At 42.1% G+C, this 144,179-nt stretch overlaps 2 protein-coding genes across 2 annotated transcripts in view; one reads left to right on the top strand and one right to left on the bottom strand.

Moving 5' to 3' along the window:
- The first annotated feature begins 68,766 nt into the window (after positions 1-68,766).
- On the top strand, positions 68,767-128,529 carry GATB (glutamyl-tRNA amidotransferase subunit B). The gene is made up of 13 exons (XM_024207559.2): positions 68,767-68,924; positions 71,659-71,809; positions 94,737-94,850; positions 98,828-99,026; positions 100,124-100,246; positions 103,005-103,118; positions 103,915-103,999; positions 105,753-105,797; positions 107,417-107,606; positions 118,271-118,404; positions 118,940-119,018; positions 125,271-125,405; positions 127,986-128,529. The coding sequence occupies exons 1-13, from the start codon at positions 68,767-68,769 to the stop codon at positions 128,112-128,114; spliced, it is 1,656 nt and encodes a 551-aa protein (XP_024063327.2). The 3' UTR covers positions 128,115-128,529.
- A 9,301-nt stretch (positions 128,530-137,830) lies between these two features.
- Positions 137,831-144,179, bottom strand: part of FAM160A1 (family with sequence similarity 160 member A1) — a 49,307-nt gene continuing 42,958 nt past the window's right edge. The window contains exons 9-11 of the mRNA XM_024207558.2: positions 143,076-143,254; positions 142,656-142,794; positions 137,831-138,476 (exon numbers count right to left, since the gene is read on the bottom strand). Of these exons, the coding sequence (XP_024063326.2) occupies positions 138,226-138,476; positions 142,656-142,794; positions 143,076-143,254 (569 nt within the window). The 3' untranslated portion in view covers positions 137,831-138,225. The remainder of the gene's footprint in view (positions 138,477-142,655; positions 142,795-143,075; positions 143,255-144,179) is intronic.

Genomic DNA, 144,179 nt, shown 5'->3' with positions numbered 1-144,179 from the left:
TTCAAGGCAGGGTTTGGTGTCTCGGCATGTTCAGAGGTATTCATGATGATCTGCAGGGTATTGGTGCTGTTTCCACCAAGTATGGCATACAGCTTATTCTAAAAGCGGCAGGTCTGTGGCTTGGCACCAAATCAATTGTTGGCCTCCCTGGCCTTGTGGTATGCCTGATGAGGTTCCTTTCCTTTCATGAAGCACTGCTGCTGATCCTGTTTTGCCCCTATTCAATCTTTTTGTAGATGTCTATGTTTCTATAACCTGTTCATAGCTTTGCTTCCACAGTCTCTTCTCCCCACAGGCCCAGGAGATCCAATAACGCCTGTCTACTCTAGGCAGAAGCGCATCTAGTGTGTGGAGTTGCTCTCAACAATAAATAGATGCTAGATGTGCTTGCCAAGGTAGGCATTCAGGAAAAGGCATTTCAAAAATGTGCAGGAGTTTTAAAGGGGAGATGGCTTCTGGTTGTGACCTCTGGGCGGTGTAGTTGACAACTGTGACCAGAACGGTCATTGTTGGGCATTGTGGGACAGCTGCTGGAGGTCTGTTAGGGTCGAAATAGGTCATGCAGAGTCTACACTCACATGCATCGACCTTAGTGGGTTGACCACAGCTTATTGCCATTTGGAGAGGTGGTGTTACTGCATCACCATAATAAAGTGCTTACATTACTTGGAGACAAATGTGAATACAGACACATGAACAACTTGGTCAACACAAGGTGACTGGCATCGACCTAACTTTGTAGCATAGACCAGGCCTAAATCTCATTTTCAAAAGGGATTTAGGCACTTAGATGCCAGAATCACATTGACAGTCAATGGTATTTAGGCTTAAGTGCCTAAATCACTTTAGAAAATGAAACAGCCTCCTCAATCAGTTAGTGTTACAATGTTGAGTGCCACAACACCTAAATATCTTTAAAAATCAGAGAGACAAGATAGGTGAGGTAATATCTTTTATTGGACCAACTCCTGTTGGTGAGAGACAGGAATTGGTCCAATAAAAGATATTACTCACCGATCTTGTCTCTCTAATATCCTGGGAATGACACAGCTACAACACCACCGCATATTTAAAAATCTGGTCCTAAATTATTTGCCCAAGGTCACATAGGAAGTCTGTGTCACAGCCAGGAATTGAATCAGCTCTCCTGAATCTCAGTCCAGTGCCTTTAGTGGAACACTGTGCTGCAATAGCTGAGATCAGAACTTAGGAATCCCTAGACCCCTGTCCTGTGTTCATACTATTTGACCATGCACCCGTCTCTCTGTCAACAGGAACAAATCTAAAATCCACTTATTGCCACTGAGTAGAAGTATTGCCTCCTGCCAATCATTAACAAGAAGGGCCTTTGCTACCTCCAGTAGTAGTGTAGATTCAGAAGAGTGAGAGACCAGCAGACTAGTAAGCAATTCTAGTTCAGTAAGTTGTGAAGGCCTTCTGCAAATCCCACTACCTGATAAAAGATGAAAAGTTTAAAAAAAAGAAAAGAAAAACTAGTATTGTATAACATCAAAGCATTTTGTACAACCTGAACTCTAACTGCATTTTTGTGGTTGTAGATAGCTAAACTAAAAATGCCTTTGTAAGCATTTTTCATTGCTGCTAGTGCCCTTTTCTGGCATTCCCTTCTAGTGCTATTCAAATTCTTTGAGTTTCCACAGTTTGGCTAATCCTGTTTCTTTTTAAATCTCATTAAATGCCTTAGTATGTATTACAGATATTGAAAGGAATGAATGCACACCTTGCAAAAATAGTAGAATAGGTCTCTCACATGGAGAGAAATTAGGTGGCCAGGATCCATAAGAGCAACATCTAACTTTTGAACAGAGCAGTGGACAGACATGACTAATGGTTTGGACAGTCTGTAAAATGCTTTTTAACTCCACTGTGATGGTTATTTGTTATGCTGGCTTCCATCACCTGTTTGGGCAACAGACATGGCACAAGACTCACAAACGCCATTTTTTTCCTCCAGTATTTTGACACAGGACAGTACAATAAGCCTTTTACCATCCAGAACAACAACTTTGGTAAATCCAAGAAACCTTTTATTTTATCTTTACTGGTCAATAATAATAGATATATCTGACACAAATCATTTGTTCTTAATGTGGTCTGTCCTGAGAGGATTCAACTAAAAACACAACTGGCTTTGCTTAACTTACCATTGCATCAACAACCCACAAGTTGCAGGCTGAATGACTTCAGTTTTTGATTTTCATGAGATATGGGGCATGGGTTATCACAGAATCATTTATCATTAAATAGTAGTCACAGTATCACTTTTAAAAAATATATTAAATGAATATCAGGCTCATATAAGGTGGCAAATTTACAGGCCTGGAAAATGAAATCCTCTGTTTACCTAGGGGGACATTATCAGCATTGGCAGTGACAATATAAACTTCTCCCCTAAGGACATGCCAAAGTTTCCCAACCCTATTCTGGATAGAGGGCTTCTAGGGGTTAGCGAGTGCATCAGCCTCCATGCTTAATCTGTCCTTGGCCTCTCTGCTGAGACTGCCAATAAGGATGGCAAATTAGTGCCAATTGGGATGATGGCTTTTTGTAATGTGCACACCTGTTCACCAGGAAATGGACTGAGACCACCAACTCATTTCACATAGGCCATTGAACAGAACAGCCATCACATAATAATGAGTCAACTTATGGCCCTCATCTACCAAGCTGAATTTAAGCTAGTAACCTGATGATAAAAGAATCCATATTCCATTTCCAATTCCCTGAGCTTGGTAGGCTAGGTGTAATATCTTTCCATAAGCTGTTGTTGTTAGGGCTCTGCTTTCAATCATTGTGGCTATGAAGAGTTGTACCATTTCTTACCAAATAAATTAGTGAGTTCTAAAAGCAGTTTTGTGCATTCTCCTCTCCTCTGAATTTTGCATCTTGTTGAGTTTTACTTGCTGATAAATGTTGGCTTTGTGTATAGATGACTTGTGTACGTAGCCCAACCTGCCATTAATTTTTCAAGTGCTGTGGAAAACTAATTTTCCTAGTGCTTATTTTTCCCTCCCAGACTGTAAAGGCTTTGGGTGTAAATGTGTCCTCAGCATTCTGCTGGCCAATTAATGGATATATTTCTCACAGCTCTATTCAGACCAATATAACTTTTGTACTATTCAAGATTATAAATGTCTCTCTTTTGTACCACAAATCATTACAGAAAGATTTGGCAGGATAGACTGGGACAGACCTATACCTTTATCTCTTAAATCACAGGCAGCATTACTTCCATTGTATAGCAGTTGGCCTGAAAAACTCAAATGAGGAGAGTTCAATATAATTATTAATGCCACTGATATGCCTTGCCTCACCCTCAGAAGCAACATTATTATCCTTTTCATTATCTAATGAGAAAACATCACCAGTGCTCTTATTAATAATTGCTGCTGTGATAGAATCACAGTATTTGCCTTTTGGGGTTGGGTTTGGGGGTTTTTTGTGTTTGTGGGGAATTTTTGTTTGTTGGGTTTAGTTTTTGAAGGATGATTAATTAGGAAAACAAGAAATGAAGTCTCAACAGTTATCTCTATTTAAGATCATTCAGAAATTATACAATAAGAGAACTGTAACTTGGAAAGTAAACAGAGCAAAGTGGTCTGTGTACCATTTGTTCTCTGGGTCTGATTCTTCTCTCACATTGGAGTAAATTCTGGAGTAATTGTATTGAACTCAATGAAAGTAAATAAGTATAAAGCCACTACAAGCAAAATTGGAATCAGGTCCTCTAAGACTAATCCTCATCACCCTCTTTTCCCTCTGAAGTCAATAGAGAGTTAGGACACTCAAAGGATGAATTTCTTACCTTGTAGGATCAGGCTTTATATTTCTAAATCAGAGCTAAATATTTCCTAGTTAGATGGTATTGTGTGAGTGTCTTCTACAAACAAGTTTAAAGAGAAGAGGGTCTGCTTTTATTAAAATGCAGTTTGAATTTGTATTACTACAATTTGAGACTTCTAGTATGAAGCCTACCCAAAGAGGAGTGACACTGATCAGATACAGGGTAGCACAGGGATTCAGATAGGTTACCCAAAGAATAGCACAGATCAAAGCAAGCAATTTATAATGATTTATAATCTTCATATATTATCCATAGAACAGACTGAAAGTCAATTTAGCATTGGGAGCTGCTGAGTACTTCAACTTCCACTGAATTCAAGGGGAGTGGAAGATGCTAGGACCGCATAGCTTCTAAGAGAAATACTTCAGGATTTACTGATATTGCCCACAGCACAGATTGACTCTGACCTGACAAAAACAGTTTATGATTGGTAGTAGATTTTTTTTCTAAGCAAGCAAACAAGTGACGTGAATAATTAATTAGGTTAATTAATGGTCCTGTGTGTTGTTAATTAATGGTCCTGGTGCCTTGTGCTGGGCTCTCAGCTAGCTGACTATTTCTCTATTCAAATCTTCCCAGGTTTAGAGATTTTACCGGGTCTGTTTTCTGCTTATTTTTCCAAACCCCAAAACTTCCTACGCAGAAAAAAAATCTAAACATAATATGGTGAATGACAGAGTTATCTGCATTATTCTTTATGAATATCATATATGGCTCAATTTACCTGCTTGATACGAGCCTGCCTGTCTGCCTGGCGTTAAATTGAAGGAGGCTGTTAGGCAGAGAAACAAACAAGAAACAAAACAATGGTGAAGATAAGATATGTGGGGGTAAACTATTTCAAGGGAGTTAAGATACACATGTGTCTGACGAAGTGGGTATTCACCCACGAAAGCTTATGCTCCAATATGTCTGTTAGTCTATAAGGTGCCACAGGACTCTTTGTTGCTTTCTACAGATCCAGACTAACACGGCTACCCCTCTGATACAAGATACCAATGCTGGACCATTAATTGGAAGATGCTATTTTCAAGGTGCCAGACAGAATTATACAGCTGGTTTGCCAAAGGTGAAAGCCTAGATATCAAAAATACCATAAACAGTTTAAAAAAACCTCCAGGAAAAAGGAAGAGGGTTGAGCAGCCAGAGGTTGTGGCTGGAAGGGCATCTCTGACAGAGAGACACTGAGTGCAGGCTGCAGGAGCTGACTGTCTCTCCCAGCCAGAGATGGAGGCAACTGGACTCTGTGGAACTCACCAAAGCTTGTAAGGAAAGATTAAAACTTAGGGAAACATTCATAGAGGCATTTATTATTATATCCCTTTGTTCCGCATGCTATGTATCTTTGAGTGAATGAACAATGCTTTGTTTTTAAATAAGCTGTTTTTGAGTCTTTTTAATCAATTGCTGTCATAGGGCCTCTGGATAGGCTTACAGGCACCAAACGCAGCTGGGCCTGTCATGTTAACACAACTGGTAGACAAGGGGCTGCAGCAGCCCAGAAACCCAGCCTCATAGGGGTAGGACCTCATGATTCCACCCACAGAAAGGTTAAGGTAGCAAAATCGCTCACCTTAAGGGTGAATTCCAGAGTGACTGTAACAGGGCCTATAGCACAATTCACCCTATAACCATGACTGTATAGTGGGAGTAGAGGGTATTGTTGCTGGGTAGTTGTCTGAAGTGGGGTGAATGCTGCAGTTCCACTCTGGGGAAAGTGCAGGTAGAGGCTTGTCACTTGAAAAGAATGCACACAGTGAGGCTGGGGGAGAGATCACAGTTGTGATTTGCCACTATACCAGGATATACAATATTTTAAAAGGCTAATTTTTAAGCTTCTTTCTGACTGCAGGCTTACTCCTTCAAAGCTTTCATGCTCTGTGAATGCTGTTTTGGTTTCCACACACTTCTAAGTGCCTCAGTTATAACTAGTAAGTCCTGCATTTCCGCCCACTACCTGGCTGCATGGATGGCTGTCCTGCCTGCATTGAGATGCATCTATTCTACACTACACTGATGATGCACTGAAAGCTTTGATGAATCCCTGATGCCCTAGTAGCTTCTGCTATGCTTGTTGAAAAGCAAACTGTAAAGTCTACATGTACTCATTACGTCTTACAACTATTTGTTTCACTAATTATATAAGAGATTATATGTATAATTGTCATATAATTGTCACTTAATCCCTTTTTACAGATTCCTGATGACTCAAAATTGTTTTGGTTAATAAAAAACTAAGGAGGATTGCAAGAAACTACTGATGGATTTAAACACTATGGGGATCAGACATCATGATGCAATTTAACATGGATAAATTAAGGAAATTCACATTAGCAAAAATTATCTAAACTGCTCATATTCACTGATTAGCTCTGAATTTGTAGGATTCTCTAAAGGAAAAAAAATCAAGTAGCAACTAATATCACAAATTGTGAGAATACCAGACAGAGAATGCCTTAGAGAAACTGCTTGATGAGAAGAAAATGAACTAAATTTAGAGAGATTATTTAAAGGTGACCTGCAAGATATTTTTTTAAGAAAACAGAAATTTTAAAATTAGGTCCTGGATATCCCAACTAGCCATGGTGAGATGGCACAAGGCAACTATATTTGCTGCGGTAAATATATAAAGCTAGAAGATGTGTGGAAATAAGTTACATCAGACTTAGAAAGGAATCTACTTTAAGGAGAGGAAAACATAAAACTGTTATGAGGCGACTGCTTCAGATTCATAATATTGGCATGCACTTAAGCAGGGAATTTAGACGCTAGATAACATTCTTGAAGGGGAGTTCACAGCACTGATTTTTCTTAAAAGCTGAATGTTGCAGAGTGTTGTCCAATACAGGCTATGCTACAGCACAGCACCTCAGTAACCCCAGCTTCCCTCTCAGACAAACACATACCTGTACTCACATGTTCAAAAAATTCCACCTTTTGGGTAATTTGGTTTATTAACACCAAACAAACAACATACAGTTCTTTTGGTCCTCTGAAGCCTATTTTCCCCCTGCTCAGCCCCCACCCCCAAATACAACACTTCCAGCGTTCTTTACAGACCTTCTTCTAGAGGATACACCTAATGCTTTTTATCCCTTGGTACAGGGTTTCCTCGCTCCTCCTAGGGGCTTGCCTAGAGCCCTAGATTCTAGCTGGCAAGCTTTTCCAGCCTTGCTCCACTTGCAAAAGAGCCTTCCTCCAGGTTTCTCCTCTTCTGATAGAGATATAGGCTTGCATTTTATGCAGTCATGTCACAGGCTGTGACTACACCACAATTGGGAGGTGTGATTGCAGCATCTCTGCCTAGCTGAGCTAGCTTTCATTGAGCTTAAAGGGGCAGAATCTTGGAACAGGACTAGATGACCTTGGGTCACAAGTATCCTTATTGTATTTCTGTCTTTATAAAAATATAAAAGTATCACCTGCAATCATCGCAATTTTTAAATGTATGTTGCCTCATATATCCTTTTTACCTAGTGATGCTACAAAAGATTTAAGATGTACCTGCTCACAGTCTAGTCCAAATATATTAGCTTACAGCCAACCAAAAAAAATAAAAATAAAAATGATGCAGAGGTAGGGATATGAGAGAGAGAGAGAGAGTATCTGAGTAAATTTGAATCCACCTGATGTTTCTAAATTCAAAACATACTCATGGAATGGAACATTTTGAAAAAAGTTTTATGTTCTGCAAATGCAGCTCCTTTATATTCTGGACACAACACAACCCCTAAAGAACACAGTCAGTATGTTTTGTGACAAATACCTTCATGCTTGTGCTTTGAACATGCTCAGATATTTCTCTGCCTAAGGCAAGAAGCATTCCCTTGGGAACATAACATAACATGGTGATGCATCAGGAAGAAGAGCAAAGAAGACAATGAGAGACAGAAAAGACTTGGAGGCAAGAGGAAAAAAAATATGGAAGAGGTTGGTTCTAATTTTTTCAATTTAGACATAATTTATTTTAAAGAATTAGGGTGCTGATCCTGGCCATGCTCCAGAAATTGTGTGTCACTCCATTGGCGTAATGTAGCTCTAAATCTAGCAGTCCCATCCTACAGAGACGCTCCCTTGCAGAGGGATATCCTCAGGATCTTTGGAGGGCGGCTAGCCTCCATAGACACTCCTATGGCATCCTCGTCCCAACTGCTGGTGTAGAAGGCTTGGCCAAGGAAAATGGGGTTTGCCCATAAGATCCTCACCTTCTCAAACAGTTCATTTGAGCTTTTGGCAGGCTCGGCATTGGGAGAGTGCAAAAAGTACTCCTGGGGGACAGGAGAGGATATGGCCCTAGAACTTCACAAAATGATCTACAATTATTTAGAACTTATACTTTTTGAAAGTTCTACCATGACAAGCAGAAGGATGATGGGTTGGGTACCCGGCACTTTAACTTTCACTTCAGTCCATTTCCTCAGGTTGCCAGAAGATTATGATTGTACAACTCCTGCTGGAGTCAATGGACTGCAATGGGATATATTCAAAATATATCTTAGATCTGAAGAAAATGAAACAATAGTGAGTTCTCTTGTAATATTCAGAAATTGAACATGAGAGATACAGGTTTACTTCCATTGCTCCCATATGGTCTGATCCTACACCCAATGTAGTAAATGGAAACACTTGCAATGACTTCAAGGGGCTTTGAATCAAGCCTTTAAGCAATCAGAATGTAAGTTTGTACATCATGGTGGCCATGAGCATGCTGGCAGTAGACGATGGAAGTACAGTGATAATGATTGTACAATGGAACTCTACATGGGAATTAGGGTTGGCAACTTTCTAATTGCACAAAACCAAACACCCTAGCCCCGCTCCTGCTCCAAGTCCCCGCCCCTTCTCTGAAGCCCCACCTCCACTCACTCCAGCCCCCCTCCCTCCATTGCTCATTCTCCCCCACCCTCACTCACTTTAACTGGGCTGGGATAGGGGACTGGGGTGCAGGAGGGGATGAGGGCTCCAGCTGAGGGTGCGGGCTCTGGGGTGGGCCAGAAATGAGGGGTTCAGGGTGCAGGAGGGGGCATCGGGCTGGAGCAGGGATGCAGGAGGGGGTAAGGGCTCTGGCTGGGGGTGCAGGCGCTGAGGTGGGACTGGGGATGAGGAGTTTGGGATACAGGAGGGGGTTCCAGGATGGGGCCGAGGGGTTTAGAGTGCGGGAGGAGGCTCAGGGCTGGAATAGGTTATGGGAGGGGGTGCGAGGTGCGGGTAGTGGTGGTGCGTAGTCTGGGAGGAAGTTAGGGTGCAGAAGGGGGTTCTGATCTGGGGCAGGGGGTCCAGGCTCCAGCTGGGCAGCGCTTACCTCAGGTGGCTCCTGGTTGTAGCTCATCAGGGTTAAGGCAGGCTCCCTGCCTGCCCCAGCTTCACACTTCTCCCGAAAGTGGCTGGCATCTCCGGCCCCTAGATGGAGGTGCGCTGCCTGCACCCGCAAGCACTGCCCCCGGAGCTCCCATTGGCCACGGTTCCCGGTCAATGGGAGCCGCAGAGACGGCGCTGGGGGTGGGGGCAGCATGCAGAGCTTCCCTGATTGCCCCTGCACCTAGGGGCCGGACATGCCAGCCGTTTCTGGGGAGCTGCGCAGAGCCAGGGTAAACAGGGAGCCTGCCTTAGCCCCACTGTGCCGCCAACTGGACTTTTAATGGGCCGGTCAGCGGTCCTGACTGGAGCCGCCAGGGTCCCTTTTCGACCGGGCATTCTGGTCAAAAACCAGACGCCTGGCAACCCTAATGGGAATAGAGGCCTATATGGATCAGATTGCTGTCACAACTGATCAACGATTGGGGCCCTAAGGCACTACCTTATTACTACCACCATGTTATGGCATGTATAGAGCCCATGTGGGCCTGGCAACCAAGGAGTTAATGCAGGAACTGCCAGCCAGTGATGATTAGCAGCCTAACAGCAGCTGAGAGAATAAAAGAGCTGAGACTAGAGGAGCAGGGTGGCCACCCAAGGTGCAAGGAGACCAGAGAAAGACAGTCCTGCCAGCAGGCTGGTAAGAAACTGTCCCAGAGTGACAACAACCCAAAGAAGGGATGACCAGAGCCACAGGCTGCAGAAGTCTACAGAACCAAGGGAGATAGGAAGGAGCTCAAGTTACAGCAGAAGAATTGTTGGGCACTGATTCTGCCTGCCTGGGTTAAGGGTCCTGTGTAGGAACCAGTGGAGTGGGTGGGCCTGGGTTCCCCTACCTACTCCTTAGCAGAGACTTAAGAACCAAAGAGGTTCTAGGCCTCTTGAGGACAAGGACCAGATAACCCCCACCAAACATAAGGGGAAACCTGTACACCCCAATGGGACAGTTGGAAGTAACAGAGGAGGAGAAGGACCTCAGAGTATTGGTTGATCACAGGATGACTATGAGCCGCCAATGTGATATGGCCGTGAAAAAAGCTAATGCAGTCTTGGGATGCATCAGGTGAGGTATTTCCAGTAGAGATAAGGAGGTGTTAGTACCATTATACAAGGCTCAGGTGAGACTTCACCTGGAATACTGTGTGCAGTTCTGGTCTCCCATGTTTAAGAAGGATGGATTCAAACTGGAACAGATACAGAGAAGGGCTACTAGGATGATCCGAGGAATGGAAAACCTATCTTACGAAAGGAGACAAAGAGCTTGGCTTATTTAGCCTAACCAAAAAAAGGCTGAGGAGAGATATGGTTGCTCTCTATAAATATATCAGAGGGATAAATACCAGGGAGGGAGAAGAATTATTTAAGCTCAGTACCAATGTGGAAACAAGAACAAATGGATATAAACTGGCCATCAGGAAATTTAGACTTGAAATTAGACAAAGGTTTCTAATCATCAGAGGAATGAAGTTCTGGAACAGCCTTCCAAGGGGAGCAGTGGGGGCAAAAGACATATCTGGCTTCAAGACTGAGCTTGATAAGTTTATGGAGGGGATGGTCTGATGGGCTAGCCTAATTTTGGCAATTAATTAATCTTTGACTATTAGTGGTAAATATGCCCAATGGCCTGTGATGGGATGTTAGATGGGGTGGGATCTGAGTTACTAGAGAGAATTCTTTCCTGGGTATCTAGCTGGTGGGTCTTGCCAACATGCTCAGGGGTTAGCTGATCGCCATATTTGGGGTCGGGAAGGAATTTTCCTCCAGGGCAGATGGCAGAGGCCATGGGGGTTTTTCGCCTTCCTCTGCAGCAAGGGCAAGGGTCACTTGCTGGAGGATTCTCTGCACCTTGAAGTCTTTAAACCACGATTTGAGGACTTCAGTATCTCAGGAATAGGTTAGGGGTTTGATACAGAAGTGGGTGTGTGAGATTCTGTGGCCTGCGTTATGCAGGAGGTCAGACTAGATGATCATAATGGTCCCTTCTGACCTTAAAGTCTATGATTCTATGACAGAAATTAACATCCTTGCCTCCAGAATAGGACTATAGAGACTCAGACAAGAAGGGCAGACTGATGGTCACCCAAACATGAGCAGACTCTGTGCAATGCACTGTCTGACTAAAGGGAAGATCTGATGCATTGGAGCACCAATAATTATTATTATTAATAATAAATTAGGGCCTAAATGTTCAAAGTTTTGTTTGTACTATTGACAGCCAATAAACAGGCTTAAAACACAATTTAAAACACAGAATTTAGACGAAATACTCTGTACAAGAAAGCAAGGTCTATGGTACCAGAAATTGCTGTCCACTGATAGCTAAGAGAAATAAATACTTCTACAACCAAAGAACTGCTCTATCCCATAATTCCAAAAGTGAGACTATTTGTCATAAATTAGATTGTAAGCTCTTCATAGCCAGGGACTATGTTGTCTTATGTATTTGTACAGCATGCAGTACCATGCAGCTCCAATACGATTGGGGTCTTTACAAGTCACTATAATAAAAATAAAATATTAACAAACTAATTACTATTATCCCTGCAAAGAAAACATAACTGCATAACTAGAGAAAGCAGGATGATGAGACAAAGACAATATCTTTGGACACATGCAAGATAGCCAAACAGGTCTCCTAACATACCCATTAAGTTCAGCCAGCAAATCATTCCCAACATCAGTTTGGAGCAACTGAAATGTGGTTCTAATGGCTGGACAGATGACCATCTGCTACTTTTAATGGAAGTAACACTGTCTTCTGCCGGATGTGGCTGAAATCTATTCCTTTTTCTTGACTATTAAGGTGGCCCATCCTCCAAATTGCTTCCATGGAAAAATTGTGTTATGAGAGTTTGTATTTGGTTGGCGAGTCAGGATAGAAGGCTGCTGTAGCTGCATTCTTTCTTAAGGGACAAATGTACTTCAGAGCCACTATACAGTTTGTTATATTCCCCGCTCTGCCAATTCCATTGTACTCATCCCCATACCATACAGAAGTTCCCAATACAAACTTTGTTAATAATTGATTTGAAATGTGTGAGCAGTGAGAACCTTTCTTCCAATCTCGCCTTGTTGCTTTGTGTCCAAAACAGCAGAAGGTCAAAGTATGCTACAGAACTTTTAAAGTGTGGCAGCAGGGACCAAGTAAAAAGGACTGCATGGTAGGCAGTGTGCAATTGATTTATTTTCTAACTTGCCAAATCTTAACTCTCTGTTTAGACAAAGCCCATAATGCATTTTTAAAAAAAAAATCAGAACTTTCCTTAAAACAAATTAGAAAGAATTAGGATCTTATTCTACCTGCATCCTCACACTGTTAAAAGTATGTAGCTTCTTGCTTGATTTTCTTTTAAGTCTTTGACATATTTAAGATGCATTTAAAAAATTCAAATGATTTACTCTTCTTTATAATTAGGTATGCTTATTAGAATAGCTTTTATATTACACTGCAGTTTTCCTCTAATGGTACAGAGGCAGTAAAATCTTTGCAATAGATGGGAAATTGGTAGACTTGATTGGTGCGCATTCATCCGAAATAAGTTAAAATAGTCTATAGAAAAAATGTATTTGTAATAACTTTTAAACTTTCCTAAATTTCTCCTCCCCCGCCCTCCCCTCAGCATTTTGGTTTAGTACCTCAGAGGAAAAAATACTGTGGGCCTGATTCTGGTGTCATTTACACCAACGTAAGTCTGTAACAGTTAAGTTATTGAAGTTACACTGATGTAAAAATGGTATCAATGAGATCAGGAACAGAGTGTATTCCAGTTTCTAGAGGGGCTATTATCTCAGGGTATGTCTACACTACGGGATTAATCCAAATTTAGATAATTCGAATTTGGGAAACAGGTTGTATAAATTCGATTGTGCGCGGCCACACTAAGCACATTAATTCGGTTTTTAACCACATTAATTCGGTGGTGTGCGGCCACACTACCCCATTAATTTAACCACATTAATTCGGTGGTGTGCGGCCACACTAACCCTAATTCGAATTAACAAAATCGATTTTGGCCCTACTCCGCTCGTCGAGGTGGAGTACAGAAATCGATTTTAAGTGCCCTTTAATTCGAATTAACTGGCTCTGTAGTGTGGACGGGTGAAGGGTTAATTCGGATTAACGCAGCTAAATCCGAATTAAAGTCGTAGTGTAGACCAGGCCTCAGTTAAAAAGCTTTCTTTGTATTATCAAATCATCATGCTGTTCTATAATTTGTTGCCTTTAATAGAGAGTAGCAAATTAATCTTATCAGCATGTAGGTGAAAACAAAAAAAATATATGATTAAAAATTGCTATTGTTACATGGTATGCAAGAATGGAGTACATTCCAGCTCATCTTCCATATTAATAAGAAGTAAGGAATGATGTGTCTTGAGTATTACTTCTCTAGTGTCAAATTTTTGTTTAAGCAAGCAAATAAGAGGACATAGGAGAGGGAAAATGAGAAAAAGAATACCCTCTGAGGTGAGCTGTAAAAAGTAGCTTTCCGTTCCACTTTGCATGTGAAAAGATCTAACTCCTGGCATCTTCAGTCTTCAAATTTCCAGTTTTCAAACCATTCCTCATACTACCAGTGCCTGACTCAATCTTCAGCATCTTTCTGCATACTGACCTTACACATGCCCAGCCATTCATTATGGAATAAATGGAAAGTCAATTTTTTGGTCTGATTTATCTTGGTAAGTAATAAGGAAGGCACAGTCAAGAAAAGAAATAAAAACAAGATTTCTCACCTATATATGTACTTTTTTAATTTCAGTAAATGGAGACCTAAATTCCTTGTGGTTCAGATCACAAAAGCACTATTGTGTCATACACAGTTTAGCCAGTGACAAGTATAGCCAGAGATCTGAACGGTGGTTAATATAGTTGTAAAACCATTTGATTTTTCGCTGTTAAAATATTTTTAAGCTAGAACTGTCCTTACAACAAATTTAAAAGTCTCCTGTTTGCCTTTACATTCAAATGGCATCTGCATGCCATGAATTCTTCCCTACTTCACGGAGAGCCTTCTGCTAGGAAGCATCATTAAAATGTCTGTTTCACAGAGACCATACACAACTATGTGGGTAATGAAAGAGTTACAAATACTTCTAAAAACTGTTTTGATATTTATAGAGTTCTCATTTAGAAATAATCAGTATGTATTAACTAGGGGTGGGCCTGAGTAACCCCACTCCTGAAATTTGAGAGTATGGAGAAGTAGGGTTGCCAACTTTCTAATTCCAGAAAACTGAACACCCATGCCCTGCCCCTGCCCTGCCCCTTCCCTGAGGCCGGGCCGTGACCCTTCCCAAGGCCCTGTCCCCCGCTCACTCCATCCTCCCTCCCTCCGACACTTGGTCACCTTAGCTGCAGGAGACTTCCTGTGCCCATGTTGGGTCCCTCGCCCGGGGGCTGCAGCGCTGCCATGCCCAGCATGAAGGTTGGGCCCCAGAGCGAAGGGGCCGGAGGCCGGCCACCTGGCACTGAGGGGGCTCTGCTCTGCCTGCACCCTGGGCTGCTGGCTGAGTTTTATTGTCTGGTTTTATTGCCTTTTTATTTTCTCTCTCTTAAGTCCTCCTGGGCACCATCATAATCACTCTTCCAGAGGCTGCCTAAATCACCCAGCTGGGAAGGGAGAAGAGTGGGTTGGAGGGGAAAAGATGGGGGGGGACATGGAGGAGAGAGGATGGGGAGGGAAAGAGGCCAAGGATGAGAGCAGGGTGGGGGTGAGAGGGGACAGTGAAGGAGAGAGAAGGGGGTATGGGGGGTGGATGGGGATGCAGGGGGAGGCAGAAGGCTACAGGTGCATGAGGATGTGGGGGGCACAGGGCAGTGGCGGATTAATAATTTTGCCGCCCCTAGGCCGGGAAATAATTGCCGTCCTGGCCCCGCCCCGACTCCGCCCTTTCCCCGCCCCCATTCCAATCCTCCCCAAAGTCCCCACCCCAACTCCGCCCCTTCCCTTCCCCTATTGGATCCCTTCCCCAAATCCCCGCCCCCGCCTCTTCCCCCAGCGCGCGGCATTCCCCTTCCTCCCCCTTCCCTCCCTGCCCCGCGAAACAGCTGTTTCGCAGCGGAAGCGCTGGGAGGCGAGAGGAACAGGACGCGGCGGCACACTTGAAGAGGAGGCGGAGGTGAGCTGGAGCAGGGGGGCGGGGCGCGGAGGGGAGCTTCCTTGTCGGCCTAGGCAATAATACGGCGCTGGCACAGGGTTGTATAGGACAAAATGGGAGTGCAGCAGTATATGGAGGTGAATTGGGTGCAGGGCTGTGGGAGGTGATGGTTATAGGAGTGGCGGTTCTGGGAGGTGGAGTGGATGGGTGGGAGAGCACTGTAAGGGGTACAGGGCTGGGATGTGTAGGTGTGGAGGGCAGGGTGGAATGCGATGGGGGAGAGATGCAGTGAGGGGGATGGCAGTGCGGGGGGGGCTGGGATGGGGAGGGATGCAGTGATGGGGGTGCAGGGCTGTGGGGGAGGAGTTGCCCAGAGTCCAGGGCTGCTGGGGTCAGCAGCAGACTCAGGAGGACTGTCCCGGGCCTGGGAGGCGGTGCTGCCAGGGTGGAGGCGGGGCAGGGATGGTGCTGGCGGACTGGGCCCGCCCCTGACTCCCCAAGGAGGCTGGGCGCTGGATTCGTCTCATTCTCCTCTCCTACCCTCCCGCAGCTCCATTCCCAGCACTGGGAGATGGGGATACCTCGAACTCCTGGGTGCCGGTGATGGTTTGACAGATGGAGCCCAGCCACAGGAGGAGTGCGAGGAGGAGAAGAGGGCCGGCAGCAGAGGGAGAGGCATGCACACAATCCCTCAACAGCTGCGTGCTGAGCACTCGCAAGTTGCGCTAGTTCGTCCCCAGCCCTGACCCGTCCAATGGGAGCTACGCCTGCGGGCAGGGCAGCACGCGTACCCCCCTGGCCACACCTAAGCCTCGGAGCTGGACGTGCCGGCTGCTTCCCGTGAGCCGCGCAGCATGGAGGGTAGCAGGGAGCCTGCCAGCCCCGCTGCATGGTGCCACCAACCGGACAGTCAACGGCCCAGTCAGCAGTGCTGACCGGAGCCGCCAGAATCCCTTTTTGACCGGGTGTTCCGATTGAAAACCGGACACTTCGTCACCCTATGGGGAAGGGACAAATACAAATATATTTACTATTTATAGGTATCTCTAAAATTATTATCATTATAATGTCAGTCAAGATTTCTGTCATTTCAGGTTAAAAATCTCATCATGGTTGCCAAACTAGATCTTTACAGTATGTCTACAAGCAAAGAAAAACCTGTGGCTGACCCATGCCAGCTGACTCAGGCTCAGGCTGCGGGGCTGTTTCACCGCTGTGTAGATTTCCGGGCTTACACTCTAGGATGGGGTGGGAGGGTGCCAAAGCCCCAACTCAGCATGAGCCCGAACTCTGGGACCCTCCCACCCCATCCTAGAGTGTAAACCCGGAAGCAATGAAACAGTCACATAGCCTGAGTTCGAGTCGGCTGGCACAGACCAGCAGTGGGATTTTCTTTGCTGTGTAGCCATACTATTAGGCTAAAGCAAAGGCTGTTGAGGCTACTAAGCACCTCTCAGGTTCAGGCCATGAAGGCTTCAAATGATTCACTAGTCTGTTTGATAACTTTTCCTCCCCCTGCTTTCTCTTCGATTGCAGAATCCTGAAATACAGAGCTGCTTTTAGAAAACCATGGCACTTTCTTTAATACTGTCTTCTAAAAATGAAAAATGGCTTAATTGAACAACTTACAAAAAGTGCATAATTTACTGAAAGTTCATAAGCCATTCTCATCATATAAACATCCTCTGTTTTGCACTCAGGGTGCATAAAAGATACATAAGCCCCAGTGACTGTGTGCACTCATTAGACAACATAATACTCATCAGACATCTCGTGCAACTAGAAACCTCAGCTGGATTTCTAGTGCGAACACCCAATACCACTAAATGAGAAACCAATACAGCTTGATAGAATTTTGCAAGACAAGTCCTGTATTCACTCCTGCCCCCACACACCTAGTTTAGCGCCAAGTTAGATGTACCACCCTATTGCAGAATGTCTCACCCAGAGCTGCAGCTGAGAACACACTGTACAAGGGAGCTAAAATGTCAGCTTAGCCAGCTATTTGATTGCATGCAATTTCCTGTGCAGCACATAAGGCATTCTTGAGAGACCACACTGTGTTATATTTTGAATAGATATTTTCATTTACTAGGATTTATAATAATTCTACAATTTAATATCAGAAGATTCATAATTTGTAATGCCAGTATCATACTGTCCATCTCAAGAAGTTAAATCCTTCTGGAAAACAAGAAAGCCAAAAACAGTATATTTAAAATATAGCCAGGTAAGTAAAATCAGTGCTCTACCAGAGGCTGTTACTCTAGAACAGTGTTTCTCAACCTGGGGGTTGCGGGACAGGATTAGGTTGGGTCGCAAGCAGGGCTGGCATTAGGGGGTAGCAAGCAGGGCAATTGCCCAGGGCTGCACGCCACAGGGGGCCCCTCAAAGCTAAGCTGGGCAGTGGGGCCCAGGGCTGAAGCTGAAACTCAAGCCCTGCCACCTGGGGCTGAAGCATGTAATTTAGCTTTGCAGGGCCCGTTGTGGTGTGGGGCCCCGAGCAATTGCCCTGCTTGCTACCCCCTAACGCCGGTCCTGATATTTGCATAGGTTTGAAATATCAGTTTATTAATGCTGGTGGGCCAGTATTTTTAATAATTTACTTCATGATATTTAAGGTAGGGTGTTGCAATTTTTTCAAATCTCAGTATATGGGGGTCACCATTTTTAAGTCCAAGGGGGGTCACCAGCATAAAAAGATTGAGAAACACTGCTCTAGAATATAATTTGTCAGATGGAGTGTATCAGAGCTGTGTGAAAGCCTCTGGTTTCATCTCACATAAATTTTTTTATCCCAGACTGCAAGATTTTTTTTTCCAGGGTAAGCAAGGGGTGAACCCTTTAATGTACAATCCAAATTTAAGGTTCAAATCTATCGGAATTCCCATAAAACTTACCATTTCACCCCTCTCCTTCCTCTCAACAGCAACAAACTCCCTCAACAGGCTCAACTACCGACTCCAATTTCCTTCTACATTTTTCTTGGGACTTCCTATGACTTGCATTTCTGCTCTTTGAAGCTTCCTGAGAAACCTCTTGTTCCCCCCCCCCATCCAGTCCTTGAAAGGAATCTTCTAGAAGATGGTAGGCCTGCTTGCCCCCTTTCTGTAGCAGCATAGTAAAGCTTCCTCCTACTCCATAGTGAGCACACAACTTGGAACACCATGGACTGGGGAGCCTGGAGCAACTAGGAAAATCATAGAGTTTCCATAGCAACTGCTCAGGGCCCACTATCAGTATGGAACAAGTAACACCTGGAGCTGGAGGCTTTCCTGCCCTCCTGCTACCGGAGTGGGGGGAAGGGAGGCAGGTTTGTTATTGTAATCCCCAAAATTCAAAAATCATGAGTTAGACCCCCCAAACAATGAGGAGACTGCCCCCCCAAATCACAAGACTTTTAAAAGGAGATTATATAATATTTTGATAGGTTTTCTCATTTCTGAACTCCCCCTGCCCACCTCCAGTAGATGTGACAATTACAGTGCTGGCAAACCTCAGAGATGGATAGTGAGTAATGCTCCTGCTGCAGGAGATCGTGCTATTAGACCCATTTGAGAACAAATTACACAGATTTGTATAAAGTGATGCCTGATGGTGCAGAGCTTCCACCTTCTTCCCAAACCCCAAAATTCTGATTACCGTATATACTCATTCATAAGCCGAATTTTTTTAGTAAAAAAGGGAAGCACCAGAGAAGGGGGTCGGTTTATGAGCGGGTATAGAGAGGGAAAGGTGGGACACAGCCCCTCCCCCCAACAGAGGGAGAAAGGAGAGGCAGCACAGCCAGAAGGGAAGAGGCGGGGCCAGAGTCTCTCCGCTTCTGACCACACTGCTCTCCCCCCAGCCTCCGAAGCAGCTGCAGCTCCGGGGCTGGCAGGCTGCAGCCGTGCCGCTCGGCCCCGCCCCCCAGAGCAGGCTGTGGCCGCGCCGCCCAGCCCACTGGAGCACACTGCGGCCGTGCCGCCAGGCCCAGCCCGCTGGAACATGCTGCAGCCGCGCCACCCGGTCTGGCCCACCGGAGCAGGCTGTGGCTGCGCTGTCCAGCCTGCCGGAGCAGCTCCAGCCAGGCCAGAGACATCCTCCCCTGGCCCTCCCCAGATAAGGTGGGAAGGAATGGGATGGGGACTCCCAGCTTCTCCGCCTCCCCCAAATTTCCCCACCAGTTGCTGTCCCAGCCCGTCAGGGTAAGCAGCTGGTGCGCCGGGACACTTTATTTACTTAGGTTTACCTCCGTGCCTGCGGACGCTCGAGGTAAACAAACCATCTCGGCCCACCAGCGGCTTATCCTGATGGCCCAGGAGCCAAAGTTTGCTGACCCCTGAATTATAGGGTCGGCTTATGAACGGGTTATAAAAAAATTTCCATTTTTACGTATCCATCTTGGGGGGGTCGGCTTATAAACGAACCGGCTTATGATCGAGTATATACGGTAATTAATGCTGTTCCCCCAGCCTCTCATCTTTCTTTTCCCCGCACATCAATTAGTTGTGCACCCATCCCCTTTCTCCCCTACATCAATTAATTTTGTGTCCTCAGCCCTTACATCTGCTTCAGCCCTCACATCCACATCAGTATTGCCCACTCCCGCAGCCCCACACCTGCCCAGTGCCCCCAGCCTCCCCTATGCTCCTCGTGCAGCTGTGGAAACCCACTCTATTCTCTCTTGCCTGGGGTAAGGGGCAGTTCCAGCCCCAGAGCTCTTCTGCCCCTTCCTAGGCCTGCTATTGCAGGATTAGAGGAGAAGGCAGGGGGAGGAGGGAGGAACAAGAGAAACTGACCAATTTCCATAGGAGGAGAGAGAGAGAGGAGAGACCAAAGCTGCCCTGAGCAGCTAGACTCTTTCTGCTCCCTCCTCCCCTCTCTACCCAAAAACTTCTGTCAGAGCCTAAGGGCAGAGGGAAAGGGCTCTGCCTGCTTCCCACAGCAGCCCCAATTGGCTGCTGTTCCCCAGGAAGCAAGGAAGTGGGAAAGCAGCCAACCAGAGCTTCAAGGCATTGCAAAACCGTCTCTGGAAAGGACCAAAAATGGGATGAAACTGGAAGAGTTGGCAACACTGCGCCTGCAGAAGACCTTTCAAGGACTTGTTGGGGCAAAATACCTATCATCTAACCACCCTAAATTATAGGGCTAGTTCAATCAGTGCTTCCTGATAATCTCTGGATTAGGACTGTAGTGGCCTCACCAAAACTGTAGGTCCTTTTCTTGTGGCCTTACACATGGGTGGGAGAATATTGTTGCCCCTTTTGACATGAGCAGCTAGTCATAGTTTGGGGCCTTGGAGATGTTCCGGTTGGAAGCAAAAATTGATGGAATCTGGTATCTCCTGTGATGCTGCAGTTTTGTTTATTTACAAAGAATATACAAAATTCTGTGTCTCTGAATGCAGAAGGAAGGGGTTGAATAGCAGGACACAGCTTCTTTTGCTCACAGCACCAAGAACACTCTTTTCAGCCTGCACTCTGGTCCAAGAACCCCTCCCCAAGGTTTCTTCCAGGGTCAGCCACTGTGCTTTCACAGCTTCTCCATTAGGTTGGCTCCCTCTCTCTCTTAGGCTATGGCTACACTAGAGAGTTTAGAGTGGCGCAGTTGCATCAGTGCAACTGCAACGCTGTAAGCTCTCTAAGGGCTAGTCTACACTGGCAACACTAAAACGCTGCCATGGCAGTGCTTTAACGTGACTTGTGTGGTCGTGGCACAGTGCTGGGAGAGAGCTCTCCCAGCGCTCTAAAAAACCACCTCCACAAGAGGCATGGCTCCCAGCGCTGGTGCACTGTTTACACTGGCGCTTTACAGCACTGAAACTTTCAGTGCTCAGGGGGGGTATTTTTTCACACCCCTGAGCAAGAAAGTTGCAGCACCGTAAATTGCCAGTGTAGACAAGCCCTAATATAGCCACTCTAAACCAACGGGTATGTCTACACTACAGGATTAATCCGAATTTAGATAATTCGAATTTGGGAAACAGGTTGTATAAATTCGATTGTGCGCGGCCACACTAAGCACCTTAATTCGGTTTTAAACCACATTAATTCGGTGGTGTGCGGCCACACTACCCCATTAACTTAAACACAGTAATTCGGTGGTGTGCGTCCACACTAACCCTAATTCGAATTAACAAAATCGATTTAGGCTCTACTCCGTTCGTCGAGGTGGAGTACAGAAATCGATTTAAAGGGCCCTTTAATTCGAATTAACTGGCTCTGTAGTGTGGACGGGTGAAGGGTTAATTCGGATTAAGGCAGCTAAATCCGAATTAAAGTCCTAGGCTAGGTCTACACTACAGCGGTGTTCCGACCTAAGATACGCAACTTCAGCTACGTGAATACCGTAGCTGAAGTTGCGTATTTTAGGTCGGCTTACCTGGTGGTGAGGACGGGGGAAAGCCGACCGCTGCCGCGCTGCCGCCGACTCCGCTACCGCCTCTTGTCGAAGTGGATTTCCGGAGTCGACGGCAGAGCGATCAGGGATCGATTTTACTGCGTCCTCACGAGACGCGGTAAGTCGATCCCCGATAAACCGATTGCTACCCGCCGGATCGGCGGGTAGTGAAGACGTAGCCCTAGTGTAGACCAGGCCAACATGAGAGAGCTCTCCCATCAGCTTAATTACTCCAGCCCCCACAAGGGGCAGTAGGTATGTTGGTAGGAGAAGCTCTCCCACTGACATAGCGCTGTCCACCACTGTGGCTAATTCACACCCCTGAGCTACATAATTTATGTTTACTTAAGCTGTAGTGTAGCCATAGCCTTAGTCTTTTTTGTCTGTTCTCAGTTTCTTTGTGGTCTGCCTCCCACACCCATCTCTCTCTCACACACACAATACTCAGAAAAAGCTCCTGGGCAGGTTCACAACTTTCTTTTGTCTTAAGTGGGAGTTATGCTTACAGTTATGCTAACTGAAAGGTAAACTCAAACCTATCAACCTCATCCCATAACAAGGTTTCATGCAACTCAAAACACCTCCCTCCCCACCTCAGCTTTGCTTGTTATCTCGATGAGCCCTAAATGGGTAACACCAACAATTCATCTCAAACAGAAAGAAAATAAATAATTTAAGAAATTAAAAATGATACAAGGTTAACTATGATCCAAGACAGTGCCTTTCTGTCAAGATGTTTTCATATCACCTACCCAAAATAATTTTTTGCCCACCCACATCTCTTTGGGGCTTTTCTCTACTTGAGTTTCCTTTCAATCAGCCCTGAAGGAACGCCTATTGTTTCTGTGGAATTTGATGGCTGAGACAGACCCTGCCCATCTTGTCCTAACTCTTAATGGGGAATTCACCTTTAATAACTCTTTCAGCCTCAACTTTCAGCTACATTCTCAGAGTTAGGGGGCAGCCAAGCTGAAATTCTGTCTCCATGATATCTTCTCATATGTATGGACAACTTTGGTTTTAGTCCTGGGACCCAATTGTATCCTCTTTACCTTCCTTTATTTGAGTCAGTACTGTACAGGGCCCCTCCCAAGGATTATCCAGTTTAAGATTCCTACTCTTCTTTCTTCTAAGATTGTGCAACCAGACCAGGTCCTCTCTTAAGTTTCCCCATATGACCTTAGACAGCCTTTTTATTTCTTCAAAGGTTAACCTCAAATTTTCCCTAGAAAAGGTATGAACTGTTTCAATTTTGGATTGTAGGGTTTCCAGAGTCCAAATCATTCAAGTCCATTTGTTCCTCTTCAGGAACGCTATACAAGAGGTTTGCTGCGGTCCTCAGTTCATGCCCAAATATGAGGAATGCTGGGGTACACACACTCCCATTGATTATTATTCCATAAGTCATCAAAAGGAATGGGATATGCTGGTCCCAGTCCCTTTAGTACTATTCTACAAAAGTGGCCAGCTGAACCCCCAAAGTCCTATTGAACCTTTCCACTGTGCCATTAGATTGTGAATGTACTGGGGAATTATGAGTTTCGTGGATCCCTAGAATCTCACAAATCAACTGAAACACTTTTTATTCAAAGTTTCTCCCTTGCTTTGTATGTAATTTACTCATGACCCCAAATCTGGTGAAAAACTCATTCACTAGGATCTCAGCTACTGTCACAGCCTCTCAATTTCTTATTGGATAAGCCTCAGGCCATTTTATGAGTAGTTCATAGCTACCAACAAATATTGATTGCCAGCCTCTGTCTCAGGCAAGGGCCCAAGAACAGCAATGGCAGTGTGTTCCATTGGGGCCACCACAAGATACTGCTGCTAAAGGGCTCTCTCACTTTAAGGGGAGTGGGTCCTTGTTTGCAACACAAGTATCACATTTCCTGCACCAATTTTATACTTCCTTTCTGCATTTTTACGAAACAGAATTTCTCCCTTAGCTTAGCTAAGGTTTTTGTAACACCAAAATGTCCAGTGGTTTTAAGACCATGACCCCCTACTTTTTCAGTGTATCTGGTATAACCAGCTGGTACCTGCATCCACAACCCACTGGCCTCTCCCGTATCCTATATATTTCATCTTTAAACTCCAGGTTTTCCCACTGTGACCAGAAAGTTTTTACTGTGCTATTGTGAGGGGAACTCTGCTACTGCTAACAGTGCTGGTCGTAAGCCCAGATAAAAGAGGAGGGTTCTGCAGTTGGGTTTGCAACCCACTCAGGTAAAACCTTACTGCAACAGGTAGGCAGATCACCGGATCCCAGTGTTTCATAATCCCAAATTCAGAAGCCCAGTATTGGTCCTCCAGAGATCCTGCTTCAGTCTGGTGCTACGGTCGGGGTGGGGGTGGGGGAAATCTGGCCAACTTCCATCCCAGAAGACATCAGAGGGAGGGTTGCAGGTCACTGGGCCTCTGCTTTGAACACTTCAAAGTTAAGTGGATCCCAGAGAATGGATGGGGGCGAAAAGGAAGGTTATCTTGATTCTCAACTTGTTTACACCATAACATGTGGTCCACCTCACAACCATTTCTATGAACCTGGGCAGGACACTGAGTCCAAACAGAAACCCAAAGAAATTCCCTGTGGTCTCAGTTTTTAGCAAATATTTTCACTGCATTACCTGGTATAAGCAAATTTTTATGGTATACACTTTTAGCCTGGAAGAAAACCATAAAATCCCCCCAAAACTAAGGTTTTTTGTTCAAATACTAGGCTTATCACCCCCCAACATTAAAATCAGCATAATGGATATGTGTCAAATCCTGGCTACAATTAAAAAAAACATTTTGTGGGTCTCCGTTTGTGGAACGACATATTTACTTTCTATGTCCTTTTAAGGCTATTTCAATGTGACCCTGGTACAAATGATAATGAAAGCTGGCCTGGAAGAAAATGCTTTCACTGTCTTAGCATCACAGTCAAGAAATAGCTATGCTATGGCATCTTTGCCAACTAGGTTCATATATCAGCTGCTGCTTAGATTATTGAGAAGCAACAGTCCTAAGGAGCCTTCCTCCTAAGGGTTACAGATTAGTGGATTAGAGCTCTTCATTTCAAAAAGTACTTTGGAGTACAGTATGAAGGATCAAATGAAACTGAACTTGGGAAATAACAGGGCTGGAAGAACCTGAGGCATCCATTCAGAATAAACAGCTATCATTCCTCAAAGGATATAAAAGTCCCTGTAAATAAGAAGCCACTATTAAATTTTAGAGATATTAATTTATCTGGACAAATACCACACTCCTTACTCGGGTTTCAGCGAGAGTTTTGTATAAATAGAGAATAAGAACTTCAGGATTTGGCCCACAGTTTCAAATCCTCTTCCAAGTTTCAGTACCTCTGTTGGTGTTGGGGACTCTATTAATGGAGGAGGAGAAGGGGAAGGGAGAAAACAGGTGGGGCATACACAGTTACACCAGACTCACTCTGTGGTAACTAATCCTGCCAAGGTTCAGGGTAGGGTCTATGGTACAGAAAGGACTAAAGGATCTGTGCAGTTAGGGTGACCAGATGTCCCGATTTTATAGGGACAGTCCCGATTTTGGGGTCTTTTTCTTATAGAGGCTCCTATTACCCCCCAATTTTTGTCCTGATTTTTCACACTTGCTATCTGGTCATCCTGTGTGCAGTGGGAGATCCTCCAGCCTGCCCTGCCATTTCCCATCTTGCCCCACCCCAGTCCTTTTCAGCACCACACAGGGGCAGGGAGGCATTGCATCCCCTGTCTGACCTGGAATTTTAACTTACAGTTCCTGTTCTCTTCCACATCCCATTTCTGCATGGTGGAACAACACCAGCTCCATTGCAGGAGCATTTTCCATTCCCACAGTACAGGGGGGGTAGGATTTGTGTCTCATAATGATTAAGGTAGATATTGAATCTAGATGATTTCAAAATTGCTATTAATGTATACACAACATTAGTTTACTAAAAGACACTGTGGAGTAAAACAAATGAAAGTGAATGGTTTGGGACAAACCTCAGTAAGGAGAATCCATTATAAATTAATATCATAACAAGATTTGTTTTTAAACAGGTGCATTGTGAAACAAATATTCGTTACCACCGAGACATATACAAAATATTCATTTGGAATTTCCCTTAGTTGAAGAGCAAAGATAAAATTATTTCAGGCAGGATGTTTTTTTCTGAACAACATGCTTAAGATTTGAGAAAATGTCCATTTTAATTAAGATTTTGGCATTGGCTTTTGAACAACACAGGTTTGTTAATTTTATATAAAGGAAAATAAAATTATATTCTCCCTGGACTCCAGCAAATTAAAGGAAAATAATATTTCCTGCAGCTAACTTGAAAAGGGATATCATTAAAGTACTCTGTTGAATCTTATCTGTAGCTACCACTTAAACTTCTAGTCACGACACATTCATTCAAAACAAAGTAGCAGATTGTAATGTGGGCTGATATCTGAAGGCATTTCATGCTCATATTCATATTAAAGTCTAAATTTTACACGATCACTAGAAAGATTAGCTTTGAACTAGTTACAAAGCTGTTTTCTCTTCTTTGTTCTGTCTGAAATATTACAAGGTTGTGGAATGCTTAAATACTCCCCTCCCCCCTCTTTTTCTTCCATCTACTCTAATATACCTCAAAAACAATTTGCTAAAATAAGATACTCTACAAACTGGGAAAAAACAAGTACTGGTTCAGTAATTGTAACATGGAGGAAAAAAATCACAGATCTAACCAATCAAATTACACAGCTTTCAAATTTGCAGTCCAAAATTAGGATATTATAGTGACAATTATGTCCATCCTTATTTTGCTGCACTAGGGTTATGATTTTTCTATCTGTGTGTATCCAACAGGATTGACACTTCAGTATGTTTTTTGCTGACAAATTTGCTTTGACACTTGTCACTGCATCTTAAGCTAGAAAACAAGTGTTGTTCCTAATCAGAACAGACAAAAGTACTGTACCATTTGATGAAAAGTACAGTTTCTAAATGGCTCTGTGTAAGCCATTCTAACCTAATGCCAGATCCTTGTGGATGGTAAGTACTGCTAGGAAACATTACTAGGCAGCTCTATGCATGCAGACGGTTAATTATGACCTCAGTGGAGAACAGTTCATGAGATTATGTACAGTTACTCCATGATTAACTCTGTCATTTATCATTTCAAATGTAGCTGCAATGTTAATGCATTTGTAAAGTATCTATCCTCTGCACATCATTCAATTTTAACTTCTTGTATACTAAAGATCTCAAAGCTGAGGTTTTGTACCATGATTGCCTTTTAAAGAAGGGAGAGGGTAGCTCATTTTCAGGTTACAGACAAGCCTTTCTCTATCTCTAGTGCTAGCTTTTAGTATTGCCTATAAAAATTAGTCAGATCAGTGAATGCTATTGTCACCTGCTGAAATTTCAGCACCAAAATACAATCTACAATTGGTGATACAAAGGCAGGTCTGAAATTACAGCTCTACAGGCCCAATATTTGCAGCATGGGTGATAGAATTCTGCAGCAGTGTTCAGATGTGGCTGTCAGCAGTTGTACACCCACAGAATCTACTATTAGCAGTTTAAAAAAAAAAAAAAAAAAAACCTCCTGTAGCTCTGGCTTTTCACAATCCCCAGAGCCAACTAGCTCCCCCAACAGCCCCAATGAGGAGTCTGTACGACTCATGCTGCTCAGAGGGAATAAACAGGTCAATACCATCTTAATCATAGCATATTCTGGGAATTTACAGCAAGGAGAAAACTCACAAGAACCAGATGAAATGCTGTGTGCTATCCTGGAGCAAAGTCATAACTTTAAAGCTATGTCTAAACAACAGGGGTTATAGTGGCATAGCTTCGGTGCCGTAGCTATGTCAGCATAACCCCCGTTGTGTAGAAGGGGTTTTTCTGTCTCTGTAGGAAGGAACACCAGCTTCCCGAGCAATTGCAGCTAGGTCATCAGAAGCATTCTTCCATCAGCCTAGCTGTGTCTGCACCCTTACATCAGCATAGCTATGGTGCTCAGGAGTGTGGATTTTTCACATCCCTGAGTGCTGTAGCTATGTTGACCTAAGTTTAAGTGTAGACCAGGCCTTAGTTAATTTGTTTAATTAGAAATATTTTTTATTTAGTTTTTTTTTTAAATGAGAGTTGTAGGTACAGAGTTGTAGGTACAGAGTTCATGTACATTCATTACATATTGTAGGTTCATTTTTATAACAAAACAACTACAACCACAGTCCAAAAAACAGCAACACTCTCCCAAATCCCCAAAGTCACCCAACAAGGCTATTTCATACCACTACTGATTCCTCCCCCTAAAAAACCCTGAGAGAACAAATAAGCTTTGCCATATTACTGGAATTTCAGCAGATTCAGGCTCAGATGAACCAGTGAGTGAAGTAAATTTTACAACTGCTGTCACTCCAGAGAACACCTTGTCTCCAGACTCTTTGCAATTACACTGGCAGACTATTAGCTCAAGCAATCTCACCTGGTGAGAAAGCCAGTCTGTGAGGTGATCATTTCAGATTTTAAGGTTTAAAAATAATACCTTAAATTGCATCCTGAAATGAGCAGTGAGCCAATACAGATGTAGCATATTTCTTGTAAGAAACACACTTAAGCACATGGACCTCTGCTTTCTACATGAGTGGCCTCAATGTGTAGACCTAGGTAGGCCTTATCTACCTTGCCATTTCTTTCAAGGCCTCCCTAGGGTGACCAGATGTCCCGATTTTATAGGGACAGTCCCGATTTTTGGGTCTTTTTCTTATATAGGCTCCTATTACCCCCCACCCCATGCCAATTTTTCACACTTGCTGTCTGGTCACCCTCCCTCCCACTGGTGCCTGAATATCAGTGTAGCTCCACTGGCAGGAGCAATACTGAAAGTGCCAGTCTGGACAAGCCCTCCCATGGCTGCCAGGATTTTAACCAGAGTGCCATCTACACCTATTCACAGCAGAATTAGTGGACACAGTGGTTAAAGCACTGGCAGTGAGTTTACATTAGTGTTCCCGCAGTTGCTAAAGAGAGTTTTAATACTACTGGATCAAAATAAAGGGAAATACCCCCAGCACAGGGGGGAAGCCCTCGTGTCATAGAGCTGGCATTCCTACTGTATGTGACTCCCTTGCCACTCCTGGTGTAAGGGACATGACCAAAAAAAGGGGACATGGCTTGGGTTCAGCTGTGCTCTGGCTATTTTCAATTGCTGGCATAGCCCCATGTGGCCTTAAGAACCCAAATGTAAGTTAAAGGAATCTTGCAGCTGCTCTAAATTACACTTTGGCCCGGACCCAGTGTCTTAAAACCATCTTTGCCTTCTCCTGCTTCCCAGTTCCTGCACTGAGCAGAGAATTGAGCCTGCTGTGTTTACAGGATGTTTTATCAACTGAGGTACATGGATTCAGCTCACAACAGAAGCCCAAAGCTAACCCAGCCTCTCCAGAATCTCAATGGGAGAAGCTGACCAAAACTCCAGCAGAGAGGAAAAACCCCTCTGTGTCTTCCCTGCTTCCTGGGGAAACGCTACGGTGCTGCTACTAGAGACATCAGACACCCTCCCCTCAGGCACTGAAAGGAGTTTTTGGCTAGGGGAAAAGGAGCAGCCCCTACCATACACATAAACGGGGGTGATGACAGCAGGCCTGGAAGAGGGAGTGAAGAGCTCCTGGAGCTGCAGGAGGAGAGCAGAGGTGAGGCTGAGGGCCATAGGGTAGGTGTGTGGCTGGGTGGAGCACAGCTGACATGGAGGCTGGGGTGTGCATAATTAATTGATGGACTAAGGGATGGCCAAATGTGGGGCTGGGGGTCACAGAATTAATTAGAATATTTGGGTTTGGGGAGAAGCCGTGCCCATCAGGCAATAAATCCATATAATTTGACCTCAGTTGGGTCTTCCAATGAGAGCTCCTGCTGCAGAGTTCAAAATCACTTTACTCTATAAATATGAAAGAGTTGCCAATATTATGACTGACACACACGTATGTGAGTGGCAGGGGGAGTTCAAAATGAAAAGACAGATCATATACTACAATATAATCATTCTTAAAAGTTATAAAAAAATTTGGGGACAGTGTCATGGGTTTTGTGGGGGGTGATGTGATTCTTGAACTTTTGGGGTTGGCTGTATAATCAGTGCCTACTTGTGTGGTCTTTGGAGTGGTGTGCTATCAAACTTTGTCTTGAGCTGAACCCTGGTAGCACACGACGGCCCCGGCACGAACTGTAGGCACTTTGGCTGCTAAGGTTCTAACAGCTGGTGGGGCCCACACAACACTCCACCAACTTCCACCAGACACTGTGCTTCCCCAGGAGAACCCAAACATTCTTCCTCAATATGCTGGCCCTCCTACTGCCAGAAAACCTTCTTCACCTACATCCCTACCCAGGAGGGAAAGAGTCATAAAAGACTCTCGCCCAGCAGATTCATCAAAACGCCTCTTGCTGACCTCGCATGGTTCTGTGGATTCATCACAAATCTCTAATGAAGATAGTCTCTCATATTATGTATTTTCAGTAGTGCCTACTCTGTGCTAGGTGCTTTCCAGACCCCTAAGAAAGATGATCTCTGCTGCAAGGAACTTGCAGTCCTGCCAGAGGGACTAGTAGACAGAAGTTAGGGGAAGTGGAATAACAATGTGCAATTTCTATACAAGACAACTTGATACACTGTATTGCAGCATGGCAGAATTTAAATGTGGACAGGCTCTAGGCACTGTGGATGAGTTTAGGAAGGTTGTACCATGCATATGAGGCTCAGAGAAGAAGGCACAGAGGTGAGAAGTTGAAATATGGACAGACAAGACTGTGAGAATATTGGCAGAGTTGATGGCAGGGGAAATGCAAAGCTTGGCTAAGGTTGATAACTAGGGAAGTGGGGTGTACTATGATTTTGCTTCCCCCTGCTGGAGGTCTCATCACCTTGGCACATACTGCCTGAAGAAGGGGTACTTTCCAGGGGAAACTGAGTTCAGACCTCCAAGAACAGCTTAGAGAGGCCACCCAGAATCAGCTGCTGGCAGAACCAATAAGTTCTGGTTCTCCAGAGGCTGGGAGCAGTCATAAGCCAATCAGGCCCAGCAGGCAAGATTAAAAAGTTTTGTCTGCTTTCTCCAGGGACCAGTTCGGGGTGAAAGATCTCCTCTACCTTAATCTAAGAAGCCTAGGAAAGTCTGGGGCTGAGCTCTCACTGTACCTTTTCAGCTGAGCCAGCACTAGACAATTGTTTTATGTGTTGGGAATTTAAAGCCCAGGTGGCCAACTTAACTTCAATAGCTATTTACTGCTGAAAAATTCAGGCAAGCTCACATTGCCAGGTGACCCACTGACTCAGGTGAGCCCATGACAGAAGAGTAAATGTTTATTAGGCTTAGAATTAAATAGTTAACAAAATACAAAGAGTTTTAAACACTGACAAGTAGGATGCCTTTCTGCTCTTTGTTGCTCAACTTTCAATATCATGTGAAGTCACAACTTCACTAGTTTTCCAGGATCCATAGAGACTTGACTTGCTGATACTGAAAAGCAGAAAGTCAACTTTTGAAGGGGAAGCCTTTATATGTTATAAAGCAAAAGAAGGAAGAAGCCCAAAGTTACCACTTTGCATGTCACCTTTAAAGCTTGGTTTGTGATCTATTGGGATAGAGAAACAGAAACTACAAGTCTCACTAGTCTCTAAGGGTCTGTTAAATTACAAAAGAAACGTGCTTTTTAAATTGTTACATAACGTGATTTGAAACATGCCTTAAGACCTTTTATAGACAGTTTACACCTTAACTAACATGATTTGAAACAATTATTAACTCAATTTTTAAAGTGCCTCCCCCCCCCCATCATCTACATGGACTGTGAGGGTGAAATCAATGTCAGGGGAAATTGAGAGCACTCATCACCCTCACGTAGATTTACCAAGGAACTCATGCGGGGTCCTCAATGGCACAGAAGCTCTGGCAGGGACAGGAGGGGGTATGCCTAGGGAAGAGCAGCTGTGCAGATGGGCCTCCACACCCCATGCACGCAGTGGGAAGTGAGCTCCCTGACACTTGATGTAGAAGGGAACATTAGGAGTAGGACAGAAAGGGGGCTGCTGGATCCATATTTATCCAGTGGCTGGGAACTCATGCAGCTCAGGGAGTGGCTATAGAAAGACTGTATTGCAGCCCTGCGGGCAGAGGGTGGATGCCATTCCCGACCTCTGCTTAGAAAGGATTAGTATGGCTTTGTGTGGGAGAGGTGAACATCACCATCAAAGCATAGCTGTGATAGTTCTATATGAAATTCACTTCCTTGTGTACAGGGCCTGCATGAGTCCCATATAAGCTCATAGGAAAGCATCCCATGGCAATGGCATTTATTTACTCTTTGATGGAAAGAGAAATTAGTGTACAACAAAATCTGTATATTTTCCAGAATACTATTAGCCAGATAACAAAGTGGCAGAATTCTGTGTGGTAGAATGCTTGATGAAAGATGTAAAAACAAAAAAAGAGCCATGTTCTTTTTTTTCTTAACAGAAATATTGTAAAGCCTAGTGAAGAACAGTTCTCTTCTCCACTGGTCCTCTCTTATCAACTGCTTCATCTCTTTGTTTTGTTTGTTAGCTCCAATTGTGATGTTCACTTGCTGCTTGACTGGCTAGATGACATCAGTTACAATCACTGTGGGCAAAAAAAAGATAGCGGTTTGAAATGCATCATCCTTCCTCTGAAATGCCAGCTTCAATTTGCGTGGAGCCAGCGGTTCAAATATATATTACATATAATTACTCTAAAAATTAATGTATTAAGGTTGAGAGAGAAAAACCAAAAGAAAATAAATTAAAGGGCCTGATCCTGTGAGTGATGAGCACCCTCAGCTCCCACTGACACAACTGGGAAGCAGTGGTAAATACCCCTCCCAGTATTGACATTGCTGGGAGATGTGGATGTAAGGTACCTTGCAGCTTGAGCCTAGATAGTCTGTCTGCTATATAATATAGTGTCCTCAATTTACCTCACTGTGTTCAGATATCACGGCACCCTGAATCCCCCAGAGAGCCAGGCCCCTCTTATGCTACAGTCTCTAATTTCATGTAACTGTTTTATTTTATAACTGCATTAATGTTCCTATGAGTGAATGGTGGTTTGTACTCCAGCAGTTAAATGAAATTTAGGACTGTAACAAAATTTTGCTGTGAGACCTGGCATTCATGATTAACATTGTATAAGTGGCACGTTATTGCTTAGGGGAAAAAATGGTTCTGAAAATAAATAAATTCTTACACATGCTTAACATTTGTTTTATATCATAAAAGAAACAAATCAACCAGTAAAAGAGAACTTGATCTCCTGCAGTGACTAACTTTATGGAAAACTATATTTTTTAATATTAAGTTCAAAAGTTCTGCAATCTGTTGTATATCAATAAACAAAATATGGCAAAAATGTTCATTCAAAAGGAATCTGAAATTAAATTTAAATCTGATAAAGGCTATTTGTCTTCCCTGTGACTCATATCCTGGAATGAAAGAAATGTATTATAAATTCTTTGTCTCAACCTCTTTTTCTCTTTTTATTTTGTTAATTTGTGGGTGTGCAGCAGATAATTGAATTTTGGAACATGATGGAGAGACGGTTTGGGGAGTGCTTTGCCCCAATCTGTAAGCACACATTTTACATGTTTTTCTAATTATTATATTTGAATGTGTTTGAGTTTCAAATATAGTTGAAGTATTTTTAATTAAGCCATTTTAGTTCTAGAAAGTGATGGAAATGAACCCCAGTCCAAAATGTGGTTCTCTTCACTTTAGCCCATAAAACAACACAAATTTGCCCCCATGTTCTGCTGCCCATACAATCCTCACATACCAGTCCCTGCAGATTGCTCTTGACTAAAGCAAGAGTAATTTTAGCAGCAGATGGTGTGTTACAGGAGGATCTACATATTTCTATGAACCGGCCATGCATCTTGACCCCTAGTGCCCAACCACAAATGGTGCTCTACAGCTCAGTGCATAATGGAACTATGGAACCTGAACTCCTCAGTAGTTGAGTGAGCTAGGAGTGGAGTACAATAGTAGTACTGCAAGGTACCCTTTTTGGCTGTAAGCTTATACTGAAGCCAGGATTTAGCTAGTCTTTCACTTTCTTCCTCCCATCTTTTTTTTTTTTTAATACCCCCAGAGTTCAGAAAATATAAATCAATTTTCCACTTTTGAATAACAATAAAAGTACATTTTGGTGGATGATTTGGAAACCCAAACTGGCCAAGATGTTAAAACCCACAGAACCTGGGCATATAATACAAACATCAGCTCAACCTTAATGCACATCCCAATCTTTTGCTTGTTAATTGTAGAAATATTTGTACCAAAACCAATCTGTTACCAAAGAACAAGAATATTTACAGTCATTGTCCTCAGATGTTATCACAAGGGTTGACAATTTGTTTTATGTGATATTTTAAGCGGGTTTTATAGAGAGAGAGAATTAGTATAGAAATAAGTAAGACAATCACAAGCATTACAGTACACTGATCACATTTAATGAAAGGTAGTGTCAAAAGCCGGTCTAGACTAGAAACTACTGCTGATATATCAGTGGGGTAAAGGTATGATTTAAAAAAAAAAAAAAAACATTTTTATACTGGCAAACACTATAGTGTAGATGTGGTTATACTATCAAAACAATGCTTTTAACAGTACAGTTCATTTCTTTTGGAGAACTGGTATAAACTGCATTTATGCTAGGAGGGTTTGCTGATATAGCTATACCAGCAAAGCTTTTCAAGTGTAGATTTGGCCTAACGCTCTTTCTACAGTGTGTAGTATTGGACCAACTGGTGCAGCTGCATGGAACACCCCTGTAATCAATGGAGCTCCACATAGGTACAGCAGTATTCCCTCACACTACATTGCAGGACCAAGGCCTAATTGTGATTAAAATAATTTGAAGGTACACTATGGGCCCTGACCTTTAAAAAGGCCTCAGTTCAGCCTCTGATTTTGAGCAGGGTGCAGTTTTTGTGGGTGCAAATAACTTCAGGCACATTAGACACCTAATTACTTAATTTGTAGGCTGTCTTAATGCTATACAATGTGCCTACAATTATTTTCACTTGAAAAATGGTGCCTGCAATTATTTCTAGTGCAAAAGTGCAGGTGCAAAATTGGAGGTCACTTTTCAAATTAAGTCTATAATGAGCCATGAATAAAATTACAGGTTCATCTGCGTGCGGGTTAACCTACTTGATATTCCTGTTGGTTAGACAGTTGGCTGTTACATGCCTCTCCTAACCATACAGGTGGCATGGGTTGGAAATGAACTGTTAAGAGATTTAAATGGCTATATGATAGAAGGTGATGGTTTTGATGGGAGAATGTATCTTGTACTTCAGGGTTCTAGACCTGAGTTCTAGCCCTGGCTTTGATGTCTGTGGCCTTAGACAAGTCACTTAAGCTTTGTGAGGTAGTGTCAACAGGAATGGAAGGTGCTCAGCACCTTCAAGGATGTGATCTGTATCTCACAGGATCAGAATCAATGCTTGTAATGTCCTTTGAGGATCAAATGCCGTATTTGTCCCTCTGGTCTATCTCAGGGCAGAATTTGTCTTAAAAAGCCCTATGGACAGTAAGCATTTAATATTATTATTAGTCAGGTCCATGCCAATGATTTAGATGACAGCAATGAAAATATCAGGGGGTAGCTGTGTTAGTCTGTATCTACAAAAACAACAAGGAGTCTGGTGGCACCTTAAAGACTAACAGATTTATTTGGGCATAAGCTTTCGTGGGTAAAAACCTCACTTCTTCAGATGCAATGAAAATAAGATCTCGAGCTTTGCAAATGATATTAAAATTAGAGTTAGAGCAAATAATTTGGAATAAGCAACTGGATTCTAATTTATTTGGCTCATGTAGGTAACTAGGCCAGCAGATGGAAAATGCAGTTCACAGTAGAAAAATGTAATATAATTGGTCAGAGAATATGTCCTAAATGGAACAATCATATAGCCCAGTTAGGAAAAAAGGGTTATTGGAGGGAGGAGGGGGGCTTAAACCATGCAGAACTGCATGCAAAAAAGAATGCTATTCTGTTGAATTAGCGAAGAGAATATAAAAATAAGGTGATAATCAGGGCTGGCTCCAGCGTTTTTGCCGCCCCAAGCAGCGAAAAAAAGAAAAGAAAAGAAAAAAGCCGCGATGGGCGGCACTTCGGCGGCAACTCTACCGCCACTGCTTCATTCTTCGGTGGCAATTCGGCGGCAGGTCCTTCCCTCCGAGAGGGACTGAGGGACCCGCCACTGAATTGCCGCCGAAGACCCGCACGTGCCGCCCCTCTCCGTTGGCCGCCCCAAGCACCTGCTTGCTGCGCTGGTGCCTGGAGCCGGCCCTGGTGATAATAAGGCACATATTGGGTCCCACATGGAACTATATTTGTGGACTATTTTTGTTATACTACACCATAGCTATAAATAAGATTACAGGCCCCTGTCCCAAGGATCTTAGAGTCCAAATAAGCCTTAACACAGCAATAATAATAAAGGGTACGGGTAGATGGTATCACCAGGCAAGATATGCAACAGTGAGAAATCACTCAGATTGTTATATACTGTTCCTTTTTAAAATTAGTATAAACAATGGGGGACCAAAACAGGTAAGAAGTGATGGAAGGAATAAGTTTAAAGAATTTGAAGAACAATGATTGATCATCACTAAGACTGGGTACATTCTTGGACAACATAAGTTATAAGGAAAAGTGCAAGTAGATAGTCTCATTTTCAGTAGTAAAGAGGACAAAATAGAGGCTTTCAAAATTATTAAAGGGGTTTATGAAAGGGATCAAGACATACTTTTCACACAGGTAAAGGGCAAAATCCTTAACTTAGTCATGAAATTAGTCTCGTCCATGGCAATGGGCCTACTTGCATAAAGTGAGCAGGATTTGGCCCCAGAGTTTTAAAAGTTAGGGGACATGAACATTAAGAGTACAGAAGAAGCTAGTACAGACCTACTTCACACAAAGGTATTATAGATGTATATAGAATACATTACTGAATGCCATTGAAACATAATGAGTGATGTTTTGAAGACTGTCGTTATTTAAAGAGGAGACAACTGGGGGACTGGACAAAGCAGGAAGGTGGGGTTAAGATACTGATAAATATGAAAAGGCATAATGTTCGTGATCCTAAGATATTGTATGTCATAATACAACAGCAAAGTTCTGTTCCTAACCATTAATTCCCTTTTTCATTCTAATCTGCTAACTTTATTTTGCACAGAAGCTATCATCTGGAAGTGCTTGAGTGCTTTTTTCTGATTGCACTGGCACAGTTATATGAACCATTAGCTATCATTACCTTTATTTCAAACCTGTCACTTCTTCTTTGTAGCCAGCATGCTGTGGGGGTGAAAATACCCAGAAACAGTCTCTAAGAAAGAATAAAATCACCCATACAAAAATGAGCTGAAAGAAACGTGTGAACCAAGAAGGGGAAAAAAGGAGATGAGAATCTTGATAAATCAGCTCTCTGTTTGAGCAGAGGACATATTCTATTGCTATAAAAAAAACAAAAAACCTAAAACACAATGCAAAGCTGGAGCTGGCTTTTGTCCATGCTCCTTCTCCCACCCAACCCTCCATACCTAAGATATCTCAAACATTCCACAAATAAAGCAAATACAAGTCATATTTGTATGACTGTGTTACACATGAAAAAATATAAATAACTGGAAAAGAGTTTGAAAACTTGAGATAAAAGCAGTGATTTTTTAAATGTGGATCTATACATGGTGCTGTTCTATAAATCCTGCGTGAGCCACACAATGAGCTATGAGCAATTGACATTAATTAAATGGACCCTTCTAACTGTAGGGCTGCTGGTGACATATTAATAACTTCAGAATGCACTTGGATTTGGAATTTTTTTTTCAGGGTGTGTGCTAGGCTGCCTTACCTCTGTAGATCTATGGCATGCTCCAGCTGCCACTGTACATGTATGAAATACCATTCACACTTGCAGTAACAAGCACTACTAGCCAAACACTAGGGGAAATTAACCATTATACAGAGCAGTGCAGAAATAGCTTAGACTAGAACATACCAGTAAGCCTGATTTGCCTGCCTAAAACACCCAAGGAAGCTAACTGCAAATGGATAGGAGCACTGACAGACAGATGATCATGAAGGCAGCTTATGCAGCAGGAACCTGTGCTCCAGAAGCCTGCTTATCATACGCAATAGCCAGTGTTAGAAAGTCTATTGCTTACTTCTGAATAAGACAGGGCCAGAAACCATGGGCCAAATTAACCTCAATGTAATACAATGGAGTTATGCCAGGAATAAATTTGTCCAATTATCTCCCTGTCAGCTTTATGTTAAAGGCAAGGAATGCAAGAGGTGACTCAGTCCATGTATGCTGGCAGTAACAAGCAAGCCAGGGGGATATCCAGAAGGAAATAATGTCATAAGTTTGGCAAGGCGGCAGCTACGTATACCATCTTAAACAAGATTTGGTCATCAAAAATGTACAACTTTAAGACCAACTTACGAAGCATCAACTCAAATGTTATTTTCACCTTAACATATGGACGTGAAAGGTCCAGACAGACATCTAAATGCCTTCAAAAGCAAATGCCTCAGGAAAATACTAGATACTAAATGGAATAAATTTATAACAAATGCTGAGATTCATCAGAGAGTTTGACAACTTCTCATCTCCAAAGTTATCCCAAAAAGATGGAAATATCTGGGACATGTGATAAGACTGAAACCAGAGCATCTGCCATTGCAGGCCTAGGGTGACCAGATGTCCCAATTGTATAGGGACAGTCCCGATTTTTGGGTCTTTTTCTTATATAGACTCCTATTACCCTCCCCCACCCCCATCCCAATTTTTCACATTTGCTGTCTGGTCACCCTATGCAGGCCTGCCATTGGGCTGCTAGTGGAACACACAAAAGAGGCTGACCAAAAGAATCCCTCCATCAACCAGTACATAGAAAGGGAAAACGTTGGGGACTTAGCATACAGGACGTGCAAAGAGCGGCCCAGGATGGTGGAGCCTTGTCCGTGCACTAAGTGAGGTTTGATGGTGTGGTAAGGCTTCAGATTCAGAAGTATGGTTCTCACCTCACTATGAAGAGCATTGACACCCCCTCCCCATATCGTTGAAATGTACTCCCTTCCTGGGACTTGGCTTTATTGGTAACTCAAATAACATATCATCCTCAGTCTACCGTAAATTCCCTCCCCAGGCTTGCTTGTTCCTGGGGCTGCCCTGCAGAACCCCCTCTCTTTGTTACTACTTCCCTTATTTGAGAAATCCTAAATTCACTGGTGCAACCAAACCTTTTAAGGATCAGTTTTTGTTAATCTTCCCCCTTTATGGTGGCTGGGGACATGTGAAGGAGTCAGGGTGTTACATTGCTCTTCCCAGTATCTAGCTAATGGTAGAAGAAGTAGGGCTGGAATATAGGAGGCAGAGACAAGGATAAGTAGCAATAGCCTCTGAAGCTTTGGTAGGGCATAGCAGAATGAGAAGTGGTTACAAAAGCTGTGTGGAGAATTCAAGAAAGCGTTTGAAGGATCCAGAAGAAAAAATAAAACAAGGGAGGAGCAGAGAAAAGTTACAGTGGGAGCAAGATCTATCTCCAGAGGATGATGTGAGGTTGTAGCTGTGACACTGGCAGACCAGGGTGCTAGCTTGAAGATATTGTCAAATTCCCTTAGATGCTGATGCCCAGGAAAAATTAGCTTTTATAGTGGAATCTGGCTTATATCAGTTAAGATTATGCCTTTTGGATTAATTAATGCAGGGACTACCTTTCAGAGGTTTGCCAATGAAGTGCTGCAGGGATTACAGAACTTTACCAGGACTTATATAGATGTCCTAGCTATTTTTAGTGACTCTTGGCAAGACCACCTGGACCATGTGGGAATTGTACTACAGAGGCTTAAAGACACCAACTTCATTGTCAAGGTTTCCAAATGCAGAGGTATCTTATTTAGGACACAGGATGGACAGTGAGTTTGTTCACCCTGACCTTTAAAAATAGAATCTATTCAGAGCTGGGGTGCCCCACAAACCAAGAAGCAGATCCAATCCTTCATTGGTCTAGACAACTATTACCGGAGGTTTGTAAAGGGGTTTAGTGACATTGTGGCCCCCATAACAGACCTTACGAAAAAGGGGAAGCCAGACTGGGTGGTATGAATACAGGCCTGTGAGAGGCTTCAAAGACATAAAAGAAGCTTTGTCTAAAGAGCCAGCCCTGATTTCAGCAAATCCCTTTGTGCTTGCCTGGGTGGCAAGATGGGTGTCCAAGGGGACTGTTTGTGACTCTGTGTTAAGGCTGGTACTTGATTGCTGAAATCTAATTAGAGAACACTCAGCGAATTTGGGGTTTGTGCCCTGGTTTATGGCAGTCTGCCCTGAGATTGGCACCCACTTTCATGAGCCACTCCAGACAGCTGGACAATAGCATCCCCAGAAAATTTCAGCCTCGTATGTCTGAAAATGGTATTGTATTAATGGCATTGTGCATTCCACTTGAAATAGAATTTAATCTTTAGATTGTATTTTCATTTCAAGGCATAAGTCTGTCTAGTGATGGCTACATACCCAGCTCCCACTCGAAAAGACCTTGATAGTTTAATTATTTAAAAAATAATATATTACTAACGCTTGGATCCAAAAGTAAGAGAGAGAAACACACCTACACAGAAATAGAAAGGGAGAAAAGCCTTGGCAAAAAAGAGAATAGAGAGTGCCAGAAAGAGAAAGAGGGGCCTGAAGGAAGGGGAGATCTGAAAATTGTATTGCAGTAATGACATTGAACCTTGCCCAAATTAGAGCTTGTTGCTGGGTGTGAAATAGTTTTCATACCTGATTACAGAAAAAAAAAATCTTTAAAAAAATGAAATTGTTAATTTTCATAAGAAAATGTCAACATATAGCAAACATTGTGAGATGTTTTCTGCTGAATTACATGCACTCAGAACATACCAAGTATTATTATTATTCATTTGAATTACAATAGTACTTACAACTGCTAGGCACTTTCCAAATACATAAGATTCCATCAATGCCCCCAAAGGGCTCAGAATCCAAGAAGGAAAATAATATACATGAGCAGGGATAAAGCATATGTTTAAAAAAATATCAGTTTACCTCCCCATTACCAAGAAATAACTGTAAATTACCCATACTACCCCATCTATTACCCAGAAATGCTCCTCTCTGGCACACAGCATAGAGGAGTTCTACTGAAGACAGTCTTTCCATGGATTTTTGGTGAGAGATGCATGGAGGCCCATCTAGAGGAGCAAAGATCAAGAAAATGGGTACAAAGAGCCAGAAATCCACAGGAAAAAGGGGTAGCATGGCATTCTTCCTCCCTCCTTCCCTTCTGTAAGCCCCTTTGTGTAAACACCCTATTTGAATGGTGTATTGTGGTAGAGGGGGTGGAGCCAACGAACAGAAGAACCTCTATTCGGCATGCACCTCTGTTACACCAGTGAATTTAAATGTGGAAATCTATGTGGGAATTAACATAGATTGGTCCAGCATTATTTTCTCCTTTGTGTGTCAGAGGTGCCAGGGAACAGTATGAAGCCATAGGGAGGAAGCCAATAGTAGAATAATTTTATGAATTATTTATCTTTTGTATTACTATACTGCACAGGAGCCCTAGTCATGGACCAAAACCCCATTGTGGTAGGTGCTGTACAAACACAGAACAAAAAGATGGTCCCTGTGCCAATGAGTCTACAATCCAAGTTTTAGAAAAGAGACAATAGATAGTTACAGACATGTAGAGGGGAGAGTACAAGGAAGCAATGAAACAGTATTGGTCAGCATGATTAGCAGTGATATCTGTGCACCAGTGGCCTAACTTGTCAAATTTATTGCAGGCATCATGGCAAAGGAGAATTTAAAGAAGAGATTTGAAGGAGGATCCTGAGGTAGCTTTGCAGATGTTTACAGGCAGCTACTCCTAAACATAAGGGCAGCACTGGAAAAAGCACAAATGTGCTTTTTAAAAAATGTCACAAGGGGGCAATGGAGGCTGGTATCATGGGCCAGTCAGACATCTCAATAGTGAACAAGAGATGAGAAGTAAGGTGGGGGTAGGCCAGGAAGGACCTCGAAAGTGGTGAGAAGCAGCTTATGTTTGATGCAATAGAAAAAGGGGATCCAATAAAGGGATACAAAGAGAGGCATGATGGGTCAAAGTGATGGTCCAAGAGAATGGATGTGAGTGGGGCAGAGTTGTATGATGAGCATCTGGATGAGAGTTTTGGCTCTGTGGATGGATATCTTAGAGATGTTATCCAGAAAGAATCAGCAAGATTTAGACCTAGCCAGGATGTGAGGACCTAGAGAGAGGTCTGAGTCAGAGATGATGCCCAGGTTATGGGCATGCCTTGCAGGCAGGTTGGTGTTTCTCACAGTGATCAACAAAGGAAGTGAGGGGAGGAAGATTAAGAGCTCTGTTTTAGCCATGTTGACCTTGAACTGATGACTGGACATCCATAAGTAATTTTTAGTTTGGAGAGAAGGAGACAGGTCTGGAGTAGAGAGGTAGATCTGTGAATTGTCTGCATAGAAATGGTAATTGAATTTGTGTTTGTGGATGAGATTACCCAGAAATCAGGTGTAGAGGGAGAAGAGAAGGGGACCAGGAATGGAGTTCCGTGGAGCCCCCATGGAAAGTTGGAGGTGGGGAGGGATGAGGAGGATCCTCCAAAGGACATGTTGAAGAGCAATTAGAGGGGTAGGAGGAGAACCAGGGGAGGACAGAGGCTCAGAATCCTAGAGTGTACAATACTTCAAGTAGAAGAACATGGTTGACTGTGTCAAAGGTGTTTGACAGGTCTAGGAGGATGAGGATGGAGTACTGATTCTGAGATTTGGCTATAAAGAGGTCATTAGAGACTTTGTTGAGGGCAATTTCAGTGGAGAGCAAGGGCAGAAGCTGGATTGGAGAGAGGCTAAAGTGGAATTGGAGGAGAGGAACTAGAGACAGTAATTGTAGACCCATGTTCAATGAGTTTAGAGATGAAAAGGAGGAAGGAGATGGAGCAGTATTTGGGGAGCCAGGAGGGGTCAAAGGAGGAGGCACTTTTTCTAATATGGCAGAGACTAAAGCATGTTTGTATTGTGAGGGGAAAGAGCCAGAGGACAATGAGAGGTTAAGGAGAAGGAGGGAATGAGGGTGGGCACAAAGATCAGGAGATGTGATAGGGTCACTTGGACAGATGAAGGGGTTAGAAGATGAGAGCAGATGAGAAACGTCTGCATCTGTGACAAGGGAGAAGGAGGAGAGATTTATAGGAAGGGAGCGGGAGGAGAGGTAATCCAAGGGGATGGGGTAGGTTACATCTTATTTTGTCAATTTTCTCTTGGGAGAAATTGGCAAGATTCTGTGAAGAAAGAGGAGTGAAAGCAGAAGGACGGGAGAGTTTGATGAGTGAGTTAAAGGTGGCTGGATTTGCAGACTGGAGGTCCACTTAAGTTGGCGAAGTAGAGAGGGTTTTTTGGCTAGGAAGATAGCAGAACTGAAGGAAGAGAACATTAATTTGTAGTGGTGGAAGTCAGCCTGAGCACAGGATTTCTACCAGAAATGTGCTGCGGCATGAGAGAAATGGGTGTTTGGGGTAAGCCAAGGGTGAGGGTAGACCTTGCAATAGGAGAGAAGGGCAAAAGACTCATAGGTGGAGGAGAGCGAAGCACAGTGAGAATCGATAACCATATCAATGATTATTAATAACTACTGCTTACTTATGGATCTTAATAGTAATTGATTATTTTTGAAAAGTAACTTCACCTGCCTAAGCCTTTTGTACTGAGGTCAGGGAGCATGTATTTATCTGTTCTTGACTGCAACCATTATTGAACTTATTCATTTATTAAAATGAAAACAAATTTACAGGTGAAACTCATTACAAGTGGAATGTATCATGTTTTCTTACTATAATTTTTTTCAGATTGACTAAACTTCAACAATCCTAATTGTAGCTCCCAGCATCTATCCCCTGCTATCTTTGTTAATCCATAGACAAAAGAGCAGAACACATTGCTGTCTTTCTGCAGTCCAAGCTATAGCTCGTCCTTCCTCTTTTTTTTTTTTTTTTTTCTAGACCTTTCTAGTCACAAGAAAAGAAGAAATTATCACTATGATCCAGCCTAAAAACTCCTGGCTCCTGGCCAATTTTGAAGCTTATGGAAAATTTCACCTAGGAGGGCAGAAAATATACACCCACTCCATAACTACTGCTATAGATACCTGAGCACCAAAGTACCTCTTCCATCCCACTACCAACACAGATCACCATTGTTCTCGGACAATCTGTGACAGCAAAAATAAGCAGGAAAAAAACCTCAAGCATCTGCGGTGGAAAGCACGGTATGATACAGAAATATTTGGATACCAAGTATTTCCATAGACCAATGCCATTGCTGTGAATGAGGCAAAAAGAACCTACTTCTCCTCTGCCACAGAGGTAGTAAAGTTATAGCCCCCAGAATTTGTCCTACCCCTTCATCACTTCATGAAACCAACTGCCTCTACTCAGCCACAGAATACAGCACCTCTTAGTGTGAGGTGGGCAGGAATAGGAGGGACAGGAACAGGAGTGGCCTGTATATAGCCCAAGAGCTGAGAACAGGCAGGCTGGCGGTAGAAGGGAGGGGTGTTAAGACTATAGAGAATAATCCACAGCTCCTCCTTGGGAGGAGGGAGTTGGGAGGCTGACAAACCCAGGGAGTGGGGAAGCCAGGAAGGTAGGAGCAGGCTCAGGGGAAAAGCAACAAGGAATAGGAGTATAGACCTTGGCTGTTGACTAAAGGGTCCCTAAGCTGGAATGTGGAGTAGAAAGCCTGGGTTCCCCTACCTGTCACTGGGGATGTGGCACATACCCGGCAGAGGTCAATGGACTGCCTGGGATGATTTGTTCCTGGAAAGACTTTGTTACACTCCCTTGGAAGGAGGAACCACATAGTGACCTGGCCAGAGGGCTGAGTCATGAAGAGGAGGCTGTGATCCCTGGAGTGGGAGGGGTCTGCAGTGAAAGAGGATGATGGAAGAGAGACCACCGGAGCTAATCCCCAGAGTGACCAGGAGGAGGTGCCATATGCAGCAAGTGGACCCCATGACGGGAGGGGTGGGAACCAAACTGCAAAAAACAGTCTCTAGTGCCACCTTCTTGTATCCTGGATCTTTGTCAGGCTTCAGGTCAGGATACTTGTCACTCTGGCGGATTGGTTCCTCCTGTCCACAAACAAGAGGAAACATCTATGGTTATTCTGATGGACCTCCCTGTGACTTTCAGTGCCACTAATCATCAAATACTCTTGTCATGCCTCAGGTCCTTCCTGTCAGAGTGAATCCAGACGACCATTATGGGCAACTGTCCCTCCACCTCTAAGGTCCTCCTGCAGAGTGCCACAAGAGTCAGTCCTCTTCCCCCACCCTATTCAATCTATACATCTATATTAAACCATTGGGAGAGCTGATGAGATAACATAGGGTGAAGTTCTACCCTATGTGCAGACAACACAAGCTCTGTATCTCCTTTGCACGCAATTTCCCAGCTTTCTCTATGCCTAATCAGAGATCAACACCTGGTGGCTAAAGCTGAACTTGGGTGATAGTGGTGGGAAAAGGAAGCACATCCCAGACTATCATGGACATCTGCCCTCAACTTGTTTAATAAGTACACAGCCCTGGGGTCCCCTTGAACTTCTCACTCCTAAGAGATAGACTAAACAATGGCAGCAAAACACAATTCCATCTGCAATTGGCCAAAAGATTGCACCTTATCCTATCAGACACAGATTTGGCCATGGTGTCATGCATTCACAACATCTGGCCTTGAATATTGCCACTCACATAACTAGGAATTAAGCTACATATGCTAAAAAGAGCTCCATCTGGTACCTTGCATAATGCTCTATGCCATTCCCTCTCACAGCCAATGGCATGGAGGCATAGCCTGAAGGGAGAGCATCATGGCACTCAAGCTATTTTTGACTGGTGGAATGACCCCTTGGGGCTATTGGCAGCCTGGTGTAAGTTAGTGCCCTGGCGATCCCCTACTTTATACTGAGGTGAACAAGGTCCCTGGCCAGCCACAGCACTCAAGGAGGTACAAATGTGATGAGAAGACACTGTGGCCCCCTCATTTCCAGTGTTGAGATTTGCTGTGCTGGAACTGACAACCAGGTGGATGTTATGTAGGGCTAAAACTCAACCTGTTCAGAAGTTTGCTTTCTTTGCAAACAGATTAATAAAAATATAACCCAATTCCATCTGCAGAATGTCTGCAATAAACTTTGTTGATTTACCTAGCAGATTTTTTGGGGGTGGAGTGTGGAGGAATCTAGTGAGCACAGTTCTTTCCCAGAGATCTAGATCCCTGTGGAGATGCCACAGAAGGGATTTAACAGGGCTGAGGAGGCATGGGACAATGATACAGACCCAGCTGTCTCCAGTCCATGCTTCCCTGCTGCCCAGATTTGCATGTTTCAACTCCCTACCGCTTCCAGAAGAGAAAGGAAACATGGGGCCCTCTATTTTAGCTACTTTATATGGCTGCAGTAAAACTACCAATATCTAAACTCTAATGTAAATGGGTGTGTATTTTAGTTTTTCCTCCCATATTCATAATAAGTGTTATTAAGAATAGAGCAGGTCTCAGATTTTAACAAGGCACTGGTTATATCAATGGTAAATCTGAATAGACTTTTTCAGTATGCTGTAGTAAGGTACTAAAACATAATAGCCTTTTAACTGACGCATTATTATCAGCCTTATTATGGCTTTCTTCATGCCTGTCAGTGGATTATGGTAATTTTTTTAGTCACGGGTCTAATCAAAGTAGAAGACTCTGAGCTGCTGACAGCTCAGGAGAGACAACTGCTATAAGACTGGCTTCACACAGTCATGAAATTCTAAAAAAGGCAGAAACTTCAGCCTCCAGCACATCTCTCCTCCTGGTAAAAACAAAGCAATTTCTTTGAACAACAGACTCCTTTTCTACACTTCAAACAAAGGGTCAACGAGGCAGAGGGCACCTGTTTCTCCCCACTCTCACTACATTCAAAACAAGAAAAATTGATCCACTAGAAAGATGGTGCTATGAGAAAACACTGCAGCTTGGCTAATATTGCTCAGTGGAGTCTAGAATCAGAGCTATGATCACTACTGTGAATTAACCTTAAATTCTGTTTACACAATGTTTACACGCTGCTTATTCCTGAGAATTTGATGAAATTTGAACAATTGTGCTGTATAAGGAAAGGCCTTATACAGTGGAAACACCACTTCCTTGTGGCAATGGTATAAACTGCATTCACAGAGGGGACTCCTTACTCCCTGCACACAAGGGGACAGCTTGGCAGGTTGGCTCTACAACTATGTGCATTTGCTGGCCAAAGCCTAGGTGGGAGGAGGAGGAGGAGGAGAATTGTGGGGGTGATGTGCAGTGGCTGTGGCCATATTACAGTCCCTGGTTTACAGTGTATGTGGCGGTGGAGGGGGGATTTTCCATTTTTCGGAAGCCCTGCAGAGATCCTCTGCACCACCAATGTATACAGAGGGGTCCAGCATTCCCTCTTTAGAGAATAATGTTTTTAAACATTTTTATGTGTAACCCTTCTTCCAGGTGCAGCCTGCAGCAACCAGCAGCAACCAGGGCTGGGTTCAATAACTAAGGGTTCCTTTTCAACAATACAACACAGAACTCAGAGTCTGAGTGTAGAAAAGAAACTTTTAATGAAAGGAGGGAAGTCACCCGATATTAATTAGGGAAAATGCCACAAGCAGGATTCAGAATCATAAAACTATGAGCAGGACACCCACCTCAGAGTGCGTGAGGCAGTGCCTTCTTCCTCACGTTCTTCAGTTCTACAACCAACAGTTCCTTTTCTGTGCCCCTCCCTGCTCCCTCACCATACCATACTCACAGTGGTTGTCATTGGTCCATGAGGACCCAGGGTTCAGAGGTGCATCTGTGAGAGTTCACCTGCCATACGGGAGAGAAGGCACGTTGCTTGCTCCCCCAACTGAGCACTTCCTCTGGCTGGCCGCCCCGCCAGCCACTCATTTGCCAGCTGACTGTCAGTCACCTTCTGCTGTGACCTCTGCACATCAGTCTCAGTGATTTTCAGCTCTTTGCAGGCTGGGCAGAAACACTGCCCCACCACAAGTGATTTTAGCTCTCATTTGAGCACTTTAACATAACAAAAGGCTCCTAATGAAGCTTATTTAGCTCTGTCTTTGAACAGTGGGGAGGAACTGGTTAAACCAGGATAAAACACTGGAGACCCTTGGGAAGAGTCCACACCTCCTGGCTGGGACACCTGTTCCCATCCCTCTTACTTTCACAGGGGTCTAGCATTCGAGCCTCTGGCTTAGCGAGTTCCTTTCAGCTGAGGGTGACCCCTCAATCAGGACAAGCTCAGCACGGTTCTGCTCCCCTTTAGTCATACAATGAAGGTAACAACATTTCACTACCTCTGCATTCAAAAATGATTTGTAACCCAACACCAGCCAAAGCTGATCACTTGGAGCTACACAACTCCTGTCTGCTTGATACCTACGCAGAGAATGTGTTCATGTAAATACAGTTTGCTCCTGAAGTCTCTCCTCCTCCCGAACTAGCTGTCAGGGGATAGTTCATTCAGACCCTGCATATATATGTAACTTGAGAGGAGCCAGACTGACAGCCATAGAAGCTGAATTTTAATTAGAGAACAGGTACAGCATCATCTTCACACAGCTCAAGCTTCCCACAGTGGTCTGCCAATGGGCATCGAACCTCTAGAGGGCTGAGGGGATAGATGAGTCTCCATGTTCAGTGCAGTCTGTGGCCATCTTGCTAAGATGGCCATTAGTTCTAGTGTTGTTGGCTTTAAGATGTATCACTGTGATCTGCATTCAGACCACCAACGTATTTCATCTGGGCCACTGAACAGCAATGAGATGGTAATAACTTGCAGTGATGGCTGGGCTGAACTGGAACTGGTAACCTAAAGGTGACAGGCTTCACGGCACATTGCCAATACTTTGACCCATTGAGACCACATAATTCTTAGTCTTCAAAAGACCAACAATAGGAGGCCAATAGATGAATGTGGTCTTAAAAATTCAACCTATCAGAGTACCAAACAAAGATATGTATGGGTGGTCTGTACCTAAAAAAATTGCCAAGATAGTCTCTCCTTAGGCCAGATGTTGTCTTACCTGCATTCAGCATCACTGACAGTGCAAGTGGAAAATGGGGGAAACCTAGGAAAATGAGATAAGAAAACAACAAGAAAAATAACCCATGCTGCTTCCTAAGATGGAGAATAGTAAAAGAAGTCTGAGATGAATGAGTCCAGGATTTCAGTCCAAGTCAATGGGAATTTTGTTATTGACTTCAATGAGGCCAGGATTTCACCGATGATCTGCTTGCCCTTTGTGTATAAAAAATATGGTGGCAGTGCCCCATGCCTGCGTCAGATGGAAGGGTATATTCATGCCAAAAAATATTTTCTGTATTCTGCTGAACATAAGGCACATCATAATGGTCAGCTACATAAAAGCACAGGCTGTAAACGTTTAAGGCAGACGTGGGCAAACTACGGCCCGCGGGCCACATCCAGCCCGCAGGACCGTCCTGCCCGGCCTCTGAGCTCCCAGCTCCTGGGCAGCGTGGGGAGCGCAGCTGGCTCTGGCCGGGTGTCGCGGCTGCGAGCTCCTGTTGCCGGTAAGGGGGCGGGGAGCGGGGGGATTGGGTAAGGGAGTGTCCTGGGGGGCAGTCAGGGAGGAGGGGGAGGTTGGATGGGGCGAAGGTTCTGGGGGGGTGGTCATGGGATGGGGAACAGGGAGGGTTGGGAGTGGGAGTCCCGGGGGGCCTGTCAGGGGGCGGGGATGTGGATGGGGTCAGGAAGGCAGTCAGGGGACAGGGAGCAGGGTGGGTTGGATAAGGGGATGGGATCCCGGGGGGAAGTTAGGGGTGGGGGGTCCCGGGATGCGGTGGTCAGGGGACGAGGAGCAGAGGGCGGTTGGATAGGGGGTGGGAGTCCCGGGGGGGCTGTCAGGAGGCGGGGGTGTGGATAGGGGTCGCAGGGGACAGGGAGCTGGGGGGTTAGATGGGGTCAGGGGTCCCAGGAGGGGGCGGTTGGGGACAAGGAGTGGGGAGGTTGGATGGGTTGGGGGTTCTGAGGGGGGCAGTCAGGAGGCAGGAAGTGGGAGGGGCGGTTAGGGGGCAGGGGCCAGGCTGTTTGGGGAGGCACAGCCTTCCCGACCTGGCCCTCCATACAGTTGCGCAACCCCGATGTGGCCCTCGGGCCAAAAAGTTTGCCCACCCCTGGTTTAAGGCAAGATATGTGTCTAGCTAGTGTAACTATCCTTATCACACAATGCTTGGCATTACAATCTAAAAATGTTTTCTGGATTCTTACCTCAATTTTTTTCTTTTACTCCCTGCTCTCCTCCCTGATTTTATGTATATCTTCAACAAATTTTACATCAATAACATATTGCCACAAACATGATATCCACAAATAACCTTGGGCTCTTAGCAAAGAATTTAATCTTGACATACAATAATAGACAAAAAATGAAATTTAAATATTGTCCAACAGCATATTTGCATTAAGGCAACGATGAAGATAATAGACAAAAAAAGTGTGATGAAATTGAAGGGAAAAAATAGAATTTGGAAGCAAATAATCAAAAGCTATGTATACTCAATTTGAAGAACAATATCCAAAAAGCTTAATGAAATTCAAGAAGAATAGTTCTGAAAGTGAATCATCAAAAACATCTAAACTATGTCCATTCAATTCAACCTTTATTTGCAATTGTGTAGTTACAAAAAGACTTCACAGCATCAAAATTTAAAAAAAATGTATTCTTAGGTCTATATAACATGGAATTTTTGGATGGAAAAACAAATGATGCCATTATAGAAATGGAACTGAGAAATATTTGAAAGGAAACTTAAAACAGAATAAAAATATTTTCTAGGACTAAAAGAGCAGTATTAAATGACACAGGGCCTTCAACATTTACTGGTTAATAGTCTAACATTGCAGGATTTAATATTATGCAGTTTCTCTTTCTACAATGGAGTAGGGGTGTTATCTTTAATTCAGATTCCAGTAAAGATTTCACACACTTGCTCTGATCTTGCAAATCCTTAATCTTATCATCCAATGTTTGTTGTAGTCTTCCATGTCATCTATCGTCTTTAATAATATACCAATTTTAGAATCTACTGAATCAAGCTTTGACACAAATAAGTCAAAGTGTGACTTGAGGGCATGAATCACAGAAAATACTGCATCCAGTAGAGTCTGAAAGCTTGATCAAGAAAGAGTGATACGGAGATGGCTTCTGCAGCTGAATGAAAAGCATTGCAAGCAGCTACTACTAATGGCACTTGGGGTGGATGGATGGATAAACCATGAGTCCCTCCTACTTAAACTTCAGAAGTAACATTCTTCTCTATGATTGTTTTTCTGTTGACATATCTTGAGAGATATTTTTTTGGGGAGGGCTTAATAATGTATAGTCGAGTCTCCTTCCAGAAGTGCAGAACAATATTTAAAGAATACCTTTCTATGCACCGTTAGTATTTACACAGTTTTTATCACATAGATCTCACCTGATCTCTGGCCCAACTGATTGCTTAAAAAATATATATAGAGAGAGAGAAAACTGAAGTAAGTTCCATAAGTACCAAAAATATGGCTCTATGGCACTATCTCCTCTCTCTGACGTTTCTCTCCTTTGGAGGGGAGATAGTGGTAGACTGTGGGCAACTTCCATTTTCTGTCTTGGCCCATGGTGCCTCTTAGGAGTGGGAAAAGCCTGTCAAAATCTGTAAAGCTACCACCTTATTCTCTCCTTAAAACTCACCGCTTTCTTAATACCTACAGTAAACTGCAATCTGGTAAAAGACAAGCAGATGGTGAGTTGTTGATTAGTGATCCTAAGTGGCTAAGAATTGTGCACACTCTAAAATTTGTTACCCTGTTTCCCTTGCCTCACACCTTGACCCACTTGTTTGTACAGCACCTAGCACAAGGGATCCCCAGCCTGGCTAGCTTCTAGCCACTAACCCAGCATAAATGTTAAATAATAGGAACAATAACAAGGGCAGTGGGATTTTAAGTCTCCTCCTCCCCTGTGATAGTCTCCTTCTTATGGGGACCTGCCATCCAGCTGGTACAGCTGCTGCTTTGGGGTTCAAAAGGTTCAGCTGAAGTCACAGCAGGGCAGGTACCTTTCACTGTCCCATCAGGAAAAGGTTGCCAGGGATGGCTGACAGCTAGACTTGTAAACTGTTTCCTGTAAGGATAAAACTGATCTAAATATAACACACTTATGTTCTGTACAGTAGCAGCTCATCTACTTCCTCTTGGATGTTTTGCCTGTAAAACTGGCACACAACAGGCACTCTTTAGAGTGATTTCAGCCCAAGAAAGGAGTAAAACCTCATAGGAGCAAGTTGAGGCATGGAGAGTTTAAAATTCTAATGGTAGTTTGGCCATTGACTTCAACAGAGCTCGGATTCCACCCTGAATTTGTTGAAGCACTCTCTTTCCTGATGTTGCTTTTGAGCAGGGTCAAAGCAGCAGGCAGTCTGTTAGCACTCAGGAGGCTGGAAGAGTGCAAAGTAGCCATGTAAGATAGGCTAGCCAGGAAGGTTAGCTGGGTAGGCCACAGGTTAGAGAAGAAACACTGAAAGGGTGTCTCTTTCTATTGCATTCCTCCTGCAGTGCACCTAAAGTAAGGAGACTGGGACATGTTACATACTGGAAATTAATCAGCAATATCCTACTGTTATGCAGCACATGAATGCATGAAAGCCCATAAGGAGCATTTGGTTTATGCGTGGTCCCTTTCAGAAAGCCCACTCCTCTGAAAACAGCTCATAGAAACAAAACAACAACAACTGCCCCCTCGCCCCCCCCCCCCCCCAATGTTACATACTGTCTGAAGGGCTGTGGATCTAAAAACAATGAAATCAACAATTGTCTCTGGTTGTGGAGAAATCACCCACCAATGGTGGCTTTTGCTGGTTGGCAGTCAAATAAAAATGAATCAACTACGTGTCACACAACAGATTTCTGAGTGATACTGCAAAAGTACCAGCCCCCAGATGGCACTTTAAAAAGCTCATTATGGCATTTTATTGCATTCCACCTAAGACTATGGTTATCATTATGCTGAACCCACTCAGAACTTCAAGAAAGCATCAGATATAACTCAGATCCTCCTGCACCAAAATCATAGGCTTTTTATCCCTTGAACAAAGGAGAATGACTGTTAGCAACATAGGGCATAAGACTCACTATTGAGCCATTCTGATTACAACCAGGAGGGGGCAGCTGTGCATACATACAAAAACCAGTTTGTTACCATATATTTTTTGTTACAATTCAACTGCACCTGTATTCCCCCTCTGTGGTCCAGAAAAGGCATTCACTCTAGACTCCTGGCTCCTTAGCTGAGACCTCTCTTGGGCAGAGACCCACCTCTCTCTCCCTTCTGACCAGGGTTTTTCCAGGCTGCACAGTTCACTGCCTATACTGTGTTATTTCCTACAAGTCAGACTGCTTAGACAGGGCACTATCTGTGCTTTGCTTTCTCTTCAGAGGCTATAAACAGCATAATTGCCCCCTGTTATAAATTACCAGCTCTTTCTAAGCAGGCACATTTATTCTTAAGGTGAAAGCATTACAGAGAAAATATATTAAAAACAACAAAAGAACCTACTTGTATGCTAACAAGCTTACCATAAATTACCCCATCACCCCCCAACTCCAGCAAGGGCTCTGGTAAGAATCAGTCCTTCAAATATCCCACAAAGGGCTAAAAATTCATAACAGCTATAGCTCAGAACATACACACCCATGCATAGGTTAGTCTTTCCTTTATTCAGCTTGGGCCTTGGATCGTCAGATTCCAGAAACAGGTAATCAGTAGACAGTGGTTCTCTCCTCAAGGTGTAGTGTCAAAAAGCTGGGGTTTTGCATAACTGGGGGTGATGAATTTGCATTCACCTTCCCCTAATATTTCCCAAGAAATCCATTTTGCACACATTGTCACAGAAGACCATTCTTGTCTGCCACATTGTTCAATACAGTCCTTTGATCATGCAGGTCCACAATAGTACGTTACCTTTGCATTTAATACAACGGACTCCAAAGATATTTAAATTTAACTCAGTAAGGTTTTCCAATGATATTGCAGGAAATTGCCATACCTGTCATACACTGTATTCAGTTTTCAAATAAATAAATAAATAAATAAATAACTAGAATATGCCCTATACCACTGAAAACAAAAGCCACAGTGAAATCAGAAGGTAAGAAAATTATTAGCTGAAAAACCTAAAATTCTATAGGCACACCAGACTATTTCTAGCACCCAACCTGAAGGACAACCAGTTGCTCCACATACAGTAGAAATTAATTTTGTGATTATTACCTCTGTCTGAGATAATGCAACTGCAAATACAAACTTTTCAGACAGGCTTTCTCCTCCAAAACAAACACTTCCTTGAAGAATCATCTTATCAAGCCATTAAAAAGTGAAGTGGACTATACAACCATTAAACTCCCGGAAATACTCTAGAGAGGACTGATTTTTCAATTTTTATCTCAAAAAATTAGCTCTTGTATTGCAATCTTTTTATCATACAGGTAGGGAACAGGAAACTTCCTTTTCCCAAGTAAAGCATTAGCATGTTGAGAACTGTATTATTTCAAATAGTAACTGAAAACATTTGGTCCGAGTCATCTGAGTTACCAATCCCCCTCCAACTTCCTTTCAAATATATGAATATCTTTTGATTTCTATCCTCAAATCCCCTTACTTTTGATATATTTTGTGGCCTGCAAACCTTTCCTGTACTAGTCCATCTCTAATTCCTCATCTAGAGCAAGCCAGGTGATTGCTTCCTCCATGAAGCCCTTCATGGGTGAGATTTTCAGGTCTGACAAGGAATGTAAAACAATACCTAATATTAGCTGAACAACCTTAAACATCCCCTAGTAAATACTTGGAGTGACTGGAAGACACTAATCCAAATGAATAAAGAACTTCTCTCTAGGTCTGCTAAGGGCTTGATAAGCTTCTTGTCAAGGCAAAGCTATCTATTATTGAGCTTGGGAAGTTAAGCATGTAACACAGTTGCCAACTTATCCAGCTTACTGGGATTCACTTCTTTGTAAAATGGGGGTGGGGGGGAGGGAATTAAAAGACTATGTAAATTCTAGGAAGTCACATACATCTGGCATCTGATGCACATGGTTATGTCCATTCACGCACTAATTGTGTTTTGTCTCGCTGAAGAGAGAGTTTAAAAATGACTAAAGCAAGAGCACAGTTGTATTTGCCTGCCATATCCTTCCCTGTGTTCATTTGCCAAGTAATCATAACATTATACAAAACAAACCTAGATGTCTCTTCTCATACAAGGCTAAGAATTCTTTCATCATCAATTACATTCTGATTAACTTCTCCTCTTTTCTTAATTTATGGGAGGAGGAGGTAGTGGATACCAGGGAGGAAACAGAGAGTAGGTTATTAATTTGTATTATTTAGCACTCTCATAAAAGTGCACAGCATGAGTCAGATACCTTAATAATGGATAATAAATAGAACTGTACTAAAGTAAATCACTCCAGTGAGGTCATTGGGAAATTTATAAGTGTAGCTGTCACACAACTCATTGATTTAGCCCCTTGCCTGCACTAAGTTATTTGTTTTTCAGAAATGATTGCCACCCAACAAGTTGCCTACAGGCTCCATTATGCATGTATCTAATGAGATTTGATGTAGTTAAATTGGAGCTATATAAACTAGAGTAAGTTCATTAGTACAGAAGTTAGATTTTCACTTATGCTCTTTTTTATTGGCTATTTAAAATATCTTGTCACGCTATTTTCTTTTAAGGTTTGAAACTAATGTGGAATTGTGAGGAGGCCAATAGGCCTCACAGGGACAGTGACAGGGTTAAGGAGGCAGACAGTCACCACACTGGTGATGAGCAGGTTAAGGAAAGCCTGTGGCTCTAGCTGATCCTGCCTCACTACACCTGCAACCAATGTCAGGCATGGAAAAGGGAGATAAGAGGAGAAAGCCTAGGTGAGTTCAGGGCTGACCAGGAAGGAGAATAGAGTTCTGCTTCTTTTAGTGGGAGAGAAGTCTGGTTGCTACCCTGAGATGGCGCTTGCTTGCCAACTAGATGAGTCCTCCTGGAAAGATTGACCAGAGCCTGACAAGGGAATTGGTAGACGCACAGGAGGCAAGTCCTGAATAGAAGAGTAGGGCCCCACTGAAGGTTTGTGGGATGACCCTGTTTCTGAGTTGTTTGTTTTGTTTCTGATTGCCTTTGAATTATAAATGCCCTGAAAGGGGTAAGGACTGAAAGGTGAAAGGCATTGGTGAAAGCACCACTACACTGGACCTCTTAGGGACAGAAACCTAGCAGTGAAGAGGTACAGCTGGGTGAGTTATGCCTGGAGGAGCCACAAAGGGGGGCCCACCTCAAAAACAACAGAGAAAATACTGAGTACAATTATCCTGGAATACAGCAAGAAATGAATCCTAGAAGAGGAGCTCTTGACTAAAGAAAGAATTAAAACAATATCTACCAGACATAAACACACATCTAGGCCTCAGTCTGGACAGGAGCTCCACGTCGATGGAACTCTGTGCTCGGGTAGAGCCGCCTGAAGCTGACGGGGCTCTATGTGAGCTCAGGAATCTAGCCGTGCAGAGCTCCTTGCAGGTTGGGAGCCTTAGATGCTGAAATAAAACACTTTAAGCCTTTCAAATTTTCTGTCAGCTCTTGGAGGAATGTGCCCAATCCTGTGTGTAGTCCCACTAAAATGACATCCAATGGTACTCTTGACCTTCTGGCTAAGAGAGGTGAAAACATTATCTACTATTTGGTGCATACTGAAAAGCAGATTCATCCCATTCCTATCATTTTCTATAGACTACCCAAATGAATGTTTTTGTGGCTTTTGAGTAACATCAGTATCAGGCCATGTCTACACTACAAAATTAAGTTGACCTAACTTACATTGGCATACAGCCCCCACAGTAATTACATTACTTGTACGTGTCTACACTTTGCTCCTTGTGTCGACGGTGCGCATCCTCACCAAGACTGCTTGTATTGATTGTACTGTCAGTGTGGAACATTGTGGGATGACTCCTGAAAGCCAGTAACAGTCACTGTAAGCAATGCAATGTCTACACCAGTGGTCACCAACCAGTAGATCATGATAGATTGGTCGATCCTGGAACCTCTGACAATCGATCTCGGTGAGAGTCTAGGGTTGCCAAGCCTCCTACAGACGAAGTGGGAGATTGGCCACTAACAGTCTGGCGGTGCAGTGGAGCTAAGGTAGGCTCCCTGCCTGTCCTGGTCCTGCGCCGCACCCGGGAGAGGCGGGCATGTCTGGCAGCAGCTCCTGGGGGGGGGGGACAAGGGGGGTCTCTGCGCGCTGCCCTCGCTTGCAGGCACTGCCCTGCAGCTCCCATTGTCCGGAAATGGGAAACCACGGCCAATGGGAGCTGCGGGGGTGGTGCCTGCGGACGGGGTCAGCACGCGGAGCCACCTGCCCCTCCCGCCCCAGGAGCCACTGCTGGACATGCCATCCAGGAGGGCACGGGGCCATGGCAGGCAGGGAGCATGCCTTAGCTCTGCTGCACCGCCATCCGGGAGCCACCTGAGGTAAGCGGCGCCCAGCTGGAGACTGCATCCTGAACCCCTCCTGCACCCCAACCCTCTGCCCCAGCCCTGAATCCCCCCACCGCACCCAAACTCCCTCCCAGAGGCCACACCCCCTCCTGCACCCCAACCCCTGGCCCCAGCCCTGAGCCCCCTCCCACATCCCCTCCTGCACCCCTGCCCCCTCCCAGAGTCCGCAGCCTGCACCTCAACCCGCTGCCCAAGCCCTGAGCCCCCTCCCAGATCCAGTACCCCCTCCTTTACCCAAACCTTCTGCCCCAGCCCTGAGCCCCCTCCTGCACCCAAACTCCCTCCCAGAGCCTGCACCCTGAACCCCCTCCTGCACCCCAACCTCCTGCCCCAGTCTGGTGAAAGTGAGTGAGGGTGGGGGAGAACGAGCGAAGGAGGGAGGGGGGATGAAGTGAATGGGGCGGGGCCTCAGAGAAGGAGCGGGCAAGGGCATGGCCTCAGGGGAGGGCCGGGGCAAGGAAAGGGTGTTTGGGTTTGTGTGATTACTGTTATTTCTACATTTTCTTTGAGGTAGATCCTGGGTTGCACTTAAATTCAAAAAGTGATCTTGTGCTTAAAAAGGTTGGAGACCACTGGTCTACACAGACATTCATCGGTCTAATTATATTGACCTTGATTCTATGCTACTCGTGGAGGTGGAATTATTAAGTTGAATGCTTGGGGTTGTCAATACTGAAAACTACGATTCTGATGCATTCATAGTACATATGGGCAAAGCAGTGAAAAGTCAGACCCTGAACGTCTAAGCTAAAAACACAGACACCTTGTGAATAGATATGTTGTAAAATGAATAGCTTAATTGGACACATGCAATTAATTAACTTGTCAAAAATAATCTGTACATGATAAAAGTGCCTACATTGTAATTCAACTTGCTCAATTTATATCATATTATAATTGGTGTAGGTTCCACCTTCACCAATAAGTGGTACTGTATTTTAGCATTAAGTGTACATTAAATAATGTTTTTTGAGACATCTTTTGATTTTTGAAGTCCCCCTGCCCAGCTCCACTCTTTGTGAAAAACGGTGTTGCCAATTTATACCGAGACATATAGTTTTGGCCACTGCATCCCTACATCAGTTAATTTTGTGTTCCTTTCCCCACAATGACTCTGAATCCCCAGCCCCAAATGAGCTAATTTTGTGCTCCCAGCTCTCAAAGCTGCCCCAGCTACCAGCCCCACAATTCTGCACTAACCTTGCCTCCCAGCCCCATATCTGAAAGGCAGCTCCAAAAGGAATTCAGCATTAGAGAAGAGAAAGGAGGAGTAGACAGGAACTATCCCATTTTTCACAGTGGGAGAGGAGGGAGCAGAGCCACCCTGAGCTGCTGGGTTTATTTTGCTCCCTTCTCTCATACCCCTCTTGTGAAAATGGCATTGGCTGCTCCCTTTCCCCACTTCTGTATGGAAAATCTTCTCTGTCTGCCTCCTGTTACAGTTCTTCCCAGGACTTGGGGAAGCTAGCCAACAAGAAGACTTCCCCTGGGTAGTCTGAAAACCATGTGAAGGGTGGAGGTTATTTTCACTATTTAAAACCCCAGCCCCTGTTTTCTAATGAACAAATATGAAGGAAAACCCATAACTAATAAACATCATTGGGAGCCCACTGCTGCCCCCATTGCAAAGTTTCTATTGACTTAAATGGGAGCAGGATCTGGCTCTAAATATTTAGGGCATATTTAGCTTTTGACTTAATATTTTGGCCTTGGATTGGTATTTGTTAAATCTAGTATCAAAGTGCATCTGCTTTCCAATTTTATTACTTATAAAAGGTTGAAAATTTTGTGCTGCCTTGAGGGCAACAGTCATATGAAGAGTTATACATCAGCACACAAAATGTGTCTGTCATTGTGATGCTTCCCTTTTCTGCTATATTAAAGGGAGAAAGGTGTAGAGGTGGGGTGAGGAGGAAGGGGGAAAAGATTAAGCACTGTTATTATTTTACATGATCTGAGATTTGCCCTTAAATCTCCAATTATGGGAGCAAGATTCTCTGTGCAGAAACTTATTAACCTATCAATCAGTAACTGGTGTGACATTGAAGTGGTTCAGTTCCAGTAACTGATTGGTAAATTGCAGTCTGAAGCCAAACATTTAGGAGATGTTCCTGCTTTGCACATATTGGAGCATTTAATAAATTGGATAATCTTTGAAGTTTCTATTTCATCTTTGCTTAACACTATCCTGCAGCACATGCAAGGAATTCAGTATGAGCCAGCAGACATGGCAGTTTCTCTGTGTGACAAGGCTGATCCTGCAGACCTTGCTCTCTCAAAACTCCTATGGACTTTAACAAGAGTTTTGCATAAATAAAGTCTGTAAGATTGGTCCAATGATTGCTGCAGGAGCTAGAGCTAAAGAGTTTGTATCTTATAGCATGCTTCAGGACTTCCAAGATAATTTCTGAGCCAACAAATCCACCTCTGGTATCTTTTTCCATGTCCTTCTTCCCTTTGTCTCTCCTTTCCTCTCCCTTTAAATCATTAAAATTCATGAGTGGGTGTACCTTGTACTGTATCTATTACAGTAATATGTTCCCTTATCTCCTCCTCCTGATGTTAACCATAGTAGTTTGAGTGCTGGTAAAGGTGTACGATGGCATCTCTGGGTTTGTCCTATAGTAATGCCTAAGATTTATGCTCCTTTCTCCACGTTCTCTGCTATTGTGTAGACCAGAGAGCACCTTGGTGGGAACACTGGAGGGGCATGGGCATCACCAGTCTTCTTGACAACACAGCATATTTGGAGAAGAAGAAATACACTAGCAGTCACTAGAGCCTACATAGAGTTTTTCACCAAACTAATTATTGTGCAGCAAAACCTTAATGTTAGACACTGAATGCAGAGGGAACTGTAGAGTGGAAGGCTGCATGGTGTACCAGGCATTGAGGGCATACTTCAGTTTATTACTTACTGTGGTACGAAAATGGAAATTTAATAAGAGCCCATGATACTGGAGGAACAGCACAGTTAGGGGCATAACTACTCTTTTGAATGGAGGTACAGATATGTTTGATTCGTTAGTTTATCTGGTACATGGATGAAGGGGATTATGCTCTGGGTACCGATAACCTGGGTGGACTGAAAGGCTCAAGGGAGTGGTAACAAAATATAGAGGGTTAAATCCTGGCCCCATTTAAGTTAATGGAAAAACTTCCAATGGGGCCAAGTTTTCAAACAGAAACTTTTACCTTGGTTCAAAACCAGGCCAAAAGGTGCTGAAAGTTCTTACCATCTGATGGCTGCTCAATAGCCTATGTGAAAAGACTCTATTGTCAGTGGACAGCAGTTCATATTACAAAAACCACCACTCTTTGCACTAGTTGGCAGTTTCAGCATAAAGGCCAAGGGCTATGGAGATGATGTCGCCAGTTAAGGATTTAGGACAACATGGAGGAGGATGTTTTCCGTGCTGTACCTGTTTTGTAGCTAAACAAAGGAGCTTGTTGCTCAGGGCTGTCCATCTGGCACCATTCATACGCACTCAAATATTCATACAAATAAATTCTTTGGGTGATGAATTAGAGTAAACAGGCCTACACATCATGGCTATGAAGTAGCCACTATCAAGATGAGAAATTGATAAGCCTTTCTGTATCTGGGTGAAAATGCTGTCTGTCCAGCTAATCTATCTTTCTAGGCATTTATACCCCAGTCATCACTATGGTATCTGAGCACCTGATTTTGGGTGGTAGGGGAAAAGCCTGTAGGTGGAACTTGTAGAATAAAGGAGTAGCTTCAAGAAGTCTCGTCAAGAGCTTTATCATTCTCTCTTTGTTCTCAGGAGAGCCCTGTTTACACCTCTTGATTACAATGTCCACTATCTATGTCAGCAAAGTTATCAAACACGTGTCCAATATAAATAAATTATATAGTATGCATCAAAAGCAATGCACCTTACTGAAGGAGAAGGACAAGTGACTTTATACTCCTGCCTCCTACGGTCATAAGTAAGGGAATCTTTGAGTGCAATTAAAATCCTTGGGGCCAGGTTCAAAGCTGCTGACAATGGTTATGGTAGTTACTCAATGGGGAGTCAGTGTAAGCCAGTGTGGTCCAGATCCACAGCTGGTGTAAACTGGTAAAGCTCCACAGAATTCACTGTAGTCAAAGGAGCTACTTCAATTTACACCAGCTGAGGATCTGGCCTTAGGAGTCAAAGGTGGTGTAACTTAAACACCAAAAAGACAGACGCAAGGATTTGTAACAGAAAAAGCAACTAACAGGAAGGTGTAAGACCGCTCCCCTTTCTAGGTTTCAGAGCCCAAGCCACAACTTCTACATGCTGTCTATAAGGCTATTTTTAGAGCCCTAGCATGAGCCCTGCAAGCCCAAGTCTGTCCACCCAGCCTCCGTCTTGCTCACTCCAAAATGCTGTGTAGACATACCCAAGAGAATTACAGTGGTGCCTTAGAGGGGCGGAAGTGATATTAGTTTGAAGATTTGTTTGAACTTTCATTTGGACTTATTTGTGTTACCCAGAAGGGGTTTAGACTTCATGTGATTGGCTGAAGGGCTAAGCCACAGAATACCCAAAGGGGGAAGATGAAGGCTGGGAAGGCTGAGGGAGAACCCAGTGGGGTGAGATGCCAAAAAAAGGCCCTATGCAATGCTGCGACCAGAGACAAGAGGGTGCCCATGAGGTGATGATGCATTATTACAAACACCTATTAGGTTCATCTTCAGAATTTGCTCTTTTCCTTCATTTTACCTTATTCTACTAAAAAAACAACAACAAATAATCAGAACATTGCAACTGGTCAAGAGTTTTTAATTCTCATTTCTTATTGCTTCAGAAGATTAAAAGCAAACATCTGTGTTAAGTACAATAAAGGCAGACTCATCAGCACAGTGCTAAAGCTCTAGAGTATCATTTTCTTTTATAATGTAACGTCTTGAAGTGCTTGTAACCTATAAATAATCCTGCATTTTACAAAAATTCCTCTATGAAAAACAGCACTGGACTGGGATTTAGGTCTTGAGACTATTTTTAAAGTTTGTAATTAAAAAAATAATTTTAGATTAAAATAATACCATTATTATAATGGGCTTACCACAAGTATTGTGTTGCTTAACAACTCTTTCAACCAGTTCCTCCACCTATTTCATATGAGACAAAGTTGTTTTTAACACAGGGAAAATACTTTGATGTGTATTTCTGGGATCAGTGGAATTTTTAGTCTTAAACAAACTTAGTATTGGTCTTTGTGTCTATTTTTTCCTTGAGTGAGGTTGTCAGCTGGAATCTTAAAACTGAAGTGAGCACATGAAACTGAAGCTCTGAATAATATGAAAGGATGTTGTGATAAACAATTCATATTTCAAATGAAGTTTGGATGGTATAGTTTGTCTGAAAATAAATAGTTATGATAAGCCATAAGACTATGTCACAGTGGCTTTAGAAACAATGAAAGGTTAGGATTTAGACTTGTGCCTTGTGTAATAGCACTTAGTGTTTTCCCTTATATCCAGGAGGTCATAGGAGGAAGTTCTTGATCTAGGCCTGTGTTATATGAAACCATATACTGCTGAAATCTTATAGCTTTGACCTTATATATCAAGTCATAGTCTGAAACAAGAGTTGTTGCTCTTAATTTAGGAAATATATGAGGCCTCAGACATAGTTACCAATAACAGCTCTTTGCAACTACAGTTAAAAATAAGGAAGGGGGAGAAAAATAAACAAAAATACTAGTAAAATATAAGGAAAGAGGAGAAAAAGATAGTGTCTTCAAATTCTCCACACACCTTCTCCTTTCACTACACAAAATGAAAAATGGGGAGAGGGAAAAACAGACAGAAAATAAGGAATGTGAAGATAGTATTAAAGGATTATTTTATGCAGATACCACTACAACTGAGACTTAGAAGCACCTGATAGACTTACAAATATTTGTATCTGCTGAAACTCTAGATCGCTTCCTTTTATGTGTTCCTTCAGGAACTCACGAGGATCACAAAACAAATTAATTAATGTTTCTGTAATTTGTCCACTTTGGTCACTGTCCCTGCTATATCAAAATATGGCTTCCTGGAATACTGTGTAGTACCTAAATATAAATCTGATATGGTTCCTGAGTTACAGTATTTTAGCTCAAAGACTTTTAAACATGGGACCAATACCATAGGGTGTGGTCACCCTGAAAATACCTTGGGTTCCCCATTAAAAGGAATGGATGTCAGCTGGAAATCATGTCAAAAAGCAGTAAAAGCTCACGAGATGAAGAGGACTGCAAATATTGTGCATGTCAAGTAACTTAGTGAAAGAGAAGAAAGAGCTTCAGTGCTGCTAAAGATGCTGGAAAAACATCCCTATGCCCACAATATTTGAATACCTTTCTGGAGGAGGAGGGGTGTTTGGTTCTACTTGGTTAGTAGAGATACTAGGTTAGATATGGCTGAAGCTCTACTCATTGTTGAGTGAAAACAGTGGATCTGTGCCCACTTATGCCATCTGTGAATTTGACCATAGGGAATAGTCTGATGGCTTCCACAGGTGCAGTGAGGACAACAGTACCTCTGCCCTACCCAAGTAAACTGAAACATAAGGAGGGCATTGTGTCACAGGCGATTATCTTATACAGTTGCCAGATATTATTTTCCAAACTTAGGGTTGCATAGAATGCAAATTGCAGGGCCTCCAACCTATTAAAAACAGCACTCAGATAATTAAAGGATGGAGCCAATGATCTTATTTCCAACCAAGTTAAATTAACCTCAAATACAAAATATACACACACCCACCCTGACATGTTCATTTGGAATGTAAAAGTCCGCATGGAACTGCTGCAGGGTGAGGCCAGGGATCTTCGTACCAGAGGCACATCCTATGACACAGCCTGTGAGGACTACTTGACCCACCTTCTGACTTTTTTGTTAGTGTTGTGTTCATTGTATAATTTGATGGCCAATATATTTTTGTTAGCTTTTTGTCTTAGTTTAGCTTGGCACCTTTTTATGATCAGTAGTAGCACTTTTAATAAAACAAACTAGTGAGATGAGGCACTCACTGCCCCAGTAAAGAATACTATTTCATTTATTGCTATACTCTTCCATGCTTTGTTAGAAGATCCCCTCAAACCTGGAGGCCCATACCACCCACCTACCTCAGCGTGTGTGCATGCATGCAGAGACTTGATTAGTGGATCATACAAGGCAACTATTTTAGCTGCTTATTTGCTGTGGTCAGGAAAAAATGCCCTCCCTCCCTTCTCCTAATATAAGATATTGCCTAATTGGTTAACTATTTTTTTACTTTAGAAGAAGGTGGCAAAAAATATCGGTCACTGCAGGAAGCATGATGAGTTGGACCATGGACTGATCTGTTATGAAAAATCCTTGTACTTACTAGCTGAAAATTGCAGGATGTGAGGAGAGTCTTCCTTGTTATACCTGTAGAGAAAAACAAGATACAGGTGTGGTTTTAGGAGGTATAGAAGCCTGAAAACATCCCTTACCATAGTTGGTTTCCATACTCAATAATCATCTTAATTCCTTTTCCTTGTAGGACATTTGGTTTTCAATAGACATGGGATCCACTCTTCCAAAAGCCACACCCTCCACTTCAGAATATAACAGAAGCTCCTGCCTGTTTTTATTCCACATGCTGAAATAAGACACTGCAGACAGCCTGTGAGCCATCCAACAAATACTTGGGCCTGAATACCCCATTCCCTGATACGCTACAGGGAGATCTCCCAGTCCACAAAAGGGATAAGAACGCATGCTAAACATAGCTTACAAGAAAGCAAAATTTAGAGCGGTCAAACCCTCTAAACTGAAATTCAGGAAGATCCTCTTTCAAATAAGTGGGTGTGTATGGTTTAGATGATATACTAAGTAGGGCTTTTGTCCTACATGAAATTCCAGTTTCCTCTCAGGCATTAGCTACATTCCAATAGTAATAAGAAGTTCAGATTCACAGAAAACTGACCCTTGGGCTCTCACCAATAGGGAAGCCTACATGGTTAGTACAGATCTACTGTCATGCGAGTCTTTATGCAACACTGGAGATACCCTGCTATTCCAAGGCAGGACATGATCTATAAACACATTGTAAAGTGAATGTCACTGACTAGGGTCCAAAGGAACAAAAAACACGGAGCCCTTTACCTCAAAGCAATCTGCTGGGAAAGACAGTTATTCCCTGCTTGCCTGCAATTGATCAGCATCATGTGCGTGAAAGAGGGCCAATCAGAAAGATTTTTAAAAATGGGATTTTCTGGGAAAGGAAGCAAGAGGGTGTGTGGGGCAGCTTGAAACACAAACACTGGGTCTTTTCCAAAACTACTATTTAAGTGGAAAAAGCCACTGAGTTTTTTTGGGGGGATGAGAAGGTTGTTGAGGTGTGGAAGGTGGATGCCCTTTTCATCCTATTAAGTGGCCCCTTCCCTTTTTCAATTATATACTCAAAGAGGAGAAATCAGCTAGAGCATAGCAATGCGGGGCTTTACCTAGCATGGTTTTAATATTCATAAGGTTTTAACTTCTTACTTATTATTTGTGAAATCTTCTACTACACCACAATATTGGGCTTAAAAGAAAGTACAATAGCCAAAAACTTGCCATTTTCCCACTGGTACAAACATAACCACCACATTCAGAAGTGTCTACTTTTACCTACCACTCCCTATAAAGCAGCAAATAATTATAAAATCCAGACGAACTTCTGGAGACAATGGTGAAAGGAATGAACTTGTTATCAAAATATCACTTGATTGCACTAAAGCCTCATCCTCCAATGAGTTTGCCAGGGGCTGACCCCTGCACCTGCATGGAGCCCCATTCAGCTCCAAGGGGGCCCATAGGAGACCAGGAGTCTGTCCATACAGAGTTTATTGCAAGATAAATAAAATAAAACTTTAAAAATAAAACTACTGATTAAACAGCACTGATCTGCAATTCAAGTTAGGGAATCTGAACATCCCAGGGCACTACTGCAGGGGATGATGCACAGGGACAATGGACCTTCTTTCTTCCAAAAGTGACACTGAGCTGCTGTGTCCAGTACATCTTTGCTGCAAGGATTTTTTTATTTTGCCTCATTATTTTCCGCTCATCAGTTTTTGCGGGGATAATGGGAATAATCCCAGAAACCAGCACTCCCAAAATTCTGGATTGTACAAATAAATAGAAATAAATACCTACTACGCATACCTCTCAAATGGTACTTTTTACAAGGAACATAGAGTCACAGAATTTAAGGCCAGAAGGGATAATCTAATCTGACTTCCTGCACATCACAGACCACCTACACCATGCAGTACCAACATACTAAGCCCAACTGAAACGAGTCCAAAGTATTACAATCCCCAGGAGACTCGCCTGTTATGCATCACAGGCAGCAAATAGCTGGGATCAAGGTGCTTGAGTGCCCGAGGCTCCCAGAGTGGCAGGGAAATGATTAACTGAGATACCCAGATAATCTGGCAAGTGACCTGTACTCAGACTAGCGAGGAAAGCAAAAAACCTCTAAGGTCACTGTCAATCTGACCTGGGGGAAATTCTTTCCTGATCCCACTTATGGCAATCAGTTAGAAAAAAAAACAAACCTCCCAGAATGCATTGGTGGGGGGAGGGAAATCCCTTCCTGACCCTGACAGTGGCCGGCTGAAACCCTGAAGCATGAGCTCTAGGAACATAAGACATAAACTGGAAGTAAGCCTGTTGAGCCCTGCCCCTCACCATCACAATCAACCCTGTCATACCACAGCACTCATAAATTTGTTCAGCTCTCTCTTAAAATTAATTAATATCCTTCTCACCTCACTAATTCACTTTTTAATTATTTATATATAAAAACCAGAACTATGGAACCAAAATTATAGAACATGCTATCTTTGCTAAATAATTTACCCTCCACAGTTTTCTGAGTTTTTTGCAGTCACAACTTCCTTGCATTCTATTTTGAGGTTTGGCAAGATGAGAGGCATAAGGGTTGCAAAATACTAGCTGGTGTCTATGTGTACCACTGTCCTCTACTGGATGAAATCAGACCTGCTCAAATGTTTGTGACTGATTCTCTTTTCCTAGCAGTTGGCCTACAAAAAATGATATAAACAACAGCTAATGACTATTCCCATTTAAGCTCCACAGGCCTGTGATCTAGAACAGAGTTGTTAATTCTATTCTCCATGCCCTGTAGCTGTATAACTAGCAACTGTGATGTTTGCATAAGTATGTGACAATGGACGATTATTGTTATTATTTATTTGTATTACAGTAGCCCTCAAGGCCCTACCCTGATCATGGCCCTATTGTGCTATCTTACATGTAATAAAACAGTCCGTCCCAAAGAGTTTATAATCTAAACAAACAAGATGGACACAGGGTGGGAGGGGCAGAGAGAGATGACATGACTTCCCCAAAGACTGTCAATGTAAGGCCCATGCACAAGTTGCTCTATCTTTGCCTGTGTGGAGCCAGGGGTTAGCCACAGAGCAGCTTGCATTATGAGTGTTTAAGTGATTTAAATTAAAATAAGTACATAACTATAAATAAATCAAGGTATTGGGATTGCCTTCTGTTCTAGGATCTCCAGGATTGCTGTTATTTTACATAGGATGAGCCTGCATACTGCAAGCACTGTAGAATCAAGTATCAAGGCTTGTGAAACCTCTTAATGTTACAGCAAGATATTTTGATGCAATGCACTAATGTCTTTTGGCACCGTGTGAAACTGTCCTTTGAGAGGGGTTAACTGGCAATCTTATGGGCCAGGAGGCTTTTGATTATAAAACACAGTTTCGTTAGACTGGCCCTTCCCCAGAGATAACAATCCAGAGCAGTTGAGTATGGGCTCAGAGTAGGAGGAGGCCGATTTGCAGCTGATCTGAGATAGAAGGCCAGAGGGAGAGAGATGATGAGAATTTATGATGCACAATCTTTTCAAAGTGAAGTCCAGGTATCTGGATGGGAACTCTACAAGGAGCTGGAGCCCGACTGGCTCCATATCTGTACGGGTAAGTCCCAAATCCCTGGAGCCTGAGCTTTGGGGCTCTGGATCCAAATCTCAGTTCGGGGAGCAGGGCGGCGGTTGCTTGTGCATCAGGTGAGGCGCCTTCTCCAGCACAGACACAGCCCTGGGCCTTCCCTGGGTCACCATCCGTGGGAGCGACCAACTCCCTTGATCCTCCCCGCGGGACTCCAGGGCAGAGGGGCGGAGCGGGAACGGGAGCAGTTGGCTTCGCTTGGCCTGGCGGGAGTTGTAGTTTTCCCTGCCCCTCTCCGCCCCGCAATTTCCCCCCGAGAGACTACATTTCCCAGGAGGCGCCACAGCCGCGGCTGGGTCAGCTGACCCATCACCTGCCCAGAGCAAGATGGCGGCCTCCATACTGCGGCGCTCGCTTCTAACTCCGCGCTGCAGAGCTGGGGATGTCGCCGCCCTGCACAGTGGACCGAGCCGGAGAAGGGCGCAGGCCCCAGGGCCCATCGCTTCTGGCCGGAGAGCGGCGAATAGTCCTGCGGGAGAGCGCGGGTAAGGCACAGGTTACTGCGGGTAGCGATAGCCTAGCGCGGAGTGCGCGGCTACAAGGCTGATAGGTTTCAGTCCGGCCCATGCGCACCCCCATCGCTCCCCCTGCGGGATATTGCTGTCCTGTTTTCAAAGCCCGCGTTCCCTGCACACACACTGTGCCCAATATCCCAACTCTTCACTGTACCCATCTCACCACCCTGAAACTTCTGCCCCAGTTTCCCCGCCCCCTGCTATACTCCCCAATATCATGCCCTTATTTGGATTCCCCCATCGTTTCACATCTCCATTAATAGTCTTCAGTTACTCCCAATATCAGCTCTCAAGTTATGTACTCCTCCCCCTCCAGTTTCATAACCTCACCACCCAAGTTTCCCCCTCCCTTTTCCCAATTTCCCACCAGTTCTAGTAGATCAGACACTAGAACATCTTATTCCTGTTGCCAAAATAACTGGTTTTTAAGAACTTTCAGAATCAAAGGAGATTTTGGAAGCTCACTACCTGCCAGGATTTGAATTCGGGTTTGTGATTTTCCTGCACCAGTTGATAATTTAAACATTATTTAACATCGGCATCAGGTGCAGTTGTATGCTACAGTGATTGGCTTCTTAGATAAACCTATATAGATAAAGCACTGTACAGAATTGTGGAGTCTTCCTGTTCAGGGAAGTTGCAGCTCTGATACAATCTGATGTTCATGTAGAGACCTTTGCACCTGAGTGGAAACCAAGGCTCTGACTGTGCATCTGAATGCAGGATAAGGGCCTTAATGCAGAAAGCTTCTGGGGGAAAAAAACACCTATGTTAGAAGGGAGATTTTTAGGGGATATTTTCAGGTCAAAGTATGCCCAAAATTTAGGTAAAAATAAGCTTTTTCCAAACTTGAGTCATGGAAATATTTCCATGAAATACTTGAAAATCCTAGTGAAAATCATTTTAAGCAATTATTTTTCTGCAGTGTTTGCAAACCAAACATTGCAGTATAGTATGTGAAATTGATTAGAAACAGGCTATAAACGCAAATTAAACAGATCAGTTGTTTTTCAGAGTCTGAACTGAGATCAGAGGTTGAAATGGGAGGTGGTAAGTGAGGTAGTCTAAATTTCCACCTATTCACAACAAAGAAATGAGATGCCACTCTCAGTAGATTGTGCAGGTACTTGTAATTTTGTCATACCTCTACTTTTGTGTGTACTTTGATCAGCAATGAAGTAGTTTAATGTTGATATTAAAATTGACATAATTGATTCAAAATTAAGATTCTGTTCACATGAGTGCAAGCTGTCCACATTCATCAGAGCTATTGTTTCAGGTCTTCTGCAGATACAGGCAAATATCATTGGTTTCAAACTTAATAGCTAGATACAGTACTTAATTTTTTTTTTTTAAATGAAACCTGAACTTCTGGAGCATAACACTGCAGCCACCATAAACAAGTAACTGCCTACCAAGCCACCACAAGCCAGTCCAATATGATTCCTTGTTGAGATAAATGCAGAAAGAAAACAGCATAAATAATGAAAGCAAAGTTAGGTGCCCTAATGATGCAAACTCTTACTCATGTGCTTAACTTTACTGTCATGAGTTGTCTTGTTAATTTCGTTCCCACTGAAATCAATGGGATTTCTCAAAGTAGTAAAGTTAAGCACCTGTAAGAGTTTTTGGATTGAGGGCCTTAGATATTCTACCTGCTGTCTGAAACATAGCTAATGAGCCTTGTTTTTACAACTATGATTTTGTAATCTCAGTCAACACATGGAGAAAAACTATTTGTTGTAAAATACTTTATTTAAATTCCTGAAAATAATCCTAAGTGACAATATTTCCATCCCATTACTCAGTTTTTGGTAGTGATGTAGTCAGTGGTTGAAGGAGAGAGACAGAACCCTGAACTCAAGTCTTGACAGCTCAAGCTTATTGTGTTCACTTTTGAAAGAAATGCTGTATTTGATGTATTTGTTCAATGTTTTTCCATAGCCCAGTTATCGACTACATCTAGGTACTTAATATTGCTTTAGTATCTTTTTATACAAACCTGACTTCACCAGTGAAATACTATATTTGTGTCACTTCATTTGTACAAGGCCAGATAATTACTCACAGAAACTGTCAAGCAATTCACACTGTGAAGCTGACCCCCATCTCTTGCCTATGTAAAGGTTATGGATGTGAGAATTGCAATTACTTTTCAGATGATATGTAGAAGCTCATTCTTGCGGAGTATGTTCAGAGAGCAGTTGCTCTCCAGTGGACATTATGATTTTTTTATTATCAGACTACTAATGTTTATGCTAATACAGTACAAACCTTTTCCAACTTGCAAGTGATTAGCTGACAATGTATACATAATTGATATGCCACCTGTTTGTTGGAGACTTATCAAAGTACATGAAATGCAATTCATATTTAAAATTTCTGTTGGGTATAAAATTGGGGGTTGATCAAGCAAGCTGTTACTCATATTGGTTTGCCTTATTGATGCTACTCATATGAGTAAGATTTCACGGATTTAGACCTTTATTTTTTTTCTACTTATATAATTGTTCCTACTTATCATCCTCTACCTGTATATAATGAAAAAGTTTGCCTCATATTTCCCTTCAATATTTATTATGGATCAGCAGCGCAGTACTACCACATGGTATTGCAAGGGTTTTTTGGTCTTGTAGTGTTTAGAAGTTTATGGAGGTTTAATAGAGTATATGCTAATCATATTTGCTTTCCCCCTCTCTTTCAGTGTTGCTCCATGGGTAGCAGTGGTGGGTCTGGAAATTCATGCACAGATCAGTTCCAACTCAAAGCTTTTCTCTGGCTCCCAAGTCCAGTTTGCAGCACCACCTAATTCTTTGGTATCTTTCTTTGATGCTTCTCTACCAGGGACCTTACCAGTAAGTTACATTTCATCTTAATTTGTCTCATTTTTTGTTGAGCAGCTACTTTGAAGCACAATTCTTATCTTTTGTTCTTCATAACAGTCTTTGTCTCTAGCACTGTTCTTTGTTTTCTAAAACTTTGGTTCATTATTTTCTTTCTGTGTACTTACTCTATAACTTGATCACCATGGATATCTGACAACTCCTGCTAAGGAATTAACTCAGAATATCTCTTTCAGAGATTGAATTAATGGCAACTTCTTTTTGCCATCAAAGTTGGTGTATTTGCATGGCAATGTTACTTTAGTTAATTTTGCTATATTTGGTTAGTATGAAGCACTGGAAGCTCGTTAAATGTGAGAAGACATATAAAATCCTACCAGTAAGGTTAAGATTTTGTCACAGTTATTTTTAGTAAAAGTCACCGGTCGTGGGTAATAAACAAAAATTCACAGAAGCTAAAACGCTTTTAAAATACTTTAAGAAATAAAATTGCTAAGACTAATTGGGTGGGGCCTGACGGAGGGATGACTGAAGCCTGAACCCCATGGTGGGGGATGAGAGACTGAGACCTGCTGCTGGGAGAGGGGGAATCCAGCACCCACCGCTCATGGCAGCTCAGGGCTCCTTGCGCCCCCCCCGCCAGTGTCAGTAGCACAGGGCTGAAGTGGAAAATATCACATGAGTCTCTGAAAGTCATGGAATCTGTGACTTCCGGGACCTTCGTGACAAGTGAAGTGATGAGCATCTTGGATTTCTAGTTGGCTGTTTGACATTATTTTGCCATATGTGTGTTCAAGTAGCTGCCGTTTCCTATTTGGAATGTCTCAGTATAGAGTTATTTGGTCTTCTAAGCAAAACCGATCTGGTACGGGAAAATGTGAACCATACTTATTGATTGTTTGTTTTATTTGTAATACACTAAAGATAAGCATGAGATAGGTGACCTGCTGAGCAGTTTTTGGTTAAAGTCTGCAGTTTTGGGAGTGTGGACCAGACCTGGGTCTGTGTTTGCAGCTGGCTAGCGTGTCTGGCTCAGCAAGGCAGGGTTCTGGAGTCCCAAGATGGCAGGGAAAACTGGCTCAGAGGCAAATTCAGCACATCAGGTGACAGTCCCAAGGGGGTCTCTGTGACCGAACCTGTCACACTGGTAACATAGGGCTCTTCATTGGTCAGCAGCCCCTTCAGGATGCTGGTGTTCAGGTTAAACAGCTTCCTTTCCACTTCAAGTATCAGAGGGGTAGCCGTGTTAGTCTGAATCTGTAAAAAGCAACAGAGGGTCCTGTGGCACCTTTAAGACTAACAGAAGTATTGGGAGCATAAGCTTTCGTGGGTAAGAACCTCACTTCTTAAGACCTTCTGTTAGTCTTAAAGGTGCCACAGGACCCTCTGTTGCTTTCCACTTCAGTTATTCTGCTGGCGTCTCCCCTCCCCCCCATCATTTTTAGTTTATCCTCTAAAGTCACATTTTTGCTCTTTTCATGTGGTTGTCTTTTGAGGTGGGCATGACGGTGCTACAAATACTTGTTCATTGTAAAGCTCCCTGGGATCTTTTCTGGTGCCAAATACTATATAAATGTAAAATATTATTTACTATATATACAAACTTGGTGTGAAGAGAAAGTAACCACTGAACAAGGTTATTGTTGTATCATATAACAAGTATGCTCTTTATAAAGCAATGAGAGTGGTGTCAAAGTATTTAAAGTAAAAGTGCCTCCCCAAATGTATTTATTGGAAGTAAACCCTGAATTCCTTTTGCAGCCTTCTATTTTTTTACTGTGCTATTTGCAGATTTTATTTCCTTCACTGAAAAATAGCTTTAGGTAGGATTCTGAAATTGAGAATAAACCTAGAGAAATATGTTTGGGATCTTGAGGGAATCCAAGCAGTTTGGAGAGACTTGTGGGGCTTGGGAAGAGAAATGCATGGTGACAAGTCACAGTTTGTGAAAGTATTAGATGGCTGAAGAAGCGGTGTCTGGAAGATCCTGGTAGAGTTTAGACTAGGTTCCAAGGTCAGTGCCAAATCAGGGCTAAGTTTCAGATCTGATGGTACAGAAATCTTGAGCTGTTCTAGAGATGGTGAAAATCTTATAAGATGAGCTGTTCTCCAGAGATTGGTGCTATCTTGAGAGGACATTGTATGAGAGTGGCTTTTCTGAGGAGATTTTTGCTGCACCTGAATTGCAAAATAAGTCCCTTCCAGTTTTGGATCCAGCCTATAACCAAAACCAGAATGTCAGATTCAGATCTGAACACCTCCCCACGCACTGAAACTTGAAATGCAGTTTGAGTTCAAGATGTTTGTTTTGGCCCATCTAGTTAAGTTAACATTTTATTAATGATGTGGGGAAATCGTACTTAAATCATATCTTTAATCAAATTGGAAGTTGGCCCAAGAAAGAGTAAAAAATTGAGCAGGGTAAACATGAAAGCTGGTAGAGTGTTTCCCTTTTTATATATTTCTTTACTTTCTTTCTCTTGTTTTTTTAATTGATTTCTGTGCTTTATAGGGGGAGTGGCTGTTGCCTTCATGATTGTTCCCTGGTGGAAAATCATGGGCTCCAGGACATGCAGGCTTCTGCAGAGAAGATAACTGCACCTGATTAGTAGGCAGCCTGATAGGTTAATTAAAAAGTAGTGATCCTGCACTTGTTCACCTCCACCAACTGCTTTTATCTGTACAAGAAAAAAAATCTCATTCCCAATATTGGAGAGAGCAGAGTTGAAAGTGGATATTAAAAAGTTCTTGTATTTGTATGTAAGAATGTGATATGGAATCCTTTCTTTAGTATCAGCTTTGTTTTTCTGTAGCACTTGCTGTATTAGCCAGGGCTGACATTTGCTTTGTCAGTATAAATGTAGACTTATTTATTTAAGCAGGGTATTTTAGAATATGCATTGGTAATATGTGGAGACCTATAGGAGATAATATTTTTGGAAATGTTTTAAATATAATTTTGCCTCCAATTTTTTAGACCAAAATATTTTGCCTGTGTTAAAGTTGTTGCATTTTGATAGTATAAGACTCTTTAGAATCTAAATGTATAGTAGTTCCTTTGAACTCTTCCTGTTTTTCAAAGAAACTAACAAAGAAAAGCCATGTTATAGTAGAACTGAGAAAACACAATATTTGTGCTATGTCTGCAATAGAGGATAACTACAGTAATAGATGTTCTAAGAACTGTAGTCACAGTTAGAGCCCTGCATGGATACAAAAATGTATATCTGCAGCCGATCCGCAAAAATTGTCCGCAGATGCAGATATCTGCAGCTATCCACGGATTTGCAGGGCTCTACTTACCCTGTCCGGGCTGCGGCTCCGAGGCAGCCCCCGCTGGAGCACGGTCAGGGAGAGCTGCGTGAGCAGCTGTGAGGAGCCCGCACGGAGTAACGGACCCTCCACCTGCCTTCAGCCAGGCAGGGAGCCTGGGAGGCAGGGACATGGCCGTGGGCTGTTCTCAGCCCCCACTCCCGCTGCTCAGGCCCCCCGCCCAGGGCAGGTGGAGGGAACCAGGCTCCCTACAGCTGTCAGCATGGTGCTCCGGCGGGGGGAGGGGGCGGCTCGGAGCCGTAGCCCAGCCACGGTGAGAGCCAGGCTGGCAGCTGTGGGGAATCTGGGTCCCTCCACCTGCCCTAGGCTGGGAGCCCACCCAGTTTCCCTACCCCTCAGGCTCTCCCACCCAGGGCAGGTAGAGGGACCCAGACTCCCCACTGCTGCCAGCTGGCTCTCCCTGACCCGGCTTGGGCGGGGGCAGCTTGGAGCCGCAGCCTGGCCATGGTAAGAGCCGGCTGGGCAGTGTGGGGAGCCACGGCGGACCCTGCACCTGCCCTGGGTGAGAGGCCTGAACAGCCCCGAACCCATGTCCCAGTCCCCTGCCCAGGGCGGGTGGAGGGTCTGCACCGCAGTTCCTCACAGCGGCTGCATGGCTCTTACTGACAGAGCTCTGCACAGATACAAAATTTGTATCTGCATCCACGATGCTATCCGCAAAAATGGTCCACTGATATAAAGCGGATACCGGCAGATTTGCAGGGCTGTAGTCACAGTTATCAGTGTCAGAGGAATTTAAATTTACTATGAGATTGAGAGACAATTGCAGCAAGGATCATGTCTGTATTACTGCTCAGCTCTCCCATAATGCTTCCCTCTTGTCCCTAGAAGACGCAGCTCTGGAGATAACTGACGTGATTGTCCTACATTCCTGGATTACTGGTGGAGTACAGATGTGATCTGCCGCTGCTGAGTATGTTATGTAGGAGGAGGGGGAGAAGTCTGTATCTTCTTTCCTGTCCTGTCCTAAGTATCTTTTGCCCCTATACTATAGCTACCAGGAGAATGCAATTGATTCTCCTGCCTCTAGTACTCTGCAAGTGGTTTGCCAGAAACAATGTGACCGAGGGTCATGTCTATTTCACTGTGCTGCTGCTCATGATGATGCCTCTGAGAAATAGCTATGGGCATGAACAAGCAGCTCAGGTGTAGTCAAGGTTGGAAATGGATAGGTTTTTAAGGGGAGGTTGGATAAAAAGCAGATAATCTCTCCCTCCTACTCCCTTTTTTTGTTTAGCAGCTTGTTTTACTCTTCTTCCCCCTTATTCTTCCCAAAGAGCTCTTCCTGTAGCAGTGCTGGATCACATCTGTACTGTTTCCACACATACCTTGTCTCCATGCTACTATACACATTTGTTCCACTTACCCTAGAACTATTAGCGGTAATGGAGCCCCTCATCAGTGAAGAACATATACCATTCTCCACAGTTGCATCCAAATCCTTTTAGGGTGTTGCTTTCTCATGGAATTACATAGGGACACCAAAGCTTTATAATGCACAAAAGTATAACTTTTTCACCATTTTTATGTCCCGTTAAAAGTGCAGCAAACTCAGGAGCATCTGCCTTAAAGCTGCATGAGTTTTACTTTTGTTTGGATGAAATAAACTCTACCCTAAGCATTGTCTTAGTGTTAGTGACCTTCCCCCACCGCCCCCCAAGATCCTACAGCTGCCAGGTGTGGGGTCTCAGGTTTGTAGATTCTATGGCCGGAAGGGACCATTATGATCATCTTGTGTGACCCCCTGTGCAACACAGACCTTAGAACTTCCCCCAAATAATTCCTAGAGCATATCTTTTAGAAAAACATCCAATCTTGATTTCAAAATTATCAGTGATAAGGAATCCACCATGACCCTTGTTAAATTTTTCCAATGATTAATTACTCTCACCATTAAAAATTTACACCTTATTTCCAGTCGGAATGTGTCTAGCTTCATTTTAAGATGGATCAGATAGCAAGTTTTTAATGCATTTAATGTGTGCCGTGTTAATTTTGTATCATTCTAGTTTTGTGATCAAAATGTTGTGTGATATCAAGTCAAACACCTTACAGAAGTCTGTCTATTACTTCAACTTTATTACCTATATCAATTTATAATCTCATCAAAAAGGATATCAAGTTAGTTTGACAGGATCTATTTTCCATAAACCCATGTTGATTTGCATTAATTACATTACCCTTCTTTAATTCTTTATTAATCGACTCCTGTATCAGCCGCTCCATTATCTTGCCTGGATTTAATGTTGGCGTGACAGGCCTATAATTACTCGGGTCATCCCATTTACCAGTTTTTAAAAATGGCACATTAGCTTCTTTTCAGTTTTCTGGAATTTTCCCAGTGCTCCAAGACTTATTGAAAATCAGTGTTGATGGTCCAGCAATTTCCTCAGCCAGCTCTTTTAAAACTCTTGGATGCAAGTTATCTGGACCTGCTGATTTAAAACTGTCTGACCATAGTAGTTTCTGTTCAACATCCTTCAAAGATACTAGTAGAATGGAAAGAGTGTTATCACCATCTGATGAGACTATATTACCTGTTTTCACCCAAATACAGTACAGAAATATTTATTGAACACCTTTACCTTTTCTTTAATACTGATAATTCCACCATTTCCATTTAGTATGGGCCAATACAATTGTCAAGATTCTTTTGGTTCCTAATGTATTTTTAAACTCCTTATTGTCTTTCTCTTGTGGCCATAGATTTTTCTTTGTGTCCTTTGGCTTCCATTATCAATATTCTATAATTCCTAACTTCTGATTTGTAGTCATTAGCATCAACTTCCCCTTTCTTCCAATTATATACACATTTTTGTTTACAGCTGCTTTCACTTACCCTCTAAACCAGGTGGTGGTAATTATTTTTAACCAGCACAGTCTTTTTCCTAGATTATGGCTTTTTGGACATCTAGTAGATGTTCTTAAATTATTCCAAAATATCATTCACATTTTTCTGATTAAATTCTTCCTCCCAGCTGATTTGGCTCATAATTGTTTTCAGCTTTATGAAATTGGCCCTATTAAAGCACCAGATGAATTGTGGCCTGTTGTCTTTAGAGGACCGAGTACAAAGAGGGAGTTGGGGGCTAAACAGCAGCCATTATAGACCCCTGCCATAGAAAGGCCGCGTGGCACATGACATGTCACATATACCATAGCTTGTTTTAAAGCTCTGTTTATGAGCTATGAAGGTGACCTAATTTAAGGCCTGATTGATCTACCATTGAAGTTGGAAGTCTTTATTTTATGGGAGCTGAAATCAGGTCTATAGAAAGGGAATGAAAACTCATCTCAGGATTACTTGAGAGGTGCCTGAATAAATGATAGCTTTAGTCTTAGAAATAAAATGGAATGTCTGTTGTTTAAAAGCTATGCCACTTTTCCCCACAATGGCTGAGGTTTCCAGACAACAATTTCCAACTAAAAGCAACTATGCATTTTTCCATTACAGGTGCTTCTACACATTTAAAACTCCTGCATTTACCCAATTTTTGTTGTTAATCATAGGAAGTTGACGTATCCTTTCTCTTAGTCTCATCAGTTTCTTTGCACAGTGAAGTCATTCTTCTTCTCCTTAACAGACAAAAACACTGAGATATAATTCAGGATTTAAATAGTCAAGGGGGAAATGAACACAAATTGAACATGAGCTTTAACCATAGCTATGTGTTTCTAGACTGTCGACCATTTTAAAATAACTAAAAGCTCCTAATGTATTTTCAATGTATCTACAATATGAACTGTATTTTTGTACTATTTATATGGGTTTTTAAAATTATAAAGATTTCAGATATTTATGAAGAGAGGATTTTCAAAAGCACTCAGTGATGGCTTACCTCTGCTCCCATTGAAGTCAACATAAATTCCTGTTGTCTTCAGTGGGAACAGAGTTACATCACTGCTGAGCACTTCTGAAAATCTCACCCTGGATGTCTCAAATTTATCTGCATCCTTCCCGTGCCTTCGGATGTCACTTTGGACATGAAAATGGCTTTGCCATCCCGGTCTATCCTGTGCTACTCTTTGCACGTTCTCAGTGTTGTTAGATGGTATAAGTTTTCCTTCTGTAAGTACTGTTCAATGGAGGGATTTTTTGGTCAGCTTCTTTTACATGTTTCTCCAGCTTCCAAATGGCATGTTTGTTATGGGAGAGGCTCTGGCTTCATCCATATTACATGTCCCAAATATTTCCATCATTTTTTTTTTTTCTGGATAACTGTAGAGGTAAAGAAGTTGTTCGACTCTGATAAATCTCAGGCACTTGTTTTAATTTTTTCCATTTTATACCTAGTATTTTCCTGAGGCATTTGCATTCACAGGCATTTAGACATCTGTCTATACCTTTTGTGGATTTTCCAGCTTTCACATCCATATTTAAGGTAGAAATAACATTGGCATTAAAGATTCATAGTTTGGTCCTTAAGTTGCAGATTTTTTGTTTAAGCTGCCGCTGGTGAATCTTGTTTAAGGTGATGAATGCAGCTGACACCTTGCCAATTCATGACATTATTTCCTTCTTGAAATCCTCATTGGCTTTCACGTTACTGCAAATATATGTGAATTGACTCACCTGTTGTAATCTTTTGTCTTCTAATGTAATGCTTGTGTTGGACGTGTCTGAGGTTCTCATTACATTCGTGTTTTCATAACTGATTATTAACCCCATCTTTCTTGTGATGCCAGACAGTCTTTTGATCTTTGCTTGCATTTAGCTTGAACTGTGACTTAGAAGAGCTATGATGACAGTAAAAATTAGATCTTCTCGTGTACCACTGTTAAGCCATGCAATGCCTGTGTTGTATCCATCCATGTTTTTTCTCACAATAAAGTCAATGATAATGCCAAGCAGCAAAGGTGAGAGAACTCATCTTTGGCACCCCTAGCTGTTAAACCATTCTCTCAAGTCTGCATTTACTTGAATTGTACATACTGCACCCTGATACAAGGCCGTGAAGATTTTAATCATTTTTGTTGGCATATCATAACACATCAAGATGTTCCAGAGTGAATTGTGATGGAGGCTGTCAAATGCTTTCTCAAAATCTCTTAAGTTTATGATGCAGGCTTTTGCCATTCACTGCTGTCTCCAGTGATTAGTCATAGGGTGAAAATCTGGTTTACACATGATCTTCCAGGTCAAAATTCAGCCTGATATTCCTTTAGCTTTGCCTATTCTGCTTAAGATGATACTGTGGAAAACTTTGTCTATCACTGCAAGAAATGTAATGTCTTGCCAGTTACTGCAGTTGCTTAGATCACCTTTCTTTGGTATTTTGACTATACTGCCATTATTTTCGATTCTTCTGGAAACCTTTCCTGGTCGTGAACTGTTTTGAAATATTCAGTAATTTTATTGATAGTCTCGTCATTACAAGCTTTGAACATTTCCCTGGTGACTTGGTCTACACCTGCCAGCTTTCCCAGGTTTTAACTTTTTAATTGCATTTTTCTCTCCTTGTTTGTGATGTGAAATATTACAATGTCTAGTTCTGTGTGTTTGATTTCTTTGTCAATATCAATAATTCCTTGTGGTGTTGGCCTGTTTATCACCTTTTGGGAGTGCTCTGCCCATGCCTCTGTTCTTTTTCTGTTGTTAAGCTCTTTGTTCAACCATAACGGGCTCTCCAGCTGGTGTAAACTTGCCAGACAGAATCTTGTTGATTCTTTTAAAATGTGATGTTTTACTAGTGCCTCTTTCAGCAACTGCTTCAGCGTCTTTATTCACGTATTTCCTCCATGTTGCTCTTTGCTACTTTATCCTTTCTTTTTGGCTGCCGCTTTTTCTGAAGGTGTTTTTGAGGATTGATGTTTTGCTTTGGCTTGTTTCCTTTCTTGCACACAGTTCCATGTATCCTCACATATCCAGACTTTAGGTTTGCTTGTCTGGAAATAAACGGCAGGCATTGCAGCATCTATTATGCTATCAGGCAGAAAGAACCATGACATGTCAGTAGATTTCTTGTGATGGTTTTAAGGCTTATAACATCTGAAATGGGTTTTTCAGTTCCATTCAAAATTGCTGATGTAATGTCTTGTCTGTTAGACTTTAGCTGTCAGTTTTCTCTATGCTTGTTCTGTTATTGTTTTAAGTGTAATCTTCAGTCTTGTGACACACAACCTGTGATCACTTCTGACACAGCTCCCATCTTGGAGAGTTGATCTAAAGTTCTTTCCAGTACATAAAAGGTCAGATTGGTTCTGCGGGATTCTGTCCAAGTTACGATATGGATATCTATGTGCGTGACTAGTGTTTCATCAGGTGAGCCCTGATGCCTGCCACAGTTCTACCAATCTGACACCGTTCTCATTCTGGGGCCCAAGGTCACGCTTGCCTCATTGCTTTCTCCACTCTGTTGTTGTCATCCCCAACCTTGGAATTACTAAGCAGATGTCATGCTTGGCAATATTGTCAGTCAGAGTTTGTAGACCATTGTAGAATTGATCTTAGATCTTGTCATGGTAGTTGTCTGTTGATATGTAACGTATATTTGTAATTTTCATGTTTATCTGGAAGCTGTTAATTGGCTACCGCTTTGTAAGAGATTTTTCTGTTTTGCTACTACCTCTGTGTGGTAACTATATTGCTTCCCTGAATGTATTATGGCTTTGTTTTGATTTTTGAATCGCCTTTTCTCAGCTCCTGGCTATCGACATCCACTTATTCCAAGGATTTGGGGGTTATATTTGTCCATTTCTTTCATGACCTGTCTGGCTTTTCTTGTTGCAGCCTTTGTTCTAATGTTCCAAAAACCAACTTTTATCGTTTTTATCTTTTAGTAAAGAATTTCTCAGAGTCTTGGTTTTTTTGTTTGTTTGTTTTTTGATCGATTTCACCAAGACTTGGCATGTCTGCCAAGAGCGTGTTCATTACTTCTGAACTGGATACGGTATTCCAGCAGCAGTTGCACTAGTGCCAAATACAGAGGTAAAATATCCTCTCTATTCCTACACAGAGATTTCCCTGTTTATATATCCCAGGATCACGTTAGCCCTTTTGGCCACAGCATCACACTGGGAGCTCATGTTCAGCTTATTGTCCACCATGACCCCAAAATTTTTTCAAAGTCACTGCTTCCCAGGATAGTCCCTGTCCTGTAGGTATGGCGTACATTCTTTGTTCCAACGTGTATATATTGACACTTAGCTGGATTAAAATGTATGTTGTTTGCTTGCGCCTTACTTACCAAATGATCCAGACTGCTCTGTATCAGTGACCTGTCCTCTTCATTATTTACCACTCCCTCATTTTTGGTCTCATCTGCAAACTTATTAGTGATGATTTTTTTTTTCTTCTGGGTCACTGATTAAAAGTGTTAAATAGTATAGGGCCAAGGACTGATCCCTGCAGGATCCCATAGAAACGCATCTGCTCAACGATGATTCCTTTTTTACAATGAAACTGTTATTCAAACCTGTTACTGTACTGGTTGGAATTTATAACAGCCTTGAACCAGACTGGAATTTACAGTCTCAAAAGCAGGGCTTTGGAGCTGTGCTCCAGCTCCAGGCAAAAACCTGCAGCTACACTGCTCCGGAGCTGCTCCGCGATCCAGCTCTGGGCTCCGCTCCAAAGCCCTGCTCAAAAGGCCGCATCAACAGAGCGTAGCCTACATGACCCTGAGTGATTTGGCTGATGGATCTTATGGATTTCTCAGGTTGTGCCAGCAGAGTTTATAGATTCTTTGAATCTGAGTGATTGGATGTCTCTCAAACTTTGCTAGAGTAGTGGTGCTCCAGTGAAGTTCTTAACTCTGCTAGGCAAAGTGCAAAACGTACAGTGGGACCTAATAGTATTCAGCGGTTCAAAATTCCTAAGTTGTGCATGCAGGTTTATCCTGTGCCATAGATCTTGTTCAAAACTGTGGAATAAAATAAATCTGAAGTTTCTAGACTATTGGGTATTGCAAAAAGTGGGGGAAATCTCATGTTCCAAAATGCTATATATCTGGATGTCTGATTAGCCTAACATTGTCCTTTAAAAGTTTCCTTCTGGTAAGAGACCACAATGGTGAAATCTGCGCAGACCCAATGAATTGCAGGTTTGGGTCCTCTTCTGGAATGATTGCTGTGTCTCTATAATGACAGAGTCTGATCCTGCTCCCACTGAAGTCAATAGGAATTAGTCTGTTGACTTTGGTGTTATGCTAGCCCATCATCTCTCATATTACACATTCTAAACAATTATAAACACAAAATAGTTATTGCCTTCTAGATGATGGGAAGACACAAAGGAAGAGGTCTCTGTGTAAACATTTGTCTGCAATTGCGGAGCTAATATTCACAATTACATTAAAACGAAATAGATTTGAGAGTAATAATTTTAAAGTTTAAATTATTAATGCATTTCAAAGAAGCATATATCAGAGCAAGTTAGTACTTTCAACACAGCACTAACGATAGGACTGAATGTATTAGTGGAAGCAAATAGAAACCAGAGTGACATAAAATATCCTTAAATTGAAAGTATATGTCTAGCTCAGTGGTTCTCAACTTATTTATTATGTATTACGTGGGCTGCAGGTTGAGAACCACAGCGCTCCTCCCCCTCCCCCCCCCCCGACTCCCCGTACAGCAGCCCCGACCCTGGACCTGGCCGGCAGCCCCCGGAGCCCTGCCCCCCATGGGGCCAACCAGTAGCCCCCGGATCCCCAATGCCATACTGGGTGGCCGGGTAACCCGGCAGCCTTTAGCACACAGCTGGGCCACAGCTGTGTGCTAATTGGGCTGCATGCAGCTGTGAGTTGAGAACCGCTGGTCTAACTATTGTGGGATAGAGGTTCTTAAGCTGTGGTTCATGGAGTACTTGGTGGTTTTCAGAGAGGTGAATGGGCGGTCAAATTGTACTGCGTCCTCTTTGTTTCCAGCTGCTAAGTTGCATTTAAAGAAGCTAAAAATAAACTAAATACATTGTGTGTGGTTGCCATGGGATTGTTGGTGTGTTTTTGAATGGGAGGGAGGTGGTCTGCATGATCGTAAATGGCAGAGAAGGTTTCCTGAGAGACACTATTAAGATGTGGTGTACCATATGAAAATGTGTGAGGACCCATGGCCTAGAAGCAAAAGACTGTAAGATCTTTAGGGCAGGAACTGTCTCCTTATTCTGTGTTTGTACAGCACTTAACGCAGTGGGCCCTGTTTTATGACTTGGGGCTCCTACGTGCGATTATAATACAAATAATTAATTAATTAAAATGTATTGACAAAAGGATTGTAGGGAAAGCAAGCAGATGCTTTCTCCAGGGAAAGGAGTAGGTGAGTCACATCTTTGTCATTCACATTTATTTTATATTCTTTAGCAATCTATGGAGAATACCTGCTTTCTCACTGTACAAAAGTGATCGGTTATTGAATATGGAAATTTAGGTTTTTAGCTAAAAGCTAACTAATTTTAGTCAGTCCATCGATAAACATCTTTGAGTCTTAAAAAAAAAAAAAAAAAAAAGAAAAAAGTAAGTTAAATAGTGATTAGATTGCCAGCACTTGTGCTAGTAGATGTTTATGCTGTTGAAGGTGCTATCTCAGATAGACTTAAAAGAGAGGTTCTGTCTAAACTGATCTTGCACCTAAAGATAAGGTCATGCAAAGAATCTTTACATCTTCTCCAGAAGTGGAAGGAGTAGAGTGAAAGGAGTAGACTAATTTCTATACAAATAGATCTTCGCAAGGTTATTCTTTTATTTCATTGGCTCTCTGTTACCATGGTACCGCTAGCAAGATAATGTAGCTATTAGGGGTGGTGGGAGGATGATATTGATGCCATCATTGAGTCCTTTCATGGTTTTCCAATACAAACAATTTACATTTCCTTTATGAGAGAACTTTTTAGGAATTCCCTAGAAATAAATATCCATGACAGATGTTAGGAGGATGAAAATGTTTAGAATTCTTTGTAGATGCTGGGTTTTGTCCAGATCTAGTCCAGCAGTTCCGTATCTTTCTCTCAAAACCAGCACTATGCAAGCATTTCAGACTGGCAGCTTGTCAGTTCAAGCCAATAATTTAAATCCTCAGTGCTAGTCAAAGCTGTCAAGTTAATAACATCATAATACATAAATAAGCTGGGGAACTTAGTCTGGGTCATTAGTAAGGGAAGCTTTCATACACAAAATTGATGTTTATCATTATAGATTATTCTAAAAGCTGTGCATATTCTGAGGAGACATAGTAGTTTTCCTAACCATCCGAGTTACTCAGGTGCAAAACTTAGACCATAAAACTGCAGCCCAGGCAGAAGAAAAGTGAGTAATTAAGCCTCATCACCCTTTTGAGGTAGCTAATACATAGACAGGATCACTTCACTTGACAATGAAATAAGCACACCAGCATTATTCAATTGTTAGGAAGTGAAGAATACTGTATTTTGCTTAAAATTAGGTGGGTAGTTAGGTGGTGAAAATTAGTTGTTACATGAGTAAAAATATAGTCCGGACACTTAGGTTAGCACACTCTGGTGCACATGCAAAGAGCATCACAGGATTCGTAATGGCTACAAGTAGCAGTGACACTGGTTTTACATCTCATTTCCAAAAAGAACAGCTCTGGAAGTGCAATTCTGGGCCCTCATTTAATATTTACCTAGAGGGTAGAGTGCCACCTTAAGTCACCAATCCCACTTTGTGCAGCACTTGAGCATTTTTTGGAGGTCTCCTATTCAACTATTGACCTATACAGCCCTGCTTAGCTTGTGGGATCTAACAGGATCACACAATAAGGAGATAAAGCCACAGGCCATGGAGGGAGGGAGGGAGGGAAAGTTGCCTGGGGAATTTGAAATTTCATGGGGTTTTTTTGTTTTGTTTTTTTAAGATTCAGTGGTCAGACTAAAATTGTGATAAAATACAAGCTTTCTGTATAGTAATAAATGCTGTCTATTGTCTGGAACATAAAATATTAATTGCTGAAAGTAGGAACTTTTGTGTAAGAAACTATAATTATGATATTAAAACAAATAAGTACTTGAACATTATACAGTAGGTTTCTCTCTGGCATTGAGGACTAATTGAGCCCATTTTGCTGCTGGTCAACATTCAAATTGGAAATTATTCTTATCCCATTAACACTGTGCTTTATTTCCTTTCCTCCCCCCCCCCCCAAAAAAAAACCTTTTATAACTAAAATAAGACTCAGCAGACAATGTATCCAAGCCAGAAGCATGTAGTTGCAATAAGGATGTAATAGTACTCTGGTTAAGTGCCATAAACATGTAATTCCTTTTCTTCTTCTTTTGAAAAAAAAAAAAAAAAAAAGTTTATTCTTTTAATTATATTAAGGAGTTGTATCCCATTGTAGTAGAGCTTTGATTTCTTAATTGCTAAAGAGGCAACCCAAAAACAAATCTGTGAGGTTTCTTTTTGGGGGGGAGGGAAAGAGGAAGTTTATTTTGTTCTATTAGTAAAACTCCAGTGTAGTGAGATCCTAACTACTATGTCCAATTTAAATGTTGTGTGTGAGACCCGGGATACCTAGGGTAGCCTTCACTGAAAATGCCAGGGTCAGAGCAGGCTGTAAAAGGACAGCAGATTCTCCAAAAACTGGTGGTTCACACTAAAGTTAGACTCACCAACTAGTCATGAACTGTGCTCCTGATACCACACATTGGTTATCAAGAAGCTGAAAAAAGAAATCATACAGCTCCCTCCATTCCAGTTCTCCGGCTCCTAATTAGCAAATAGATCCAGTAAGGTGAGGAGTTATTTTAAAACTCTGCTCACTATACAAAATGTTCTTCTGATCCCCAAAGAGCGTGCCACATTGCCAGGTCAATACTCTGCCAGCCAATTCCTTAATATCTAAAACTAAATGTTTATTATATAAAAAAAAAAAAGAACAAGAGATTTGTTAAATGGTAAAGCAGTCAGATACATACAGAGATTTAAAGTCCATATATCAGGTTCTTAGAGTTTGTTGGCTTGAGAGTCCCTCTGGAACACATCCAAAGCTTGGATAGGTCATTCAGTCCTTTGTTCAGAGCTTTAATTTGTAGAAAAGTTGCTCCAGAGGTGAGAAGCAGGATTGAAAACCAAATGAAGATGATGCAGCTGCCTTTTATAGCCTTTGCCATGTGGCTTGTACATCCTCTCCCTAAGCACATAGGCCTGGAAAAACCTTGGAGTCCCCTGTCCATAGGCAGCATGTCCCTACGCATCCGGCTGACTCAGATGTAGCCCCAGGCTTCGTTCCATGGGTTCTTTGTATAGCTGATTGCCTTTGATAGGCCATCAAGCAAGATAGATAGTGCTGGTGCCCTTTTGTCTTGGGATGTCACCCAGAAGCACAGTACAAGTTTGAAATTCAGATAAATCAAAAATATATAATTCACAACACAAAGATGATACAAACCTGTAAACAAGATTATCATACTTGGCAAATCATAACATTTTCACAGATACCTTACACTGCATATCTGGTAAGATTCATTGCAATTTTATAATATTGGTATCAATAATATCATAAAGTGTCTCACATATGCCATACAGCGTCAGTGTGATTTTACTTTTTTTAAAGTGTCTGATATATAATGAAAATAATAATTTGAAGGACATGGTGAGGTCAAATTTGACCTGAAGTTTAAGCTTCATAAAAATAATCTTTTGTGAGACCTAAGACCAATAGAAATGTTTTTCCTGAAATTTAAAAGTGAATTCAGTCGGCAACATATTTTTAAAACTAACTTGCCGTGTTTGCCATAGAGATTGTATCATTATGCAATGTATAATAACCTTAAAGTGAAATTGGCAAAAAATTAACTATAGGAATAAAAGGAAAACTTCTTAATCTGTTTTCATGGTTCAATCTGGTAAATACAAAAAGCAAATGATTACACTGGTCTACAATTTTTGAGAAGTCGTCTGCTTCAGAGATAAAATATGCTATTTATTATGTATTTTGATGTGCTGAATTCAAATATGACAATTAAAACAACTGATTGGCTACTGTTTCTAAGATATTTATGTTTTTACATTTTATGTCTATGTATATTGTGTAGATAGTAGAGTTTTAATCATAAATTGTAAACCTAGGTCTTTTCATGTGTTTATGGTTGCTTTACATGATAATATTTCACCTGTCCTGTTTATGTAACACTTTAAAAAGCAGCAAAAGGGTTATATAAATAAAATTTATTATGAAACAAAAGGCAAAAAACTATTATGTACATAGTTTAGTCCCATTCAGTGTCTACTCGGCGCTTCTTGGCTTGTCTCTTGTATTCATTAAATGGAGCATCTCTTGACACTGTCCAGCAATAGTCTGCAAGCATTGATGGGCTCCATTTGCCCTGATAGCATTTCTTCATTGTTGCAATGTCCTGGTGAAATCGCTCGCCGTGCTCGTCGCTCACTGCTCCGCAGTTCGGTGGAAAAAAATCTAGATAAGAGTGCAAAAAATGTATCTTTAGTGACATGTTGCAACCAAGGCTTTTGTATGCCTTGAAGAGGTTTTCCACTAACAACCTGTAGTTGTCTGCCTTGTTGTTTCTGAGAAAATTGATTGCCACTAACTGGAAGGCTTTCCATGCTGTCTTTTCCTTGCCACGCAGTGCATGGTCAAATGCATCATCTCGAAGAAGTTCACGAATCTGAGGACCAACAAAGACACCTTCCTTTATCTTAGCTTCACTTAACCTTGGAAATTTTCCACAGAGGTACTTGAAAGCTGCTTGTGTTTTGTCAATGGCCTTGACAAAGTTCTTCATCAGTCCCAGCTTGATGTGGAAGGGTGGTAACAAAATCTTCCTTGATTCAACAAGTGGTGGATGCTGAACACTTTTCCTCCCAGGCTCCAATGACTGTCGGAGTGGCCAGACTTTCTTGATGTAGTGGGAATCTCTTGCACGACTATCCCATTCGCAGAGAAAACAGCAGTACTTTGTGTATCCAGTCTGCAGACCAAGCAAGAGAGCAACAACCTTCAAATCGCCACAAAGCTGCCACTGATGTTGGTCATAGTTTATGCACCTCAAAAGTTGTTTCATGTTGTCATAGGTTTCCTTCATATGGACTGCATGACCAACTGGAATTGATGGCAAAACATTGCCATTATGCAGTAAAACAGCTTTAAGACTCGTCTTCGATGAATCAATGAACAGTCTCCACTCATCTGGATCGTGAACGATGTTGAGGGCTGCCATCACACCATCGATGTTGTTGCAGGTTACAAGATCACCTTCCATGAAGAAGAATGGGACAAGATCCTTTTGACGGTCATGGAACATGGAAACCCTAACATCACCTGCCAGGAGATTCCACTGCTGTAGTCTGGAGCCCAACAGCTCTGCCTTACTCTTGGGTAGTTCCAAATCCCTGACAAGGTCATTCAGTTCACCTTGTGTTATGAGGTGTGGTTCAGAGGAGGAGGATGGGAGAAAATGTGGGTCCTGTGACATTGATGGTTCAGGACCAGAAGTTTCATCCTCTTCCTCGTCTGACTCAAGTGAGAATGATTCTGGTGCATCAGGAACCGGCAGTCCTTCTCCATGGGGTATTGGGCGTATAGCTGATGGAATGTTTGGATAATGCACAGTCCACTTTTTCTTCTTTGACACATCTTTCCCAACTGGAGGCACCATGCAGAAGTAACAATTGCTGGTATGATCTGTTGGCTCTCTCCAAATCATTGGCACTGCAAAAGGCATAGATTTCCTTTTCCTGTTCAACCACTGGCGAAGATTTGTTGCACAAGTGTTGCAGCATATGTGTGGGGCCCACCTCTTGTCCTGATCTCCAATTTTGCAGCCAAAATAAAGGTGATAGGCTTTCTTAACCATGGTGGTTATACTGCGTTTTTGTGATGCAAAAGTCACTTCACCACAAACATAGCAGAGGTTCTCTGCACTGTTCACACAAGTACGAGGCATCTCTGCTCACTTTGGCTAAACAGAAATCTGTCCCTTTGCAAAATCAAACACTGACAAATAAGAGAGCACGACACTGTATGATTTCTAGAGCTGATATAGGGCAATTGGTTCAGCAGAGTGATGTAAGCTTCGTTATGATTGCATCATCCATGACTTCTAGGAAGAACATGATGCAATTCATATCATGTATGATGCAATACCAGCTTCAGATTGCATCATTCATTGTTTTGCCTAAAAAGCAAGTACTGTCCAAACCCAGTCATAGATTTATTCATAGATCCAGTCAAAGATGTATTTTAGTCATTTCTGGTTTAAATTGAGATCCCTTCCCTTTATAACTCACTTATCCTCCGTCATTCCCAAGTCAAGGGTCGTATATACTGACCCAATAGCATATCTTGAAAACTAGAGCCAATCAACAATTTTAAGCATCATTTTCATTCTCAGTGACCCAGAATTAGTAAAGTTTGACTACATTTATTTCAGAAGCATTTTGGCTGTAGAGCAGTGTTACATAAATAGCAAAAAATAAGTATTACTTGTAAAGATATCTCCATTTTTATCACCTGTGATGGTATCTGTAACATAGGTAAGGGAATTTCAGTACTTAAATGATTTTATCTTGACACTGTCTCTTTAACAATCCTACTGGAAGTTGCCATCTTGACAGCTTTATGATGCAAAGTAGGATGGAGACAATACTGTGCCTATTTGAAAGCACTGAAAATTTAAGCACTTCAAAGTTATATTAAGATAAGTTTGATTATTTCTTTCAGATTGGTTGATTTGAATTAGTTAAATCAATTATTAAATTAACCTGAACAAATTTTAAAAAATAGAACTTATCTTAAACAACTTAAAAAAGAGAGAGAAGGTGGGTGAGGTAATATCTTTTATTGGACCAACTTCTGTTGGTGGAAAAAGAGAAACTTTTGAACTACACAGATCTCTGGTCTGGGAAAGGTACTCAGAATATCACAGCTAAACACAAGGTTTAGCATAAGTAGTTAACACACATTCTAAGGGGCCATTCAAGGTAAAGTGGTCCTATTAACACCCCGGCAGTAATAGGACAAAAGGGGAGTGGAGGGGGGCGGAGAGAAGGCGCGTTAGTGGGGTTAATGGGTTACGGATTGTTATAATAAGCCATAAATCCAGTGTCTTTATTAGGACCGTGATTTTTAGTGTCTAGAAAAGACATGCATTTAACCTTCAGGCTTGTCTTTTGATAATGTCCTGCAAGTTTCTTTTGAGGACGAGGACTGAGAGATCAGACGGAAAGTGATCACTTTGTGAAAAGTGTTTGCCGATGGGTTATGTGATGTTTTTGTCTATTTCATTTTTCTGTGTGATTCATTCAAGATCCTAGTGATTGTCTGGTTTCACGCACATAGTTGTTATTGGGACATTTAGTGCACTGGATGAGGTACACTCACATTTGTGATAAGCATGTGTAGAACCCGTGGATCTTGAAAAATGTGTTGTGGAGGAGTATTGATCATTATAGCAGTGGATATATGTCTGCAGGTTTTGCAGCTGTTATTCTGTCAGGGTCTGGTTCCACTTCGAGTTGGTGTGTTCTGGTCTGTGGGGAGCTTGCTTTTGATAATGAACTTGATGACTTTAGGGTGGTGTTTGAAGGCCAGAAGAGGGGTTTTGGGAAAGATTTCTTTTGGATGTTGTCCCCATCAAGTACCTGGATATCATGCAAGAAACCCAAAACAACTTCAAACAAACAAACAAACAAAAACCCCTGATGACAGCCATCCAGTATAAAAACAAAAGTATAACCAACTACAACAACTCCACTACCCACAGAACTTCACATCCAGGATAAGCCAGGGCACCAGGACCCACCACATGGACACTACACAAAACCATGACAACATCAGTTTATCAAGAATGCCCTTTACTGAAGCTGAATTATCTCTACTCTCCAAGGGACTGAACTTCAGCCCCACCTCTGAACCTGATACTATACTAACATGTCGTGAACTAGAAGAATTCTTTCGCCAACTCCACCTCAAGAATTCTTTCACAGCAATTACAACATCACCCACAACTACCATGTCCCCACTGACAGCCATAAGAAAAAAGAATGATCTGACTGGACACCCTACAGGAGATGAACCCACACTCTTGATCATTATTACATTGATGGCTTCAAGAAAAATATTGACTGTGAAATCTTGAACAAACATCACACAACCGCAATCTCTCCACTGCTGAGAGAACAGCTATATAATCCATGAAATCCAACCGCCATATAGTGATTAAACTAGCGGACAAAAGGGGTGCCATCATAATTCTCAACTGTGATGACTACGTAAATAAGGATAACCGACAACTCTCTGACACCACCTATTACAGAGAACTCAAAGAAGACCCCGCATCATAATTCACCAGGATTTAAGGATATCAAATCCTTCCCCAAACAACTCCAAGAGAAACTCCACAACCTCATCCCCCATGAACCTATCCCAACGATCTTTTACAAGCTACCCAAGATTCACAAACAAGGGAACCCAAGCAGACTTATCATATCTGGCCTTGGCACTTTTACTGAAGGAATATCAGGACTCAGAAACCATCCTCAAACCACTCACCACACAAAGGGCCAGCTTCCTCCAGGACACAACTGATTTACTCCAGAAACTTCACAACATTAACAACCTCCCTCAGAACACCATCCTTACCACCATGGATGTCACCCCCCTATACATCAACATCCCTCTCAATGACAGCATCGCTGCCTGCCTCATATACCTACAAGACAAGGGACAACCGGCAGATATCCACTCCAAACACATCACCAGACTCATCCATTTCATCCTCACCCATAACAATTTTACATTCAACATGCACTTTGCCCAAACCGTGGGAATAGGATGGCTTCCCACTATGCCAAACTTTTCATGGGACACCTTGAGGAGGAATTTCTGAACAACTGCACCATGGAACCAATGAGATACGTTGATGATATGTTGGTTGAAACTATAGTAAAGAACAAAATTGTCAGACACCTAGAAGAACATAATTTGTTGGGAAGAGTCAACATAGTTTTTTGTAAAGGGAAATTATGCCTCACCAATCTGCTAGAATTCTTTGAGGGGGTCAACAAGCATGTGGACAAGGGGGATCCAGTGGATATAGTGTACTTAGATTTTCAGAAAGCCTTTGACAAGGTCCCTCACCAAAGGCTCTTAAGCATAGTAAGCTGTCATGGGATGAGAGGGAAGGTCCTCTCATGGATTGTTAACTGGTTAAAAGATAGGAAACAAAGGGTAGGAATAAATGGTCAGAATGGTGAGAGGTAAATAGTGGTGTCCCCCAGGAGTCTGTATTGGGACCAGTCCTATTCAACATATTCAGAAATGATCTGGAAAAAGGGGTAAACAGGGAGGTGGCAAAATTTTCAGATGATACAAAACTACTCAAGATAGTTAAATCACAGGCAGACTGCGAAGAGCTACAAAAGGATCTCTCAAAACTGGGTGACTGGACAACAAAATGGCAGATGAAATTCAGTGTTGATGAATGCAAAGTAATGCACATTGGAAAACATAATCTCAACTATACATATAAAATGATGGTGTCTAAATTAGCTGTTACCACTCAAGAAAGAGATCTTGGAGTTTTCTGAAAACATCCACTCAATGTGCAGCGGCAGTCAATAAAAGCGAACAGAATGTTGGGAATCATTAAGAAAGGGTTAGATAATGAGACAGAAAATATCATATTGCCTCTATATAAATCCATGGTACACCCACATCTTGAATACTGCGTGCAGATGTGGCTGCCATATGAGGAGAGATTAATAAGACTGGGACTTTTCAGTTTGGAAAAGAGCTGACTAAGGGGGGAATATGATAGAGGTCTATAAAATCATGACTGGTGTGGAGAAAGTAAATAAGGAAGTGTTATTTACTCCATCTTATAACTCAAGAACTAGGGGTCACCAAATTAAATTAATAGTTAGCAGGTTGAAAACAAACAAAAGGAAGTATTTCTTCATACAACGCACAGTCAACCTGTGGAACTCTTTGCCAGAGGATATTGTGAAAGCCAAGACTATAACAGGGTTCAAAAAAGAACTAGATAAATTCATGGAGGATAGGTCCATCAATGGCTATTAGCCGGGATGGTGTCCCTAGGCTCTGTTTGGCAGAAGCTGGGAATGAGTGACAGGGGATGGATCACTTGATGATTACCTGTTCATTCCCTCTGGGGCACCTGGCGTTGGCCACTGTTGGAAGTCAGGATACTGGGTAGATGGACCTTTGGTCTGACGCAGTATGGCTGTTCTTATGACCCTCCTACCCTGCAGGGCCTAGAGTCCAGGCTCCAGCCTGAGCCCGGAAGTCTATCCAATGAAAGAGCATGAGCCCAAGTCAGCTAGCACAGGCCAGCTGTGGGTTTTTCTTTGCTGTGTAGACATACCCTGTGAAGGTTTGGGGGTGTCAAGAGTACTGGTTATGTTTGCAAAAGAAGCAATCCAAAACACTGTGTGGCTTCTCATGCAGCATACAAGAAAAACAACGGTATGGTTTTATTTTCCATATAAAACTTTGCAGATTTGTAGCTGCTGCCAGACTGATGATGAATATGAGCTACCCACGCAAGAAAACAGAGATAATGCCTACTGAAGGCAAGCAAAATTGAATATACACTCTGTATAAGGCAGCGTGTGGGAGAAGCATTTGTTATATAGTGAATGTCTGAGTAAAATTGTATGTCATGTTTCTTTAGGCTCTCAACAGGAGATGTGTAGAAGCAGCAGTGATGACAGGCCTCGCACTGAACTGCAGCATAAACAAGAAGTCCTTGTTTGACAGAAAACACTATTTCTATGCAGATCTGCCTGTAAGTATGCATTATGGTTGGTCCCTCTATAGCTGTAGAAAAGGATGAGTCTGGAGTAGGGCTGGCGGTAGCAAAGAGATGCTTTTTATGTTTTCAATCAGTGTTCTGCCCAAACTAACAGGATGCTGCGCCAAGCCCTGATGAATAGATAGCTATACCCTAGTGCTCACTGATTGAATATGATTGCCCTGATTGCTGACTCCTTGCTTAGCCTCACGATTCCAGTGGCTTTATGTAATTGAATTGGGAGATGGAGCTGCTGTGCCCGTACTTTCTCCATTCCTAGTATTAGCACTAATTGTCTGTTAGGGTAAAAGCAAACCAGTCTGATAATAGCCCCTCTTTTAAAATGAATGTGTAGCAAACACACATTACAATAGTATAAACATCATAGCATCTGTTTTTTGTTTTTGCTATTAAATTTAAGGACCTATAAATATCACATTTGCTTTTCAAACATTCTAATCTTTGCCAGGATCTTGAATGAACTTAATAAATGTGCCTTTGCCACATTCAGTAATAGGTTTAGACCCTGTGGATTGCTTTCATATTTGGAATAAACTGTCTTTGGAAGTGAGCTGCACTTCACTGCACTTGACAAAGTCAAGTAAGAATATGGAAATTAGTTGAGAGTCTGGTTTTACCTTTTTGACAGCATACAGCAGAGCGCAAGGACCTTATTTTTGTTTTAACAAAGTCACAGTTCTAACTTTAAAGATGGCCTTTCCCTCCATATATTTGTTCTGGATGTTGTTGAACATAAAAGTGGCCTGTAAAGGGGAAAACAATGGATTTGCTTCACTTTGCTTTTTTTGAATAAAGAAGACTTAAATGCTTTGTCCTGCTTGTGTTTTACCCAAGAAAAATCAGGAATATCAAATCTTATTTTCCCAGTTTTTCCTGGATGTGTCCTTGGAGGTCCAGAGAATTAGGGGAGGGAGTGTTCTTCAGGCCATAGATCAATGTGTAGAGGTGCTGAAACTTTAATCAAAGATTTTTTTCTCCCAACTGTTTGTTCAGGCATTTGAGATTTTTTTTAAGAACATAAAACACAGAATTTTTGAATAAAATTCCATTTCCCCCCTCATTTGATGTCCTTGGAAGAAAGATGATATCATGGTTAATGCATAGCTGGGACTCAGGAGATCTGGGTTCAATTTCCATCTCTGCTAGAAATGTCCTGTTGCCCTTGGGCAAGTTGTTATCTCTGTGCCTCAGTTCCCTATCTATGAAATGGGCATAATGCTTCCCTACCTTGCTTGCAGGGTTGTTGAAGATCAAGTCATTAATATTTGTGAGGCACTTGAGCCCCAATCCACAAAGTAACTTAGGTGTTGCGATGCTTAAAAAGTCTCAGGGCCAGATAGAGAGCGACAGTGAGACTGACTATGTAGCCTGGTAGTTAGGGCACCCATGTGGGAGGAGGGAGACCTAGGGTCCAGTCCCCATGCTTCAATTACTATTTAATTTTTTATACATAATGATACAGCTGCAACAGGAGAGGTTGAGGGAGCCTCACAGAATATCCCATATCTCAGAGGTTAGAGCACTCTCTTGAGAGGTAGGAGATCCCTGTTCAAATCCTTTCTCCTCCCTCAGGCAGAGGGGTGAATTGAACCTGGATTTCCCACATCCCAGATGAGTGCTCTAACCATTGGCCTAAAAGTTGTAAGGTGGGTGCTGTTGGTGCCTGATTTTGCATGGGACCTCATCTGGTAGGCAGCCATTGAGCACACTTCCCATATTGGGCCCTCCAGGCAAGGTAGGCGGGCGAACATCTGTCTTCCCTGGGTTCATGGATAGCTCTGGGACTAGGCAGGAGATAGGCATTTGGATGCCTAAGAGGGAGGCAGCATTGTGCATACCCTGAGGCAGCAACGTAGATGTCTAGGTAACTTTATCCTGAGAACTTAGGTACCAAGTGAATTTAGGCACCTACAGGGTTAGGCAGCAGTGGAACAAAAGTTTTGTGGATTGAAGTGGAGCCTAAAACTGGGACTTAAACACCTACGTACCTGTGTGGATCTGGGCCCTCCATACTATAGTGATGGAGGACGTATAAGTACCTAGATAGATAGTTACTTTGGTCGTCAATACACTCCTAGTTCTGCAGTCATCATCGATAGTCTTTCTGATAAAAAACAGTAAGTTAACAAGAGCTGAAATTCTAAACAAGCAGGAGAAAAAAGAAGAAACAAAAGAAGCCACGCCCAGCTTTTCAAACTGGCTTTACGCATCACGAAGAAGAAAAAAGAAATCACAAACCCAATTGCCGGTCACCTTTAAATTGTAGGTGGTTCTGCTCCTACATTAAAGAATGTTCAGACTTTCCTGGTGGTGATCGCTCCACCAATAAAAAACGAACAGAAAAGAATGAAGCAGAGTAAAAATTAGTCCATCTGTTTTGAAAGAGAGCGCAATGGGAAGATGTATCTTCAGGTAGCATATGTAGTACATAGGCACTGTGTTCTGCCACTACCTAATGGCTTATATTACAGCATCTTCTAGTCAAATAATTAGGAAAATTTGGGTCAAGAAGATACCTGACACATTCTATTAGCTTTAAACACAGAGAACTCCGGATCTTCTAGCAGCTGGCATCTATAGTGTTGAGCACTGACTGTAAAATGCCCAGCCTGCATTTTGTAATACGGCAGTCTTCTCTGGAGCCCTATAATAAGATACAGAGTTTAAGCTAATGAGCTGAATGGAATAGATAAAATAAATCCTGCTCTTAGGGTCTTTTGACAATGGGATTATTGTTACTCCTGAAAATGGGGCTTCGGATGGGAATTGGGATTCTTATTATTTATTGTCACACACCATTTGAGGCTTTTTAAAAAAATCACTTTAATGAGAAGCTGGGGGAGGCAGGATAGATTATATTGAGCCTATAGAATGGAGTCAATTGTCTCATTTTTATTATAGTGCTTAAAACTAGGTTTGGCAGAATTCAATTTTTATTTTTTATAGTTTTGATGGATAATATCGATGTTTATTTTTAAGCATTTGTTTTGTTTTTATCTAGTTACGTTTTCACAGCTGCATGAAATTATGGGGGGTGTCAGACAATAGATATTTAATGACTATCTCAATGATGTTGAGATTCAAAAAGCTAAAGCTTTATCGCTGTTAAAAACACAAATTGACAATATCACATGTCAAAATATACAAAGTAAATATCCTGAAATCAAACTCTAATAAATTCTCCGGCCTATCTGAAATGTTGATTATCATTGGTAGAAATATTTTTTCATCAGTTTGTGTGCATACAGTGAAATTGATGTTTATTGATTAAAACTCTAATAATGTACTACCAAGGGTACTTACAACTAGAAGTTTGCACACTTCACTGCTTATGTAGGCCAAGTTGTACACCCAGCTTGGCCCTTTCCCCTCCACTCCAGCTGGGCCCCTCTCCCCTGCTAGTCAGGTCCAAACACCGTTGATTTTGGTGAAAATCAGAAAAGGCTGATTTTCCACTAAAACTAGGCTTCCCCAGTTTTTCGATTTTCACCCAAATCAATAGGGTTCTGGCCAGTGGGGGAGAGTGAGGGGCCCAGCCAGAGTGAGGGACATGGATAAGGGGGCCCTGGCTAGACTCACCCCTGTGTCCAGACTGACTGTTCCCTTGCCACAGGCCTCTGTGTGAGGGGTCACTGTCTCTACCTGTATCCTGAGTGACCAAATGGTGATTTTAGTGGAAATCAGGCTTTTCTACTTTTTTTGATTTTCACCAACAGCAATAGAGCTCTGGCCAGAGTAGGAGTGACAGTCCCAGCTATTCGTGGAAGGGGGGGGGGGGGGGGGGGGGGGGGGGGCGGGCGAGCGGGGGGGGGGGGGGGGGCGGGGATGTGGGGGCAAGGGGCCTGGCTGAGGGGGTTGGGCCTGAGTAGGGCCAGTCCATCTTGGGACAAGAATTAAAATTATTGTTCATGTAATGACAATTCTGAACACAGACCTGATTCTGTATGCAGGCTGGCTATCAAATCACTCAGCAGAGACTTCCCGTTGCTGTGAATGGGAGTCTTTCATACAGCCTCTGTGTAGGGAGAAAAAAGAACCAGATGGTAACCAGGACTGTGAGGATCAAGCAGATCCAGTTGGAACAAGACAGCGGAAAGAGTCTTCATGATGACATAAGGAGCCAGACTCTCATTGACTTGAACAGGGCTGGTAGGCTTGGATCACTTTCTTATCCCCTCAGTCTTTTTATGTATGGGCTGAATATTTAAAACTAATTGGAGTGGCAGGGGTGGGGTGGGGTGGAATCTGGTTTGTTGCTTTCAATAAACATTTTTAAATGAGACTTAAATGTGTAAAAAAAAATTCCATATCTGGCTAATGTTCATCTTTTCTGGCCTGTTTGCTGATGACAAAGTGGCACTGGCCAGTCAGGAGGCTAGTGGCTCAGTTTCTCAAACCTGTCTGCCAGCCAACTTCCAAATAAGACCTTTAACATGTCAAGGGGGTATTCAGTGGGACAGAGGAGCCACTTATGCTCCTGCAGCTGTAAGTGTTGTTTAAAAAGTGCAGACTCTGAATGAAGCAACGTGGCAGAAATGCACAGACGGCAGAGTGGGATGTCAGTGCTTGAGTCAGAAATGGCTTTTAATTTTTAGCTTTTATAAAAACAATCTCTTTCTCCATAAAGCTCTAAAATGTCTATTGTATAAATCAAATGCTGACCAACAAATCCATGTACCTAAATGTGTAGTTAGGTGGCCTAAATACCTGGCCTGACTTTCAGAAACAGTGAGCATCCACAGCTGCCAGTGAAGTTGAGGGCTGCAGGTGCTCATCACTGCTGAAAATCTAAACATTTAGTTATGCGCCTAACTATGGATTTAGATGCCTAACTTTAGGCCCCACACTTGCAAATGTTGACTAATACCTTTACTCTAGGAAGCTGTAAGAAAACTGTGATTGCATTAAATTACCTGAATGTAATGAGAAAATGAAATTGGGAAATCAGGTGGACTGTTCGTAGGAGCTTTCTCAGAGGAAAGATGAATAATTTTTCCATCTGTTCCCTATGTCATCAAAGGGGGAGTGTGTGGAAATGCCTTTAAGTTAAATCTTAAAAATAAAACCAAATATAGTCTATGTAACAATCCTGCAGATAGCCCCATTTTGACAGTTATTAAATAAAACATGGTTTCCCAGTTTTCTCAAACAAACCCAAGTGCTGTCATGTGTTTAGCTTGTTGCACTTTAATATGTCAAGATCAAAAGCTACTGCTGGGAATCTCATTTCTCTCTCTTTTTGGTAGGTGTTGGCCTCATGGAGGTTGTCATGGAGCCTGAGATGAGCTCTGGGGAAGAGGCAGCTGCAGCAGTCAGAGAGCTTCAGCTTATTCTTCAAACACTTGGGAGCAGCCAGGCAATCATGGCAGGTAAAGGAGCGAGCAGGGCAATGTTCCCTCCAGTTAATTGTAATTCTCTGCATTTGCAGGCGTAGTTTCACAGCTTCTGGTTATTTTGCTCTGTAGTTGCCTAACATTTAGCATTTTCTTAATGCTGCTTCCTTCTTTTAAAATCTTCAGTGTCTGTATAAGGTCAGCTATGCTTCAAGTGTCTTTATAGGCCCAGCTTCCTCTGCGGCACTTGGATTTTTATACTGCCGCATACATCAATTTTACATGATGGACCAGGGCAGGATGAAGTAGCGCAGCGTTCTTGTTATTTTTCACTTATTGTCTTTCTCTGCTCATCTTGCATGTACTTAACTGTGAATGGGAAACATTGTAACAGTGATTAGTAGTTGAGAGTGAAGGCTCCCGGCACAGATGATTGTGTAAGTTAAATTTTGGGTGTAAATTGATCATAAAACATGTTCAGCAGTGAACCAGCGCAACTTAGTGATTTAACATCACATTCAGCCCCTGAGGTAAGCAAGTGCAACTCCCTGTGAGTTCAATCAGAGTTGTGCCTGCTCAACCCAAAGTGGATTGTGACTCTGGGAATGTTGGGGAATGGTTCAGGTTTAATTTAAAATAATTGGTAATTAATAGTTCTTAGATATTAAGCTCTCTGGGGCAAGTATCGTCATATGTATTTATGCAGAGGGACATTGATCCTCACTTAGGCTTCTGGGCACTACTGTAATAAACAGAATATTAGTGGAGGCCTACTTTATCTTGTACCCTCAGGCTACCTGCTTTTTCTGAGGCAACTTCCACTGCCTCAAGATATGATTATCTTCACTTAGACTAGTTTTACACTATTGTAATTCCAGTGGATTTACACCAGTGTTAGAGGAAACTCGGGCATTCGGTGGAGGTCACTCATTTTGCATACCTTCTGAATGCCAAATCGGCACATTACTCTGCGATTGATACAGACTTTATGATATACAATAACTTACCATCATCTTTCATTGCTGAATTTCCCCCTGAGACTTCCATTAGCATGTCACCACCGTATTCCACACTATGTATAAAGAAAGACCTGCCACGCTGGCAATATTTCCCCCCCAATATTATTAGATTTTAAACAAAATCATTTTATTCAGGCGTGCTTAGTGAGGTATTTTTTACTATATATATATATATTTTTTTTTTACCAGCGTTGTTTGTGTTTAGGTGAGGGTTTGCGCCCCCACATTTTATCTTCTTTCTATTTGCGTGTGCCAGGAAGACACTTGCTGAATTCATCATCCATCACTTTGCAACAAACTGCTTGAAAGCATGACTTCACTGCAAGATAATCAAATAGGAGATGAAGCTGGGCTGTGAGGGAGACAGCCTTTTTAAAAATACACGGGCCCCAATTCTCTTTTCACTTATGTCTGGTTAATCCCATTCTCTTCTGACTAACAGCAGTGAGAGAGTATAGTCAAACCCAGATCTTCAATAGAAGCAAAGTGAAGACAGAAGAATACTATTGACATATATTTCCTTTGGTACAAGTGTTCTCTTCTCCTCACCCCTAAGTATGATCCAGTGTGAACAGTCTCCTTTACAATGAACATTGGGGTCCCTTCTATACCTCCCTTCTTCATTTGCCTATTCAAGAAGTCTCCATCAATACAGAGAAGATTAACAAGATGACATCCATTCAGCTTTTACAGAATGGGCAAGGTCAACATTTGCAAATTTACATCGGCTGTCCTGAATGGGCTCCAAGGCTTTACACCTCTCTACAGATTTAACACTGGGCTATTGACATTGCCTTCACTAGTGCTGTTGTGTAAATATCAAATATTTGCTTCATTTTACAGCGTATTAATTTTAAGTTCAGATAAGGAAGAAGACTAGAGAATGGGTTTCCTCTGATGATATAGCAAGAGTCTTATGAGCTTATAGTGTGAGAGATGTATGCCTATGTTTTTCTTTTCTTTATACCTAATCTGACTATCTCAACAAATTCTCTGCATAGATGGATGTTTTGGAGGAACCTGGTAAAACCAGCGAGATGGTCGGACAGGATCTCCTGGGGCTTCTGGTCCACCCCTTGCCTTAGTGTAGATTTGCCCTCTGTGTAACTTTCTGTTTGCCTGTATATGTTATGCTTTTGTCAGTCAGGAAGGATTCAAAATCATCTTTGCTGAGGAAGAAGATTACAGTTCCTTGAGGGAGGAAAAACCAAGTTTCTGACATTTGCCCTTCAGCTTTAAATTCCCAAGGATGCTTCAATAAATCTACCCAGCATTGCTGTTAAAGTCTTGTGCTCCATGGTAGAGCAGTGTACAGCCATCAAGTAGTCATTTCAGGGAGTGTTTTCATCCACTTTTGTCGGGGCGAAAAAATAAAAACTGGAATCTTGCAGCCTGCTTTTTTTTTTTTTTTTAATTACTTGTCTTTTAGGTGATTCACCCTAGTTCTGTCCTCCCTTTACAGGACATAACTTCTCTCCTAGAGTATGGTTTTAAGAACTATGTTTTTAAGGAGTATGGTTTTAAGCCCGTGCACTTACACTATACAGCTGTCTTTGAGAAGAATCATGCCATTCCATTCCAAAAGGTAGTCTTCTCAGAAAATTCAGTTGGAGATTTAAAATGGAACCATAAATAGGAAGCTATTATAAGGCAGCTGCCCTCTTCCTGATCTCAGATCTTTTACAGAAGTCCAGTATAAACATCCTGTACATAACATGCTGCTTATTAACATATGCCAAGGTCATCTACTCTAGTGATGATGTTTCCTTTTATAGAGGGTCAACTGAGAGTGGATGCCAATGTATCTGTGCATCACCCCGGAGAAGCTTACGGAGTAAGGACTGAAGTGAAGAATATCAATAGTGCACGATTCCTGGCAAGAGCGATAGGTAAATGTTATTTGCTCCTTTATTGAAATACTAGATACTTTTTATCTAGGTGACAGGACCAAGTCTCACAAGATGTAGGTATGTCGGCCACATTGGCTGTCAGTTTTATTGTGGAAGTGATCCTCTGTCTCCAAGGAGAGTAAAGTGGATGATTCAGTATTTAGTATGTTCTGCTTTGAAAGATTCTAGCAATACAGCAGCTCTGTGTCCTCAGATGAAGTTGATTGTTTTCCCAGGGCACGGTGTCTGGTGTGTGTGATGCACAAAGGGCGTGCAGCTGCAGTATGGGTATGGGCAGGAAAGGAGAAACAATGCATCTCCCAAGAAAAAATGCAGGGAGATTGGATGGAGAGCCTCCACTCAACCCCTGATGTGATGATGGGAAAACTGCTTTGGCTGTACAGTTTAGCTGAAGTCTGGAGTGCCTGGAACTGGTTGCGGTGTGTGTATGTGGGGGGGACCTCCTTCCTTCCCCCCTCTTGCCCCGCAGGAACCAAATGTACATACAACAGTGCCAGAGAGAGGTCAGTTTTGCCAGTAATTCCGTCCCTAATTGATTGCTTTTGGTTTCAGTAAGTTTAAAATAATCTTTTCATTTACTGCCTGGCAGTGAAGAATGCAGTAATGGGAGGTATAAAAATGCAGTGGGTGCAGTAAAAAGCAACAGTCTCCTGTGGCACCTTTAAGACTAACAGATGTATTGGAGCATAAGCTTTCGTGGGTGAATGCCCACTTCGTCGGATGCATGTAATGGAAATGTGGGTGCAGTGTAACTCAGCTGAATTTTTTTTGTCAGACTATGAAATACAGAGGCAAATCAAGGAACTTGAAAATGGAGGAACTGTTATGAATGAAACCAGAGCCTTTGATTTCAAACTTGGGTGAGTTCATATTTTAGAGAGGTATTTGAAATAGCATCTTTGGAGTTCTAATGCTTCCTAGTGAGATTGTCACTGGTGTTAAAACGTCCTCTCTCCATTTCTGTTTGTTTGAATTACCATTCAGGAGTGTGGTCCCATCACAGGCATTAATTATATTACAGTAATGCCTAAAGGCCTCAACTGATGCCCGTTGTGCTAGGCACAATCCCTTCTCTGAAAACCTTTCAATTTAAATAGACAAGACAGGTTAAGCATGGGAGGGGGAACAGGCACAGAGAAGTGAAGTCACACAGCAGTTCAGAGGCAGAGCTGGGACTAGAATCCAGGTCTCCTGAGTGCCAGGCCCATACCGTATACACTAGACTGTTCCATCTCTCCCCAGGCACATGTACTGCTCTCTTGCCTGTAGTAAGCTACTGAAATTATTTAACAATTTCAGGATCCAGGTAAACTTATTTTAAGTCAGACAAAACTTCCACTGGAGTGCAGTGGGACTTTAGCCTGTGAAAGGCTGTAAGATTGGGCCCTATATGTTTCTGGTGCTATAGCATCAGACCACCTGATGTATCTTCTTTACTCTCTCTTTTTTGTGGTGTGATAAATGAAGGGGGGGGGGAAGCTCCCTTTTATGGACACCCACCCAGCCAGTAGCTATAAAATCCCTCTTAGTAGCTGTTCTCTAATTGCTCTACCTGTAAAGGGTTAAAAAGTCTCATTGCTATGCATAGGTAAAAGGAAATGAGTGGACACCTGGCCAAAAGAGCCAATGAAATTGAAAAAAGACTCCCCTTTTGTCTGTCTTCTGTTGGTTCTCCTGGGGAGAGGCGGATAGGGCAGCAGCTATGCTGTAAGAAGCTTGGGCCAGGTATGAAAAATCATCAGTATCATACCTAGAAAACTACTCACTTAAAACTCCAGATATGTAAGTAGATCAGGAAATGTCTAGGAAGACGCGATTAGGTTTATCCCTTTTATTTCATTATGGCTTGTGGATTCCTCTGTGCTAACCCCAGGTGCTTTTGTTTTGCGTAATCTTTAAGCTGGACCTCAAGAGAGCTATTCTTGGTGCTTAATCCTTGTAGTAGCTCCTTTAAAATCTAGCAATAGCCTGAGTTCCCAGATGTATTTTCTTTTTCTTTTTTTTTTAAATAAAATTTACTTTTTTTAAGAACAGAATTGGATTTTTGTGTCTTAAGAAGTTTGTGCACATGTTGTTTAATTAGCTGGTGGCAACAGCTGATTCCCCCCCTCCCCCTTCTCAGCTCTTCCCCGAAGGGAAGGTGAAAGGGCTTGAGGGTACCCCACAGGAAGAAATTCCCAAGTGTGCCTTCCTGGGCTTCTGCCTTGGGTGGTGGCAGCATCTACCAATCCAAGGTCAGAGAAAAGCTGTAACCTTGGGAGTTTAATACAAGCCTGGAGTGGCCAGTATTAATTTTTAGAATCCTTGCGGGCCCCTACCTTCTGCACTTGAAGTGCCAGAGTGGGGAATTAGCCTTGACATGTGGTTTTGTTTCTTTGCCAAGTAGCACTAAAGTTAAATATTTGTAATATTGAGAGAAAATGATAAACTCTACATTGGGTCGTGTAGGGGGTAGAATTGGACTCCATACTTGAACAGGCTTAATGAAGCTTTCTTGATCTCCATGGTGTAAAGTTATTTGCCACAAAACTAGTTATGCAGAGGTACCAGCATGACTGGAGAAAGAGTAAAACCCATCATATTTAATATTTTACCTGTGTTGTCTTATTTTAGGTGTACCATACCAATGAGAGATAAAGAAGGAAAACAGGATTATCGGTAATGAAGATCATTTTATTTCTAAAGTTAACTTTTATTCTAGAACTAAAAGCCCAGTTCACCTTTTGAATGCCCTCAACCTCTGTTGACTTCAGTGGGAGTCGAGGACACTGGATACCTCTCAAAATCAGGTTCTTTTCACAGCAGTTCAGAATTTGGGCTCCATCCTATCTATCCCTGCTGAAATCAGTGGGGACGTTACTACATATTTGAGTTGGATTGTTGGTAGGCTCAGTTCATATGCTACAGGGTGATTATGTAGTGGCGTAATAATCATTAGTGTATTTTTAGGCGTGTTTTGAGCTCAGTGAAGTCACTTCTCCTTTTTAAGCATTTACTGAGGAAAATTACAAATGTTCAGATTATGGGGCCTCATATACCATGATAGCTTATCTCTTCTCCCATGAAAGACAATGGATGTTTTACTATTGACTTCAGTGAGAGAACAGAGTTAGACCAAGGCAGAGCATTTTTAAAAATTCTGCCCTAGATTTACAAGTTTACAGATGAGTATTTGTGGAAATATGGCAGTAACCATTATTTAGACAGAATGGATTTTCAGTTTTTGACAGCTAGTGCGCTTGGGCAGCTGGGGGCTAATATGATAGCCTGGTTAGCCTTTGTTTCTGCGTGCATGGGCGTTAGCTAAAAAAAAAAAGTCTGTTTCACGAATTAATTCTCTATTATGTTAGTGTCAGGCCAGATCCTTATTTAACATGGCTAATATGTATAACCACTATAAGAAAATATTCAGGCAAATGTGGGTAGGAAGAGAGACCAAGCTATTTCAGCTAAAGACAGACAAAACTTATTATATCAAGTTTTAAATTTCATTGTTCGTGTATTTTGTGAACTTGTGTGTGCACTAAACGCCGAATCTAAATCCAACACATTAAACATGATTTCTTTTTAAGTGCAATAGGCTCAAAGGGTGTGTCTCAAAGGTTTGCAAAGACAAAAACAATTTTTTTAATATATTTTGAGATTTATCAGTCCATCATTTGTTCATGTCAGGATAAGGTTGCTGCTTGAATCACAATGCTTTTCTGATGGCTTGAATTAGCGTTCTCTTTGAGATCCTTTGTTCTTTGATGTTGTCACTCAGTTTTATTTACTATGACATCCTGCTGAGCATGGTAATTTTGCTTTTAACACAGCATGCGGTTTCATCAGTACTCCTCAGGTTAATATGAGAGAGGTTGCAACCTGCACAGAGAACTCCTGGCAGCTGGCTGTCAATATGCTTCTCTCCTGTCCAACCCACACTGCCTTGCTGCTCAGAATCACAATTCATGCTCACCAACAAGAGTGATGGGCTGCATCCACACTTAAAATTTTGGGTGTCAAATTTTTTAAATTACCCTTTTTCTATTGCTGGTTGCTTGGCAAACAGTGACAGATCATCAGAGAGAAAATAGTGGCTGTGGACTGATTTTTTTCCTATTCGACAATAATATACTGAGCTGTGAAGTTTCGGTATCTTGGTCCGTTAAATCCAGTAATACCATTTCCAAAGGAACATTAACTTTCGCATACAAATTTTACAGCCTGTTGTTGAGATGCTGAGGATTGTCTTGATTAAAAATAACCCCAAATTCGTCCCTCTTCATTCTCCCCAGGTTCATGCCAGAGCCAAACCTCCCTCCATTGATTCTGTACGATACTAAATCATTGCCCGCTAATACGAACCATCAGCAAGTGGTGAATATTGATTGGATTCGGGAGAGGCTTCCTGATCTCCCCAGTGTGAGGAGAGTGAAGCTTGTTGAACAGTATGGGATTCTGCCTGAACACAGTTTCACCTTACTGGTAGGTCTATTGATCGAGTGCTAAAATAAACCAAGAAACCTCAAAGTTTCAGTGCTTAGAGAAAACGCACTGTAAAATGTCATATTAACCAGCTGTCAGCTGCCATGGATTTTTAAATTTGGAAATGTGTCTAACAGCTCTCTTAAATTGTACCTCCGTGCCAAATCCTTCAACCAGGCTCAGAAATAACATGTGCAGTTTGTTTCTATGAGAAGCGATTCTTGAACAAATAGGGAGCTAATAAATTGCTAGTGAATGATGATCTCATCTCTCTCAAAGTGGACTCATTAACAGTGCTGACTGCTGCAAGTATGCAACTTTTTGCTAACAAACTAAGTCTTGTCCACAAGTGCATGATCTTCACAGCAGGTATTGTTTTGTCTTTGTGTCTGGAACAGGGCCAAGCACATTGTCCGTGCTTAACAAAATAATAAATGACCATTGTTTTTGTAAAATATGTATAACATCGAAGTTGGTGAAAACTTTGCCCCAAAAAAATGCAGTTGATGAGGTGAGGGGATTGTGGATGCAAATGAACAGATTGTTTAAAATCTGGAAACCTCTGGAATCCATCTAAAGACTATCCAGTCTCTTGAAAACAAATTGCAACATCCTTGTTCTCTTTCAATCCTTTTTGAATTGATCCAGCAGTGATGACTTTGTGTGTCAGTATTTAAATCAAATTTTACAGAAATCTCTTGAGAAGAAAGTGGCTAGGAAGGTTCTAGCCTTACTGGTGTTGCATCTTACCAGTGAGTCATAAGTTTTCCTTATTGTGGTGGGAGATCAGTCATAAATCATGTAGAAATCCTATGGCTATGAAGGTAGCAGTTCAGAGATCTTGATTAATGATGTTAAAGTGCTTTGCAGCCAGTATTTCTCTCCACACATGTATAAGTAACTTTACCTCAGGAAAAATTATCATTTATGAAAATAAATATGTTTTGATCAAGGACAGTAAATGGACCCTCCTCCGTTTCACCTCAGTGACCCTTTTTTAGCTAATCCTTTCCCCTCTTTGCTATTACATAGTCTCATCGGTGATGATGCAAGAGCCTTCTCCTCTGCCGCTCTAGCCATATGTAACTGCTGGCTGTTTGTCTCATTGACCTTCCTTCACTTTGCAGAGCTCACTTGAAAACATATTTTTTCCTTCCTTTTGCCTCTTAATTTCTCTCCTTTTGCAATTTGTTCTTTATAACTGTTAATTCTGAAGATGATTTTGGATTGCTGCTTGTGAGAAAGATGTACAAATACAGCTGCATTGAAAGTTGTTTTTTCTTCAATAAACGAAGGGCGGGGCGGTCTCGTCTGCATTCTGAGTCTTTCTCCTTTTAGTGTAGATTAGGATGGCAGCATTTTTATTCTCTGTACAAATTCACTTATTTGACTCACTAGGAGAATAGTTAACCTTAATTAATCTGAAAATTGTTTCCATTGCCTAACTCAGAACTACCGTAGATGGCTGATAGGGCCAGATGCACAAATCTAAGGCCTGGTCTACACTAGGCGTTTATGTCGAATTTAGCGCCGTTAAATCGAATTAACCCTGCACCCGTCCACACCACGAGGCTATTTAGTTCGACACAGAGGGCTCTTAAATTCGACTTCTGTACTCCTCCCCAACGAGGGGAGTAGCGCTAAATTCGACATGGCCATATCGAATTAGGCTTGGTGTGGATGGAAATCGACGGTAATAGCTCCGGGAGCTATCCCACAGTGCACCACTCTGTTGACGCTCTGGACAACAGTCCGAGCTCGGATGCTCTGACCAGCCACACAGGAAAAGCCCCGGGAAAATTTGAATTCCTTTTCCTGTCTGGGCAGTTTGAATCTCATTTCCTGTTTGGACATCGTGGCGAGCTCAGCAGCACTGGCAACGATGCAGAGCTCTCCAGCAGAGATGGCCATGCAATCTCAGACTAGAAAGAGGGCCCCAGCATGGACTGATCGGGAAGTCTTGGATCTCATCGCTGTGTGGGGCGATGAGTCCGTGCTTTCCGAGCTGCGCTCCAAAAGACGGAACGCAAAGATCTATGAGAAGATCTCTAAAGCCATGGCAGAGAGAGGATACAGCCGGGATGCAACGCAGTGCCGCGTGAAAATCAAGGAGCTGAGACAAGGCTACCAGAAGACCAAAGAGGCAAACGGACGCTCCGGATCCCAGCCCCACACATCCCGTTTCTACGAGGCACTGCATTCCATCCTTGGTGTGGCCGCCACCACTACCCCACCACTGACCGTGGACTCTGAGGATGGGATATTGTCCTCGGCCGGTTCCTCGGACATGTTAGCGGACGGGGAAGATGAGGAAGGAGATGAGGAGGACGAGGCAGTCGACAGCGCTTACCAAGCTGATTTCCCCGACAGCCAGGAGCTCTTCATCACCCTTACAGAGATCCCTTACCAACCCTCCCCAGCATGTAACCTGGACACAGATTCAGGCGAAGGATCAAGCGGTAAGTGCTTTAAACATATTAACCTTTATTTTTTACAAAACTTGAATATTAATACTAAGAACAATCTGTGAATCATGATTTCTTCCCCCTGGGCGCTTAAGTAATCAGTAACAACTATTTAAAAAAAATCAAACAGTGTCCGGTTGTGCATGATTGTGCTGCCCAAGCTGCTCCACTCTTTAGTCCCTGCTACTGCAGCTACATTAGAATCCTGTCTATATGTCCGGGGATAGAGCAGTAGTCCTCCACGGACATCTCCACAAAGCTCTCCTGCAGGTAATGGGATAGCCTGTTCATCAGGTTCCTGGGGAGAGCGGCTTTACTTGGTCCTCCGAAGTAGGAGACGTTCCCGCGCCAGGAGACAAGCAGGTACTCCGGCATCATTGCCTTGCATAGCATGGCGGCATAGGGCCCCGGTCTCTGCAGGCTTTCTCGAAGCATCCGTTGGATCTCGGTGTCCGGGATCCTCATGAGAGTAATGTCGCTCATGATGACCTGCTTTGAATTAGGTAGGGGACTGTTAGTATTGGGACTGCTTGCAACAAGTTCCTTTACAGAACTGACGCTGGTTTACAGCCACGCGGTGGGGGCGGGAGAGGGGCAGCATACAGGGATCTTTCCCTGGCTCATCCGCGAGGGGGTGGGACAGGGCCAGAGTTCCTGCTTGGCCGATTGCTGGCAGCACAGACTGGCAGTGCTTTCACTGTGAAAGGAGGCCAGTGGTACTCCTAAAGTTTTAAGCAGCCACAAGTCTACGGCTTACCATGTTTGCCTGCTACAGAGAGTACCGTGTCCTGCCCCGCTTCCCAGATCGGCAGTGCAAAAGCCCAGGCAGTGAAGGCGAGGTTCGAAAATTCGACCTTGTCCTGAGTGCGCATGTGATAGGTGTGGTTCATGGTCTTGTTCACAGAGAAAAACTATGTTCTTGATTCACAACCACATTTATCTTTCGGAGGAATTCACTGCCTTTTCCTCATTCCCACAGCCACATCTGCAACTGTCTCCCAACCCTGCTTGGCATCACACTCCCAGAGGCTAGCGCACATTAGGCGGAGGAAGAAGAAGACGCGAGAGGACATGTTCTTAGAACTAATGGGCTGCTCCCGAGCCCAGGCAGCACAGCAGAACCAGTGGAGGGAGAATTTGTCACAAATGCACCGGACACACATGGAACGTGAGGAGAGGTGGCTGCAGGAAGACCAGCAGGCGACTCAAACGCTGCTTGGACTTCTGAGGGAGCAAACGGACACGCTCCGGCGCCTTGTTGATGTTCTGCAGGAACGGAGGCAGGAGGACAGAGCCCCGCTGCAGTCTATCAGGAACCGCACTCCCCCGCCACCAAGTCCCATACCCCCCTCTCCCAAAGTCCAAAGAAGGAGGGGTGGCAGAGTCCGTGAAAACTCTCACTCCACCCCTGCAGACTGCTCAAGCACCAGAAGGCTGTCATTCCCCAAAATTTGAAAAGTCCTTTCCTGCCCGCCTCACCCAAGCCCCCGTCCGACTTTCACCCCCCAGTTTCCTGTCTGGTTGTTAATAAAAAATACGTTTCTGTTCATTACTGTTTCAGTCAGGTTCTTTTGAGGGAGAGTCTGTCTGGAGGGGGGGAAGGGGCTTGGTAATTGGACAGGACAGTCACCTTTAGCAGGGTACAGAGGCGGGGGCAGGTCCAGCAGCAGGGCACATACACAGTGCAGTGACTAGTTACCCTGGTCAGTCTGGGAGGTGGTTTTCATGTTCTGTGGGGGGTGGGGGGTGGTTGTTTGCTCTGTGACTTTGTGGCGGGGGAGGGCAGTTACAGATCTTATGCAGCGGTCCTTGTCCTGGATCACAGAGCCACGCAGCAGGGGAGCTGTAACCCTCCTCCCCCTGCCATAAAGTCACATAGCCCCCACATACACGCAGTCCCGCTCAGGAGGGCTGGCAGGCTCCATTGAAACAACCAGTCCGCCACTGCGAATCCTGTCATTCCTGGAGTATAGAAGGATCATTTGCATCAGTACACTACACCCGCTCCCCACCACAGTCTGCGTCCCCGGTTTCAAAGATTCCCGCGAAAACAGTACTAAAGACAACGGTGTTCAATAACAAAATAAAACTGATTTTATTTTTTTGGAAGGGAGTGGAGGGGGTCTGTAACTGGAGAGGATAGTCATCCTTAACTGGGTAAAGAAACGGGGGCAGGTTCAGCTTCTCTGTACAGAAACTTAAAAGTCACTGGTTACCCTGCTCACTGTGGAACCTAGCTTTCAAAGCCTCCCGGATGCACAGCGCGTCCCGCTGGGCTCTTCTAATCGCTCGGCTGTCTGGCTGGGCGTAATCAGATGCCAGGCTATTTGCCTCAACCTCCCACCCCGCCATAAAGGTCTCCCCCTTGCTCTCACACAGATTGTGGAGCACACAGCAAGCAGCTATAACAATGGGGATATTGGTTTCGCTGAGATCACAGCGAGTGAGTAAGCTTCTCCATCTCCCCTTGAGACGTCCAAAAGCACACTCCACCACCATTCTGCACTTGCTCAGCCGGTAGTTGAACAGTTCTTTTTCAGTGTCCAGGGCGCCAGTGTAGGGCTTCATGAGCCAGGGCATTAGCGGGTAGGCTGGGTCCCCAAGGATCACTGTAGGCATCTCCACATCCCCAAGAGTTATTTTGTGGTCCGGGAAGTAAATACCTTCCTGCAGCCATCTAAACAGACCAGAGTTCCTGAAGACGCGAGCGTCATGAACCTTGCCCGGCCATCCAACGTTGATGTTGGTAAAACGTCCCCTGTGTTCCACCAGTGCTTGCAGCACCATCGAAAAGTAGCCCTTTCGGTTGATGTACTGGCTGGCCTGGTGGTCCGGTCCCAGGATAGGGATGTGAGTTCCATCTATAGCCCCACCACAGTTTGGGAATCCCATCGCGGCGAAGCCATCTATGATGACCTCCATGTTTCCCAGGGTCACTACCTTTGAGAGCAGTACCTTGACGATTGCGTTGGCTACTTGCATCACAACAACCCCCACGGTAGATTTGCCCACGCCAAACTGGTTCGCGACAGACCGGTAGCTGTCCGGCGTTGCAAGCTTCCAGAGTGCTACGGCCACTCGCTTCTGGACAGTCAGGGCTGCTCGCATCCAGGTGTCATTGCGCTTCAGGGCAGGGGACAGCAACTCACAAAGTTCCTTGAAAGTCCCCTTCCGCATGCGAAAGTTTCGCAGCCACTGGGATTCGTCCCAGACCTGCAGCACTATGCGGTCCCACCAGTCCGTGCTTGTTTCCCGTGCCCAGAATCGCCGTTCCACAACATCCACATGACCCATTGTCACCGTGATGTCCTCGGTGCGGGGTCCCGTGCTTTCTGACAGGTCTGTGCTACTCTCAGACTTCAGGCCCTCACCGCGGTGCCGTAGCCTCCTCGCCTGGTTTATCTGCATCTGCCTCTGGGAAAGGTGGATGATAACCTGCGAGGCGTTGACAAGGGCCACAACTGCAGCGATGGTCGCAGCGGGATCCATGCTCGCAGTGCTGTGGTGTCCGCGCTGTCACTGACCCGAAAAGTGCGCGAACTGATTTCCCGCCGGCGCTTTCAGGGAGGGAGGGAGGGCGGTAGTGACAGACAGATGACGACAATTACCCAAAAGCATCCTCGACCCTTTTTTTTACCCAGAAGGCATTGGCGGCTCGACCCAGAATTCCAATGGGCAGCGGGGACTGCGGGAACTGTGGGATAGCTGCCCACAGTGCACCGCTTCCAATGTCGACGCTTTCCCCGTTAGTGTGGACTCACAAAGTCGAATTACTGTCCTTAGTGTGGACACACAAGTTCGACTTTGCAATATCGGTTCCACATATTTGATTTAAGTGAAATCGAAATACCCTCGTAGTGTAGACATACCCTAAGAAACAGTCTTTCAAGTTAGAGTGCCCAAGAGTTTTCATTAAATAAATGGCAGTGGTAGAGGGATGTCTTCAAAATGCAGAATCTGTACTCTACCCCAACTTGTTAGTGTGAACATTATGCACAAAAAAAGTGTTAAAATGTCAGACTTCAAAATGAACATTAGTTTCTTAGCTCACCATTGCATGAAGGTATTGCAGTAACTACTTGTGTGTGGTCCAGTGTGGAAGATTGTAGCTCCTGCAGGACCTAAGTACAACAGGATGAACTGAAATGGAAGGACATCTTTCACTTTGAATCTCCTTATTTCTGTGGTTTCTTAAACATGTATTGCCAAATTTTCAGCAGATTTTTATAATTGCAATAATTAACTGGGAGTATTTGTAGGAGCACATTTTTCTCAGAAAAAATCCCACATTTACACATGCATATAGGCAGTTGGTCATGCCATCTAAGCAGCTAAGTGTTCAGTTACTCAGCTTGTGCATGCAAGTTCAATCTGTGCAAACCAAAAGGCCTGCAAATATTGCACCTGGCATTAAGGAGTCCTGCTGCATTTTTGGCAACGTCAGGTGTTTAACATTTTGGCTTTCTTCCTGTTGGGTTTTTGTTTGTTTGTTTGTTTTGCTGATTTATTAACTCAAGTCCCATGTCAATGTGCTGCTATAAAAAATAATAAAAAAGTATATTGACATCCGAAGATCGGAGTCATTGAGGTATAGAAGTTAGAGATGGAAAAGACCTATATGATCATTCATTCTCTTCCTCTACCAGCTCCCTCTAGTACCTCTACTCACTCTAATATAGGTTACTGACATGTCTAAAGTACCCTATCATTCTAAAATACAGGTGCATTTCTGCTTATTTTAAGCTCTAACTAGCTAGATAGAGTTTTTTTTAAGACCTGATTGATATATCATGAAAGACTTTGAAAACTATTCTGTTTGTTACATAATTGTCTCTCTTTGCAACAGTCCATACCTTCACCTGCTCCTGTTGCCCTTTCCCACATGCTCCTCTGTTTATTTCTTCAGAGTTGGTTGCTGTGGAAATTCTGATGGTACAAACATAGGCACCAACTTCCCCTCTTTCCTGTGGGTGCTTGACCCCCCCCCCCCGACCTGCCCCCACTCCACCCCTTCCATGAGGCCCTGCCCTTGCCCCACCTCTTCCCATCCCTTCCCCAAAGTTTCCGCCCCAACTCCACCCCCTGCCTGCCAATATTCCAACTCCTTCCCCAGATCCCTGCCCTGGCCCTGCCTCTTCCCTGCTTCCTCCCCTGAGCACACCACATTCCTGCGCCGCCTCCCCTCCACCCTCCCAGATCATGCTAATGCTGCCAAACAGTTGTTGTTTGGCGGTGGCCAGGCAGGAAACACTGAGAGGTAGGCAGAGGAGTGGGGATGCGGCGCGCTCAGGGGCGGAGGAGGAGGTGGGGCGAGGGGTGCTGGTGGGTGCAGAGAACCCACTAATTTTTCCCTGTGGGTGCTCCAGCCCCGGAGCACCCACGGAGTCAGCATCTATGGGTACAAATAGAGAAAGAACAAAGCAGAAAATGAGATATGGACAGAATTACTTTTCAATAAAATGGTTTCAGTTTCCTTTTTTCCAGTTTTCTGGGAGGCATCAGCTGGTCTTTAAAGGCACCAGTTCACATTGCAGACCCAATGTCTGCAAAGAATGCTTCCATGATACCTTGCAAAACATTGTAGCATTTAAAGCTAAACTTGTCAAAAAAGCATCTGAAACCACACCGTCTATTTTTGACAGCTCTGGACTATTAAAGCATCAATTTAAATCCTGTTTAAGAAAATTTTTTGCATCTGGCTGATATTTTGCATGCCACATTTCATTCCAAGGAGATTCTAATGAGCAAGTGACAATGTATTGGTACACTACATAATGAAAGTGCCAAGTGACCCTCCATACCGAACACAATGCTATAATTCCGAAATTCTGTTTCCCATTCTGTTGTTCAGGATTAAGTGAGATAGTCAGTTAACATTCTCATAAATCAGAACATAGCAGCTTTTCTGTGACGGTTTTAAGATGGTAAATTGTTCCTAGGGACAGTTTTGTTTTTGTAGTTTGTGTTTTTGCATTAACAAGGTGTGGTGTGTTAAGTGCTGAGTACTGCTGTCAGTATATGACCAGTTAAATGGCTTCTATGAGGTAGGTAAAGATCCAAAATATCCTTTGGTTTGTGTGATCCAGTAACTGGCAGTAAGGAGATATTTGCTTTAAAGTGTACATGTTTGTTACGGATGCCTTCTCTGCCAGTATTCTCCATTATTTGAATTACATCTTGTTTTTTAGCCTGATTCTTATGCAGCATTTTATATTAGTTGTATATAAGAACATATGCTTCAGTAATGTTAAAAATTTGTTTAATCTTCTCTTGTATCTGGGAATTTTTATCTCCATATATGCTAATCTTTTTAAGCTGATAGAAATGCAGAAGTACTTACTAAATGCAGTTAAGAAAACTGGAAGTTGTGGTGAAAATTAGCTGTTTTTATATTGAATAGCAAGGGATGAGAGTTAGGATTTTGGAGAAAGTTGTTCTGTGTCTGTATCCAGTGTATAAGAGCTCCATAGCAAAACTGCCTGCATGAGATGTTCCATAGGCTGACAAACATTATCTCAGATAAATATTCCTAATATGAGTCACGGGACGATTTTGGCACTCCATGTCAGTGAATTTGGCTCTAGAAAAGTTGGTCAGAATGCACAACTGGTCCAAACTAACTTCCAACAGTAGGGTAGAAATGACTGTTGGAAATCAAAGGCAGATCAAGTCTTTTCTGTCATATAACATATTGCAGGAACGATAAGGAAAATATTCCGTTCATGTCACACTGATTCAATTTGGTTCAAGTTTTAATTTAATAAAAGCACACCCTTTGTCTCACTAATCATAGACTGGTACTGGTAAAGACGATACTAGATAGATTTTCAAAAGAAAAGCACAATGAAGTGGTTGCAAATATGTACATTTCCATGTGAAAATCAAGTAAGTGTGGGTCTGGCAATTTGGTTGAATGTATCCTGTATGAGCATTTTTTGGCCATACCTGCTCCACCCATGTTAAAAATGTGGTTGTAAAGGCCCACAGTATTTGCTAAGAAGGGGCATTAATACCTGCTTACTTTTTCCTGACTGAACTTCCAAGATAATATTGTCTGTTTAGTTATCTTGTCATTTTAAGACTTAATATTCTACACTTGTATTTGGAATAATGAGTCCTGAGGGGAATTAGAAAAATTACAGTACACCTCTACCCCGATATAACGCAACCTGGTATAACACGAATTAGGATATAACGCGGTAAAGCAGCGCTCCGGGCGGGCGGGGCTGTACACTCCGGTGGATCAAAGCAAGTGCGATAGAACGCGGTTTCACCTATAACGCAGTAAGATTTTTTTGGCTCCCGAGGACAGCCTTATATTGGGGTAGAGGTGTATTTATTAAGGGGTCAATTAAATTCATAATTTTACTTTTAACTTGTATACAAAGTCCAGTAGGACAACTGAATTTGGGTTCTTCCCTTGAAAAGTAAGAATGCCCACTTACAATATCCACAGTCTCTTGGAGGCCTTTTGAGTTACGTGCTACAGTTACTGAGCCATCATTCTCCAAGTGACAAACATCACAGCATCCATCAGATCCTGCCGTATGTTTTACTAAAAACAATCTCAGATTTCTTGTACACTTTAAAATTGAATCTGTGTCCCCAGTGCAATAAATTTCCAACACTGAGGGCCTTCATCCGAGTTGACTTGAAAAAACTAGAATAATAAAATCTCTGCTTCTTCTAGTCTGACCTATCCAAATCACCCAAGGATAGAAACAAGTCCATCTTATTCCAGCAACCCAAAATGTGTCTGCAAGATCAAGCATTAAATGTTTCTAGGTGGCTTCAGAAAACCATTCCATGGTAAACATAGCATGTTCTTTGACAGCTCATTTCACCAGAGGGTAGGCAGGCTAGAACAGAACAAGAGAACTCTCCACACCTGCCTTGGGTGAAGCAGCTTCTCCCTGTACACTAATTTCAGGGAAGGATTAATGAAAGATAGAAACTACATTATATGTACAATCTTATCAACCTGGCAGGTGGGCTGAAAGCTATGCTTATGTATTCTTTTCATAGAGCATCTCCTAGTATAGATTGCACTATTGTCTTAATGGAGTTACTAGAGGTTGCCAAGATCTTGCAGTGAGTGCACCGATCAGGTTTACCTGGGAATGAGAGAGGACCAGGACCTAAAATACTCATTTTTGTACCTTTCTGTCATTAACCCATTTAATTCTTTTTTCTAAACAGAATGAAGACGGATTAATGGAGTTCTTTGAAAGTGTAGTGAGACAGACACAGATGAATCCAAAGAAAGTGATTGGCTGGATTCTAAATGATATGCTTGGTTATTTAAAACAACACAACCTTAAAGTCAAGGAAAGGTGAAGCTTTCTGATTATATTGAGTTGATCAAACAGAACCATCCGTCTTCCCATGGCCAGACAAACAATTGTGAATAGTATCCCCTAACACCAGCAGTGACTCCTAGTTTAGTGCAATGTAAACTCCATGGTGGGTGGACAACAAAGGTCCGAATAGTCACCACTTCTTTTGGGAGCCTAGACCTGTAAGGTGTCTTGGTGAACCAAGTCTATTCCATACCCTCCAGAAATGGGAAATCTTTAATCACTATCGATTGTAATCCATGGATTTCCATTTTTATCATATTAAAATGGCAAAACCTGCTACTCTTCTGACCAAAAATAAATTACATTTTTAAAAGTTGTATTGACCCAGTGTACCACTAGGCAACAAGGTAACTAGTTTGCTTTCAATTATAATTAATCTTTGTTTAAATGATTGTATGTCACTTATACAAATGACCATGCACCATGTAGAGATGTTAAGATTATGTTGTGTATGGTGTTTTTTTGTTTTTTTTGAGAGCTCTCACCTCACCTTATTTTTTTAATTTAGTCCAGTCAGTTCTCTCTTCCTGGCTGACCTTCTAAACCTTCTAGAGAGAGGAACAATTTCTTCTTCAGCAGCCAAACAAGTGAGTTTGTTTTGGACTTACCTTTGAAACTGTCACTACTTACTTCATTTTCACAGCAAATCTCCATCTGGAATCCATATGACTTCCATGGTGTCGGTAAATTCATTTTATATTTAAAGCATGAAATATGTCAAACTGCTACTGGAGGTGGGAGGTATGTGTATATGTGTATAAAATTCAGGGTTAAATAGTAGAGAGGGGCCTGAAACCAATCCCTAACAAAGCCAAACATGCCTGAATTTTGGGCAATTTGGATTTGATGCCACTGACCAGTAACCTCTATAATCAAATCCCAAATTCTGAACACTCCTGTACTTTGGGAAGGTTAGAATTGACATCCATGTTTTAGTGGCTTGGTCCGGTCTCTGGTGAGTAGATTCTCTGATGCTTGGGAAACTTGCTGCTTCATGGTTCTTAATCATTTTAATAGGTGCTGCAGCTGTAAGAGGTCACAGATCCCACTGAATGGCAAAGGGCAAAACATAGCTGGGTTTGTAAGATAAATTTGTGTCAAGTGCCTTGTGAGACTGAAGGAGGAAGACTTGCCTCTTTGATAAGCCAATGACACTCTTTGCTGCATCTTAGCCAGGCACTCAAGACAGAGCCAACTATTTCCCCCCTCTTTTTTCAGATAGCTGGCTTGTTTAGGCCAGTCTCCCAAAACAAAGATGGGATCTAAGAAACTGTGCTAACCATACATTTGACATCAGGGAATATGTTAATGATCATTATTATAAATAATCCTAATAATTAATTTGTATTGAGGTAGTGCCTATGGATGCGAGCCCACTGTGCTAGGCACTGAACAAACACAAAACAAAGTGACAGTCCTCGCCCCAAGATTCTTACAACTTAAGTAGAAGACAAAACACATGGGGAGCACAAGGTAACAATGAGACAATGCCAGTTAACATGATAACTGTTATCAAGGTTTTTTTAGGCTTCATGGTGGAAGTGAGTTGAAAGGAGAGATTTTAGGACACTAGTGAAGTGACTCTGCACTTGTTTACAGTGAGTCTTTCTCATGCATGCTGGGCAGTGAGGGAGAAAGGATAAAGGTGCTTATTTGAAAAAGTTTAACAAATGGCTACTGAATGCTGACACTCTTGGCAGAGCAGAGGAAGGTGTTCATGTCACATTTGAAAACAGTGAGCATTTTTGCAGGGTTACTGGTAATCTGCAAAAAAAATTGCCTCAGCTTCTGCTGATCTTTCTGGAAAAGCTACTGGATATTTTTTTAGAAATACACTCCAAAATTCTAACATGGTGAGTACATTTTTGAATAATTTTATAACATTTATTTTTTCACCATTTTATATTTATTAAAAAAAAATTAAGATCTTTCATTCCCCTTCAAGATCTTCACTTGAGGTTTTCTGATCCCCTGTAAAGTTTCTTCCAACTCCAGCTAAATCCTGTAGTGACGAAAAAATATATCTGTGTATATATATTTGATCATACTTTAAAAAATAAACTGTAAAACTGTGTGGGGCACTGTGACTTTTGTTTGAGTGCAGAGCACCTATCATGTTTTAGGTCCTATGATAATATAATTAATAACTATTTGTCTCTTTAAACCTTGCAAGTTTATAGCTGTAGAATATTAAACAAACGCCACTGGATAAATACACTAGCTAGTTTTTTAAATTCTAAAATAGTCAACAGTGAAATTAAGACATTTAACTCACATAATGAGGTTCCAGGGTTAATGTTCTTAGATCAACAAGGGCAGATGTTTGCATATTCCTTCCACCTATTCTTTCATTCTAGCTACAGATTTGGAATGAAATTAGTGTCTATTCACTTTTGCATGTTTGTCTTTGCATCAAAAAATAGTTATAAAGAGGACAAGAGTTCTAAGTCTGGGTGCTTAAAGTTAAATTAAACTGGCCTGGTTTTTGGTGGAGCTGAGACGTCTCAGTTCGTAGTTAAGCCAGTCAGAATTGGGGTTGCTCATGGTGGTTGGAAATGGTCTTAAAACAATAAAAGTTTGTAATGGGCAGAAAACACTGAGAATACTTAGTGCATGTGGATATACAGAAATTCTGTGTACGTGATTTTTGAGAGCACCCATCAGCCTGATGCCTAAAACTTTGAAGATGACCTTCAGAGTTTATTTTTAGCTGTTTCCTTGTTGTGGTGTTTGTCAGAAAGTTAACGTTGTTTTAACGGAGCTTTTTTCATTTTAATTTATTTATACAGAGGCAGTTTTGACAAGATATAAAATTAGGAATTTCAGAGAGATTGCATCTTGTGCTTAATTACTAGCTCCTTGTAGTGTATGTATTGTGCTCTATGATCTGAATTCGGACACAGTAATAACTCTACTGTTTGCCCATCACTGAGCGATGCTATCAAACTTTGCCACATTTAGAAAAGTATTTGGTTGCCTAGATGTCAGAAGAACAACAAATGTTTATAACAGTTCCCTGCAGTAGGCAGAGAGATTGGATGCCCTGAGGGCAAAAAAGGCTGTATATACACACACAACAGCAGATGCACTGCAGCATTTGAGGTGGGTGGGAGGAATTTAACTGCAGTAGTGAAGACAGAGCCAACAAGAAAAGATGGAAGAGATTGATGGGATGAGCAAATAGTCATGCATATGCATATGCTTGTACTGCAGGAAGTGCCAACAGTTTAAATTTTTAAGAGGTCTGTGCTCATTCTCAGTTGTACAAGGCAATAAAATTCACATAGATAAAAACTGTGAACATTTATTAAATGTGGACGGTTACATGGTGGATATTGCATGTCAAAGAAGGGACACTGCTGTACAATGCTGTGTTATGTAATTATAGCACACAAACCAAACTTATCTTCAAAAATAGTGTGTGCACTAATCAGGGCTACCATTGCAGGCACATGGATTGACAAAATTTATTGTTTGCACAATGGTTTAGCTCATCTGCATAGCAATACTTTGACAGAACCTTTTGGCACTTCTACATATAGCAGATACCAGGGAGGTGACCACAGTGTATGAACCTAAGTTGAACAGGACCCTTTTACAATCATGATTGTAACAGCGCAGTCTGGGGAATCCGGAGCACCTGATCCAAAGTGCACAGCACTTGTTAGAAGCAAAGGCTTTTGGATAATTTGCAAACACAAAGACATTGCATTCTGGGAGGAGGAATGGATACAGGACGGGCCAGAATGGTGTAGCTGCAGTATTTGTACCCATACATGGAACAAGCGGTTGCAGACTGGTTTCAACTGAAAACCGTTTCCCAGGTGTGTCAACCAGCTTGCACATTCAACGTTGTAAAATGCTTAAAATGACACTTTTGTGGATGCAAGACTTGCAAGCTGTTACTAAATCATTCTGACCAATGGTTTGGTGCTAGGCATACGTGGCTAGATAGTCTGAATCAAACCTCAGCTAGAGTCTATAGTTGCCGCTATTGGGATTTCAGTAATGAAGGTAAGACTGAGAATTTCATTTTGGCATTGGAGACTTTATAATTAGGCCCCACTGTTCATGTTTAGCCAGTTTATAGCCTGGTTTGACCAGTGAGTGTGGATGAATTAAAATAATTTTACTCTGTTTTAGACTAGACTTTTATCTAGACTAGAACAACATTTAAAAAAAGAAAATGAGTGGGATGAGGCCAGTTTTTTGGCCTGTCAAATCTGTCTAGCTTTTTCTATAAACTATAATATCAGTCTAATAGGAAACCATGTTTGAATAGTATTGGTCTCTCAGCTGTGTATGTGTATAACAATGTAGATGGAAGGGCGGGGGGCAAAGGGGCCCTTAAACCCTTGAGGCTAATTCTCTCTGGCTGAGAAAAGCCTACAAGAGCCCAAGAAAAAGTAAATGGAGTAGAACTGCACTTCTGCATAACAGAACTGCACTTGATTATGCCTGCATGAATAAAATGCTTTCTGTTTAACTTCTGAATACTACTGTAATATATTACACGCAGTGTCCAAGGTTCCCCTTATAATGGACTAACCAATATAATTAATTAGCTTCTCCCTCCTTGACTTTCAGAAATAGCCCAAGGAGGATTTGTGTCCAAGTACTCCATAGAAGGAGCCAGTATTGTACTCAAGCAATAGAAGGATACTTTTTAAAGCTACAAAACCCAAACCGACATAGCTTGCTGTGTATATTTACAAGAGTAAATCCAGTCTCTTCCTGATCCCCCTAAGATAGTGTATAATGGGCAAAATCTCTCTGCGCCATGATATGCTTAGCATAGGAGATGAGACGGCTGTCAGGGGAACCAGTTATTGCTCCCTAATTCTCAAACTTCCCTAGCCCTGACTTAAGTTAGACCACTCAATGGGCTTCTCTTGGTAATTCTGCTTGGAGTAGAGGGTTTTGTTGTGTGTGTGTGTTTGCTTCAGTGCCCTCCTCCTTCCTGAGAAGCCTGGGAAAGGACTACGGTTTCAGATTTGCAGGTATGGTACATGCCAAACCTAAAATCAGTTTCTGCCCTTTTCTTAGAAAGATGTGGGTTCTTTGTTGGTTAGTTTCTATTTTGAGCAAGATCTCTAGGGAGTTCTTCTCTGAGCTAGTGTGTGCAAATTGCAAGTTGCACTTCCATGAGGTGTGACATGGAGTCACAATGCCTCAGGGGAGATCAGGGAGAATTACCTTCCAGAAAGCTTCCCGTCTGCTCCCTTGGGGAGGACTGAGCACCTGCTGATAGTAGGGAGGAAGCAACTGTGGGTGTTCCTTAAGTGAGCCCTCTGCATAGTTGAAGTGGACAAGGCCTCTGTCTGACTGTAGGAAAAAATTCAGCTTACCCAGGCTATTCCAGGTGTGTCTGCAGTGGTGCTAAGGAATGAACTGGAAGGGGGGGCATCTTGAGTTTTTGATAGGAATGGATTAACATATCACTTATGGTGGTTGTAACTCTGATTGGATATCAGTAATTTGATCTGTCTTTTCTGCTCTTCTCCCTCTCACAAGGAAAACACAAGACCTGCAATGTGGCTTCACGAGACAACTTTGTTGTTGTTCTCTCAAGGCCTCTGGCAAAACAAAAACAGTAAGATTCTATTGGCGAGAGAAGGAGGGGTTGGGGCATAGGAGGCAAATTTGAGTCGCACCTGGCTTGGAGTAGGTAGCGTCAATGCAGAGTTCTTAAAGTACCTGCCACAACTGTCACATCGTTTCATGCTGAAGGGCTTTCCTATTGGAGAAAAATCTATGAGAGGATTAAAATGTCATTGTATTTATTTTGTTTTTCATAAACCATCTTGCTGCACTACTAATTATTAAAATGGCTTTAAATTAGTGCTCCTTGCCCCAGCCTCCTCTTGATCCCACAGCAAATTTGTAGTGCTGCATTTTTGACATGGCATTCGTTTCCATCCTGGCACACTGGGGCGACCCAAACATACAATTATATCTTCAGGGCAGGATCAAGCAGAAGCAATTGTTTTAATAAGGGCTTTCTCTCTCACATCCCCCATGTCTGAAATAAGATCAGAGGAAATACAGAAAATGACTGCCCAAGGAAATTGCTTTTTTTATAAATGCTCTCTTCTCCCAAGTTTATTCCATGGTGATAGCCTTGCTACAAAGTAGGGGAACACATTCGTATTAGCTAGTAATTATTCCAGAAGCTTAGGTTTACCCAGCTATTCCTGGAGGTGAGAGATGGATGGGATAGGGCTGCCACATGGATTGTGATTTGCAATATTTTTCTTTTATTTTCTATTAAGCATCCTCACTCTCTCCCTCCTGTGGTTGTGATGGTCTGTAAATGAAATGAGTTACCTGGAATCTGTCTAGGCACAATAGTTGTCTAATTGTCAATTCTCTGCAGTGGCATTCTCTGTTGACCATGCATGTTGTAATTTCTTTTAGCAACACTCGTGTGAATAACAAGGGATTATTACACCACCTTCTTGTATGGCAATTTTACAGTAGGGGCACAAAGAGCATCACTGCAAAGCTACGTGATGTGCATATTGTGCTTCAGAATAAAGGGAGGGGACGTGGTGTGCACTGGATTATTGCACTCGACTTTAAGCTGTGTTCAGATAATAAATTAAACTGTTGCTTGATCTCCTCCTGGTGCTCTTGTGGGTGGGCAGGTTTTGCTCTGGAGAGGCACTAGCAAGTCAAGATTGAGATGTGTCCACAGAGCTGCATGGGAAAGTTTGTCAATCACATAAATGTTAACCCTTTGCTTTTATTCTGACTAAATTCACTCACACATTACTGCAGTGGAAAGTGTGAATACAACAGGCACTGATTCCCCTCCTCTACCTTTTTTGATGCTGCAGGTGCTTGAGGAATTGTGGAAGGGGGAGGGGAAGACCCCACTTCAAATTGTTAAAGAAAAGAAACTTGAACTGATCCAGGATCAGCAAGAGCTTGAACAGATCTGTCAGGCAGTGATGGAAGGACATCAGGAAGAGGTGATTAGAACAGGGGTGGGAACTGAATTACAGCAGCTTGGACATGGTGATAGTCTGTGATGCTAACGTCTGGCTCTGCATTTGTTTGTACATCTTCAAAGAGAAATGAAGGATTTATTAGTCTGGCTTGTCCAAGAAGCCAAGTCATTCTGACTATGCATAAAAGTGATAGTGCAAGAAAACAAGCACAGTAGAAGTCCTAGCCCTTTCAACTGTATGTGTGCAGAGAGCACTTTCATTAACCTGGCCTGGCAATTTTGATCAGTATAATGCCCAGATTTTTTTTTCCTTGTCAGTTTAGGAGATATCCAAGGTCAAAGAGATGAAATTAATATAACTGTGTGAAAACTCAGGGTATCTAATGAAGCCATTATTTATTCTACATGAATAATATTAGCTTTAAAGGAGATAGCATCAATGTTGGTAAGCCAAAAAGTTGGCTTTTATTGTATCTCTTTGCAAAGTCCATGTCTCTTCTCCCAAGAAATATATACTGACTAGCTAACCTCGTGAGCAATCTTACACTAACACAGCGTGTGTATGTCATAGAAGAAAGCTTTAAACATTTTGATTTCAAGATTCCAGAGATTTTCAGTTAGAAAAAGTAAACTTGTAAATTATGAAAGGGGGGCAAAATGGAGGGATAACCTTGACCACGTCCAATATTAGCTTTATAAAAAGGTGCTTTTGTATTCTCTCGAGTGGAAAAAAAAATGTAAAGGCAGGAATGAATGGCTTATTTTAAGTATAAACATTGTCTAGCTACATTTGCAGTTGGAAAAAAAAAGCCAACATCTTTTGAGAACAATACCACCCACGCCAAAGTCTCACTGGGAGACACTAACAGCTTTGCAAAGAGCTTTTGCTAAAGAAAATGAACTTGCAGTAGATCTGAATGACCTCCCGTATATTGACTCATTTGCAGTGGCTGATAAACATGCTTCTGATTTTCAGACTAGTACTGAAGCACAAGAGCAGAGAGCTAGAACTGTTCACCAGCACAAAAGCTGAAGGTCCATAACCACATGCCTGTTTCAATAATAATAATAATAATAATTTTGTAAGAATTTAATTCCTCCCTCAGCTTCCAGTGTTTTAGCAAAGCCAGCTGTGATAAAGCAGCCTTATTTTCCAGCTGCTTTCAGGTGATCGTTTTAGTAAAGAAGCTTTTAGGTCTGTGCTTTAAATTACCATAAGATCTTATCTTACAAAACAGGTAGTTGGGCTATTGCAAGAGAAAATGCCTTGCTTTTTAATAGTAGTTTATTTTTAAAAAAGGGAAACTAACACTCAAATATTGAGCAATTTATGAATTAATGCAATACCTAAACTTAATTGAACTTTCTAATTTAAGTAATTGCAAGCAGATAAAGATAGCAATGTGTCCTATCTATGCTGGGACATTTTTAGCCCACCTTAAATCTTCTCTATATTCAGATACAATAATAGGTGGATGTATTTGCAATTGGTGGAGCTGGTAGTTCATGTATTAATAAAGTTTAAGGCCAGTGGAGACTACCTAGTTTGACAACATGCATAAGTTAAGCTATAGAATTTCACCCAATACTTCCCACAATGCAGAGAATTATTTTTCCCCCTGCTACGTAAGTAAACATGATAGAGCTCAATAACTCATGGTTGAACTAGAATGTATCTTTTAGGAAGACCTCCTACCTGATTTAAGACAAAGTGATGGTGAATTTCATACTTCCCTTGTTAAACAGTTAGGTTTTTTTAACCATCATTTCTAGCTTAAACTTTTCTATTTTCAAATTGTGTATTTGCATGCACAAATGGGTCAATGGCTACCTGACTGGCCATGCAAGTGGCCAGTGCACAGTAATAGTGCAGGCCAATGGGCAAGCATTTTGGGGTCAGTCAGTGGGTCTAAAAAAAGAACCTGTCTGTCTCACTGGTAGTATTTTTATGATGAAAAAACATTTAATGCTTTGTTGCAAGAGATTCCTCCAAGTTATATCTGATATAAAAGTTTTAAAGGGTTAGTTCTAAAGTTTCTGCTCCAGTGAAAAATGCCAGGTCAGTGTTATTGAAATACAAGTGTCTCCACTTTAAAAGGGCACTGTCATAGTAGAGTTTTTAAAATAATTCTGAATTCAAATTAATACATTTAAATTTATTACTAATCAGTTGATATTGAACACTTTAAAATCTGTTTATTGGCTGCTATCTTACTTTTTGCATGTCACCCCATTAGGAAAAGTAAAATAGACAAGTCTTACTTTCAGGCAGTACTGCACTGTTTTGACTTGCAAACACTGCAAGGGGTTTCTTAAAAAAATGTTTTCCTTGGAATAAAAAATAATCATGAAACCAGTAATTCTATTGGGACTAAGGCCCTGATCCTGCAGTGACCTCTGCTCATCCAATGGGGCTCCAAGCAGTCCTAGGGTTCCAGCCACACACAGCCCTTGCAGAATCGAGGCCAAAAACTTACTTTAATACTAAATTATGGGCCTACATTAAGCTGGTGCTAAGGTTAGAAAATATGCATCTGTTTAGGAGGGAAAACGGAACATCTTCCATTATTCATGATAAATACTTTGTGCTCTTGTTTTCAAGGTTATGGAGATAAAGAAGGGAAACCAAAAAGTTCTGAATAAACTGATTGGACTGGTTCAAAGAACAACAAGAGGGCGAGTAGATCCTGTGCTGGTGAAACAAATATTAGAGAAGAGGCTGTCACAGTAACTTTCAGAGCAACTTGCACAGGTCCCTACAGAGGGAATGACTGGACATTCCCTGGACTTTGTACAGTTCAATTCCAGCCTGAGCTAGAAAAAGATACTGTGTAGTCTCAGCATGGAACAGAATTATTATTCCCTTTTGGTGGTTATTCAGGTAGTATCTTATTATACAGTCTTCCTTGAATGCTTCACCCTCTGTCAGGACAAAAGAAAAGATATTCAGTGCAAATGAATAGAAGAAACTAGTATTGAGTGCTGTTCATTTTTCCTGTAGCTGGTTTTGCACACATGAGAAAGGTAAGTGATTCAATACGTTACTGTTTGTCTGAATACTCTAGAACTTGTATCAGATGTATGTTGTGATACAGTATTGCCAGGTAGCAATGTTTTTCTGAAGGAATAGAAATTTACGCATTTTAGAGTGTGAAATGTAATGATGTGAACAGGTCACACCACCTACTCGCTCTACCAAACACCCAGTGGCAGCTCAGCCACTGCTGGCCACTCCCCCCACCTGTTAGGAGGGGGAAGTAGTTCCTCAGTGCTATCACTCCTCCCTTGCCTCTGCCAGAGGGAGGGAAAGGAGAAGAGACTGCCCAGCTGCCTTTCCTTCCTTCCTTCCAGCGATGATCTATCCTAAACCCAATCTCCCCCTGCTCCCCAGAGGCTAAATAGGCCCCTAAAACCAACTAAGGCAGCTGAAGCCCAGGCAGTCCTGTGCATTATGGAAAAATCCTGCTACTTCAAGAGCCTGTGCTATATGCAAATCTATAATAAATACTTGATAGGGCTGTGGACTGTGGTTTCTGGAGTTCAGAAGCCTCTTTTGATACTGCTAAATAATCCCTTCTAAAAACCACAATTACCCTCAAATTCAAAGATACTTCTGAAGGGTGGAATGCATGCACAGACCATACTAAGCTCTTAGGCACAGGTTTTTAAAGCTATTTACATGCTGCAGTGCTCAGTTTTGCAATGCCTAACTGATTTAGGCACTTAGTAGCCTAAATCCCATTGACTGTCAATGGGATTTTGACTCCGATGCCTAAATCCTTTTTGAAAATGAGATTTGGGCTCTTAAATACCGTTAAAAATCCGGGCTTAATTCAGCAAGGATGTAGCCCAGGCCTCTTCTGTGGAATCTAGTTATCCTCTTCAAGTTATGGAATTGCTAGTTCAGCCCTGCTCACTGGTACTTCATTCTTTGATTATCAGTGCTACTGTCTTTGACAGGGAAACATCTGAACAAACAAGCTCACAGTTTAAGCAGAAAAGAGGCAAAATGCAGGAGTTTTCAAATATATTTATTGAATAAAACGTGTACCCATTGTTCACATAAAAATAAGTTAGTTAAAAGGTTATGCAACTGACAAAAAGCATTAATGTTAGGTTGCCTGTTTTGTCTGAAAAGGATAAGATTTACTCTGAATTTTGCAATGACAGACGTTGACCTTTTAAAAAATTGTGCATTTAAACTGACATTCAAACAAAGGCTTTACTATCATTTTGTCACATCTGAGCAAAACCACCATTTTATCTTTTACTTAGTGGCACCTGTTTTGTTCCATGATGACTTTGTTCAGAGTGCTAAGTTTCAATCAATTTTACAAAACACATCCAGATAATAAATGGTTATGACACAAACCTCAATATACACTGAACTTTGAATTCGTTAGATTAATGCTCTGCCCTTAACTCCTGCCATTGTCGGAGGAAACAAAAGGCACAAGACTGAATTATGGACTGAGCATCTGCATAAAGTTTGAATTTTATGGGTCCATGTGTTTTAAGCCTATTCTTTACCTTTACAAACAAACAAACCAACCCTACCTTTTCCAGAAGGTTTTGTCCTCTTGTATTAATGCTTTTTGTTGGGCAGCTTTGGAGTGGGATGTTTGTTACACTTACCCCCTTACCTGAGAGAGAGTAGTAACTGCACTATACTTAAAATAGAAGGATCTCAGATACCATAGCAAGACTACTGTTGGTAAATACCTTTAATGGTTACCTGTTTTTAAAGCCATTTTGTTCTAGGCAATTACGTAATAGGGTAGAAAATAGCCTGTAATAATTCATGGACAAGTTCTATGAATATACAGCATTAGATCTTTAAGTTTAAAATAGCAATTACTATAACTCTCAACCTACTTTCAACGTTACCTGCCACACATACAATTGAGAACAAGGAAGGCAGCACATAAACTAGAAGTGGATAATTGTAACAAACTCTTCCCTTGTATTAGAAGCAGACAGAAGGACACAGGTTAAAAATCTTCAACCATATTATGACGAAGTAAATATTCACCCACGAAAGCTTATGCTCCAATATGTCTGTTAGTCTATAAGGTGCAACAGAACTCTGTCACTTTTTACAGATCCAGACTAACAGGGCTACCCCTCTGATACTTGAAACCATATTATGGACTCCTCACTTGCTCAATTTTTAAACCAACATTTTGCATAGGAACAAAAACTATTTTCAGGATGTTTCTTGACTGACAATCAAAAAGGCTAAGCTTTTTGAATCAGATCTTAATGTGTATGAAGTCCTTTGCATGCACATTAAGGTGCTGGCTATCATGTCTAAAGCAGTGTTAGCCGGGATGGAGGGGAGCTTAAGCTTCGACATGGCTGGCTACCATGGCTTCAAACACGTTATCCTGTTTGAGTGTTAAGTGCTTTTTGTTCACTTTCAGCTAACTTGATTGAGCTATCCTGCCTACACCCCAGCCTTTGTGCCCCTCTGAGCAGAACATAAAACATCCAGTTAAAAATGGCCAGAATGATTCTCCTGCTCCCTACCAAAAAGCTCAGGGCAAAGTCTAAACTCCCCAAAAGTTTGTCCCCTACAGAGAGACACAACTCCGCCACATGCTCAAGGAGTTAATCAACTATCGGACAAATATGAAACATAAGATGGGTGTTGTGGGGTGACGGTGCAGAGACTGTCTATGGAGTGAGGAATGTAGGGGGGCTGTCACAAGGCTTGTACAAAGGACAAAAACTAGGTCTTCCTTGAATTAAGGCTCAAGCTCTGCCCTTAACTCAGGTGTCAGTTTGCTACTGAAGCCCTCACTGAGCGGCTGCTTAGATGCCTGATGTGCTCCAACTGTTAGGCAGGGTAAGTTACAGACAGTTTCATCCAGATCCTCAGTGTTAATTTAGTACACAGCCTGTGTGAGAGAATTTCCTTTGGCCCTTCAGCTTACAGAGAGAAATTTCGCCAATGTATAAAAGTTGACACCATACACCGTCATTACAATCTCATCCAAATGGACAGAGAGGTAGTGTGGGCTCTTACCAGATAGAGTGTAAAAGCTTTTGGCAGGGGGCATTGATTATACGTGTGTAGCAGCAGTTATCCTGCATTTGGGGTTTGGAGGGAGAAACTGACAAAATGTTTTTTCTGGCATTGTGGGAGTAATGAGGAAAGACAACCTTTAGCTATCAGCCCTGGCTGCAAAGTTTCACAGCAGAGTTTAATTTGATCCATGTTATAGAGGTGTCTGATGGAAACTTTCATACAGGTTAGGTATTCTACTTGTGAACGTTAATGTAATTTGAACCCTTTCCCAGGACATTACACTAGAATGATATCACAGCAACTACTTAATCTTATTTCTGTGCTGAGCAGCCCTTTGTAATATACAGACTTTCACAGTCACTAACTGCAGCAGCAGCCTCTCATAGACTTATGGCCTTCGGTGTGTGCGGTATGTGTAAAGTGGCATCTCACTCTTGAACAAATACCCTCCTTCATTTTTTGTTTAAAGCTATAATCTCAGGGTGCTCAAGAAAGAAGACAGAGCAGCACATCAAAACTTTTGCCCTTTGCTGTATCTCCCTTGCATTGCTATTTTCATATGATTGACAGGAAGTTCATAACATTCTACTTCAAGAGAAAACCAAGTTACAGCAGCAAGCAGGTCACAATTGATCTTTTCAGATATAGCATGGGTCTGGGTGGCTGTACATTTTAAATGCCCAAGGTATAATTGTATTGTTAATGTTAGAAGTGAAGCAATATATATCAAAGCCACAGGTCCAGGCAAGCTGCACGGGATTCACCTTTGCCTCCCTACTCCTATGGCTAGTTGAGGGCTGATTTGGGCCCTGGTACAACAGCCTTAGGATAACTTCAAGTTGCACTTGGAAGGAGCTAAGGATTACTGAAGCAGCCCTCCCCTCTTCTCTTGTTGATGTCCTGGGGCAGGGGAAGTGGTTAGGAAGCAAAGAGTGGCCCTATACCAGCTAGGGATTCCCAGCTAAACCGTGAAGCTGATTTTTTTCTACCTGCTTTTTGAAACCCAAGTAGCACAAAAAAGGTAGAACAAGGCCAGAATGCAAGCAAAGTGTTCAACAGATTTTTTTTTTTAAAAAGGCAGCTCTCTCTCCCCATAATTGTGGGTTCAAATCACTGTCCTTGCAGACAGTAGCCTGATTCTGTCACTTTGGTGGAGAGTGGGGTATGCAATATTAAAGGAAAGCAAGTTTGAATGAGCAATATGCTGGTGCAGGCTCCCAGCAGGACTTTGCTAAAATTCTGCCACCAAACTCGCCAGGAAGGCTGAAGGTTCAAGCTTCTCTAAATTTATGAGGGCCAGAAACTTCTATGTGCGAATCTTTGCTTTAATTTAATCACAATACTCTGAGCTGGAGCTTTAAGGAAAACTAACTATTGCTGGAGTTGGTAAACTGAATGTCACTCTCACTGTTAACAGAGTTGTGTCCAGCAGCGATATGGCCTCTTGGCTCAAGCTGGAGCACTGAATGCTGAGACTTTAGTCTCTAAAGGCCACATCTTTCCATTAGAGAGGAGCTGGCATTCGGTGTGGGTGCTAGTCAAGCTGACAGAGTAGCATTTAGACAAAGTTTGATTAGACCTAGGTTTAACCCAGCTACATTATTTTTTGGCCTAGATCCACTTGGTTATTTTTAAGCAAATTGCAATAAAATATTAGTGATATCAAAAACACAAGTATACATGGCCACTTTAACTTTGGCAAAGAAAATTATTTTGTTCAGAAATGCAGCCTTTGCACAAAAGTTCTATAAAGGGTTTTAGGCCTTAATCCAGCTGCCACACAAACTGTTATAATCAATGAATAAAAAGATTTGCTCAGTAAGCAGTAATGACTTCCCAGCAGCCCTTAGAGGCCAGAGGATCAAAAACTCAATTAAAGTGCATATGTACTTGACACAGTAATACTCCTATTCATAAATGTCTTCAACCACTATACAATAACAAAACAAAAAATATGCTAGATCACATTTGGAAAAGCAGGACCTCCCTCAAAAAAAGTTATTAATCTGAGCTTTTGTAGCTAAATTAAATAGGCACCATAGCAATCTTAGGGTTTTGTGATGGCACCCATCACCACATTACTTGAAATCCAAAAACACATTAACAAGGGGTAATTTTTACCCTCCCTTCTATATGTTTACAGTAATGGTCCTTGAAACAGGGCCACTATATGACTTTTTTTCTGCTTGTGACAAACAAGAGTAATACAAATTTCAGGTCTGTCTTTCACACTGAAGTGAGTACCACACTGCCAGCCTGTGTTGTTTTAACTTAGTTTTTGGTAATTGATGTCATCTTCTATCTAATGTGTTTCTATTGCTAAAGCCCAAAAGGTGCAACCAAGGACATCTTGTAATGACCTAAATCAAATTTAGACAGTGACAGCATGACACTACTGTATTATGCCAGAACTAGCATGGGTAAAAGTGCTACATTACTTGCAATTGTAGCTGAGGTCTAAATATTACAAATGTAAGAATTGCAGCCTTCATAAAAACTGTAGGCGCATGACATAGTAATTTCAGTCAGTACAGCACAGTAAATTGCTTATTAAATCAAGCTGCCCTCAAAGAGGAACTATGTTATAATCAATGTATAAAAGAAGATTTGCACAGTAAGCAGTAATGACTTTGTAGCTCTGGCTACAATTCAAAATAATACAGTAAAAGGTGTGACATCATTTAACTGCACCAAATAAGACGGCTCTTTTTTTCCTCTCCCATCCTAGAGATTTTTTTTTTAAATGCTTGTGAAAGGTGCTGAATTGACAACACTGGAGAATGAAGTCCTCTGTTTATCCAGAGGCATGCCAGCACAGGCAATGGCAGTGCACGCTTCAGCCTTGTAATGGAAGACCTACCGCTAGTAGTAGAAGGGCAGCTTGAACGTAAACCCTCGTTCTGTGCTGAACATGCCAGTTGTGTCCCTAGGGAGTGGAGAGAAAGCTCTCTCACTGCACATACGCCAAGGAGCTGTCAAAACCTTTTAGCCACCATTGCCCAGGTTGGAACTGGTGAAATCTAGGTGTAAGTGTGTTATTACCTACCCACCTTTTCCCCGCTGAAAACCTGTGTCTTTACCCAAGTTTTAAAAACAAACCAGTTCTGTTAAATGGATCAATCTTACCTGTCTGTCCTTAACACACAAAGATTATCCAACTAGGTAGCATTCACCAAACAGGCATAACGACACTAAGTGAATGCATTCCGCTTTCACCACAGGATGTGACAAACCCCAATGAAATATTAAATACTAAAAGCAATTGGTGAACAGCAGATACTTTGAAGGACTGTATCTAAGTGTACTAAAAGAAGGGCAACCTTTTTAATAAAGAAACCAACCCTCTTTGGGTCTGATTTTCCTCATCTCCACCAGTGTAACAGAGATCAGAATCAGGTCTTGATTTCTGTTCCAGATCAGTCCAATTTGAAAGAAGCAGCATATTAAACAGCATTTGGATGAAGGACTTCCACAAGAAAGGATTATTAATCTGAGGCTCTGCTAATGAAACAACCACCGTTTTCATGCTAAATTACATGTAGTTTGCTCTACACATTGAAGGTAGGAAGAACCAACATCATAGTTTGTTTTTTCTCAGGATGCTGGAGGTTATGGTTCTGTAATTCAGCCCTCACTGAAACCCTGCCTATGCTAGCTCAGACCAGAAGTCCTATAATGTATATTGAATCTTTATTTGGACAGTTTAGAGTTTGAGTATAAACTGACCAGACTTATACAAAGGAAATAGCAAATATATCTCAAAAATTGAGGAATCAGTTGCCAAATTTACAAGTCCATAATATGGTCTCTCCTTTTAGATAGGTGACAGACAGTTTTCATTTGTTTAAAGCATACCTTGTGCACATACAGTGGAATGACTTGTCAGTAAGAATTCCTCTGCACACTGTAGGTTTTTTAAAGCTCACTAATGTGGTAGGCTGGAATAACTCCTTTGGAACCATTACAGTTTACTGGGTCAAAACCAGAAAACTTACAGATCTAGTTTGCACAGTCCACATTTTAAGGTCTCCATCTACCTTTGTCTTCAGAACAGACTATTGTAATGAGTAAGCACATTTAAAATGAAACCACTCCTAAACAGTTCACAAAAAAGAGTTGTTAGTCTGATTTTAACTTAAAGGCAAGGAAAGGGAGAATTACCAAACAAATTCACCCCATTAACAGTTTAAAAATGTGGATGGTTTCTTGGGAGTAAATCCCCACTTGGTTATGACTCATTGAAGTTTGCTTATTTTAGTATTACATGTATTTAGTCCATTTTAAAGCACACACATCAGCTTCTTGCTAGAAGGTAGTGGCTATGCTTTGATGACATGGGAACAGATTAGATCAGTGCTTAAGGAGTTCAGCAGCCACTGACCCAGCCCAGATTAGGCTGGAGCACTGTGGTAAGTGATGCTTCGCCATCTCTCTCTGTGGCATGAACCACAGTTCTAAGGTGAGGGGTGTGAGAGTGAAGAACCTACCAGCTGCTAGGAGAAGGAAAGGGACCTGAGGCTGGTGGTTGGCCATGGCTCCAGCAGCAATGGAATCAGTAGAGGAATTCTCTCATTCCTAAATTAAATGAGTTTAAAAAAAAGGCAATCTAATGGGTGGTGAGTGGAGCAGCTGCAAGGAGGCTAGACCGTGGTTTGGTGGAATTGCATCTGACAGGCAAAGAGTTGCATGGAGCAGAAGCAACAGAAAAGAAAGTGACCTGTGGGCCTGAGCACAAAGGGCTGAGCGGCAGCAGTCAGGGCTGTGAGGGAAGGAAGCTGGTGATCAGATACCACAGAATTGAGTACGTTACAGGTACCTAGACAGACAAGTGATGGCAGGTCCAGGGAAGTATTTGCACGTGGCAATCTGTACAGATCTACTTTAGGACTTTTAGTGTCTCCTACAGACAGGACTTAATGTAGTCAGGCACTACGGTACCTCTCCCTGCTATGGATGATGGGTGCACTTTTCAAAGCACCTATGGGTATGTCTACACTGGAATAAAAGACCCGCGGCTGGCCTGGGGCAGCTGACTCAGGCTCGGGCTGTGGGACTAAAAAATGTTGTCTAGACATTCAGGCTCAAACTGGAGCCTGGACTCTGGGACCCTTCCACCCCCCCCCCCCCCCCCCCCACACACACACACACAGAGCCAGAGCTCAGGCTTAAGTTAAAGCCCAAACATCTACACAGCAACTTTGTAAGCCTGCAGCCCAAGCCTCGGCCAGCTGCAAGTGTTTAACTACTATGTAGACATACCCCCCCGTGACCAAGGACCAAGTTAATGGGACTTCAGCTCCTAAGTCACTTAGGTACTTTACAAAATTTTATCTGATCTTTCTTTTTATAGGCTTTTCATTTACATTCCCTAAGTGAAGATAACATGTTTGAAATTGGGGAAGTTATAAAATGGGGCTTTTCAGTATTGGGGAATTATAACCAGCAGCATAACAAAAACTGCTTGAATATCATTCTTACCTCCGGTTTCCAGTGCTTTTGGGTTGTTTTAGTTTCCTCATAATAGAAAGGGGAAGCATTAAGGCTTTCATGAACTGAGCCCCCATTCACGTAGAGCAAAGTATAGCACTGGAAGCACAATTATGCCACTAAGAGTAAGACGAAATGCAGCGGTGATGCACCAATTCATCATGTTTGGGTTCTTCTAATGAACCTCATTACTCACAGAAGAGAATTTTCTTAAGCAGTTAGTCACTAGCAAACAGTTTTCAGTTATCCCTGTTACTTTTTCCTCTCTAACTACTGTACATTCCTCCCCATTACCCTGAAAGTGCAATATTAGGCAAAGCTAGCACATAACTTAAAAATAAATAACCAGTTTCTCTTTACATGTAGCCATTTTGTTTTTCCTTAACCAAAATGACATTAAAAAAAAAAAATTAAAACACCTTTTCAGAGACAAGCTGTCCTTTTTCATAAAAAGCAGTACTTAACGGAGTCGCCCTTTTAACACTACTGAAAGATACTGAATACTTTTCTTCAGCTTATCAATAGAAGAACACAAATTTTTTCTACAAATTTGTTAGACCTTGCATAGAAACATTTCGCTTTGTACTTTGTGCAAATCTTACTAAATAAGGCTTGCTTGAGATTTTAGGTAGCACTATAATAATTATCAAAGAATGCTGAGAAACTGCAAGGAAAATTCCAAGCAGTCTGCAGTCTACATCCACTTATACATTTCATTTGACTTCAAAAGACCAACAGCTGAGAGCTGCAGATTTGTATGCAACATAAGGCAATACGGTATGTGTTGGGTACAGCACCTGCTTTCAGCTAGTCATGCATTTAGAACACATAAGACCACTTGGATTCACAACCCCAGCCATTGCTAAAGCGAATTTCAGAGGTGGGCCTGTAGACTCCCCTTTTAAAAATAAAGGGAACACCACCCTCCCTCCCCCCAAAATCTTGGCCCTTAACACAGAAGGCTTATTTGACCAATTTTGTGCAGTTTTCGTATATATTTACATATCAGATATTTCTCCCACTGGGCAACCCACTTTTCTAGACCAGAATTGAAAACCAGAGCATTGAGGTAAAGGAAGTTGTGTAGATGCACAACGGAAGAGGAGTACACATTTGAAATAACAGAATCCCTCAGGAATATATCATATTAGTATGTTGCACAGTTGGAAGTCATAAGGCCCAATATAAAGGTAACATGGAATGAGATTTTTTCCCCCAGATCAAGTATTGTCAGGAAGTATCAAAGTAGAACTTTCTTTTGTAAGCAGCTTTGCATTTAAAAATCTGCTAATTCTATTAGGAAAAAAAATCTGTTAAAATGACACTAATAATAATCGTCAACATCACCCGGTATTTTGTAACCCAGGATGGAATGTTCCTGTGCAAGAGCTGCTAGCTCCTTCAGAAACTCTGGGAAAAGGGCAGCTGCAAGCACAGCATTCCTCACAGGCAAGGGAATGCCAGGAAGAGCCGTTACTCTCTTTGCTCTGTGTCCCAAGAAAGGCTGGAGCAGGGTTTGGGAAGCTTCAGAAAGATTTCTTCCTTTCCCTGTGCTGCTGTTGTGCTGGATGTTCTCTAAATCCAGGAAGAAAAAAAGAATCAGTTTTGACCAGTAAACAAACCTAATTTAAACTGCAAGCTACAGTCCCGTGGAATGCATGCTAGAGAATGCATTCGCTCCACGACTGGTATCTAATGCAATATCTTTACACACCGTGTGACCCAAAAGAGAATTATCAAGGCTCAGATAGGCATGTGGGGTTATTCCCCACTCCCCACTCCACATGTGCTCCCTTTTTTTCTTTAGCAACCTGGTTGCTGCCAGTGGGAAGAAACAACATGTAAGTGAAGGCAGAGTAATGGAAAGGAACATATATGAAGGTACCGTTAAAAAGGGAAATCGGAGTTATTTGCACTTTATGGGTGGAAAACACTTTCCCAAAGTATAATTTAAAATAATACAGCCTTGCACTAGTCTACTCTCCTGCTTACCTGGCATTAGTATTTATTTTTGTTTTGGACAGACAAGTAAAATATGTTTCTCCATCACCCTGGAAAGGCAGGTGAGTGGATTTTGGCCCTGGGCAGGTAAATTTTCATGACAACTCTGCAAAGCTCAAACCCATTATTTAAGAAATACTATTTGAGGTTTCAGTTTTTTCTGCACCTGTGACCCTCTCTGAGCTTTCTCCATGGAGGCTACCATCTTCCTGTGAACAGGCAGGAAATAAATTTTAAAAATAAATGAGACCACCACACATTCTCCATTATCTAGACACCTATATGGTCTGCTCTCACAGAGCTCGTTCCAGGATTGGGACCAAGATTAGTCTCATTCAAAGTAATTACTACATTTTAAAATGTAGTAAACTAAAAAGGCAGCAGCACTTTAATTTCAACCCCAGTTGGACCCACATTTTAATTAAGTGACATTCAATGAAATGGAAAGGCCACAAACTCAAAACGTGTAAGAATTACTTTGTTACATGATAAATAATTAGCCTGTGGAATTCTTGCCCCAAAATGTTATTGAAGTTAAGAGCTTAATAGGATTCAATGTAATTAGTCATTTGTATGACCACTAAGAATGTCCACTGTTATATTAGACAGAATTAAAAAAAAAAAAAGTAAGGATTAAACCTACATGCTTCAGGGCATAAACTAACCACTACATGATATGGTTAGGAGGAAACTTCCCTTAAAGTATGTGCAGGTTATTCTATAGTTTTCCACTATTAGGTTATTTGCACCTTCCTCTGAAGGATCTGGTGCCAGCCAACTACTGTTAGAGACAGGATATGGGATTAGATGGGCCACTAGTCTGATGCACCATGGCAGTTCCTCTGTTCCATATTTCTCCATCCTTGTTTCCCCTTCCTCAGTTTATGGACGTTAGTGTATATCCTTCCAGTACTTGGATAAAATTTTCATCTCTTAGCAATAATTTGGTAAAGCTATACTTTTTCTAGTTCTAGTTAATCATAACTCTCGCCCTCCAGACTCTTTAGTCACTTGTGTTGTTCTCTGGGTTTCTCCCAACTAGGGCTGGTCGGGAACCAGAATCTCTGTTCTGCAGGAAATCCTAACATTTTTGAAAAACAAAAAGCAAGCATTTTGAAATTGCCTGCAAAATAAAAATTCAAAAAAGTAGTCTCAATAGCCATCAAAATGTTTTGTTTTGACTTTTATATTATATTAAAACATGAATTATCTTTTATATACATATTAAATATATTTAATACTTAAATATAATTAAAAGCAAAAAGCCTAACATTTTTGATTTTTTTCCTATTGAATAATTTCATCCAAATAGACCCATTTCTGCAAAATATTTCAATGAAACTGTATTTTTCAATGGAAATCTGTTCTGTCAAATTTTTCATCCAGTTCTGCTCTCAATTTCCATTTTTCTGGAATTTAGGTGCACAGAACTGTACACAGTATAGAATCTTACAGCATAGAGACTGAAAAGGTCTAATACTCTAGATTTTTTTTTTTTTTTTTAAACCAGGGACACAGGTAGAGTGTGTGTCACTTATCTGGTTAATAACCTGATGCCTCTACATATGCAATCTCAAATCAAATAGACTTTTCACTTCACCATATACTATTTCAGTATAAGCAGAGATGTAAATTTTCTGTCATTCCTAGAACTCTTACAGCATTATTGCGATCCAAGTATATCCCCTCTCTTGAACACCTATGTTTTGAATTAGTTTTCACCAATGGGATCAGTTTGTTTTTCAATTTTAAATCCTGTAGGAGGTCAACTATATTCAGTAATGCAGGAAGAATCAGGAAAGATTGTGTTTGCAGTTATACATCACTTTCACTTTTTAACTTTAAAAGGGAATCTAGGAGAAAGTTTAGTTCCCTAATACTGGATTTTCATTTTAGCTTCCTGCAATAATCTCAAAGTCCAACCGTACTTTATTTGCCAATACTGTAACAGTTTCAACTTTACATTTCTTAATCAATATAATGATGTGGTGTGTTGGCGGACTAGGGAGGCAACTTGCCCTAAGAATTACTGTTTGATTGCTGGCAGCGCTAGGATGGCTGAGAGCCAAAACTGCAGATATTTTAGTCTCTAAGCATTAGTCAAGAGACTCATTCTTTATAGGGGCTGCCACAGGGCAAGAGAAAATGTTACAGGCCAGTGACTGAGCAGCCTCTGCTTCAGGTTCCAGAATAATGACCACAATGAAGGGACTCAGCAAACATTGAAGCCCACAAATATGCTGATGTAAAACAGGAAAATATAAATAAATGCCAAAATCAGAGACTGTTTTATGAAGCAGTTTCACTGGGTTTGAATAGCTACAACAGAGAGCTTTGAAGCATAACACTTATAAGATGAATGAAGTTATGTTAGGAATGCATTATACAAAGATCTTATTGACAGTACCTTAAAAAAAATTGTAAGACTCTCTCATCTACTGTTCTTGGAACCTGGCTTCTAAACCCCACTGGTCTCTGTGATAAACATCTCATTTACAGCATGCATCTTCCACAGACCAATGCTTCAAGAAGTAGCCTGAGAGAGGCTATGATTTTGCAGAGTATGCATACTGGGAATGTTAGAAGCTGACACCATGCTGATTAGAATTGAGGAAAATTATTAAGTCCCTCAGAAAAAAGCAATTAAATAAGCATTTTTAAAACGTCTCCCTTGCTTCCTACACACCAATGAAAAGCCAAACAAAAAATCTGGTGTAGGGACAGTGGGATACTCATTCCAAGTGATTGATAACAATGATTCAATAAATAGCAATAGAACAGGGTTCAAGAGATTCTAACTAGTGCCATGCTATCTCTATGGTTACTATTCTCAGCAGAGCCTATGCATTCCCATCATATGTGACAGCAAGGTTTTAATGGAAGCTTGGAGCCTAGTGCTGACTACTCAGCAGCAATTCTAGAACCTGGCATCTGAAGTTCTGAACTCTGACTACAATGTGAGGCCCTGACCCCATCAGCTGCTGGAGGAATTTTATCATTTAGAAAAGAGAATGCTACATTTTAAATTTATTATCTGACTTACTGTACGAAACATAAATGATTGACAGCCCATTGAAAATAGGTGTAGCACACAGCATGCCTGAGAAGCAGCAGATGCTAGAAAAGTCAGCTGGAGTGGGAACGCTGTGCCCTGGGGTGGCACCAACTCACAGCCACCTTTGATGTGCCCCTCCTAGTACTGCATTTCATTTTCAACTTCTTTCCATTTAAAAGGGCATAATCAAAAATTTCTGGCTCATATTTATCTTCCTTAAAGATATTCTAGTCCAGCCTATAAGGTTTTATCTACTAGAATTCCACAATGAATTTATTTCTGCAACTGCTCTCTCCAAGAATCACCAAAAAACAGCGGATGCACTGCTCAATATGAGACTAAAAATAAAATGAGGTAGTGCACACATACAACCCCTCCCAATAAACCATGTACTCGGCCAGTATGACAGCAAGTCATGCCAACACCTTATTCTGTTACTCTTTCAGAAATAAGTTTTCATGTGCTAAAATAAAACACTAAGAATTTCCAGATGGGAAACAATTTCAACGTGCATCCACATATTGTGGCCTAAAAACTTAGGATTGTTCCTTTAAAGTTACAGAGATATAGAAATACCTTTGGCTGGTGATATGCATAATACCCTCTTCCTGTTTTTATCTTTCTGTGGGAAATAGGGCAGATAACCAGCAAGTCAGTGTTTTAGATCATATACCACTGTGAAAGTGGTTGATATTTACCTTTGGTTAGTAACTCTGGAGCCACATCAGACATGTCCGCTCGGAAAAGTAAGTACTGCTGGGCCTGTATAAGAAGACCTGAAAAATCTTTTTGGATGGATGCAAACTGCTCGATTTTATTTTTCACAGATGCCAGTACCTGCCAAAATAAGAATGGTAAATTGTTAATACTATCCTTGCAATTATGGCCTGAAACCTCAGTCTCTCTCTTTCCAAATTAGAGACTGTTACAATTCCAGTTGAGTAGTTAATTTCCAGCTCCTTGCATTGGCACAGTTAAAACATCAAACTAAACAGAGAGGTCCTCAAACAGGTAGGGGAAAGCAAATGCACAGCAACAAACTGAAAAACAGGTAAACAAGGCACTAGAATTATTGGCAAAACTTGCAGCGAGCATGAAGTAAGGCATTGATGAAGTACCTGATATAATGACCGTACGCTGGGCTGCAATACAATGTTGGTATTGAGCAGAAAGGAACGAAGAAGCGGTTGTGGGTAACTGGCCAGCTGAGTAACAATCCCAATGAGGAGCAAGTTAACATGCAAGGAATTCTCCAACATGTTCTCCAGCTTTGACAGCACTACGCTGATAAATGGCCCTACAGGAAAAACAGGGGGAAAAAAAATCCTAAAATCAGGGGAATAAGTATTTGAAAAGGAATTTAAATCTCCATATCTGACTAAATCAGACTTCCCACATGCCAATTAAAAGCCAACAGGAAAAAAAGCCAGGTCTGAACAGAGAGGATGCAGCTTTGAATATATTTAATCTCGTTAACTCTATGATGAGCAGTGACACTTTGACTGGTTAGCCAATCAGTTGACATTCAAAGTATATTAAGCATGCATAAGTATTCTACCTCATATGTGCCAATAAAGATTTAATCCAGCATGTTATGTTCTATGGATCTACTCCCATTGAAGTTACTCGGAGTCCTGCCAAAGATTTCAGATGAAGCAGGGTCAGGCTACTTATTACGATTTTATAGAGACAGTCCCGATTTTTGGGGCTTTTTCTTATATAGGCACCTATTACCCCCTAGCTCCTGTCCCGATTTTTCACACTTGCTATCTGGTCATCCTACCGTTCTAGCTTAATTCTACATAAGGACTGGACAGAGTAAATTATGGGTAGGTTTCTCACATTATCATAATACATAGTGATATTTTAGTGGGACTATGAAAATGCTGTTTCAAATCATAAAAAAAAACCAACCCTGGACTAATTTGTATAACACCACAAACATTTTCTACACTGCAAAAATTCACACAAAGTGGGGAAGCCATAAAAATAGGCTATTGGTAGATGCAGGCTTTATCAGATTAATGTCACTTCTAAATAATAATGTTGGTTTGTGTACGCATTTTATAGTATAGCCACTAAAATATAGAACTATTTACAATGAAAGTACATATCCTTCATCGTAAGCCTGGCAAAGACTTTGCCAATATGAACATGAGTTAAGCAAATGAAAATGGATTCGTACATACTGCTAGATGATAAAGCAGGTATGTAGCTGGAGA

Source organism: Terrapene carolina, unplaced genomic scaffold (genome assembly GCF_002925995.2).
Source record: "Terrapene carolina triunguis isolate 2854851 unplaced genomic scaffold, T_m_triunguis-2.0 Scaffold66, whole genome shotgun sequence".
NCBI lineage: Eukaryota > Metazoa > Chordata > Testudines > Emydidae > Terrapene > Terrapene triunguis.
The sequence above is the reverse complement of the archived record's forward strand: the minus strand, read 5'-3'. Positions and strand labels throughout refer to the sequence as shown.

Coding starts and splice junctions, on each gene's coding strand:
- GATB (XM_024207559.2), top strand. CDS start 68,767: ATGGCGGCCTCCATACTGCGGCGCTCGCTTCTAACTCCGCGCTGCAGA. Junction 103,119..103,914: donor ATTCCTGGCAAGAGCGATAG/GTAAATGTTATT, acceptor TTTTTTTGTCAG/ACTATGAAATACAGAGGCAA. Junction 107,607..118,270: donor AACACAGTTTCACCTTACTG/GTAGGTCTATTG, acceptor TTTTCTAAACAG/AATGAAGACGGATTAATGGA.